The following is a 144,179-nucleotide window of genomic DNA, read 5'->3' on the forward strand; positions in this document are numbered from 1 at the left end:
GGACGGCGACAAGGAAGTGTGTGGGCACAGAAGATCAATAGAGAATGAAAGAAGATGCTGTCGACAGAAAGGGACCAAAACATTGCCCACAGTGCCATCTGGCTAAGGCTTCTCCAGACATTAGCGCCATGGGCTTGGAAGTAAATACGGGAGACACACTCCATTGGCCCTTGGTGCATTCACGCTGAAGTTAATAATTCGATGGTTTTTTCTGCCACATGGGATTAGCCACAAGAGCGTAATTTACTCAGGGTTACTCTGCATACAGAGTTGCCTAATTTGAAAGCCCATGCCTTCCCCTCTACCCCAGGCCCTACCAGGGGTTACGTAAGACAGGTCACATGCACTGCAGGGATGATCTAAAGGGACTCTAATTCCTTTATACAATCTGCACAATTCTGAATTGTCATTTCTGATTTGAAAACACATCTGGTCCAGGAATTCTGGGTTAGAGATTGGGGCCCTCTTCTTATGTCTCTGAGTCTGACCTCTCTGTGGGAAGGATTAGACATGTGGGGGACAGAGGGCAGCCCAGTCTCTCATTTCCAGAGGGCAGGATGTGTGTGTATAGGTCTTTGATTTTTAAAAAAAAAAAGGCTTAATTTGAATTTAAGGGAGCACTGAGGTAGAAAAGTGAACTTTTCTGAGGCAGAGAGACCTGGGTGCAAATACAAGTTTAAAAGGTCCATGCCTGTGTTGAGTCTAACCACTAACATCTGTAAAAACAGCTGCAAAGTGGGAATGGTCCCTCCCACAGGGAGGAGCCTGCACGTGGGAGTGTCAGAGGGCACGTGTGAGGGGAAGGACGGTACCTCCACAAACAGAGTGACCCCCCCCACACACACACACACCCTAATGAAATTCTGTCCCCAATGCTGGCCAAACTGCACACCCTCAGGAAGAAAATAAAACCCTTTCCAGTTCGTGGCAGCAGATCTTGGGCACCTGGAAACAAGAGATTTTTCTGACAGTGTCACAATCATGTTTTGCATTTGCCCAGCGCCTCCCAGTGAATCATGCCAGGACTGTTAAGTGCCCTGCCAGCCCAGGCAGGCACCGCTGCTGGGCGCTCACCCCGCACATCCTGGGGTAGAGACAAAGGGGAGCGGAGGCCACCCCCAGGCTTGCACCTGACTGCGCTCATCAGCTAGTAAAGAGGGGGTCTGTTTTTAAGCGTCCCATCGCCACATATAATTCCCAGGGGACTCTGGGGGGAGCCATTTCTGTAGGACATTGGGCAGGGAGTGTGAAAATAAAAGACCCAGGAGGTTGGCAAGGCGAGGCTTCCCAGGGGCCACTGTCCTGACATACAGAGAGGGCCTAGGGAGCCGATGGAGGCAGCAAAAGCAATCTCGAATGCATTGTTTTTTATTCAGCCAGTTTCCTCTTATTGTATTTAAAAATGTAGGGTCTTTCTTTGGTTCCCATTATTGTCAGACCAATGTCCTCATCTACTGGGTTGTCGTGACATATTTTTTCTGTTTTTCATTGCAAAAATGTGTCATGACTTTTCCGACAACCCAATCGTTTGTCAATAAAAAGCATTTAGGGTCTGGAATTGTGCCAGGGTTGGCGGGAGGTGTGGGTGACTAGAGACCCCCACACCGCAGGCCCTTACGGCCTGCCCCTGCCCGATGACCCACTCACTGGCCTTTATACCTCCTATGGGATTTGTGAACCTGAACTTCCGGAAGAGGGAAGATTATATTTCTATGTTATCCTGAGGGATATCTGCTGCCTACAAGACTCCAAGTAATTCTGAGTCCATGACAAACTATTCTTGTCCCCGGGGAGGTGAGGCTTCCTGAAATTTGTCTAACTTCATGAGGTAAGGCTGCAGCCAAGTCACAGGTCAGGCTTGGACAATGATGGAAAGAAAAGGAACATTCTTACAGGCCAACGGGGCTGAGTCTCATTGTGCCCCTCACACCTGAGGGTAAGAGTGCTGTCATTCAGAGGCTGTGCTACCATCTGCTGGGGGGTCAACAGGATGAGAGGGAGAGGGCTGTGCACTTTAGAGACAAAACTCTACTTGTAACAATGACTTTGAGCTGATCCCTGTCCTCCCGAGAATTACCAAGCATTGGGCCCATCCCTTCATTAATTCCTTTACTTCCTCATTCGTGCAGCAACTTCTCCTAGGCCCACAGCACAGATCCAGCTCGTTCACACTTCCATGGCTTTGCATGTGCAGCTTGAAAGAGCTACCGGCCATTCTTTAAAACCCAGAATCAAATGTCCCCTCCTCTGTCAAATGTTTTCTGCTTCTTCATTGTCTCTCGTGCCTCTGAATGCCCTGAGCAGAGCAAGTCTCTATTATGTTGCTAATTCTGAATCTAACGTGGATTCATACAGCCCTGTAGCCTGTGAACTCTCAGAGGGAACGGATCACTGTGTCCTGTTGGTCTTCGTACACCCAGCCCCTCCCTAATGAGGGCCTGACATATAGAAGGTGCTCAGTAAAAGTTCACTGAGTGACTGAATAAAGGACTTTTTCAGAGCATATAGCTTCTAAGCATGACCAGTTAAAATAGTATGCGTGTGGGTGAGGGAGGCAGGACTGCCTTGCTCATGGGACTTCCTTAACCAGATGCCAGGAGATACTGCTGAGCAGGTGGCCCAGGGGACACTGGTTGCCGGCCAAGATCCTCTCAGCCCCTCCTACCACTTCTGTGTCCCCACTCTGCCCCTGAGCTTGGCTCGCAGGGCTCATCCCTGGGACCTTTTTCAGAGACCTTCCCCTAGGCTCCCACAGCGGGTTGGATAATAGGTGCAGAGGAGAGTATCTGGGTGTCCCTTTGGGAGGACCACTAGCACCTGACTGGTGGGAGTGTGAGCTCTCAGCTCCCTTGTTTCAAGGGCAAGTTGCAAGACGTAACTCATGTTTCAGAGAATCCTGAGGAGTCAGGATCAAGTTTGGGCTGGGACTTGGCCCGAAATCCAGTCCCTGCTGGTTTCCTCCCCTTCCCCCATCCTGTCTCCCTCCCCATCCCCACACAGACACACTGTCCTCCCAACTGGCACTCTCTTAACAAATAGGGATCTGCTTCGAGAGGGGGGCCTTTCTGTGCCTCAGTTTCCTCATTATAAAATGGAGACTAGAAGAGTACTATTTTTAATATGAGGGTTAAATCAAGTATCTTTATTGTAGCTTTCCTAGTAAGAGCCAAGATATGGAAGCAACCTAGATGTCCATCGATAAATGAATGGATAAAGAAGAGGTGGTACATATACAAGGGAATATAGCAATAGAAAAGAATGAAATCTTGCCGTTTGTGACAACATGGATGGACCTAGAGAGTACTATGCTAAGTGAAATAAGTCTTACAGAGAAAGACAAATACCGCATGATTCACTTATAAGTGGAAACTAAACAACAACAAAACAAAATAGAAACAGACACATAGGTATAGAGAACAAACTGATGGTTGCCAAAGGGACGGGGTGGGGAGATGGGAATTAAAAAATAGTGGAAGAACAACAACAACAAGAAAAACTCAACAGAAAAAAAAAATTGGGCAAATTTAAATAGTTAAAAAAATCACAGGGTTGCACAATACAAAACGAAACAATACCCAGTAATCCTTGTAAAACCCAACACAGAGCGTGGCATTAGGCAAGTGCCTTGGAACTCCCACACTGCACTCAGCACATTGGGCCTCCCAAAATGAATGTCCCACTTCCTGGTGCCCACCCCCTGCAGCTTGATGTAGCCAGGTGACTACGTTCTGGCCAGTGGCACTTGAGCAGAAGTGATGAGTGCAGCTTGCAGGTAATGTCCCTTAAAGGGAAGGGGGCTGCTCAAATCCTGCTGGCTGCAATATGGGTGTAATGATGCAATACGGTGCCGCCAGCCTTGACCATGAGGTAGAAGCAAAGGGCCTGGGGCTGGGACATTGTTCCACCAGCCTGAGACCGCTGACCCAGGCAGTTGTGTAAGAGGGAAGCTTCTAGCTTATTCAAGACAATGCATTGGAATGGGGATCTCTTTATAACTGCAGCTAAATCTGTATCTTAACTTCTACAGTACCCAAGGGGCATGATTTCTTTAGGAGAGAACTCCGCAATGCCTCCTGAAACAGCCAACTCCAGCACTGATGAGAGGAGAATCCTGCAGATGCTCCTGGGTTACTTCCCCCTCCCCCACTTGTTGGTCTCTTTCTCTTTTTTGGCATAAAAATGGGATAAAAAATAGGAATGGATATTATAAGACAGTAAACTGAGAAATGGCAGCTCTAAAGAGAAGGTGCTGTTATCACTTGAGCCTGGTGGAAATCAAGTGGAAGTGGGCAGGGGTGAGTGGACTGTGCCCCAGATCGAAGCTGCCCTCAGGTCTGAATTTTGGCGTGCTTCTGCGCTGCCCTTTTGCTCACTTCCGAAACTGACTGACGGAAGTGGAATGCATCTGTCACACTCCTCCCAGGGTCTGTCTCTGAAGCAACAGCAATTGGAGACGCTACCAAGGATTCTGCAACACTTTGTAATTTTGTACAAAAGTCGCAGTGATTGCTGCAATTTTTCCAAAGGTGAAAACAGGCTCAGAGAGATTAGTTTATTAAGTCGTAAATTGACACCATCATTTGGGCCTCCTAGGGGTGTTTACTTGGTCATTGCTAGGGCCCAGGGGCAAGTTATTGTCTGTGGAGTGAGGCCTAGAGGATGGACAGTCTTCTTATTTATAAAGGTCTAAGGCAAAAGCAAGAAGGCTTTAAGAAAAGGAGGAAAGATGGCTTTCCGGCCTAGTCCCATTCTCTAGAGCAGGGGTCAGCAAATTTTTGAGATGGAAGAGCCAATCTTATCCCTCACAACAATTAAAATATTATCTGAGAGCCATAAACCAAATGAAATCACCATTATGTGACTAATATCCTTTAAAATTTTTATAAATGAAACTATGGTAATTTTATCTTCATTTTCAATTTTACTTCAGAGCCACATGTATGCACCCAAAGAGCCATGTGTGGCTCACGAGCCGCAGTTTGCCGACCCCTGGTCTAGGGCCAAGTTTCTCATCCTCTAGGGCCAAGTTGGTCCTGCTGACATTTTGTTCTGGATAATTCTTTGTTGGGGGTGGGGGTGGGAGACTGTCCTCTTCAATGAAGGATGCTTAGTAGCATCACTGGCCTCTACCCACTAGGTTCCAGTAGCACAACCATCTCCCCAAAGTGGCAACTAAAAATGTGCCCAGACATTTCCAAATGCCCACTGGAGTGTGTATGTTAAGCCATCCCTTGTTAAGAACCACTGGTGTCTGGCTCTACGAAGAGAAACAGTGGAAGCAGCACCTATAAAAATGTTTCTTTGTTTTATCAGCAAACACTAGCATTGGGGAACACACACTCTGTTGGAGCCCAACTGATAGAGTGAAGCTCAAAAGGTAGAAAACATTCTCTGCTCTTTAACAGAAACCCAAAGAATCAAGTATCACCAAGAGGCCACTTTGAGGGCTGCAAGCAAGGGCAATGGACGTGCCAGAAAAGTAAATGATCAGATGCTTAATAGTACCTTGTTTTCAGTCAACAATGGCTGTCCTCATTCCTTTTTGTCAGTGAATTGTCTATAGATGGCATGTGCTCCTGGAGGAAATGTTCTTTCCTGATATCAGAGATTGCTAGGGAGTAGGATCCCTTCCTATTCTTCTCTTCCCTTCCCATTCTATGCCAGGATGAAATGTTTGGAGCTGCAGCAGCCATTTTGCAACTATGAGGCAACCACCAGAGGTCAAAGTCTATTGAAACAAATGGAAAGAGTTTGGGTTCTTGATGATGTGGCTGAGCCAATGATCCAACTTTAGGACTATCTACCTGTAGACTTCCTGTTAAGTAAATAGTATATGTCGCCCTGACTTAAGCCATGGTTAGCTGGGTTTTCTATTATTTATCACCAAAGACATTACTAATCAATGGAAATATTTTCAACTGAAACTAATAGAATACCCAGCTAAAATAAACTAATAAAGGAAGAGGGTATTTTCTTACCTAATAGGAAGTCCTAACGCATGTGGTTCTTAGGTAGTTTTAATGGCTGTACAGTGTCAGAGCTCTGGATTAACTTCTATAAGATTCTCCCGGCCTTTCCCTCCTGGTTACCACGTTGCTGCAATAGCTGCAAATGTCACTCATACCCACACTGAAGCTGTGTTTCAGACAAGAAAGAAAGAGGCAAGTTTTGCTTGTCTATTCCTCTCTTTTTATCAGGAGAAAAAAAAAATTCCCCTCAAGCTCCTAGTAAACTATCTCATGGTCTCATCGACCAAAACTGGACCACATACCAAGACAGCCTGGGTGGGTGAGGACTTGGCATTTTAAGTCTCTGTCATGGAGGTGGGTTCTTCCAGAGGATTCTGGGGCAGCAGACAACTCTTTCTGCTCATACAATATACTTTATTAGCAGAAAATCAACATTTCTCTGTGAGGCTTCTCTTCCCATTCCATCCCTAATTGTCCTCATCCCACCCAAAGTGGGTTGGCCCCACTTCCACACAACAACCAGAGAGAGAACTAGAGCTGACCAGTTCAGTTCTGGGGGTCTTTCTCCCTGACACACGGTGTTGCTGTTGAAGACTGTCCCTTAACAACACTGCCCACCCCCTGCTGAGAGGACCCTTTGCTGGCAGGAAGCCTGTTGAAGGTGTAGGGGTTCCTGTGGGGAAGACAATCACGCACCCTCAGCCCTAAGCCAACCAAAGACACTCCAGTCTCTGTTCCTCACATGTCAACTCAGAGTGCTTGACCTCCTTCAGGGCTCAACGTGGTCTCAAGGTTGGGACGCAGAGCCACTGGTCCTCTGTCTCTCTGTGGACTCTCCTTTCTCCCTGGATAACCTGACTGCTACAGGAGACCATGTGTGTGACTTCCAGGGCCTCCCAAACACTGTTTCCAGAGACCACTCTCATACCTCCAACACCACTCACAGCATTCGCTACACTGTGTCATGGCCCGTAATCTATTTTTCCGAAGAAAATAAAATAATAAAACAAATTTAATCCCTAGCAGGGCCTCAGCTCTGATACAATCTGCTGGTACATCAACATATATGGCCCCAGAACTTAATCCTAGTGAGAGATGCCCTCTGCCAAGGCTCCTGCTAACTCAGACCACAACCCCTAGGAGATTTCCTAGAGGTCCGCCCCACATCCACCTGTGCAGTTCTCTTTCTGCCCTGCCTCAGAGGTCAGTGCAGCCTACCGATCCATTCGAGATTGGCCCTTATGAAACATGAGGCCTGGAGTGAACCCTCACTGCCCTGCTGGGACACCTGGAAGCTTGTGTTTGTTTTCAGAAACTGCTGTCTGATAGCTTTTTCATCGACAATAGGGAGCAATTTGGCATCATACATAGTCCTGGGTTACTGACTTGGTTAATATTTCATGATGTCTATTAGTCATTTGCATTTATAGAAACATGGGTCATGAAAAATTAAAGCTTTAATTGCTTTGGGTTTCCATTTTTTTAATTTTAATTTTTTATGGCTGGGAAATGTTCTCTTAGCTGAGCTGTCTTCCAAGTCTTGGGACCACAGTTACTCAAAAGAATCAGGGAATTAGAGAGAGAGTTTGACGACAGATTGACAAGTGGCAAGACAAGGAGGCATGTGAAACCATGATTATCATTCCTTAGCACAGCCGCGAGGCTCTGGGAAAAAGCAGCCATCCAACATTGCTTTTTCCTCTCAGCAAGGACAACCTTTCACCAGGAAACAATGGCTGAATCTATAACTGCAGGATTTCAGGCATGAGGACAGCCCAACATGAGAGATCATGAAAAACAACATTCGATAGTCTGGCTCAATGCACTGGTTTCTGTGGCAATGGCACTTTGGGCTCTTTTGCATTAATTAGGCATTTCAGATGTGTTTATGCCACAGATGGAAAACATACAAGATGTGGAAGTAGCTGGCTAGTAGCTGCACAGGTTAGCCCGGACCCTGAGGGTTACCTGGGGAACTAATCTTTGGAGTTGGGCTTCCTGGGCCAACAGACCAGGGCTTGGTCAACACTGCTGCTGCTCTAAGAAGTCTGGTCTTTTCTGTTCTGTTCCCCCATCCTGTAACTGCTCCTCTTTATTTGGGTGGGGTGGGAGTTGTTTGTATTTGACTTGGTGATTTCAAAGAAATGTTTGACTAGTCTCTTGTTGCAGTCTCCCTGGGGGTGAATTGTCATGGGAGACTGCCAATTGTGAGGATTTGCAAAGTGGAGGCTTCAGCTTCATTTTCTGAAGATGTGGGTTTGGGGGAGGGGGTGGATGGGTGGGGGGATGGGTTGCTGGTGTTCAGGAAGAAAGGTCCACCTGTCCCTAGTGGAGAGGACTGGAAATCTGCTTCAAAGGGTCACTGACACAGGAAGCAAAGGCGTGTGAGGCAGAAGATGAATGTTTGTGTTTGTGTATGTGGCAGACAAATGTGTGAAAAGTGACCTTCCATCCTGAACATTAGAACTAATTTTCCTAAAAGCACTAAATCTCTCAATTGCTAATTAGACAAACATGCAGCATTTCCTAAAGCCTACTTGAATTATAGCTGTAATATAACACATTTTTAGATGAAAATAATTGTTGTATGTTGCTTCAGTTTAAACCATTTTGCCATGGAAATTACTTAATGGAAAAGCTAACATTTCTTTTTAACCTTCTCTAAAGAAAGCAAAGCTTTATCAAAACAAACTGATAGCAATGTAATACTTGTAACTGGGTAAAATATATGACTTGTCATGGGTTGTCACAGATTTATGATATCAGCCACCCAGTGTTGTGACAGTTTCTGTGAGAATGGTACATACAGTCTGTGGACAATAAGCAGCCCAGGCTTGTTGTCTCAAGGATTAATTTCTTTTTAAGAGCCATAAAATTTACATGAACATGTGTAAATTAAACTGGTTTTCTGTGATATTAGTTTTCAGTACTCCACAAAACTAAAAAATGTAAGTCATGCCTATTACAGACGTCTTATTTTAGCATGTCACCATAAGAAATACTATTATTTACTTTGATGACTTCTTGAATATATTTTCATAATATAGAACAGTATTTAAACAAGAGCTGAAAAGCACACCTTTAGAACATTAGCATTTTACTTCTTGGTTAGCTCACATTGTTTCATCAGCTTCGTTCCTTGAAATATGTGAAGCTGATCTTTTAAATGGGATTGTGGGCAGGAACTTACTGGAATTGTGAAGTGAACATGGCAAAGTAATTCACTGTGAAGTGAGGAAAACAAGTATATAGAAAACACATTTTAGATTTTTAAAGAACTAAATTTTTGTTACTATTATGCAAGTGAGGCTCCGAAACATTTTTTTAATGGAACATCGCCAAAGATGGTCTCTGCCATACAACGGTGTGTACCAGCTGCTAGCTGCTCTCCTGAAAGACCCCATGCGTGTGAATGACGCACTCATCATTTACTGCAATTCTGTTCTGCAAATAAAGGCAAGCGGTCGGCCTTATACAACCACTGGGTCCCAGTTATTATGATGCACAGGAGAGTTACCAGAAAAAATGAAGCAACATGAAGATAACTCTTGCAGAATGGAATGAAGACAGCCTCCCCACTGATGTGACTCAGGTGCCGCTGTGAACACAGCCTTGTGAAAGGCTGGATGTGTGTGGTCCTGCCGGCCATGAGGAGGGCTGTCCCATGCCACCATAACTCAGGCCATTAATGCAAACAGATAAACACATTGCTGCTTTATCAGAAAATGTAAAGCCCTCAAATCCAGAAGAATACCGTAAAGCATAACAGTGGCAACAACTACAAAAACTGTCCATAGCAGCGAGTTTCAACAGATCCACAAAACCAAAAGACCTTAATATGTCTAAGTTACATCTTCTGTTACTTTTCTCTTAACACTCACAGTACGTGAGCTTGGACTGACAAGAGGACAAATGGACCCCATTCTGTCTCTTCTAGTGAATTTTCAGCCCTGACAGGATTCCCAAGACTGCTTAAAATGAGAGCAAGCACTGGGGAAAAGTAACTCTATCTCCATTGTTATATGGAAGCATTATAATGAGGATTAAGGTTAAGAACACACAAACACACTCACACACAAATCCACATGGAGGAGACAAAATTGAACTGGAGCAACTAATCAGTCTGAAAGTGCTTGTTAGCAGACTGCCAAAAACAGTACAAAGAAGAAAAAGTGATTTTACTACTTGAGTTGGAGGAATTTCCTTGTTGTTTTTGTTTCCAATGTGTGGACTCATGAAAGTGATCATATTTCCATGCTATTATTGAACCTTACAGGAGACTTCTGAGTTCTTTTCTTCAGTATCAGTGTTTGCACTGTTGGGTTGTTCACTTGGAAGACCATGAAATTTCGCAGGAACCTGCAGAGGTTCACTCAGAAAAACATTTATAGTGTCTCTGTAGTACAAACAGCAAGGTAACCTCAGCATCTGCCAAAAACGAAAACAAAAAAAGGCAGCTTGCTTTCCACGAAACCTCTTGGACAGTGTGTCTCCGTGGATTCCAAACAGTAAAGCCCAAAGGGCAAAAACCATTTCTGCAAAGGGGCTGAAGAGTGGTTTGTTTGACTGAGTGAAGACATAGGAAGTGCTGAGGAGCTCACCCACTACTCCAACAAGTGGGAACCGTTCTCCAAGGGCCCTTTCATGGGATCGAGTGAAAATATCACACTTTGTAGCCATGTGTAGCTGACCCAAGGCTGCAAGATGACAAACCCCTTAAAAATGTTGACTGTGGTGTGGTAGAAAAATCAGGGCTCAGCTCAGCTGCTGCACCCACGGTCAAGACTGCACAATCCTGTTGCCTGGCTGAGTACATTAGGATTGTCTACATCCACTCTCATGCACTTTCATATCTTGAAAAGTGGTAAATTGCAGGTTCCAGTTAAGATGGCAGAGAAGGTAGACACTGTGCTTGCCTCCTCCCATGACCACATCAAAATTACAACTAAATTATAGAATAATCAGCCTGGAGAACCATCTGAAGACTAGCTGAACCGAAGTCCTATAACTAAAGATATAAAGAAGAAGCCAAATCGACACTGGTATTAAAGGCCAGCCCCACACCTGCATGTGACGGTTAAGAACTGGAAGGGATATCTTAGCTGCAGAGGTTACCCCCAGGAGGAACGCGGTGCTCCAGACCCACACCAGGTCCCCCAACCTTGGGTTCCAGTACTAGAAAGAGGAAACTGCACAACATCTGGCTGTGAAAATCAGTGGGGATTCTGTCTGGGTCAGACGGAAGGCTGCTGTAGACCCAGGCATCCTCTTAAAAGGCCCACACACAAATTTACTCACTTACAAACACTCACTCTGAGCTCCAGCAAAGGGACAGCAGCTCAAAAGGTGCCAGAGATGTACAGGGAGAAACTAAACTGTGTGGCTTCAGAGCAAGGGCTGGAGGGGAAGCCGCCATTGTCCCTGTGTTGAGCCCTTCTCCCTCACAGCTGGCAGTTGGGCACCATCTTTCCTGTACTGAGCCCTCCCCCTGCATGGTTAATTCTGAATCTGCATTGGCCTGGTGAGCTCCACTTGCTCCACCCTAGTGGCTCCAAGACCCTGCCCCACTCAACTCGAGCACCAGCCAACGCTCTTTCAGTGGCTATGTCTCACAGGTAGCTGATCTCTGCCCAAGCTGCAGACTTGCTTAAAAATTTTCCAAAGTCTGCAGGTCCCAGGTAGGCAGTGGCTGGCCTCAGCATGCTCTGTGCCTCTTGCTGAGTGGCCCCAGGTCTGGCATTTATGGCAGCTGGCCTTGGGTCACAATGTGGTGTCTCCCATGCATGTCTGGGCCCAGTACAGGCAGCTACCAAACTTAGATCACTTTGTAGCTCCTACCAGGTCAGCCACAGACAGTGGCTGACCTTGGCCCGCACCAGAGCCCCTCCTAAGAGGCCCCAGAACTAACACATCCAGAGGCCAGCTTCAGACCACAACAGAGCACCACCCAATTAGCTCCACAAGTGGCACACCCAAAGGGTTGTCTCAGCAGGCACCAGAGCCCTGCTGGGGGGAATCCTGCTCCATGGGGTCCACCCCCACACAGCAGCTCACCCACTATCGTCATGGAAAATCCTCACAGTCAGTCAGCCTGAGGGTCACTCCCACCCACTGATGTGCCAACAACAATCAAGGCTCAACTACAATAGGGGGGCACACACAGCCCACACAAGGGTCACTCCTGGAGCACCCAACTCAGGTGACCAAGGAGACTGTGCCACAGGGCCCCACAGGACCGCTACTACTTAAGGCTACTCTGCCAAGCCTGGGAGATGTAGTAGATCTACCTAATACATAGAAACAAACATGAAGAAGCAGCCAAAATTAAAGAAACATGTGCCAAATGAAAGACCAGGACAAAATTTCAGAAACAGGACTAAATGAAATGAAGGCAAGCAATCTACCAGATAAAGAGTTCAAAACACTGGTTTTAGGGTGCTCAGTGAACTTAGGGGAAGAATAGATGAACTAAGTGAGAATTTCAACAAAGAGATAGTAAGCATTAAAAAAGGACATAGAAACCATAAAAAATAACCAGTCAGAAATGAAGAATATGATAACTAAAATGACGAATACACTAAAAGGAATAAATGGTAGATTAGATGAAGCAGAGGACTGAGTCAGCAATTTGAAAGACAAGATACCAGAAAACACCCAATTAGAACAGCAAAAAGAAAAAGAATTTTTAAAAAAATGAGAAGAGCTTAAGGGGCCTCTGGGACAACATCAAGTGTACTAACATTTGCGTCATAGGGGCACCAGAAGGATAAGAAAGCATGCAAGGGATTGAAAACCTATTTGAAGGAATAATGACTGAAAACTTCCCTGACCTAATGAAGGAAATTGACATACAAGCTCACAAAGTGCAGAGAGTTCCAAAGAAGATGAACCCAAAGAGGCCCCCACCAAGACACATCATAATTAAAATGCAAAGTTTACAGACAAAGAAAGAATCTTTAAAGCAGTAAGAGAAAAGCAACTAGTTATTTACAAAGGAGCTCCCATAAGAATGTCCACTGATTTCTCAACAGAAACTTTGCAGGCCAGAAGGGACTGGCATGAAATATTCAAAGTGATAAAAAGAAAGGACCTGTAACCAAGATTACTCTACCCAGCAAAGCTATCATTTAGAATTGAAGGACAGATAAAGAGTTTCCCAGACAAGGAAAAGCTACAGGAGTTCATTACCACCAAACCAGTATTACAAGAAAAGTGGTAAATAAAGGAAAGAATGAAGCATTTACCCTGCCTTCCTGTATGAAAGGAACCAAGGGGTAACCAAATTATAAATGAAGGAAAGCATCTCTTCCTAAACAATTTCAACAATTAAATAAAAAAGAAACTATTTAACTTTCACCATTTTTCAGTCCCCAATGAATTGATTTAGACACTAATGATCAATGTTAACAGTGGGTCACAGCATGAAAGGGAAGGAGAGAGCGTGAGAGAGATAGAGAGACAGACGGGGTGGGGGAGGGAGAAGAGGAGGAGGGAAGGGAGAGAGAGGAAGGAAGAAAAAATCAGACAGTATGTGCCTGCTGGTGAAAGAACACACCACCACCTCTAGTCTTGCCAAAGGGATTAAAAATGAGACTGATGAAATCTCTGATTTCTGCTGCCAAATTTCAGGAAATACAGAGCACAGAGGAACACGCTGATCTGCACCATGAGTGTGCAATCAGCAAAGTCCAGATTGTGAGAAGCTCTACAGGTTAAATGCCCTTCTGTTATAGAGGGATGGAGGGGGAACCTGTAAATCTAATAAGACTTAAAAGACATAACACATGTTTTTAAATGGCAAGATGAAACTATAGAGACTAAGAATGTATGACCAGGCGATAGAACTCTAAGGTAGTACCAGGAAATGATAACTCTAAAAGTCAGGAGGGCATTTACTTTGGGGGGAAGGGAAGAAGTTGAGAGGACATAGAGGGGCTTCTGAAGTGACAGGCAAAACTCTATTTTGCGACATGAGCGGTGACTAAGAGATGTTCACCTTATAACTTATGACTCTATATACATTTATTTCATACGGCTTTCTACATGTCTTTTGTTTTATAATTTTTTAAAGGAGGAGAGAGGATAGAGAAAGAATTACATAGCTTTCTCACCTCCCACCCCCCAAACTCCTATTCCTTGCAATAACGGTCACAGACATGTGGGTATCCTGAATGGTGTCCAGAATCTTCTAAGAACATTTTGATATTTCCAGGATATTTTTAACATGGGGTGCATTGTATTGCAATCCTGTATATTAAAGAGTGGCGATCCAAGTGTGGCGAGTTACAGAGGAAATGGTGACTGAGGTGGGCCACCTCTACACTGGGCACTGTCTGGTAGCCATGGGACGACGAATGCAAGTTCTGAGAAGTCAACACGTTTTCGCAGTCTTCCTCATGCCCAGGTCTCAAGAACTGTTTCCTACCTGATAAACTACAAGTTGTCATAGCTAGAAAGGACCTCAGAATTCACCCAGCCCAGTGTTTCTTAAAACGTGCCCCAACCTAGACCCACCTGCATCACTATCTCTGGGGGCTCATTTAGGATGTGGACCTGCAGAAGGAAGGCTGGACCCAACTTCACACAAGCTCCCTAAGCCTCTCTGATGCTTTCTGAAGTTCGACACCCTAGGTCTAATCTAGCCCCTCTTTCACCAGGTGAGGAAAAAGCACCTTAGAGAAGAGCAGTACCTGGCCCAATTGTTGTGCAGAAAGTTGGCCCCAAAGCAGGACTAGAACCCCATTCTCCTCACCTGCTTCTCCTCTCTCCCCAGCTTGCTCACGCGTTCCCTCCCTCCCTCAGACATAGAAGGCTCAGGACCTGCCACTGGGAGAGAAACAGATTTCATCCCGGCCGTTACGGTGCTTACCATTGAACAGATGGGAGCAACATGAATTTTTAAAATTCGCATGGTATATAATTACAGACCGTGATGTGTTCTGAGAGAAAAGGGCAGAGGCATGTCACCCTATCCAGCTGGACAGGGCTGACTTCCGCGAGGAGATGACATTCTAGCTGAGGCATGAGGGAAAGTAGAGGGTGGGTGCGAAGTCTTGCAAGCAGTCGGGGAAGCTCTGAGCGCAAAGGGAATTTGGCTCAGTGGAGGAACTCAGAGAAGTTCAAGGCAGTCGGAGGAACAAACATGGAGGTGGTGTTCCCTGAGTGCTTCTGGAATCACCCTGTCCCCCTCTGTATCTCAGACAGCAGCTCTCAAACTGGGTTGTGCTGCCGAATCATCTTGGGGACTTAAAAAGTAATTCTGCCCCAGAGGACCTGAATAGACATTTCTCCAAAGAAGACATACAGATGGCCAATAGACACATAAAAAGATGCTCAATGTCACTAATCATCAGAGAAATGCAAACAAAAACCACAATGAAATATCACCTCATACCTGTCCGAATGCCCATCATTAATAAATCAACAAACCGCACGTGTTGGTGAGGATGTGGAGAAAAGGGAACCCTCATTGCACTGTTGGTGGGAATGCAAGTTGGTGAAGCCACTATGCAAAACAGTTGGAGGTTCCTCAAAAATTTAAAGATAGAACTACCTTAACACCCAGCAATTCTATTCCTGGGTATTTATCCAAAGAAATCCAAAACACTAATTTGAAAAGATATATGCACCCCGTGTTCATTGCAGAATTATTTACATAGTCAAGATATGAAAACAACCTAAATGCCCATCAATAGACGACAGATAAAGAAGAGGTGGTACACATGTACAATGGAATATTACTCAGCCGTAGAAAAGAATGAAATCTTACCATTTACAACAACATGGATGGACCTAGAGGGTATTATGATAAGTGAAATAAGTCAGTCAGAGAAAGACAAATACCATATGCTCTCATATGTGGAATCTAAAAAACAAAATAAATGAACAAACAAAACAGACTTATGGATACCGAGAACAAACGGATGGTTGCCAGATAGGGAGAGGTTGGGGGGCTGGGTGAAAATGGTAAAGGCATTAAGAAGGACAAAAGGTAGTTTCAAAATAATCATGGGATGTAATGTACAGCATAGGGAATACAGTCAATAATATTGTAATAACTGTGTACAGCACCAGGGGGGTACCAGGCTAATTGGGGGATCACTTCATAAATCATATAAATGTCTAACCACTGTGCTGTACACTTGAAACTAATATAAAATACTGACTGTCAGCTGTAACTAAAATCAATCCATCTATCCATCAATCAACCATAATTCTGCCCCTGGCCAACCCTGTGATTTAGCAGGATGGGGGTAAATCCCAGGAATTTGCTTTTTTTTTTTTTTAAAGATTTTTATTGGGGAATTGGGGGCATGGGAACAGCACTGGGGAATTGGGGGAAGGGGAACAGACAAGTTGCTGTCATTTTGTTCTTCAGTCTAGTTGTGGAGGACGTTGCTTCACTGGTCCAAGTTGGCACCATCATTGCACTCCTCCCGGTCAAGGCAGATCAGTCGCCGGCTTCTGGACGGCCGCTCACTGCGGCTGCTGGCCACTCACGCTGGCTGCTGGCCACACACGGTAGCCCATGGCAACCCACTTCCACATGGGCTGCAGCCTACGCCGTCGCCGGCGACTCACAGCAGCCCAGCTCCAGGTTGAGCTGTTGTTCAGCATCTTAGCTGTGGAGGGCAGTGTCACTGTCCCTCATATGTGGGATCCGAACCGGGGACCTCTGGCGTCCCAAGCCAGTTCTTAACCATTGCGCCACTTGGCCGGTCCAGGAATTTGCATTTTTAAAAAAGCTTCTCCATTTACTCTGGTGTGCAACAACGTTTGGGGACTTCTGGCTTAGGGGATTTGAGGAGAATGGAAACGGGAGGTTAAGTGATGTGCAGGCTTTGCATTCCTCCTCAGACCCTCAGTGCACTCACTCGTCAGGTGCAAGGAGACATACCTGCTTCGTGCGGTTGGATCAGGGTTACACCAGATAATCTCCGCAAAGAACCACCTTGGTACATGCTCAATACTTGGTGACTGTAATTAAATCCCGGCTTCTGATTTCTAGGAGGGCTCTTTTTAGAAGGAATGATTGTTTTTATCACTCTGCAAAATATCCGAAGGTTTTTGGGAAACCCTGCATTGTACCTGTCTCAAACCCAGTACAATTCCTCTCCCTTCAACCCCTCCTTCCCCAACTGGGAGCAGGAGATTTAGGGTCAAGCCTGTCTTAAATCTCTACCCCACCCTCACCCCACCGCCAGCAATGCTCTATCCCCAGCTGGCCATATGGGTGAATAATCTTTTCCCTAAAAATAGACAGCAGGCACAGGCTCCATCCAGATTGGATTTCACCTCTTGTTTGTAAGGCTGTCAGCTGGCAACCAGTACTGAGGCTAAATTGTCTTCTTGAAAATCTTAAACGGTGAAAGAAAGGCCTCAGGGGTATGAATTCTTGGCATTGGAACAGTTATGTGGCAAAATCTGCAGGTCTGAAAAATGGAGCAAGAGATTTACTTGAACCACAACTATTTATTCTTGCAAAATCAGCAGAGACTCTTAGACTATTTCAGCAGGAAGGCAACACACAGACCAGGCAGCACAACGAGTGACTAGAGGGGGAGGAGTCGGGGCCCAGAGTTTGCTCCGAGATATTGTCAGAGGCACTTTCAGGTCTCATGTCGAGCACCTTCATTCTTAAAAGAGAGAACAAAATAGAGTCTAAATTAAAGGGGAGGCAGGGAGGCTGCGAACGGCGGGGAGACGGCGTGAAAAGCCACAGAAGCAGCGGGAATGTCTGAAGTTGGGGCTCGCTCGTCACTTCTCTCTGGACCACTGCTCCAGATTCTCCCCACTATTTAGGCTTCTCTGCTGATGACCCAGGCTTTTCTATGCTGCACACGTCTGCTAGGTCAGCTTCACCCCTGAGTGTGGGCCTAGTTCCCTTCCCTTATTCTCTCAAACACAATTGACCCAAGACAGCTGTCTTCAGCAAACTTAACTGAAGCTTCAGAGTGACATAAGAAGATAACAGTGCAGAGCAGGGGCAGTTAAAAACTGGACTGTCCGATTCCACTCCATGTCCCTAGAAACCGGCAGCCGTGTGCAGCCACCAGAGGGCCCCTACTAGGCAGCTCTCCTCTTGGTCTTATCTTTCCACCGCACCGCCTTGCTTCCAGCCTAGGAGCACAAGACCCTCAAATGCTAGTGTTTCCCACGTCCAGCCTCAGGAAGATGCTACTGATATTTAAAGAAATACAAGCCCGCCCGCCACTCTCAGATGCTTGGGGTAGAGCCTTGCTTCTGTTTCCGCCCTTTGGAATTCATCGGTGGATTTCCTTTCTTTCTGGGTCCACAGAACTCAGGTTAGTCACATCTGGTCTGGAAACGCATGTGCCTCCTTTCTTAGCTATCTTTACCTCTGCCCCAGGCCCTGGGGCTCAAACAGGTCTGACGTTTTACGTAGGAAGCATTGGTGCCTGTGTTATGATTGGAAACCCAATAGGAAGGCTCCTCGGCATAGATCAGCTCCCTCCACGTACCGTCAAACATGAGTGTCCCTGCAGCTGCCCATGTCCTACGTGCTGGAAGGATTTGGAGGAAAAGGGGAATGACCAAAAGAGAAGGTTAACTGAGCCCCTGGATTGTGACTTTTCCCTTTGCTGCTCAATGCCTTTCCTTAGGTGACCTGCAGGGCCTCCCCTGGGCCAGTGAAATCAGCATAGGGATTTATGCACGATTAGAAGAAAGAAGCAATAAAAAGGGCCATAAATATTTATACTCAATAAATAATACTTTATAAGTATATACACATATAATATGTATTTGGTTTCTCAGCAATATGCCAGGCAATGCCAAGTAAAAAACAACAAAAAAGGGAAAACACCTGACTGAGTACTATTGGAACCCCACAGTGACAGCCATTTATTCCCCACTGTTCTATGAGAGCCTAATTGAAACTCTTTTACCAAATCAGTGTCCCCTATATTTGACTTTCCTGTTAGCTCTGATAGAACAATGCTCTGTGGGTTATAAAGATATGTAGGATGCTGGGCCCCGCCACCAAACGTTTTATTCTTGTAGCTGTGTTTCCTAGCTTTTGCATGCATTGAGTCATTATCAATCAACAACCACTTCTGGCTGGTCCCCCGAGCAGGCATCCACCCACCTTGCTAGCCCTCCCATCACCCCAGCGCCTCACCGTCACACTTCGCCCACACCTTGTCTCACACCCCTCCTTATGACTCGCTTCTTCCAAATCCCAGCAGCTTAGGGAACAGGATAGCCCTTCCTTTTAGGATTACAGAGGGTGATTGCAAGACCAGCGAGTCGACAAATGTTCCTGAAGCTGGGGTGTGACGAGCAGGTTGGTGACACTGGGGATCCCAGCACCACTGGCCTGCCCCTGGCTGCTCACCACACCAAGTGGTAACCCAGCATCACCTCTCAATACTGTTCAATCCATGCAGAGACCTGGGCGGGGGGTAGGCCGGCCAGGTCCAGCTTTCAGGCCCCTGGCTTTCAGCATAAATGAAACTGCTCCTCCGCACAAGTCATTAAGGAACTGATAACAATCTGTTGCCAAGATAGCTATTCTTCCAAGACCGTCAAACAGAGAAATTACTCAGATAGTCAATAGTGATGTAATTTTGAACCCAGAGGCCATCTGGCATCAAGCCAAGAGGCACAGCCAAAGCCCATGCACATTTTTTTCTGTGCTTGCAGTTTTCCTAACAGCCCAGGCATGGGAAACTTGTCCGCGCCCCTGGCCCTTACAGCCAGAGGGAGCAGCAGTATTTGTCATCATGCCTGGGAAAGAGAAGAGGTCCTTTGTGGGACAACTCAAGAAGGCTCCCGTGCCAAAGGCTGCCTCTTCCAGCTCCTGTCAATGCGCCCTGCGGAGCGGAGCCCAGAGAACAGCCTGTCAGCTCTTTTCAGGGCTGAGAAAGTCAGGCTTTCTGCCGCCTTGGCTGGGCTGAGGGCCTTGGGTCACTGGTCATGGGCCCAGGATTTACACAGAGACGAGCAAAGAGGGATGGGAAACGTCAGACCTTTCACTGGTGGAGAATCAGAGCTGGAAGAAACCTTCACAGCCGCCCTGCTCCCTCCAGTGATGAGAAACGTTGCCCAGTGAGAGTCACACAGCCCTAGCCCGGCCTCCGTCTGCTCAGAGCCAGGAGGTCTGAGTGAATCGGGCATCCAGCCTGGGGTCTCTTTGCTGGACAGTCAGCTGCACCAGCCCCTCCTGTGTCGCCCAGCTCCTCAGAGCAGCAGTGCGGTGCTCCCGGCTCTGTCATCCTCCCAGTAAAAGATTCCTTTCCAAAAACAGTGGATGCGTTCCCAACTCCGTGTCCACCCCCATCCGGCTGCACAGGCAGTCTGCCTTCTGATGCCAGATTCCTGGAAAAGTGATTCCAAACCCTTTGGGGCATTAGTGAAGGCCCCGGGAGTGGAGAGAGAACAGCGGGATGAGGTCTCGAAATCTGACTCTGCCACTTTCACACTTCATGTTGGTCAAGCTACTTCATTTTTCTGAGCGCCGAAGACCTCATCAGTAAATGGAGATAAGAATTTGTATCAAGGAAGGTTTTAGGAATTAAATGGGAATATACGGAGCGCCCGCAGCATCGAGTCTGGCACACATCACGCCCTGTCACTGGCAGCTCCCTCTCTTTTGGGGCCTTCCAGCTTACCAGGCAGGCCCCTCTCTTGGGGGTCCCTGCAGGACTCGCCTCTTTGGTCATTTACTGTCTGCTTTCTTGGGTGACCCTGCCTATTAACTGTTTTCACTCCAAGTAAATGCAGTTTCTCAAGTACTTCCTGAACACCTACTGTGTGCAGGCCTGAGTTGCATGATGTGGATGCAGCATCCACTCAGCAGCAGGTCCTGCCCCCGGGGTGCTCATGACCAGATGAGAGACAGAAATGAGTCAGTCCAGAGAAGCAACCCCACAGGGCAGAATAGGTCACGGGCGAGGCACCAAGGTGGCCGAGAGACGTCAGATGAGGGGCTGGGGTGCTTCACGAGTTGAGTATTGTCAGGAATCTGGATCTGCTTCTCATGCTCGCCTGGGGGCCTTAGGAAGCACCTCCGCTGTACCTTTCGAAGGACTCCACCTTCCATTGCGCTTTCTAAGGCAAGCCCTGATTGTCTCTTCCCCGTTGGTCTCCATGCCTCCGGTCTCACCGGCAGCATAACAACTAGTATAAAACTCAGCAGTTTCAAATGACAACCATTTTATTACATTTTAAGATTGTGTGTGCACTTAAGCAGGGCTCAGGTGGGTGATTCTTCTGCCGCATGAGCTGCCGACTTAGATCCCTCGGGGATTCACAATTGGCAGGTCGGCTGGTCTGGAGGGTCTAAGACAGCTCCACCCACAGTCCGGCATTGTGGTAGGGTTGCCTGGAAGCAGTGTACTTATTGTAGATAGGGCCTTTCCAGCATGGCAATCTCAGAGTAGGCTGTCTTCTTACACAGCTCAGGGCTCCCAGGGAGAATCCCAAGGTTGAGGAAGTGAAGCCGCCCATTTCCAAGTCCAGGTGTTACTCCCACCAAATCAGTCACAGAGCCTGCCCAGTTTCCAGGGAGGGGTGGGAGAAAGATCTTGCCTCTCCTTGGGAGGAATGTCCAGGAATGTATGGATATCCTTCTTCAGCTCCAGCCGCACACCCATTTCTAGTTTCATTGCCCCATTTAATAGTTCTTTCTTACTCCAAAATAGTTTCCGTGGTTTCTTTTGCCTAGGGGATAAATTTCAAATTGTTTATCTTGGATTCAAGACCCTTCGACATTTGACACAAAATGTCCTTGCCAGTGTCAGGAGACACATCTCCAAGGGTCTCTGGCACTTTCCGCACATCTCACCAAGGCCTTCATCTCTCTTCAGCTGGTCCCAGGCTGTGGCTCCAGGTTGTGTTTTTTGCAACAAGCACCCCTGAGGGAAGAGATCATGTCTCTCTCCCAGACAAAGAAAGGGCTGCTGTAAATTGGAGGGGGGGAGCTCCCCAGGCCCAGTGTTGCTTCCGGTGTGTAGCTCCCTGAGTGTGGGGGTGTCTATCGAGGCCCACCTGTGTGGCCCCTGTGGGCCTTGGGGCTCAGGGAACTGATAGGACTCTGCTGACACTCTAGACCCGGCTGTTGCTGCGAGTAGTAAAGTCTTTGCTCCCTAACTCGGGAGTCTCATGTCTTCTGTCAACATTCACGCAATTGTGGCAGGCAAACGCACTCATTAGCTTGCAAGTAGGGACATCTCAGCCCCTTCACTGCCCGTGGCATCTAGCGTTAGTCACCACCCCTTCCAGCTACTACAGCCTCCTTACTATGCCCACAGTCACACGGAAAACTCCTATATCAGACTCTTACTGACACCCAGGATATGCATAGTTCTTTCCACCTGTCTCATTTGTTCCCATGGCCAAAGCCAAATAGCACCTCGATGCTTTTCACCATCAGGGTCTTCACAGGACTTCTGCATCCAGCCTCCAGCTGGTGGCGCCTGCGGCAAAGTCTGCAAATCCCTTCCTGCTGATACGGCCTCATCCCCAAGCTGTCTCACTGCAGCAACACCAACCCTCTTTCCCTGCCCAAAGCCCTTGAATGCTGTTGCTTCTGCCTGGAAATACCTTCCACCATCTTTGTCTGATTCATGCTTCAAGACGGAGGTGCAGAGACACGACCTCCAGAAAGCCTCCCCTACGGTCCATCCAGCCAGCTCAGTTGGGTCCCTCCCCCGCAAAGGACCCCTTGCACGTCACACAGAGCAGCATAGATGTGTACCATAAGTGTGGGCTATCTTGTCTGCTCTTCCAGTGCTGGGAGCTCTTTGGAATCAAGAACTGAATTTCGCTCATCCCAATATCAGTGCTCGGCTGGGATGGTATCCAGAAATATTTCCCCACTAAAATATGACTAAATGAATGCCTACCCCCTGCATAAATACTTTCAACACCACCTCTGGCCAAAAATGGTTTCACTTCTGCAGATAACCACAGCACTGGATTTCTCTACCACGGTATATTTGGGATGATTCAGCATTGCTCACATGCCCCCCTTGAGGTTCAAGACCACATCTGCTCCTGGTTCAGATGGATGTTAGGTCATTTCAGAATTTTTCTAGCTTTTAGTTTTATAGATACATTATTTTAAAAGCCCTAAAAACCCAACCCAAAGATAGCAAGAAGCGCTACGGGATAAGGTACATTTTATTTGGGTTAACGGGTGGATTTCCATCCAGTTCTAAGCACATACTAATGGGCATGTCTACTTCTAATATAATAACCAAATCAATCACCTAAGGGAAAAGAAGGGCGCTTTCTCTCCCTTCCCTCTGTCCATTCACTGTCTCTGAGCAGTTTTCAGGGGATTTATTCAAGACTCAACAAATATTTATCGAGCGTTTAATACCATTCCCATCCCCAGGCACCTGGCCGGTGTCCCAGGCAGTGCATTGGCAGGGATTGGACTCCGCTTTTATTTATAGGTTGGAGACTGAGCAGAGTCTCGCTGCAGCATTGACAGGCAAGCTGCCAAGTGGTTAATCAGAAAATCTGAGACTCCAAAAGGATCATGAATAAACATGTGGATGGATGGATGGATGGCTTTTTGACAGCTGTACTTCAAATGTGGTTTGCCCTGCTCTTTCTCCACTCGTCAGAACACACTTCTCCCAGAAGTAGTCTGGAATATTTGGCAGCTCAGTTCAGAAAAGGGCTCTGTCTGGGTAATAACGGAGGGTGGGAGGTCTGCAAGCCGTCCCTGGTCAGAGCTGTTCCCGTGCAATGAGGCAGATGAAGTCATGTGAGAAGACAGCCAGGCTTCCTTATCAAATCATTATAAATCTTTTTCAAATTCTAGTTTCATTCCTTGAGAAATAAAGGTAGACTTCCCAGCTATTTTGTCACTTCCAGATGTGTAAGATGGAAAATAACAACCTATGGAACTTAGAGTCATTTTTCACAATGGCCATTGTGAGGTCCAATGGGTTCTGTAGCCTGAGACCCAAGATCTGGATGTAGCTAGTAAAATTTGGAGAAAGTGGTTTTTTGATTAAGAGCAGTAGTGTGGTTCGGTGGTTAAAACTGGTCTTTAAATTCACAGCAAAGGATTCTAAAGTCATTATAGTTGGGCCATGTGATGGATTCTACCCCTCCTGAAACTCATACTCTTCTTGACGTACCCCTCAAACATCTGTGTGGCTTTCCGTGACACAACCCCTCAATCCCTAGAAGAGCTATGCTGTCTTTTGATCTGCACCTCTGTCAGGCTCCTTTGCCAAGCAGGGTAAGTGCCTGGTTCTGTCCATCTCTCCATGATGGAGAGATGTTCTCTCTCTCCTTCCACCCCTAACCAGCTCAAGATAATTTTGTCTTTACAATAGCCAGGATATGGAAGCGACCCAAGAGCCCATCAATAGACAACTGGATAAAGAAGATGTGGTACATACGAGGCTGACAATTAAATTCGCGAACTTGTTGCAGCAATGTTGCTAATGTTTTGATATCAGGGATTATTCATTATGAATTTGTACTAACTGGACAAACAGTTGACCAAGTTTACTACTTGGAAGTGCTGAAAAGGTTGCGTGAAAAAGACGAAAACGACCTGAACTTTTCGCCAACAATTCATGGCTCTTGCATCACAACAATGCACCAGCTCACATGGCACTGTCTGGGAGGGAGTTTTTAGCCAGTAAACAAATAACTGTATTGGAACACCCTCCCTACTCACCTGATCTGGCCCCCAATGACTTCTTTCTTTACCCGAAGATAAAGGAAATATTGAAAGGAAGACATTTTGTTGACATTCAAGACATCAAGGGTAATACGACGACAGCTCTGATGATCATTCCAGAAAAGAATTTCAAAATTGTTTTGAACGGTGGACGAGGCGCTGGCATCGGTGCATAGCTTCCCAAGGGGAGTACTTCGAAGGTGACCATAGTGATATTCAGCAATGAGGTTTATAGCACTTTTCTAGGATGAGTTCATGAGCTTAATTGTCCGTCCTCATATATACAATGGAATATTACATCTCACGATAAAGGTGATGAGGCCCCTAGGAATTAGATCCCAGACTAAGTGACTGGAGAATCTGAGAACTGATCTGAAATCTGCCTGGCTCCCAGAAACCTGCTCACCACACTCTCTCACAACGCCTTTTTAAAATTGCTTTTCTTTATGCAAATTTCCTTTCCTTTGACAAGAACTTTTGGTCATTTTTCTCCTTCTCTCCAGCCCAGACTGATATGGTTCAAAACTATTCTGCTGGAAAGTTTCCTTCCCCACTTTATGGTTTGATTTGGACAGTTAAAATTTGACTAGTGAATCTGAGACATAAAAAAACTCAGAATAAAGCAAAATTATTCCCCAAAGGATATAAAATATGTGAATAAAGTGAAAGACTGTGTAACTGAATAAAAAGATCGAATATGGTAAGGCTAGCAAATTTCCCCACAATTAACCCACATGGTACACTTAATGTGAATATAGTAAATACTCCCGTGGGTTTATTTTTTTTAACTTGTCTAAAGGATCCTAAAATTCATCAGAAAGAAACAAAGTATCATTTAAATACATAGGATGATTTTAAAATTAGAATAATGAAAAGACCTTGTTCTACATAATATTAAACTGTATTATAAAGCTACACTAAAGATGTAAGAAAGCAGAAGTGAAGAATTTGATACATAATTTCATGGAACAAAATAGATGCCAGTGAAAGAAAACTCAAGTTATAGGAGAATTAAATATCAAACAAACATGGCATTTAAATCAGTGAAGAAAGAGAAGTTTGTTTAATAAATGAGGCTGAGATGATCGGTTAATTATTTGGGGAAATAGTGAACTTAGGTCCTCACTAAATAAAACTTCAACATTTCGGTATGCTAAAACCACTACAAATACAATTGAAAGACAAACTTCCAATTGGGAGCATTTTACAACAAATATAATACATGATTGATAGTTTTTATTTATAATGGGCTCTCACAAGTCAATGAAGAAACAGCTAACATCTCCCAATGAACAAAGGTCACATGTAGTGTAAAATATATTAAATATAAATCATCAATAAACCTATACAAGAAAGTTCAATTTCTGTAGTCATTGATGAAGTATAAATAAAAACAATAAAAAGGTATTAACTGTCAAATGATAGTTTTCTATTGGTTGTTTTTCATTGTAATAGTAAATTTTGATGAAGTTTTAGGAAAACAACATTTTCATTGCCTTTGGAAATATAAATTCATGAAAAGGTTCTGGGGCCGCTTTTAAAATTGACCTCAAAAACCTTAAAAATATTTGTCTATTTTGCTCCAACAGTAATAGTATTAGGAATTTTTCCTTTAAAAAAATGAAGAAAGAAAAGGGAAGGGGAAAAACCTATAGAGACCTAAATGAAGGAGTAGTAAAACACATCAGGACACAACCATTCTATAAACTACTTTGCAGCCTTTAAAAATGATGTCGAGAAGATCCGGGGGAACGTCCGCATTCAGGCCTCTGAAGTAGACTGCCCAGGGGACTGTGTTGGGAGGGACTCCGAGGTCTTCTCTGGGTTGGAGCTCTGTCATAACTGATGGGTTACTTTCCATCCCATAATGAGATGGGAAGATATTCTATTTTTGTCAAATAAAAGTATATGAATATACAGATTAACGAAGACAAAAAGACCCCTTGGTATGATGCAGGAGGAAGGGACCTAGGCTCACCTCTGGTATTCTTCCCTCAACTCCATAACTGAAATCCAATCGTGAGGAAAACATCAAACCCAAATTGAGGGACACCCTACAAAATGCCTGATCAGCACTCTTCACAAGCGCCAAGATCGTGAAAAACGGGAAAAGACTGAGAAACTTGCACAGACTAGAGAAGATTGAGGAAACATGAATACTGAATGCAACATGGCGCCCTGAATGTGACTCTCGAATAGAGAAAGAACACTAATGGGCAAACTGGGAAAGTCCTAAAAAAATGTGTAGCTTAGTGACCAGTATCGCACCACTGTGAACGTCTCGGTTTTGACGAATGTGCCATGACTACGTAAGATGATGACATTACGGAAAGCTGGATGAAGGGTGTGTTTACTACTTTTGCCACTTTTCTGTAAATCTAAAATTACTACAAAATTTAAAAAAAATAATGGGGGGCCGGCCGAGTGGCGCGATGGTTGAGAACTCGCTTGGGATGCCAGAGGGCCCCGGTTCGGATCCCACATATGAGGGCCAGTGACACTGCCCTCTACAGCTAAGATGCTGAGCAACAGCTCGGCCTGGAGCTGGGCTGCCGTGAGTTGCTGGCGACGGCATAGGCTGCAGTCCCTGTAGCAGTGGGTTGCCATGGGCTACCGTATGTGGCCAGCAGCCAGCGTGAGCGGCCAGCAGCCGCAGTGAGCGGCCGTCCAGAAGCCGGCGACTGATCTGCCTCGCCAGGGAGGAGCGCAGTGATGGTACCAACTTGGGCCAGTGAAGCAGCGTCCTCCACAACTAGATTGAAGAACAAAAACGAGAGCAACTTGTCTGTTCCCCTTCCCCTAATTCCCCCAGCACTGTTCCCATCCCCCCAATTACCCAATAAAAATCTTAAAAAAATAATAATAATAATAATGGGGGCAAGCATAAAAATGAATGGTTAAACAAATATTCTGGCTGGCATAATGCTATTTGGAGTACCCCCCTCCATCTCCCCACCCCCTAATAATCAACACGGTAGTCAAACTGAAAAAAAAGACTGGACATATCCATAGCAAAATGCTAACAGATGTTGGTAGCTCAAAGCAGCAATAGATGATTTTACTTTGTTTCCTGTATTTCTCAATTTCCTTCCATGGAATATATAGATAGTAATACTTGTTTAAAAAAGCAAACATTATTTTAAAAATCATATGGAGAAAGTGACCTATCGTCTGGTTTAGGATCGGAGAAGGCCTTGCGGCCAGAAGAGCTCACCCGCTGTGATCTGTCTGGAGCCGGAAAAGACATGAGATGCAGCGCTGGAGAAAAAGCAGTGAGCTTTCCAGGAAAGTGGAGCAGTGGAACCCAACGTGCATCCAGGCTCTGTCGCCACAGGCGGACACAGAGGCCTTTGGAACTTTGGCAGGAAGTACACTCCCTGCGTGAGCAAGAAAAGCATGTCAGCCGGGTCGGCCACGAGGCAGGACAGGCCTTCTAGGCTCAGATGGCCTGTTGCCAATCGCAGAAACAGAAACAGCAGAAACATGGTCTGGCTGGCTCCCCGTGTGAACAGGACAAATGCGAAGGTGGGTGGGGGGTGGGGCAAGATGGCACTCTGCCTACTGGGGACAATGACATGCCAGGTCCCATTATCATAAGTACAGAGTGGCATGTCTGTCCTCACACAGCAGTGAAAGGCTCAGTGGTGACTTTAGAGGCAGCCAGACCATGAAGGGCAAGCTCACCTGGCAAAGCCCAGATCGGTAATATTTCTCTCTCCCAACCTTGCAAAGGCCACAGGGAGCGGTGCTGTGGCTGGGTGAGGTCACAGGACCAAGGGGAAGAAGCTGTTACACAACCAGTCAACCGTCCATGTTTAATTAACCTGAGAGCACAGAGATTCAGTTTCCTGGCAGTAACCTAGAAACTCATAGCAAGGGGTTGTGGCAAAATGCAGTCGTTTCTGCTGGCTTCCATCTCACAGTCTTGGGGAAAGTGATATGGAGTCGTTGCTTCCTTCACATCACACATTCATTCTTAACCAACGCTTATTGGGCACCTATTATGTACCAGATTACAACAGCCCTAACGTGACCTCCTCAGGCAAGCTAAGACATGGAGAGAGGCAGGGGGACGCCAGGGTCTGGAAGGAGTGAAGCTCTGAGGAACAGGACAGTACCAGGTGAGACGAGCCCCTGGCTTGGAGAGGTCCCCGGGCTAACCAGGAGCATCACAGTTAATTTGATATGGCCTCAGAGTTTCCCAACTTATTAGCCTTGTCCCTTAAAAGAAAAAGAAAAGAATAACTATTGCAAAAGAAGAGGTCTTTTCAGAATCAAAAAGAAAATTCAGGTGACTTCATGGTGGTTTCATGGCTTAAGGGCAAAATCAAATGAAAGAAGCTTTTCTGACTAGAACGACTATTTAGGATATTTCAAAGAGGATTTCAAACAACTTTAGGTGGCAGAGTACCCGGGAATCATGAGTCCTGGAATAAGTTTTCTCCCTTCCCAAAGCCCCAGTTTCCGCTTCCATAATCTATGGGGTTACTGCAAGGATGAAACAGATTATACCTGTGACTCATTCAGCACTTGCCTGGCGTGTATTGGGACTCAGCAAATGTTAGCTATCAATTTAATATGAAGCATTATGACATATTGATACATTAAATTCTATCATATAAAGTACAACTAATTTTACCAAATGAAAATATGACCATGTTCCAAGAATGAAAGAATTCTCAACTCATTGAAAATACGTAAGTTATTAAACACTGTCTCGAGTTTTTAAAAATTCTTATTCACTTAGCATTTGTGTATTTGTTTATCGGCCAGCTGACAAACAGGATCAGCTACCAAAGGTGTATTAAACTTGTTGGAAAAGATGCTGAATTTGAGTCGATTCTATCCACTGACTCATAATTTCCTGTGACATGGAACACAGCCATCACTGTGCCATGGGACTCCTTCATCAGTGTCCTTGGAAGCAGAGACTGAGAGCCACTGGATTGGACAGAATATTTATAACCATTTTCCCGGATTTTAAAGAAAACCAGTTAGGAGTCATAATGAGGCCACGGAAATCCTCGTGCTTTTTGCCAACATTTCTAAGAATACAGTAGATCTGAGAATTCCCAGAATTCAAGGAAAACAGTGTAAATGTTCAGGCTGATGAGCTCGGCAGTGAGATACAAGATTCCATATCATTTATCTTACCAACTGATGAGACACTTTTCAGAGTGAAAGGGACCCCATTAATAATCATGACAGGGCAGCAGATATTGTGTTGTCAGAAAAGCCATGACGCATTTTTGCAACGAAAAAACATACAAAAATTACGTCATGACTTTTCCAACAACCCAATATATAGACAGCTTGCTCTGAGAAAACCGGTACAGGTACCACCTCCTCCACAGGCACTGAGCTCCCTGCCTTCCTGGTTATCGCGGGGCAGACACTCAAGGACACGCACAAGCACATGATTGTCTGGCCTTCTCCAGGTAGTGGGTGGGATCATGGGGTGGGGTGGGGAAGCACGCACATGCACACATGCACGCACATGCACACGCACACATACACACATGGACTTGCACACATACGCACATGCACACACACACACACATATGCACATGCACACACACACTTATACGCACGGACAGCTCAGAGGTTGGAAACAATAGAACAGATCAATACTGACCTCCGGCCTCACTTCAACGGGAGAAGCTGACCCTTCAGAACAAGCGCTGTGTTTTCCAAAGGAAACCAGAGTTTGGGGGTAAATACTGGGGAGGCCTCCAAAGTCTTCCTCTTAAATTACCAAAACAAATTCAGGTGAGTTCATGAGCCAGTCCTTATGGTGTTCCTGTGCCAGGTGCAGTGGCCAGGGGCTGGGACCCAGAGGACAATAAGGTGCCATGTACGGGAGAGATGACACTTCCTGCCCATACATGCAGTTTAGAGTGACTGGTCCCAGATCAGAGGCAGCAGACCAGCAACAGTACTGAGGTCACACAGAGAGAGGGGAGGGCTATGGCTGGGAGGCCAGGGACTTGGCCTCGAAGCCTTGGCAGGAGGCAAAGAGTAGGCACTGCTGGCAGAGAGAACGGGGAGTACAGGCTCAGGGACATACAAGGAGGGGTGATGTGGGAACACAGTTAATGCATTCAAACAGGGAGCTGAGAAGGAGAACCAAAATTGGGAGCATATGCCAGGCCTGCCCTCCTAACTGTGGGGACTGGAGCAAGAACATAAATGAAGGTCCCTGGCCCCGGACTGCCCAACCCCCCACCTCCTGTCCCTTACCACAGGTGACCTCATGAGCGTGCCTGTGTACGGACAGCTCAGCCCAGTCCCTTTTCACCCGCTTACAGGCAGCCACCCCTTGGCCGCCCCTCGGATGCACGACTAAGGTCCAGGGTACACGAGTTGTTACACAGTCTCCCCTGGTGAAGATGGACCCAGGCAGGAGGCCTCACAGACCTGGAGCAGACTCACGGCATTTGCGTGGGGATTCTGGAATCCCAGGTAACCAGGGCATGGTCTCACAGAGTCCACAGGCTCTGGGTAGGTAAGGACTCCTGGGGTGAGGCGCCTGGAGAGGGCCAGGCCAGGGGCTTCTAAAGCACAGAGCTCAGGGCAGGGGCCGTGACTGCACCCCCAGCCTCCAGATCACAATTCAATGGGCCCAGGAGGAGCCCGAGAGCCAGAATCTGTTCAGGCCCTAGGTTCTGCCGAGCATTCTGTGCTCAGGACACCAGGACCGCCCCTTGGTGAAGGGCCGCCCTTCACCCTGCCGTTAGCGCCCTGTTTTTTAAAAAAACTGATTTTGCCTTTTTTCATTAAGCACACTCATACTTTCTGTTCAGAAATGGGCAACTCTCTTGGGGACCTTCAAGACATGCTCAGTCCCCAAACCATCCTCTACACTTTCTCTCTTGAGAAGAAATTCATGCATCTCTCCATATATTCATCACACACACAAGGGGCCAGGCTTTGTGCCACCCACAGTACAGCTGTGAACAAGACAGGGTGCTGACATCCTCATGGAGGGGACATGTTAAACAAGGCATCACTCTGTTCCTTATGACATTGCGATGATGATAAGTGCTTCAAACTGAAGAGAAATAACCCTAAACGGAGGGTATAAGCGGGCAACCTTCTCTAATCAGGAAGGGCCCTCCTTGAAGATTGCAGCTGATCAGCTGGACAAGTAAGATTAACTGTGTGCAAGGTTTGCTGGGGAGGTGGGGGTGGCAGAACATTCTAGGCACGGAGTCTTGAGGGCGGAGAAACCAAAGACCAATGTGGCTGAAACATGGAGAGAGATGGAGAGAGGGGGACGGATGGGGCCAGGGATCCAACCTGAATAAGGCAGACCCCAGAGGTGTGTTAGTAACCTACTGCTGCACAATAAGTTACCCCAAAACTTAGCAGCTTTCAAACTACAAAAATGTATTACATCACATGGTTTCGGAGGGTCATGAACTCACAGCGCCTTAGCTGAGTGTGTTGGCTCAGGCTCTCAGCCGGGAATGCAGTGCCTGACGGCGCTGAGCGATCCACTTCCAAACAGGCTCATGCAGGTGGTTATTGCCCTAAGTCTTCAGGCCCTTGCCCCATGGGCCCCTCCACTGGACTCCCCAACTGTCCCCCACGAGGTGTCAGCTGACCTCTCCCTGGGCAATCTGAGAGAGTGTGTGCTGAAAATGGAGGCCGCAGTCTTTTATGACCTAACCTCAGAAGTGACAAGCCATCATTTCTGCCATATTTTATTGGCCAGAAGTCCACTTATAAATCCCGTCCACACCCAAGGGAGGGCGTTACATGAGAGTAAGAACACCAAGCTGTGGGGACATTCAGGGTCATCTTGGAAGCTGGCCTCACAGGGAGCATAGTCAGGTTCACATTTTCTTAAAAATTCACGTTGCATATTCTAAAAGGAATTTTTTGGGGTGATGGAAATGTTCTATATCATGGTTTTTAATAGAGGTTATACAATTTAAACTTCATCAAAACTCATTGAATTATGAAATCTTAGATGCATTAAACTGAGTGAAAGAAGTCAGATGCAAAAGGCCACGTAGTGGGACTTCTGTCTCTGGGAAGATGGGGCAGATGTGCATTTCCCTTTTCTTCCCATTAAGCACAAATACAAACCCTGGACATTATATATAACATAAACATAAGACTCTGAAAGGTAGAGAGGAGGTGGCAGGCCCAGAGGGACACAAATGAAAATTAGGGGACTGCCGTGGTGATGATGGCTGGGAAGGTGGTATAAATGAGCCTGGAGAGAGAGAGCTACAGTCAATGCAAGTGGGACCATCCCTGCCAGCTGCCCCCGCCCAGCTGCTTTCGGTCTGTCGCTCCCCCAGTGGTCCTTGACTTAAGGGAATCTTAGGGGAATTGCTTATCTCACTATTTCCTTAGAAGCAAGAGGCTCTCTTAAGACATACACATTTTTTTTTTAGCTCCATCCTTACAGATAATCTCCCCAAATGGGATTCCTGTGGGTGCTTCTGAGATTTATTCTATCACCACCAAGCCTGCCCCTCCTGGATGACCCCGGTGAATCCTGCACCCTCTGATTTACTCCAGATTCGCAGCTGTCACTTTTAGAGTCTCCTGCACTTAGCTGCCTTTTTCCTGAATCAGTTCTAGGTGATGAAAACACGTGAGTTTGTTGCTGACAAGGAGGGTTTCCACAAACTGACTTCATCTGGTCGAAGGGCACAGTGCAGGCCACTCAATTCTCACCACCAGGGACTGGGGGATGGGACCACCCTCCTTTGCCAGACTCACAGCACCACTGGCTTCCTTCTGTCCCTGGTAGGCATATGCTGCAAAGGAATGTGTTCGGAGGCTAAAGTTGCCTGATTGCCATGGTGATGAAGACATGCTCCTTGCGTAGCACAGGGCGGCCTACATATTTAGCAACAGCGATGAGAAAGGCTGAAGTTGCATTCAGTTGTAGCACATGACTGGCTGCTGTGAGCGTCCTGAGACGGTGCTGTTGCAATAATAAATAAAAATAAACATGTGAGTAACCCCGGGTCATTCAGACCCTACGAACATCCCACCGCTACCTCTGCGCAACGCTTGGGAGGCTGGGCGCTCCATCTTAAGTGGGACGAAGCTCTTTGGGATAATAATATTTTTCAGTTCAAAATAAAAAATAATTATCAATTAAGACATTTTCTGAATGCAATACTGCCATCAATTAAGTAATTCATTTTAAAACAATGAAACTAAATGTTTGAAAGAGTGAGATTTTTTTTGTTGTTGTTGAATTGTCTGGAATTCAACAAACTAATAATGTTCATTAAACACATTGCTTTCCAGTGCTTACTCAAGCTTTTCTTTCCCTTGGGCATGTCCTAGCTCCCAAACTGTGGCTGCCGAGCTGGTTTGAAACGACTGATCAGCTTGAGGTTTAAGCCAGAACTGGGGACCCGGGGATGACTGTCTGCTGGGGACCCCAACTCGGCCCCCTATCGGAACAGGACACAATGGCTATGATATTCCAGAGTGGGGGAGGCGTAAATATGCAAAGGAAACACCCAAACGTTGGCACCGTGACCCTTAAACTCATCAACATCAAGTGAGAAGGGCCAGTTGTGGGCGGTGAGGGGGAGCAGGTTTAAAGGACTGTCAGGGGAACTCTCAGTGTGCGAGTCCCACCTCTCCTCCCGGGCGCCCCCGAGCCCGCGCCTCATCTCCAGGTTCACTCGGCTTCCTCTACAGTAAATGGCACTGGGGGGCTGGTGCCCGCTGACACTGCAGGAGCAAGGGCCAGATGGCTGCATGCGGACGGGCCGGCACTGTCAGCGCCCTCCTGGGCAAAGGACCCAACCAAACATGGGCACATGTGAGGGCTGCAGAGGGTCTTTATCAGATGCTATCGGGAGGGAAGCCTGGAGGAGACAAGAGGCTGGACAGTGCGGAAGGGTCCTTGAGCTCTGCAGATCAGTCACAACCAGCCAGAGCTTAACCACCAAACTGCGAGGGGTTGGCTGAGGCCAGAGCCCAGGGCCCCGAGGGGCAGCGCGAGGGGCAGGCTGGGAAGGAGGCGGTAGCGGGCATGCTAGGAATGCAGACGTTATACTGCGGGCTGCGGAGCGGGTGGGGCATTTTAAATAGGGCAGGTGAGGGAGGAAAGGAATAGGATCACATCCTGTTTCAGAGAGATCAGACCAGCTGAGGTTGGAAGCACAACCTAGAAGAGAACAAACACTTAGGAGGCTACTGCACCTGTCCGAGCCAAAGACAATGACACTATGAATATACTAAGCTTTGTGAACACACTAAAACCACTGAGCTGTGGGCGACACTTTAAAGGGGTGAATTTATAGCACGTGAATTACATGTCAATAAAAAAGACAATGGGGGGGGCCTATGCTAAGACAGTAAGAATGAGGATGGAAAGGAGGGCGCAGATGCCAAAGATATTTAAAGAACGGGATACTTTTCCAACTTCCAGTTCCCAGAACCACATAAATGAGCCTGGAGACTCTCCAAGAGCTACGGGTTCTGCTCCTTGACCCAGGTTCCCATTTGCTCTCCTTGCAACAAGACGACAATGTTATTATCGTAGCGGTTGCGTAACGGGCAGGTCTCAGGAAAATCCTCTCCCAGGGGCCTCGGGCTCCCTCATGCTTCCTGCCATTCAGCGCGCTGCTTCCCACAGAAAAGCTGCCTCTGCGTAGGTCAGAAAGTGAGACTGAAGACACAAGTATTGTAGAAAGTGGAGAAAATAAAACAGTGAGTGAAGCTGTTATAAATGTTGGTTATTTGTTCCTGAGAAGGAGAAAAGAGATGAGAAGAAAGGGGAAGGCAAGAGTGAGGAGTCGGCAAGAGAGAAAGACTGGGGGTGCCGTGGGGCGCTGCAGGGAGAATCCCTCAGGACAAATGGATTGCAAACGGTGGCGGCAAGATTCTGCTCCAGACCATTTGTTTTCACTGTTGCGTTAGAGGGACTGAGAAAGCGGTAACAAACGCTGTGCCCTCGGTTTGGGTCAAAGGAGCCGCAGAAATGAAGACCAGCCATGAGACAGAGAGAGGAAAACAAAACTTGGCAAAGAAACAAATTCAGTTGGGAAGTTGACCATGAAGGAAAGTTGGGAAGTCGGAGGAACCTTGCCAAGGCTTTGGACTCCTCCCATCAGCGGGAAAGGTTGGACTCCAGCTTATCTAGACCTCAGGAGGCCCCGAGACTCCAGCTTCTACCTGAGTCATCCCCCAGGAACTAAACACACTGCATCTTTTCCTTAGACGTAATGAGATACCCGGTTTATCATAAAAACATCATGTGTCGGGCCCCCTTCTACCAGCTGGTGGAGGAAAGCGGGGAGAAGGACACTGGGCTGAATCTGTAAGGAAAGCTGTGCAAACCAGGGTTGACAGAGAAAAACCTCCCAGCTCCCGTTGTAGAGGTCACCAAAATCCAGAGCCCGAAAAACCGAAGATTAAGTCCAGGAGTCACAGAACAACCAAGCCAGTCATCAAAACTAGGCCCCACGCCCAGGCTCTGAAGGCAGAGTCTGGATCCGGGGTCTTTGAGCCTCCTAGGGAGCAGTGAGAGAGAGAGTGCAGGGCGGGCCTGGGGACCCCCTGGGACAGACATTGGTGTGAGATGTGCATTGCTGTGCATTGGAGGACTGGCCAGGTTCAAACAGCCAAGCCATGATGCATAAATTATTAACTTGAGCCCAAAACAAAACTAAGTCAAAATCATTAATAGGGCAATAGGCTCACTCCTGGCTCGCTCACAGGGACCATTAGCCATCCCTGATGGATGCTGTGGGAAGCGTCGTTCTAGAAAGCCACGATTAAACACTGGATGGGGCTTCCTCAGCATTTTCTGTCACAATGGGGGCTCTGAGTAACATAAATAATGGACATTTACTGATAGTATTCAATGATTTCAATCCCTGTATCTTAGCTAACCCTTACTGGAGGTCGTGCTTGTAACATTTACATAATTTTTCATCTCTCCTCCCTTCCTCTGCTTGGATGGATATGTTAACTGAGAGAACTGGCTGAGAAAAGGAGACGGAAGGAGGGCAGGAAAATAACCATGCCTCACAGGAGGACCAGCTGCCAGGTTGTCCTGTGCAGCGTCAAGATCCTTTAAGTTTGTTTCTAAAGCCACAGGCCACGATGTAAGCAGGGTGTTACTGCTATCATACCCAGCAGGAAAGGTGCACACAGCCTTGAGCTCCGCGTCCAGAAGAGGCACACGCTGTTCTTTCTCTGTTTGTATATATTTGTGTGTGTGTTACCTTTGTTTAATGTTCCCTCATAAGACTCTTAAAAGAAATGAAAACCTATTAAACATCAGTTTGTCCACTGTGCCATGGAACAGTCACTGCTGACATGACCCTCCTCTAATAGAACAAGGCGGTGGGACCTTGTGGAACATTCCGACTGCTTTCTCGAATCCCTGGAAATTGGAGGGGAGAAGAAAATGTGCTAGACCAGGGCTCGGCAAACTGCCACTTGCGAGCCACATGCGGCTCTTTGGGAACGTTCCGTCTCAAAAGTTTGCCAACCCCTCGAAGAGCCAATCCTGTCCTTCACAACAATTTAAAAATTATTCGAGAGCCATAAATATATTTTTACATAATCACCATTATGTGAATACTATCCTTTAAAAATTGCATAAATGAAACTATTGTAGTTTTATTTTCATTTTCAACTTTACTTCAGGGCCGCATATATGTATCCTCAGAGCCGCATGTGCTGACCCCTGTCTCTCTTTCATCTCAAAAGTTTGCCGCCCCCTGTGCTTGGCCGATGCTGTTTCCTTCCTGTCTGTGTCTCCTCACCCACCGTGGCTGCATATGAAATGCCCACGTCCCGAGATGAAATCCCACAACACTAGTAGGATCAGAGCCTGGACTTCGTGTTTTCAAGCTCATAGCAGTTTTACTTAGCAGCACCTCGAACCTGCTTGACATGCAGGACTGAACATTTACAAAATGGAGAAAACTCACAGCTTGTTACTTATCTGATTTCCCTCTCTGGTTTGATGTTTGTATGATCCCTGCAAGCAGGCAGATCTGGTACTATTACCCCCACTCTACAGGGTTTATAAAAGTTACGGTAATTAATTCAAGTTCATGGACTAAATTCAAAACCATGATTTAAATCCAAGTCTTATAACTGTAAGGCCAGGGGTATTCCCATGGTCCTTCTCCATCGTTTGCTACTGTCCCAAAAGGGGGGCTATACACAGTCCCCTATCAGATATTGTCCCCATTTTTTGTGTCCTACTACCCTGACACTTTTTTCAACTATGAATTCCTCCGTGAGTCTTTTTAACCTTATTACATCTTCCCAAAATCTGTGAAGATAGCTGGGCAGGACGATCACCCCCATTTTACTGAGTTTCGGGTTGCAGGTACCTGGTCGTGAGGGATGGAGACTAAGAATTCAGGTCTCCTAACGCCTCTTAGGTGCAAAAAATATTAGCTACACTGAGGGGCTTGTCGTGGTTGCCTTCGTCTGAATTCAGATCAATCTGGGATTCAGAATTTCATCTCCTCTCTCAAGTGTTATTCTGAATTCGTCAGTGCCCAGGAAAGGAAAAGTCACCCAGTGGGTGGAAAATATCAGATACATGTGCTATCTATGAATATATTATACAGTCTTGTGAAAATGCGTCTGCCAGCAAGCCAGGATTTAATAAGAGATTGAAAGTTAAAGTTAAGAAGAAATGAACAATTTCGCTCCTTTTTCTAAAAGTACAAACAGACAAGCAAAACCCACTCAGGTCCTGTCGATGAGGACTAGACGTCTCCCTGTTGTAAAGGTGTGCCCTTTGACCCCCGTTATTTGGAACTAAAACTACATCCATGCTGGGGCCCAGCGTTCCAGAGCGGATGTACTGATAAGCCAGGGGACAGTGATGACGTCTGGATCTGAATGGCTTGTCCCCCTACCTTGCCACTCTGGACCATCATATAGAACATGTGACCTATTGCTTCCGAACAAAACACCCCCGGGCCATGAATTCTTTGTGCTGGACTCTGAAAGCAGGCTCAACCCTGTGGTTCACCTCTTCCCTACCTTTCTGTGCAACTAGGCTCAGTTCATGTTTACTTAGACTTGGCAACTTTCAGTCAGAGTCTCAGGAGAGACCTCAGGTGGCCTGAATGTTTGGGGAAGCCCTCAGGCCAGGTCCCTTGTTTAATATCACTTGTCCCCAGAGCTGGGGGCTCAGCCCACCCTCCGTGGCCGGCTCAAGGCTTGCAGGGAGGAAGGATGCTTCAAGAGGGGGGACACTGAAACTATCACTAGAAATCGCTTCTTTACAGACATACCAACCCCTGAAATTCTTTTCCTAGAGGATGTGGCATTCTTGGGAGATATTTATGAAAGAGTATACATGACTATACCTTTTTTGTTTTATTTTGTTTTCATACGTGGGAGTTGACCAAAGTCAAGAAGTGACACCTTTTCCACAGGTGCTCTGGATAATAGATGAGTGAACTTAGTTCACACGTATCTCACACTTCTTACAGTAATTTATGCCTTAAATATGTGTGAGTTGAACCATACTTTCAAATGCACCTATTAAGTTTGATAGTTAAGGGAATTCTGTGGTGGATTATTTTTAAAATAAGGGCTCATTTTTAAGTAATTAGCTAAGTTACTTTTTAATTAGCCCCTAAGTAACAACTTTAATGAGATATAATTTGCATACAATTCACCCATTTAAAATCTACAAAGGTGGTTTTTAGTATATGCACAGAGTTGTGCCACCATCACAATTAATTTTAGAACATTTTCCTCTCTTGACAAAGAAGCCTGCACACTTTAGCTCTCACATTCCTGTCATGTGCCACCACCTGGCCCCTCTGCCACCTCCCAGGCCTAGGCAACCACTGATCTGCTTTCTGTCTCTATAGATTTGCCTCTTCTGGACGTTTCATGTAATAAAATCATACAATGTGTACTTTTGTAACTGGTCTCTTTGATTTAACGTTTTTAAGTTTCATCCATGTTGGAACATGTATCAGGACTTCATTCCTTTCTATCACACATAATATTCCATCATATGTTTGTGTTTATCAGGACCTGAAAAATTGCTGGGTGAGACCATATGAGTCCACCCAGGTGCCACAGTCTGAACGAATCAATACTGAACACTCAGAATGAACAGAGGAGCAGACACAAGCCCAGAAAGCTCTCTGCGCACCCAGCGAATTCCCAGAGGCCTGGGGACATTGCCTGCAGGTTTGATGGCAGCTGTGACAGATCCTCTATGGTTAATGCCTATCATTTTTATCTTTTCTCTCCTCTTTGCATGGCCTCTGCAGAGTCATCCCCCAGCCTCAGGGCCCAGTCATCACTGCCAGGGAAAGTGGCTTCTCTTGACTTTGGAGTCAAGAAAACCCAAACTACAAGATGAAAACTCACTTCAGCAGTTCTGTCTGGTGCTGACTTGCTGAGATTCCAAGACTCAAGCACGTGTTCACCATGTTACCTTGGCATTTCACTCGCAAGGAATTAGTCACCTCGAGGTGCAAATAACATCAGATTTCCCCCTTCTGATTTAATAGGGGCCACCTGCTAGGACTGGGAGATATTTAAAATCAGCCATTTTAGGACTCATCCTTCAGGTCCCACAAAATTCTGGTGGGAGTGGGGGTCACACAGCCCCGACAAGGTCCTCCAGGTATCCAGTTCAGGGTGGCTCCCCGCAAAAGGGCAGTGCTGCGGCCTCACACTCACTGGCCTCTCCGTCCCTCTGGCAGGGCCCTACCAATGAGGGGACCTTCAGGGCAACTCCACGCCCTTCCCACTGGCCTGCCCAAGGGCCCCCCACATGGTGCCCTGCAGCCAGCCATCTCCCTTCTCACAGGTGAGCCCAAGACTTATTCTGTCTTGTTCCTGGGAGACAGATGGCAGGCTCAGGCCACTGTCCCTTTTTCAAGCCTCCAAAACAAAACACATTCCTTCGGCTTCATTGTGCCAAGATAAGGCATCAGCCTTAAAACCACAAAGGTTTTCTGGATGTAAGGCAGGTCAAGAGCTTATGAATATTGAAGTTTGGTTCTTTTCCTGGAAGGAGAACAGTACCTTTCATTTTTCCCTAATCAGTCATAAGCCCTCTCTGCCCCCACCCCACAAGTATAAACAGAATTAGTTAAACAAAACATCCACAAAACAACCAAAATTTCTCCATCTCTCTTCCAGCACCCTATTACACTGATCTTTATTGAGCACTTATTGTGTTCCAGATGCTCTGCAAGGCACTTGATAGAAGCAATCTCATTTTACCTTCACAATGTTGCTGCGAGGTGGAGATAATAGTCTCCATTCTCCAAATTAGGCATGTGAGACTTAAAAGAAAAAAGTCAGGAAACTTGCTTAGGCCCAAGAAGTGGAGCCAGAACTGGCACCTGCCTGATGCACGTGGTGGAGACTTGTGCAAATACCCCGGGATGAATGGCCAGTTATCACCCGGTGCCTGTTAGGAAACTACCATCTACAATGCCTTCCTTTGGTTAAAGCTAAGGATGAGTCAGTAAGCGAGCTTAGCTTTGCTGGATTCTTCTAGCACATTCTGTCTGCCCCTCCCAGGGAATATGTTCAAAACCTGGCTCTGCCAAAGCTCCCGAAATTCATTGTGTTGTGTCTAATGCCATGCTGGTTCCCTTGCCTCCCAGGGGATGAGCAGGGCCATGATGTCAAAAAAGGTCGACCCGAAGTTCGGCCACAAGGAGCTCTGTCTCCTGCTTCTTGTCCCTCCTTTCATGTTCAGGGGACAGTTTCTCTTTAGTGATGGAACCGGCTAGCAAAGGGAAGACCCTGGAATCGGATGTCCCACAGTGGGTGCCACAAACTGCCCACCCCGTCCCCCCACACTCACCCAAAAGACACCCCCAAATGCTGTGAGGTCTCTCTCTGGCCAGGTCTGACTTGGACTCTACGAGTTCTCACTTCTTTTGAGGACAAACCAGTTTGGTGCCCTGCCAGCCCAGCCACCGGTTGTGTTAACTTGCAGAAGCAGGAAGCATCCGTCATCTGGACCGCATGTTTCCAATCTATGGAAAATTAGTTCCAAAGGATGGACTTAGGAATCCACTGGTAAGGGTGCAACACTGGCACATTTTCTCCCGGTAGGAATGGCAAGGACTGGAGGCAAACTGCCTAGAACATGGGGAAAACGTTTCATACCACTTGCCCCTTTTAGCACAAGAGCTCTTTAAGCCACAGGGGAGGCAGAGATTGTTCCCGTCTGACAAATGGAGAAACCGAGGCAAAGTGAAGGTGAAAGACTTGTTTCTCGTCAGAGAGCTGGAGAGGGCCTGGTCTCAGGCTCTGTCCCCCAGAGAACCGGAACCAAGTTCATGACCTTCGAAACACCTTTTACGTCTTAAAATCCAAAAACGTAAATACAGCCCCAGGCACTCCGTGCCCCTGCCGGGACTGAAGCCAGGGAGGGTTCCTCAGTGGAAGGAGCCCGACCCTGGGGCAGTGCTGCCCCCTGGTGCCCACTAGGAGTTGTTCCCAGCTCTCCCGGGGGTCCTGGCCCACCCACACTTGACCCCGCCCTCTTCATCTTTTTCAGAGAAGTGGGCAGGGCATGCGGTGGGGGCAGGTAAGCCTCCGCCCACACGCCCATTTCCATAACCAGGCCACCTGCCTGGCAATGTCAGGTTTTTCAAATGGCCAAAATAACCCTGTGAGGGCCGATTGTGTGCTGTCGCCATTCCGGGAGGGACACCAGTGTCTGTTCAAACCTTTTATCAGAGAGATGCCCCATCCACTGAGGACCCAATGAGGCCACTAGGGACCCCTCCTCCCAGTGCCCCACTTCCGCCTGGCCAGGCTGATGCTCCGAGGAGAGGGCGGTGTCTCTCCTCTCCAGCCAGGGAGGTAGAGGTGGTGGGGGGGAGGGTGCCCTACAGCTGATGCCCAACTGTCCTCGCCACCCTCCTGAGCTAGCCCACTGGGCCCTGGAGCTGCCCACGCTCCACCTGAGGGAGCAAACGCCCCAGGTGCCCCATGACAGTTTCTTTCACTCCTGCTGGCTCCTCTCTTCCCAGGCCAAGCCTCCCTGTGACCTTCAAGCCCCCATGAGAGGAGTGAGAAGCTGCAGAGAGAAGACACCACCTGACAGGCTGGGCAGGACCAGATCAAGATGCAGACGAGCTGTAAACCCTTAAAGCCAAGCGCCCCCACCACCCATCCATCCAACGCAAAACAAGAGCGATTTAAAACTAACCAAGGGCAACAAAACCCAGTTCCCAACAAAATCCTGGTTTCCATAAGTAATTGGATTTTTAAAAAATATTTTTATTGGGAAATTGGGGGGTTGGGAACAGTGCTGGGGAATTGGGGGAAGGGGAACAGACAAGTTGCTGTTGTTTTGTTCTTCAGTCTAGTTGTGGAGGACGTTGCTTCACTGGCCCAAGTTGGCACCATCATTGCGCTCTTCCAGGGTGAGGCAGAGCAGTCGCCGGCTTCTGGATGGCCACTCACTGTGGTTGCTGGCCGCTCACGGGGGCTGCTGGCCGCTCACGGGGGCTGCTGGCTACACACGGTAGCCCATGGCAACCCACTGCCACAGGGGCTGCAGCCTATGCTGCACCAGTGACTCAGGGCAGCCCAGCTCCAGGTTGAGCTGTTGTTCAGCATCTTAGCTGTGGAGGGCAGTATCACTGGCCCTCATATGTGGGATCCGAACCAGGGCCCTCTGGCGTCCCAAGCCAGTTCTTAACCATCGCGCCACTTGGCCGGCCCTGGATATTTTTTTTAAAATACTGGTATCTCTCACTTTTCGAAAGTTCCTGTTATGCCACTTCACTTTTACAAAAGACCTAAAGTACCTGTTTTTGCTAACTGAAAAAAAACCGAAAAGGATTTTTGCTTTTCAAAAAAAAAAAAAAAAAAAAGGTGAAAAGTGAAACTAGCGTTCAGCGTGCGTTGCGGCAGCACACAGGGAGAGCGGCCCCGCCAAGTTCCTTCCCCGGGGAACCGCACTCAGCATCTCAGCCTGAGTTTTGATCTGTGTCTGTGAGCAAATGTGCTTTCTCTCCGCTCACTTTGGGCATCTGTTAGCAAGATGTGTCCTAAGGTAGCTGCTTCTTTGCTTTCTTTAGGCTGTTTCTTCTTATGAAGGGTTTCATGGGAACGCTCTACTTTTGGATAGCTGGGAACCTATATCAAACCTCAAAATGTTCCCCTCCCCAGCTTCTGTCCACATAAGCAGAAGTGTAAGGCGCCTGTTGGGCTGTGCTCTCCGAGTTGGGAAGGGAGGGAGGTGAAGCAGAGTGTGGGGCCCAGGCGCCCTGGAGCCCCTGCGGTGAGAACAGGAGTGGGTGGGGACAGCAATGGGTAGGGAGAGGGAGACCTTGCAGAAGGGCAGGGCCAGGGGCGGGAAGGGTCCTGGACACGAGGTGGTCATGGTGGCCTCACCATCCCTACGGAGGAGAGAGGAGTTTCTGGAAACCACCGTAGCCTCCCTTTCATTGTGCTGACCTGGGCTTTGAACCGGCTGCACTGAGTTCTAGAAGTCACTGTCACTGACCTAGGGAAGCTTGGGGCCAGGCCAGGCCCAGGGCAGGGTCTGACCCCACAGGCAAGCAAAGGGAGAAGAATGAAGAAGTGATGACTCACCAAGTGGTGCTCCCAGGGAGATGCCAAGGTGTGGGCCTCTGGCTGCTTAGAGGGAGGCCACCCATCGCGCCATCTCGCATTGGTCTGCAGGCCGCTCACATCGTCCCCCTTCCAGCTACACAACCCTGGACTCCAGTTAAGTCACCCAGCTGTCTCTGGCCTCAGCGGGGTGCATGGTAGGTAGAGAGGTAAACTCAATGGTGTTTTCTTCTTCTTCCCTTCTTCCTTCCCTCCATCCTTTTCTTTTTCTTTTCTTACTATTAAAAATTATGGTAAATATATATATATACCACTGAATTTGCCATGTTAACCATTTTTAAGTATACAATTTGGTGACACTAATTACATTCACAGTGCTGTGCAGCCATCGCCATTAATTTTCAAAAATTGTTAACACCCCAAACGGAAACTCTGTACCTATTAAGCAGCTAGTCCCCACTTCCCTCCGCCCAGGATCTAGAAACCTCTAGTCTGCTTTCTGTCCCTAGTATGTGTCTGTCCTAGAAATTTCATAATATGTGTCCTTTTGTGTCTGGGAATGTCCTCAGCTTCATCCATGGTACATGGGTTAGAATTTCCTTCCTTTTAAAGGCTGAAGAATGAAGAAGTGATGAGCAATATTCCATTGTATGGTTGTATCGTATTTCCTTTCTCCATCCATATGTCCTTGGACACTTGTGTTGCTGCCACCTTTTGGCTATTGCAAATCATGCTGCTGTGGACACCGATGTGCAAACATTGATGATCAAGTCTCTGCTTTTTCGCTTTGGGCAAATGCCTAGAAGTAGAATTATTGGGTCATATGATAATTCTGCTTAATTTTTGGAAGAACCGTCAAGCTTTTAATGTTTTCTTTATGTTTGATTGCAATGTTCTGTTTCAAAAGAGTCAATTACTTTTGTTACATTCTTAAAACTTTTCCCTAAATAAAAATAGAAGGTCCTAAGCAAAATAAAATCCGACTTTTGAGTGGAGTGGAATCCAGGAGCGGCGGGCCTTGGGAAGCCCCCGGGGAAACCACCTCCCAGAGCAGGGGAGGGGGAGAGTGGGGCGGGGACGTCACAGCCCCGCGGGGATGCTGCCACCTTCTGTCCTAACGGCCACCGCCCGCTGCTGACACTCGAATGGCGGCCCAATGATATAAGGCAGGGGCTGTCTCCATCCAGTCTCCGCTGGACCCTGAGAGATGGGAGGCCCAAGAGGAATGGGGCTGGTCGGGCGCCGGATGGCCGCCCAGCGGGCCGCTTGCGTGGGGAGCTCGGCCTGCGTGGCCGCCCACAGCCGCCAGAGGGCGCGGCGGAGCCCAACCTCACCTGCCCACGGGGCCAAGCCGGGGCCCCGCCTTTGGCTTTCGTTCTCCGAATCCCCCGGGAGGTGGCGGCGGGATTCTCGCCTCGCCCGGCTGCAGAGACGTCTCCGCGTGGGGCAGGGGACAACCAGGGCCGAGGCTAGGTCCCGCACCACCTAGCACATGGGGGAGGGGAGCCTGTGGGTCTCAGCCACTGAGGCACTCACAGGGGAGCAAATGTTGACCCCACCGTTTTCTTCAGCTGTAGCCCCGCGCGGTGCCCCTTTCGGGTGCTTCCTGTCTGTTTCTCTGAGGCCGCGGGCGCCCGGAGGGCGGGAGCATCAGGCACCTGTGTGCCCCGCGGAGGGCGGGCATGGCAGAGGGAGGGAGGGAAGCAAGGCGTTTGCCCCACTGGGAGTCGAGAGAAGTGAACCGGGAGCCTGGACCCCAGAGTCTGGTGTCAACTCGGCCACTGATTCCAACCAATCAGCCCACAGGGCTGATTGGCACCGAAGGGGTCCAGGCCCATGGACATGAGGTGATCCCCTTTAAATTTATTTAAAAGAAAATTTGAACACAACAGCCAAAATTGGGGGTTTGGGACCACAATGCAAAATGCAATGTATAAAGAAGAATAAATATATATTTGAAGATAAGGTAGCAAAGAGTATCTATGAATGTTAAGTTTTATTAAAAGCGCATTGTTTCATATTTTTTACTATTGTACTTCTGAGAATGTCCTTATTCCTAGGAAATACACACCTAAGGGTTTAATATAAGGGGCATGGAGCCGCAAATGACTCAAAAACGGTTCAGAAAAAAAGCATTTTGCCAAAATTAAAAACAAGAAGGAAAAACTTCATGAACAATCTATAAATGAGGAGGGGCTGACAATTTGGGGGTGCCAGCAGGAAGCCAACCCTGTGGGTAGGGGTGCTGGGATACGAGCTTTGGGTGGACCCACGACCCAGGGACTAGGGACCAGGTAAACTGACATCCAGGGTGGGCAGCCGGGAGGGTGGGGGGTGCAGTCTCATGAGGAACAAAGTTCAGGGGCTGCCTGCGTGGGGAAGAGGGCTGCAGGCCAGGCCCAGGATGGCCCGCCTGTTAAGCCTGGAGCTGGAGTGTGCGTTAAGCTGATTCAAAGGCCCAAGCTGGCTGCAGAATTAGCACCTCATGTACCCATATTCCCCCAGGGGAGACAAGGTTTTTGGGGAGCAGGGTGCTGTCTGGCTGTGTTTTCCTCTGTGATCATGTCTGTGCCACCCACCACAGTGGACCCGCTACCTTTCTTACCTGAGGTTTTTCCAGCTCTAAGGCTGGGGGGAGATGCCACTCTCTGCTCGGGTCAAGCGACTGTACAGAAGGCTGTGGGTCAGGCCTGTGGGGACATCTGGTCTGAGTGGGGAGGGGCAGGGGATTAAACATTCTGCACGATGCCTTCCAGAAACCTTGCCAGCAGGCTTACGAACCTAAAAGCCACACATTTGCTGGCTTTGTTCATGTTGCTACGCAAGCCTATTGGAACGCTTGCATATTTGGGCAAGATGAGTCCAGAAGTGTTCACTGCAGCATTATTTGTAAACATGAAAAACCAACCAGAAAATGGAGAAAACGTGATAGCAGCCTCCTTGGTCCTCTAGCTGTTGTACAGCCGCCTCCCACAGTGAACAGCGCTGAGCTGCATAAACAATAAACAGCATATTGTGGGAATGCCACTGTATGACTTCCAAGGCAAGGTCATAAAAGACACTGTGGCTTGCACCCCCGCCCTCTGGGAACACTGGTTCTGGGAGAGAGCCAGCCACCATACCGCAAGTACACTCAAGCAGCCCCAGGGAGCAGTCCATGTGGCAAAGCACTCAGGCCTCCGGACATCAACTTGCCAGCAAGCGACCTGAGTGAGGCCGGCACCCAGCCCCAATCAAGCCCTCGGATGACTGCAGCCCCAGCCACAATCACCCAGCTAATTCCTGACCTGCAGAAACTAAGATAACAAATGCCATTATTCCAGTTTAAGTGTTAGTGTTACTAAGGTTAGGGGCATTTGTTGCTTTGCATACAGCAGTGGATACTTAATACGAATGCCTTATAATCATACAGTGCAATTTCAGTCCGCTTGTTTTCTGAAAGGAGTTATAACGGCCACGTCACAGCATTCGGCTGTGCTCTGAGAATGTGTGAACTCTGTATTCAGCACACAGCAGGCACTCCACAGATGCTTCCTTCTGCACTTGTCTGATTTTGTTCCCTTCTGTCCAATTCTCAAGTGAGTTTCCTCTCCCTTGATAAGTGGGTATCTTCCCAGTTTGAATACTGTCCAAATGTTCACATCTGTTCAGATGAGTCCATCAGTCCTCACAGCCCAAGGTGGAGGAAAGCCACCTCCTCTTCAGGACACAGGTTATACCTGGGCCACTCCCACCTGAATGGAAATCACAGGTGACCTTGCCTCGGTGGCCTCTACTCCACTTTCCAAGCGCCTGACTATGAGAGATGGGGTTTAATTAGGCACAAACGAAGCGTGGGCTCGAGAGACAAAATACCACCCTGAGACCCTGGCACCTGTAGTCTGCAACCTGAAGGCCTAAGGAGGATTTACTTTGGTGTCTGAGTGAAAGAACTATGTTCCTGAAATGTTAATTACATTGGTTTGTTTTGTAGTTTTCAAACTAAGCCACGTTAAGTAAGCCAGATTTGTATAAATCACATGTGAGATTTATCCCTAGGGAAAAAATCGACAGCTCCTGACTCCAACGCGATGCAACGTACAGTCCCTGGTTCTGAAAAGTAAAGGGGGAAGCTCACAGTAACACAGGGTCTGTGCCAGGGCACCCATCACTTCACCCACCATTTGCCAAGTTGCTTAAATTACTGGTTTATCCAAGACAGAGGGAACCTTTCTGTGCCCGCAGTCAAATGGAGCATATATTTAAATATGAAAGAGACCAGTGAAATTCAAAGACAACACAATAAAAGGGGGGAAAAAAGTCCCTGCTAGACCAAGTTAGTTCAGTAGCCCACACTTGGGTGAGCCAAACCCTCACCCATGGGGATTCTGTGGCCAGCAGTTTCCTTGTAAATATCCAGGGTGAAACTGCTCCTTGCAACACACCTGGAAGCTAGGATGCTAAGCAGCCCCACCCCCACTCCCTTTGAAGAGGGAGAAAGTAGGCATTGTTGGCAGTGTCTTACCCACCCCCTCTGTCCGCTCCATCTTATGCCACATCTTCACAGATCTCCATTCTCAGAGGTGCCAACTGCCCCCTCTCCGCATCCCAAAGGATTTCCAAAAGCCTGAGTGGCATTAGATTTCGGCAGGTCCACACACACGGCATCTAAACAGTGGTTGTGTGGGGCCAGTGGGGTTTCAGGCTACCCTCTGAGAGCCTGGCACAGAACCGGGTCTCCTTTCACTTGACCCTCCTTTGCGAATACAAGGCTGTTTGGCTGGGCCCAGCACCCCATGGGGCAAACGTTCAGGCCAAGAATAGTCTTCATTCTTCCTGGGAAGCTTTGAAAGGCTTCTAAAGAGCACAGGAAATTGTCAGCCCCTATTTTTTGCTGAAAACAGCTGACACTAAACTTTGAACATTCTATGGATTAATCCCAAATCATGGGAACCAAGTTTGCTTGAAAAGCAGCAATGTTTCCATCAAAGAGGAGATAATTTGAAAAACCATCTCAGCATTACTTGCAAATAATGACATATTTTATAACTCCCATTACTAGCACCGTAAAAAACCTGCTCATCACCAAATGTACATTTCCTCAGTGTGCCCTATTGTTGAAACAGTTCATTTAATAACTCCAACAAGCTGGGTACAAAGCAGCAGGTCTAGGGACCTATCACAGCACCATGCGAACTACCTGAAAATGAATCATCACACCTAAAACTGGAGAAAAACAGTACTTTTGATCTGTAATGGCCCCGGCATTACCACTTCCATCAACATTCAAGGATAATTTCACGAGTCCAGACACCTTCACATGCGCAGTCAGAATGTAATCTCCATCCAATCCAGCAAGGGAGATACAGCTCTATTTTATGGCTCAAGAAACCAACGTTTACAAGAAAAAAGTCACATGGGGAATTCACAGAGCTGGGATTTGAACCCAGGTGGCTCGTGTTCAGTGTTTTCTAGCACACACCAGGTGGTCACACAGCTGAAGCACACAGGCCCTGGTGTCACCAAGCCTGGTTCAACCTGCACCCCCAATCAATCACCCAACCTGTTCATCGGGTAAGTCACTAAACATCTCCATACCTGTTTCCACTCTGTAAACGGATGATACTGGTATCCACTGAGGATTAAATGAAGATAATGCACATCATCTAGCTTCCTGTCTGGGACACAGCAAGTGTCCCATATATTGGATAGGTACTATTACTGCAAAAGGAGCAGGCAAATATCCTGAATGAAATACACCCATTTGTGCTTACATGTGCCAGCTTTTTATTAGAAAAGATTTCAATGTACTAGAGTGGCAGACCACAATTTTTCCAATCAAGTAGGATACCACAGCAGCCTTCACTAGGACGGACTTAGGGATTCACCGATAACTGAATATTAACAAGTCTGTATACTACTTAGATCAATGGCTCCCAAAGTGGAACATGCTAGGTGATTCTCTGAAGCTCGAGAAGAGTGCTCAACTTTATTTTCATTCTTTAAAATATTGTTTAATAATGTTCACATTAACACAGCAGGACATGTATACACTTCATTGTACAATTATAACGATGGATACAGACTTGAGAACATTTTCCTAAGGAAACTGGACCAGGCTTGGAGACGGTGACCCAGACGACTTGCTAAGGCCACACTGCTCTTGCTGTGTCATCAGGCCCCTGACCCTGTTTCCTCTTTCTCACCTAGTATAGCATGACCTCCACATTCCTAGGTCAGTTTCTCCAAGTGGATAAAACGCATGAAAGGTGCAGGTAGTCAGAATGTGAAGGTGGTAGCGACCCCCAACCTAATGAGTCCAAGAGGCAGGAGTCTGTATCTCCTCAGCTTCCAAGATTACAAACTGAGCTGCACAGAAATAAGCCATTATGTCCGATTCATTATCAACCTCCCCTGTTACTTGTGAACTTGATAAACAATTAGATCTCATTCCACTAGGCGGCAGTAAAACTCCACCACGCGGTGCCCAAACTGTTCACCGGGATTATCAGTGCTTACTTGGCCAACTCCATTTAATTAGAAAGACAGCCTCATGTCAGTTACATAATGCCTCTGACAATGGAGACTAGTTATAGCTCGTTGTGCAGTTCATAAGCTGGCCTTTACTTCTTACGCTTTCCTGAACGTTCTACGTATCATGACCAATCATAGAGCAGCTCTCAGAAATCCACAGGCCATACAGTAAAAAACATCCTTCAACATGCTTGAAAAGCCTGGAGTCAACAATCAAAAGACCCAGTGAAGTTGCAGAGGTTCTCTGTCAGCTTCAGGTAAAACCCTAGGCGTGACAGGGACGAAGGCGTGTGAACATTTTCAGTAGAGTGAGAGAACAACTTATCACAATACCCAGAATTTTTCAATGGTAACTATGAGAACCTGTTTCTAGTAGTAGTTCTTCACCAGTTAGGCAGGCGGTCTATATAAACTTTTTCATTTTGCATTTTCCCAATTCAGCAGGTTGTCCTCAACTCCCTGAAACCAAACCTTTCTGGTTAGAGGTGATAATCCAGTCTCTCTGAACATAAGAATGAAAACAAACAAAAGCCCCTGAATGTTTGCTTACAGTTATTCCTGAACATCGATCTGACTCTGGTCTTGGAACAATAGCCAATTTATTTTTAAAAATCCACTCGTACCATGTTATGCAGTCCAACAGGAGAGGGGATTTTGGATTAACACTTTTCCAAGACAATTTTTAACTAGTGATGACCATCAAGTAAGGATAAATATTTACTGCAGTATTCCTACATCATGTTTTTAAATGCCCCATGAGATCTGCTTTAAAAACAGGACCCTGGGCAGAACTTACCGTGTCAAGTCCAAATTCTATGTGAAAATTTTCCTAATATATGTTTTACACTTTAGATCTATATATCTTTGAAAAGCAGTAACGATCTTTCAAGCACACTGATTTATTTAAATCCTTCTGCCTCTGAAGTAAACAAAAATATCGGCTAATCAGAATTATCAGTTACTTCCTTCTGCTTGGATCATTAATTCAAAAAAGTAACCAATATGGTGAAACTTTTTAAGGTAATGAACTGGGATGCATTAATGATACCTAAAATACCACAAAGCATTGTTAAAATCTATATAATCTGACTTTAGTGAGAAGAAATTACAATTAAAAAAATTTCAGTTTCCAAAGACTTGAGACTTTATCTAATGTGAATGAGTTGGAGTTTGTTCTGAGAGAAAAAAACATATTAATGAGACAGTAATGAGTAGACAACGTATCTCATAAATCAGAAAATCAACACATATACATTCTAAATGAAACAAAATACAAGAGAATATATAAACGTTACAATTGTGGAGCAGGCAAATTTAAGTTGAAAAGTTTCTTTCCAAACATATTCTAGTCTTGTATTATCAACTGTAAAATATTTAAGACCCACACTTTATTACATCACAACATTGTTTATTATGTGAATTTTTTACAATACAAACAAAAAAAATACAGAAATGCAATATATGAATACAGCTAAATGCAAAGTGGTGACTTTTTTTTCTTTTCAAGAGGCCATGGTTCCCATTTCTAGTAAAATAAAGAGACTGCACATAGGTAGAAATAGGTTGGTCGTTAGCTTCACAATTTTGCCTAGAAATGATCTATAAATGCATTTTTCCCCCTGCTACTTACCATAAAGTGTAAAAAGGGAATTAAAGGAAAGTTTCCTTGTTGGTTCCTACCATATCAAAGATGCTATATTCTATTTTAGCAGGGCCAATATATGGAAAATACCTAAATTAAATGTTATTACAAAAATGAAGCAGTAATGAGATTCTGGCTAAAGAGGGCACTAAATGAGAATAATATATAAAGAATCCAAAACAAACGAACAAACAAACAAACAAAAAGGCTGTTATAAAAAAGCTCTAGGTGCATTGTAAGCATATAGGTTTTTTTTCCATGTGTATTTTTAAACAATGGAAGTGTCAAAAAATAGGGTCAACTGTGTTAGACTAAATTACATTATTGTATACGCTGCATTGAATGGAACCTTTGCATTATAATTATCATAGAGAAGCATAGTTTGCATCATATTATGGCAATTTATCCTCAATGACAACCTTTCAGAGTCCTTTTATTTTGGAATATCCTGTAAACAATCAAACCACCAGAATATGATTGTACAACAGTAAAATGTTTTCTTGCATTAAACTGAAGACATCTGTTTAATAAAAAAAGAAAATGTAGGAAAGGTACTTAGAGCTGTTAGTTTCTAAGTACACAACACCCTAGACAATTCAAGGCATCTTAATCTCCACCAAAAACAAAAAAATAATAATAATAATTTTTGTCATGCTGTTAAATCCATCATTAAGGATAAAACTGGTGCAAATTGGTCAAACGGATCCAACAAACACTGATGTCCAAGCTGGCATATTGGCAACTAATGTGTAACTGGTGGTCAACAAAGGGCTTAAAAGATCTTCCCTTTCTTCTTGTTCTTTTCCAAGGTTCTAAATGATTAAAGGAAAATAATCAAAATGACTGATTACATTAGAAACATTATAAACAACATATGGTAGCAATAGCTAACCCAGGCACAACTGTGTTCAATTTTCAAACATTACTTTTTCATTTGAAAAATTAAAAGATTTAGAAGTGAACAATGAGGACAGTGCTAGTCCATAACAGTATTTTCTTAGACAATCAAATATTTGACAAAATTCCAGGATAAACACAGTAAATATATGACAAATACACATTTTTTAATGGTCTCATATGAGAACAATTCTTCTCAAATGAAATAGTGCAAATTAAAAAAGATGAACTGACATTAAATAGGGTATCGTTTTTTTCCTACTGCCATTTTCATTCTGAAATGCATTTGCTTTTACAAATATAATTTTCCTCTTCCTTGGGGAAAAAGTTAATAGACGGATAGTGTTAGAGAACAAGTATCTCATCTTTGAAAACATTTAGCAGTCAGGGTAAATTGTAGAATCTTTACAACAATGCAACTTTTTCTGTTTTATTATTATTATTATTTTTTTAGCTGAGCCATCCTGCCAGTGTTGGCAGCTCAGCAGCAGCTCAGCTTGGGCCGAGCCTCGAACCGCTGTTGCTCCGAGTTCGCACTCTTGAGCGAGATCTTAACCAACTGAGCCACTCAGCCGGCCCTCCAGCTTTTTCTGTTTTAAATGGACTAATGAGGAAAAAATTTTAAAATCAAGGTACAAATATTACTGAGTTTTGTATCAATTAAGAGCGAGTAACTTACTGTTTTAGGAATTAGATATCCAAAGTTTTACCTTAAGGATTTTATCCTAAAGAAATAATTCAGCACTATTAAAGCATACCCTTAAATGTATAAAAAATCTCCGTAGCAGTGTTCTCTATGTCCACCAAAAATTGAACACAACCATTATGTCAAACAATTGTGGGGAGAAGGGAGAAACTGATTATAGTGGGTCAAATGGGGAGAATGTAATAAAGCTACTAAATTATAATTATAAAGGTTGTTAAGTCAAGAAAAGTGTTTGTAGTGGAAAAAAAAGTTTTGTTATAGTAGATAGATTACATCCATCTACATAAGAATATTCATCCATGAAAATAATTTTACTTAGGATGCAGGATAACAGGTGATGTCTTTTTAAAATGTTATCCTAGTGTTTTTAAAATAAATAGGAAAATAATTCTTTTAAAACATTAATACATCCATTTCTTGAGAATCTGATTATTAGTTACCTTGAAGAGTTCTGTTGTTCTAAAATACGTTGTTGGGCTTCCCAGTTTGCTTTCTCATCCTCAAATTGACGGCGTTTTTCCTCTAATTCTTTGTGCTGTGCTTCCAAATTCTTTTTCATTTGCTCATGGCGCCGTTGGAGCTAAATCACAGCATGATATACAAAATAAAACTGTTTAAGGACTCAGGAGCAGAAGTACGTTGCATACAGGCATCTAATGTTAAAAGTGTGAGCACTGACTCCTTGTGCTATACATTTAGAGTGCCACCTGGGAAGCATTACGATTCCTCCTCCTGTGGGACTGGCCACCCAAAAGGTCACTGACCCAAGAGAATAATCTTGAGAAATAGGGAAAAAGGACAACAAGCTTACAGTTGTGCAGCACTTTATAACAGACATATCTTATCTCATTTTTCATTGCTCACAAGCACATAGGAAGCTCGGCAGGGAAGGTACCACTGCTCCCACTGTACAGATGAGCAAAGAGATGTAGTTTAAGTCACTTTCCAAGATCATTAGCCGGAAAGTGGCAGAATTTGAACCTGTCTCCTAATTCCAAGTTCAGAAAGCTGAGACAAGTGGGAAAAAAGTAGTTAGATAAGGACCTAAAAGTTACAAGATCACAGTAAGGTTCCCTAGTTCTTATAAAACAGGGATTCCCAAATGTTAATCTTTATATAAATCACCTGGGGTATTTGTTAAAAAATACAGAATCCTGGACCTCATCCAGACTTACTGAATTAGAATCTCTGGATGTTATGTATAGAAATCTGTGTTTTCAACAAGCCCCAGTGATTCTAATGCAGGTGGTTCTTCCTACACTGAGAATTAATGCTATAAAGAATGCTGGCTGAGGGGTGAGAACTACTCATGCAAAGTAGCTGCAAAAACGAAGCTTATCTAATGGGTCATTAAATCAGTTCATTTAGGCGCTAGTCAACCTACTGATGAAGAAAATAGTCATATAAAGAAAAAATTTAATCTAACTACACTGAATACTTAAGAATTATTCAAAATCTTCAGATGTCCAGGAATTATGTTCTATTAAAGATCATACTGCATCAGTGAGTTAGCATCATGAATTTGGATTATCATTTTGCATACAATTTGGTTTTTTAATTATGTTGTAAACCCATAAAGTGACTTCATATTCATTCCTATTGCAAATATTTCATGCAATTCCTACAAAACAAAACCATCTAAGATAAAGTGAGGCAAGATCTTCCTGATGATATGGCAAATAAGTTACCAAGAAAATATCAGAAAACAGGAGCATAGGAAAATGCCTCTAGTTATTCAAAAATGCAAGGAGATCATAGCTATACAATTCAGAATAGTTACCTTTGAGAAGGAGAAAGATGGGTCCAATAGGGGAGAGGCACAATTCAACTAATGATGGCTTATTTTAAGCTGGGCAGTAGGTTCACAGGTATTCATCATTCCTTACCTGTACATTTCTGTTACATGTAAGTACCTTTTCTATTAACTGCATGTTTGTAAAAAGTACAGGTCACAATCCCTCACTCTCAAGAAACCTTTGGGATAAGAAGTGTTTCAAAGTGCAGAATTTTTCCGATTTTAGAAAAGGCAATACTACTTAAATAAGTGTATATATTATATTTACAAAACACCTCCTGGGATGTCTAGGGTAGCACCTATAATCAAACACGTCTTTTGCAGTAAAACATAAATAGTTACATCAAGTGAAATAAAACTATTAGTTCCATGTCTGTTTTTGCAATGTTCAGAGCTTTTTAGGATTTGAAACTGTGGATACATGACTGTAGACTTGTCTAGTGATTAAGAGCAAACAAAGAGTGAAGTGGCTTACAACTACGCAGCACTGGCCTAGTTAATTTCCCTGCCTCTATGTGAAACAGATGCGAGCAGCATCTACCTCATACAGCTACAGTGGGTGAAACGACACAGTTCACGCAAGGTGCTCAGTGCCGAGCCTGACGCACTGTGCTGCAGGGTATTCGCAGTTGTGTTCCAAGTGTTTCTAGCAGAAGTGAACTTGAGAAAAACTGTATTAAACAAGGTTAAATAGGTTTCGTCAACCACATTATGTCTATACTTCTATGGCTCACAGTATTAGGGGAAGCTTGGTGGAGATCTCTTCACAGGGTTTTGCAATGCTAAGGAAGTCTATCCTCTAAAGAGTAAATTTTCTCAAAACTCAGTTTCACTATTCACAGCAATCATAAAAACTCTTGAAGGGTTCTTTGGCTAGTTTCATAATTATTTGTTTGTAACATTTACTTTAGGAGCAAGTCCTAAAATGTGTCTATACCAAATGTAAATTCAACTGCTTTCAGATTTTCAATGGAGCCTAAGTGTGGAGATAATACAGATTCTTGATTGCTCCTGTCTTTATTCCCCTTCTGATATGATTGATTCCGTATTTATTAATATAGGATAGATTTAATCCCAGGCTGATAAATAAAAAGACTAAACTTAATTTCCAAAATGCCATCTAAAGCGGTCAGGATGTTGTATTTGGTGGTCTCAGACCAGGAGGAGTTACTCCATATCTCCACTGAATTAAGTTTATGACAAATGTAACAATAGTGAAAGTTTCTGTTTTTAAAGTAAGAGATTACATGAAAAGCCCAATAACTTAAAAGAAATTTAATGTGGAATAAAAACATTTTCTCAAAATTACTGAATACTTTACTCACTCCCTACATTCTGTCTGCTCAATGGATTAGAGTGCTTTTGGTTATGTATTTAGTCAAGAGGGTTTCAGTGTTTTTTATGCATTAATTACAAAAGCAATGAAACCATCCACCTATAAGGATATAACAGAATAGAGCTGAATCTCCTTTTAACGTATTTAGATACAAATATTGTTATATTAGTGGAGCCACATATCACACAGGATCTCACTGAGTTTTATCATTAAAGGTCATTTAAAAAACATTTCATATTAATGTCATCCCATATATTTAAAAATAGTTTTTGAGCACAGTAACAAATCTGAGAAACTGCATACTGAAATCGTTGCGCTATTTTGTGTTTGCCCATAGTTTCCTTCTAGGAGTATCGCATTCCTTCATTTCCTCCCCTTTGACTGTAATTTGCCCTGGCATATCCTCAGTTAAGGTTCTTTCTTTCTTTCTCATGCATATGCAAATAAGTTCAGTCTATCATTATTATCATCCAAGCACTAGTTTTATTCTTAAATCCACTCAAAACTCTGATGTTTTCTTATACTAAGTATATGGTGGCTTATAATTTCATTTCTCATAACTCGTTCATTAGAACTAATTACTCATGGTAAGTATTCTGACTATTTTGTCTTCCAAACAAGTATACTTGTATCCACTTACATAATGAAATATGTATTTTATTATAAACATAGTGCTTGCTTTTATTTATCCATTTTATTACATTAGGGTGTTGTATATCAAATTTGAAAGAATATGTAGAAAAAGGTTATATTATCTATGAATTTTATTAAAGATATTATTCTGAAAAGTGCTGTGTCCATAAGAAGTGGAAATGTTAAGGTGATTACCTCAGCTTCAGAGTCCTTTAGCTTTTGAACTTTTTCTTTGACCTTCATCTCAAACACCTGCTCCATCTCCATCTCCATCTTCTTCATCTTAGCTACATGCTCCCTTCTTTCTTCTTCCATTTGTGCCAGAGGGCTCCTGTTATGAACATTAAGAATCATTAAACGCTAGTGTACTGTGTTATACAGCTGAAACTAATTTTAAAAAATATGTATTTCACAATAAAAAAATAACAAAAAAAACACAAAAAAGATGCATTAAAATATATAAATAAATACTGCAATTTGAAATAAAAAAGAATTATTAACCATTTAAAAATAAAAAGTTAATACAAAACTCTGAGTGGTGGAAACAAATGAGATGCTGTATGATTTCTGTTTCTGGAAAATCTCTTTTTCTTGAAGATAAATTTCAAAGTAATTTTTTTTTTAAGATTTTATTGGGGAATTGGGGGAGGGAAACAGTGTTGGGGAATCGGGGGCAGGGGAACAGACAAGTTGCTGTCCTTTTGTTCTTCAGTCTAGTTGTAGAGGACATTGCTATTATCATTGTGCTCTTCCTGGGTGAGGCAGTCGCTCGCTGGCCACTGGACAGCCGCTCACAGCGGCTCTTGGCAGCTCACACCGGCCTGCCGGCTGCTCATGGTAGCTTTTGGCAGCCCACTGCAGCAGGGGCTGCAGCCTACGCTGTCGCCGGTGACTCATGGCAGCCCAGCTCCAGGTCGAGCTGTTGTTCACCATCTTAGCTGTAGAGGGCAGCGTCACGGGCCCTCCTACGTGGGATCCGAACCGGGGCCTGCTGCTCAGAGCTGGCACTCCCAAGCCAACTCTTAACCAACACACCACTCAGCCGGCCCTCAAAATAATTTTTCAATTATTCTGACACCATCTCAAATAACAGAGAACAAAGATTTGAAGTTTTATGTATAAATGCCTTAAAAATTCTTTAAAAACTTAAAAACTTATAAATTTTATAATCTAAAACTTCTTATCACAAAGGTTCATATCTAAACTTAAATCTTTAGTGAGTAATTATCATGAAAATAGATCTAAATAACAAAGGCAATTGTTATAGGGATGTTTCTCTAAAATAGTGCGTATCAGATCTAAAGATGACCCATAAAATACAGTGAAGGAAATGGGAAGGAAACATTCCCAAAACACATTCACAAAATGAAAACTAGAAGAAATTATTTCATTTTGTGCTTTCTTTAAACAACATTTAATGTGAAAAAGGAACTGAGTTAATGAAATATATGTAGGATATTTTTTAGTTCTACAATCTCCAAGTGTTATAATCTCTTCTTCTAAGGCAACTACTGACATCACAACGATATAGTTATTAACAATAGTTGAAACTTAGTTTGGTAACCGAAATGCTATATGCTGGCAAAGACTACCAGTCAACATCTAGAACACTTCATTTAGGTAGGCCACTGATGGTAACTTTGATGCTCTTGAAAATTCACCTAACTCAAATATTTCATTTCTTCATTTTTAAAAACATTCAGTAATAGGGCCCGCAGAGTGGCGCATTGGTTAGGAGTTGGCTTGGGATGCCAGCTCTGAGCAGCAGGCCCCGGTTCGGATCCCACATAGGAGGGCCCGTGATGCTGCCCTCTACAGCTAAGATGGTAAACAACAGCTCGACCTGGAGCTGGGATGCCATGAGTCGCCAGCAATGGTGTAGGCTGCAGCAGGGCTGCAGTGGGCTGCCATAAGCTACTGTGAGCGGCCGGCAGCCAGCGTGAGCTGCCATCCAGAGGCCGGCGACCGATCTGCCTCATTCCTGAAGCACGCAATGATAATACAAACATGGGCTAGTGAAGCAACGTCCTCCACAGCCAGACCGGAAGAACAAAAGGACAGCAACTTGTCTGTTCCCCTTCTCCGATACCCCAATGCTGTTCCCCTCCAATTCCCCAATAAAATCTTAAAAAAAAAAAATGTTCAGTGATAAAACACACACAAATACACACACAGAGAATCAGAAGCAAACAGATATCATGGTAATTATTTTTGATCTGCCTGAAAACAGACACTAGTTAAGTAAACGTAGTTTACTACTCCACTGACAGAACCTCTTTGCACAATTTTGTTCAAAGTGTTCAAGCTGAAAAATAATACGAGCTTTATGTTAAGCCTAGTATACTTACAGACCCAAGGGAATGCCAAGGACCATACCCTACTGCAACCACCCGGGGGAGAGAAAAGGGGCTCTGTGGCTGGGAGGGTCTCTGAGAACTATTCAAATTGCTGGGGCGACTTAAAGAGGCAGGCCCTTTTCTGACTTGGTTGATGAAACATGTTTATTTGGCCTCCACAAAAACAGGCTATGATCATTGGATTTTACATTTTAAATTGGTGAATTTTATCTCAATAAAGGTTTAAAACCAGTTAAACCATGGCTGAAAAACACAATCAAGGTCTAGTCTAGTCACTTTAATCCTGACTGGACACACTCTGAATATGTTGACTTCTGGCCTTACGAGGCTGCCAATTTCTGACGTACAGCACTCTTCTTTCTTCCCTATCAAGGAGGACAAGAGAGCTAGACAGAAAATATTAAACAGGAACACAGGACAGAACACTGGCTACTGCTTTTCCTTAGCAAAAAAGGAAGGACCAAGATGTGAGAGACTGCTGTCATCAAGATGATCTGTTTTTGCAGTTAGTGCAAATTAGAATAACATGTTATTTGACTAAAGGCTATTTCTTCACCAGAGAAAGAAAACTTACAAACCTGCAGTATATTTTAACAATTAAGCAGCAAATCACAAGTTCTGAAAATGACACTAAGCCAACATTAACTCAAAATAAGAACCTGCATTCAAATAGTGAGGTCAACAAATAAAATTGTAAGTGTAAATGTCATTATTTCATTAAAAGCCAATGAGGTCCTTTTTAATAATACATTTCTCATCTTTATGGCCGGTGTTTTTAACATAGGGGCCTCAGATCTCTTGGGCAGAAGGTCAATGAATACCCTAAAGTGACATACCAAATGCGTATGTGCTTGCATGTGTGCACACATGAGCATTTTTCTGGTGAAAGGTTCCAAAGCTTTTGTCAGACTTTCAAAAAGGGTCATAACCTCACTCCTTTCACCCCTCAAAACGTTTTACACTCTAGAAAAAAAATAATCTAATAACTGTTTTTGAACTGACAATCTTAGTAACTGGATATTGTATGTTTAAGCAACTTAGATTATCCAACAATATTGTTGTTATTTAAAAACAAATTAGAATTCATACAGAATTGTGATTTTAAAGTTAAATATATATCCTTACTTGCAATAACCTAGCTATAAAATGCTCATTTAATTTTATCCTTGGGAGGAAGAAGGCAATTCATGTAGATTTAAAGAATACATAGCACAATTGGCACATGAAAAGGCTACCAGTTTACCAAGAGTGAACACTTTCATCTAGGTTATCATTTAAATAACTCTGGGGTAAAATAGAACAGTTTTATAGCAAAGAAACAGGCTATAATGGTTTGAAATTTGTTTTTAAATTCAAAACTTAAATTTTAAAAATCCCTACATACTAAGCTTCCTATATCTTTGGGAAAACAACTCCTTACATGCCTTCAACTGTGTTATCTAAAAGAAAAAATACAGGCTTAGCATTCGTAAAGTAAATCACACTAAAAGCAGCAATGAAGCAGCAAAGGCACATTCACAGATTTCACAATTAAATAATTAAAGTATGTGCCTTAAAACAAAAGTTTACAGCAAAATTTGTTAATGTTAGTTCATTTCTTTTCCAAAATTCTGTTAATCACTATACCAAATCATTATGAAAATAAACACACTGTGCAATTATCTTCTGACAGCCTGCTCAGATTTCTAAACCTATTTCAATGTGTGTACTTTCAAAAGAAATTTGTAACATTTCACATGAGATATTTTAAGTTTTTGGCCTTGTAAAAATACCTGACTTCTGACCAAATGAGCTGATATTCCAGTATTATTTTTTTAAAATGGTCACATGAATGTAAAAATGAATTTTTTGAAGACTATCACCAGTCAAATGATCTTTCAAATTTAAGGTTTAAATAAATCACCACCCCACTTCTAGTCATTTTTATTAAAGTAATATTTAGAAGTAATATAAAATTATGCTTACTATGTAGGAAACAGGAAAAAGGATCACTTTTGTCATCACATTTTTTTTTAAATAAAATCTTTCTTATGACAGCTGGAAAAACCATTTAAATTATGTCATCTGCCTGCTTTTTAATGGGAAACTCTTCTTCATACTCAGATACACTAAAGCTTATAAACTTAAGCTTGACAGAGAAATTTAAAACAACTCAGTCAAAGAAATGAAGAGGCTTGGTAAAAGATTCTTTTTAAAAAACAAAGGCTATAAAATTAACTTGCCTATCACACTAAATCCACAAAGATAAACCTGGCTCCTTCTGGGGTTCTCTGTAAGGGGTTACAGTTCCTGAAAGCCACTGGATGACTCACTCTTTCATGTGACCAATAACAGAATCCCAAAAGGACCACACAGGCTGACTAGTAAGGTTCTGCTGTGGCTGTGAACATGACCCCACATTTCATTTAAATTACCTGTGGTCTTTCCTGAAGAACACATTAAGCAAGTACACTTATATACTTTTGCTCCAATAGTTGGTAGGCTGCTATGTAGACAGATATGTAACAATTTTTGTATCAAATTTTCCAAATGAATATCATTTAAATGGGTTTAAAGAGCATTAGAAATTTCCAAAAATTATGGAAAACAATAGTTACCAACATTTTATTTTGCCTAGTAAGAACATTAAAACCAAATATAAACAATAACAATACTAACCAAATATAAACAATAACGATACTAGCATCATATTTTCATGAAAGAACATTTGAACAAAGTATAAAGGAGATAACTGAATAAATTTAAGTTTTGGGAAAAACTTTGGAAATTTTCATAAAATTGTCTTTCTTTTTAGGTCAATGAAAACTTTGTCATGTACCAAAAGAATTCTGAAGATTGGACTTTGGAAACCCGTATTTTTAGTCATTTCTAGAAATTCAGTTATCTATCAAGTTTTCCTGAGACTACAGATGGAGAAGTCTATAGAAAACAGAAAAATAAATTAACATATGGGAAAGAAGTAACGGTGTGCTCCAATTTGGAGAAAGATATTGTCATAACTGCTGCCAATAACAGACAACAATTCAGAAAAGAGTTGCTAATCAAATGTGATTTTAAATAAAAGGTACAAGGGAAGACCAAGGAAGGAAGGAGCAGATAAACCTTTAAAAAACAGGTTTAGCAAAAAAAACACACACAAAAAAAAAAACAGCCCTCCTTTTAGTGGGAATCACGTTCCTTTCTTTAAGAGATCTGCAATCTGCATATGGTTACCTCTCACCTTAGCCTTTACTACCCCTTACTGAATCTTCTTTGATCTGGAACTGGACTTCCCTTTCTGTTACTTCTAACCATGACCCGCCCTCACAGGGATGGGCAGGACACACTCTCCCTGAGGAGTTAAGTACTTAAAATAATACATGACTTGATATTTTCTTTACCAGGCACAGGTAATACCTGAATAGTTGCTAAGAAAAATGCCCACTTTTCCAGACTCTGGCCTTGAGACAAATTAGTATATGATGAGACAAGCTCAGCTATATTTCAGATTTTAACCACATAATTTAAATCCTAGGTTTTTCCCTAGCTTTATTGAGATATAACTGACATAAAATATCGTGTAAGTTTAAGGTGTACAATGTGATGACTAAATTTTGTGTTAAGTCCTTCCAAAATATAATTGTTCTAGGACCATTAACGTAACAGAAAGGCCCATTTTCAGATATATAAACCAAATATTTTTATTTTTAGTCCATGGTTCAGTACAGTACAGTTCATCAAAAGCTGCCTCAGAAAATTTAAATGTAAGATGAATTTATCTACTTTATTACACAATACCTAACATTAAAAAAAATTAGCTTATATTCGAAAACCAAAGTGTAATTAGCACTCTATGGAGTGTACACTGCCATACAAAGGTTAATATAACTATAAATTTAATAGATTCATATACGCATATACAGTTCACCCTTGAACAACATGGGTTTCAACTGCATGGGTCTATTAATGCATGGATTTTTTTCAATAATATCTGTATTGTTTTTGATCCGCAGCTGGGAGTCCACAGATGTGGAGGGCTGCCTATATGCATTAATTTATGTCATTTTATTAAGGGGAACTTGAGTATTTGCTCATTTTGGTATCTGTGGGGGGTCTTGGAACCAATCTCCCACAGATACCAGGGGATGACTCAAGTTTTTGGGGAGTCAAAACTTGTATTTTTTACTGCATGGGGGGGCTGGCACCTCAACCCCCACAATGTTCAAGGGTTAAGTGTGTGTGTGTGTGTGTGTGTGTGTGTGTGTGTGTGTGTGTGTGTGTTAAGGGCAAATGAAAAAGCACAGGTCCATCAATAATCAGATTAATAAATGACCTTATCAATTTTCTTTATTTCTCAAATTGCCTGCAGTTGCTATTCAGAGACCATACAAAGTAATACAGAAAGTGATAAAATGACCACATTTTTTTAAAGGACCAAAAAGATTATCTAGTTCAGTGGTCTTCAAATCGGAGACTGTATTTATATGAAGTCTTCCAAGAGTTACTTGAACCTTTGCAGTTTTAAGAAAATCAATTTCCAGGTCCTCAACTTTCATACAAAGTCTTGCCTGAAGTGACTGGCCTGAAAATTTGCAAGTTACAGGTAGCCTATCTCTCACTTATTTTACAGAAGAAAGACCTACTCCCGCTTACCCATCCCTTACCTAAGTATATTGTCCCAGGGATACCTGGAGGTGTGAAAATCTCCAGGTGACAAAAGAAAAGTCTCCCTCAATTAACCAAAGTACTAAAACATAAACCCACAGACTGTCTGTACCTCCAATATCAAACATGCGTTCTGTTAAAGGCAAAGTGTGGTGTCAGATGTGAGAAACATGGCATTTGGGTCCATGTTCGGATGCTGAGTTCAGATACACAGTACAGGAACGTCATCGGAGAACTGGCAATTTTTGTTTCATGATTCTGCCTGTCCCACTCCAAGTTCCCTGCAACCTTGACTTCGCCCTATCACCATTATTAAAGGGTGTGTTGCTATGGAGGCAAGAGTCCCACGAGAGGAATACAAACAGAGCATCAATAAAAAGCCTGAACTCACATTTGCTTACTTCACACACTGAAGTATTGGCCATTCCTTTCAGTTATTCATGGATGGGTCCTTAGGTATAGAGGAAAGCACCTTATATCACTGAAAGCACCCTAAGTTGCTGATACTGACTTTTTTTAAAAAGTTAACTGGAATGCTTTCAAAAACTGCTAACATTTTTAAGACAATATTAAGTTACAACCAATGGATAAAACTTCCAAGTGACTTCTTTCAGATTCACTATGTTATCCAATAAAGTAGTAAAAATCTAATTTAACAAATCACATCAATTATGTATTCGAATTACAGCCACTCCCCAGTTGGTTCCATCTTTAAAAATACTTATTTTCTACTTACTATTAACATGAAATAATATACTAACTCCTAGGGCAATTTGCTTTCTAGCAGTACAAACTTTTTTATATTTTCATAGGCCCAGTTTGGACATGATTCATCTCATTTCCAACAGAATTCTACTTTTTGTTTTCACATGGGTGATAGTTTAATTCAAGTAATGCACACTAGAGTTCCATACATGCAGGAGAGTTTTTAAAAGCATTGTAAGGTTTACTGTTTTCTCTGAATCCCCTCGCCTGCATCCAGCAGCAGAAGTGCCCAATAGCACTGCCTTAAAAGCTTTGCACTTGAAACGTGAAAACAATTCCTTATTCTAGGACATGGACAAATGTTTAAGAGAAGAAAATTCAACACTAAGTGTATATATTTAATGAAAAATATGTACTGATAGGACATTTCCCTTTAACATATTATAAAATTATCAGTGGTTTTATTTGTGTATGTTTTTCTTTTAAACAGTTAAAAAGTTAAACTAGAGAAATGCACTTAAAATGGAATAGGATTCTATGACTATTTAATATGATGGATCTTTATATTTTTGTGTTAAATAACATGTTTGGTGCAAATTTTGCTAAAAGAAAGAAAAAGTCTTGCCTTTTGCTCATGCACTAAACCTTACCTCAAACAGAATCTTGTATTATAAATATAAAAAACTGTTAAAAATTAGCAAATCATTTTTAGAACAGCATAGTAAATTCCTTGAAGTCAGTGTTTTGCAAAGCATTAATTACTAATTACCTGTATCAGAACCATCTAGGGTGCTTATTAAAAATATAAACCCTCAGGCCCATCCCCTATCTACTGAATCGGAATCACTTGCTAATGATTAAACCTAGAAATCTGCCTTTTTAACAATCACTCTTACAAGATCCCTAAAACCAAAAAACCTAGGAATTGATCAATAAAGTTCCTCAAATAAGCATGTTAACAGCATAAGAAGAAATTCAAAGATAAGGAAGAAATTAGGTGACTTTGCCAATGTCATCAATGCTTTGTGTGTTTCCTTCTGGAATTTAGGGCAGTTGTGGAGATGTAATATTTTTCTTTTCCATTATAAGAGATGTTGGCCACTATAAAACACAGTATTGCTACTCTGAGAACTTGCCCTTCTCACCATTTACACAGATGATCCTTCAAGGCTATCCTCTAATAGCAGATAACACCTGGCTACAAATGTACATACATTATTACAATGGTTTTCATAATTCTTATGGTCCCAATAAAGGAGACAGGGACAGACACTGGTACTAAGCACTCCCCCAGCTAACTCAGCAGTCTCCTCACACTTCTCTTGTCCCTACCCCATCATCAAATCACCACAGCTTGAGAGACTAGCTTGGGAGGCTGCAGCTCCACGCTCAGTAGTCAACACCACTCTAACACCCAACAGACAGAATCCAATCTCCAGCTAGTTTAGTCCCTGGAAATACACAACAGGAATAGAGTAGGCAACCAAGGCTACATTCACCTAAATAGTCCTTTGGTTTGGTCCTGTCCCTTGTTTCTATATAATCTGTTAGTGAAAACTCTGTTATCAAAAAGGTTTATTTTAAAAAGAGATAATAAAAGGAAGAAGCTCTGTTGATTCTCTTTAAAGAGATTATGGGGTATTTATATTACAAATAAAATGGATTAAGAGATCTTGGTAGTAACTTTTCTCTTCCCTTAAAAAAAAGTATTTGCTAAAGGAGCTGTTTGATTTCTAACTGGGGATCTATTAAACGTGTGGTGTATAGATTATAAGGCAATGACAAATGACCAGAAAAGAATACAAGGCTCGTTCACTTAAGGAACGAGGTAATAAACACTTCCTACAACAATTAAAGAGTAAAATATAAAATTGCTAAAACGAAGCTTAACAATATAAATTTCTGCTGTTGTGCATAAATAACATTTTTCTCAGGAGAAATTTGATGACTATGAAACAATAAAATTATTTACTACATAAATAATACCTTTTCTGGAGGAAATGACAGATACTTACTTAGTAAGCTGCCCTTTATTCTTGTTATTATCAACTCCATTATAAGTCACAGCTGCCAGTTTTCTGCTCCGGTAGTTCTCATAGTGTACATTATTAGTGACATCTTTCAAGTCCTGCATGTGTGTTCTGTCATCAATAAAAACAGATCAAGAGTTTGCTTCTATTAAAAAAGCTGTGATGTAAATTCAAAATTTTACCAAAACAAAAATTTCAGATTTAAAACAAGCAGAAGACTATCTTAAGGAAGATGGCATTCACCTGTCTTCATTTACACTCAAGGCAGAGCAAACTACGTACATTACACCAGTGGACATTTAGGTTCCAAATGAGAATTTAAGAGCCATAAATCCCCTCAAAGCAGTTACTAAAGATGACATTTCTACAGAAGAGTATTTACCTTTATGCTACAGTAAGTCCACACTTAACATCACCGATAAGTTCTGCGGCTTTACGTGAAACAAATCGAAGTATAACAAAAACATTTTTACCACAGGCTAATAGATATAAACAAGATATAAACAAGTTCCTGTGGCATCTCAACATGATAACAAAACAACAGTGAACAAAACATATTCAAGGACCTGCTAGATATATATTTTATTTTGCTAGAGAAGGGAAAGCAGATTAACTTCTACTGAAGCTCATAAAACCTAAAAAAAATTGCTTTTCTTTTAGCAATTATTATCAATATCTGAGTTTTTACTAAGGTAATAAATATATAAGGACATTTTAGATCACACATCAAGTTGGATTCAAACTGGGGGAATTTTAATTTAGAGTAAACTTCTGTTTATTCAAACTGTCCAGTGAATGTGGTATCCTGGTTAAACGAATGTTTGTTTGCTCACAGCACTTCTATCATACATACTTAATACATGTGAGATAGGCTATATAATGCATGAGACAATTTCATCATTCCTTAATGATTCAAGACGCTAAAGAAACCCTGATCTGCTGTATGACATCCTTTACAAATGCGGGTTCTTGGGTACACATGGGGTGGCAGTACTCTGTGTGTCACTGGATCCCTTTCCCTCCCCATCCCTTCTTGCATCTGTCATTTTCCATCTCCACCACTTTACCAAAACTCCTTCCTGGGCGACTAACATAAAGGTGTACTCTGTTTCTACTTGTCCTGCTATCCACAAAACATTTACTATTACTTTCCCCTTTGCACAAAGAATGTGATGTTCAATTACCTGACTCATTTCCTACTACTTGACACATCCATGCAGTTCTATGATGGTTTCCTCCCCCATCAGATCTAAGTCTAGGTTTTCCACAAGCCTCCTCTCCGTTTATATATACTCTATCCCTTGATGAATTTATCCAATGGCCGCTATAGTTACACCTAAAGCTCCCTTCTCCACTTCAGTCAAGACAGGTAGCTCCTTATTTCAAACATAGCCAGTAGTTGAGACTGAATAGCTTGTGCTAATTTGTCACTGCCTCTCCAAATTTTCTCAGCTTTTGAGTGAAGCCACTCTAACCCACAACAATTTTCTCCTTGCTTGTCACTCATTTTGGTACCAGTGTATGTTACAGGTGACACCATATAACCTCTACAACTATATTATAAGCTCCCCTTTACAAGAAACATGCCATCAAAACCTAGCCTCCCTTTCCACTTTTCCCAAGCTTTTCACACTAAACAGCAAAAGCCTTTTCCTTTCTACTTTCCATACCTCATTCAGTGTTAAAACCTCAACTCAAAGTATAATGATAAAGAAACTTATTTTCCTGTCTATCCCTAGCCTTATTTTGTATTTTTGCTAACGACTTTAAAACCCTAGAAAATAATCCAAGTGGTCTCCATGCACTGCTTACTTCAGTGCTAGAATGAAGATACCAATTTAAATGAGGTGCATTTACAGACGGCAAGAGACAAATCTGTCCAACTCTAACTTTATTTAGGGAAAGAAAAGACTTATTTTCATCATTGCTCACACTTACCTTATCAACATATTTCTTAGAATTGTGAAATCACAATGTTCACCATTTTCAACTATTAAAAAAAAACAAAAAACAGACCACATACATTATTTCCACTAGCCCCAATCTTTTCAAAGGGAATTTCACAGGAAAGTGGGGGTACCAACAATAATATGCAAAATAGCTTAGATCAATTTTTCATTAAGGTTTAACACTGTCACACAGTACTTAATTTAAGAGCATGCCAGTATACTATACTATGGCTTTAATGTAGTTTAATCCTGTGATAAAATACATAAACCTAACAAATGAGCTCTTTAAGGAAAACAATTTTGAGATTTTGAAGAGATCAAATATTTTTCTTTATTGATGGAAAATACATTTATTCCATAATAAAATGCATTTTAAACGTTTAGTGTGGGGTAAGGGGGGAATCACTTTAGAAAAACCTCCTTAAGATAGCCAAAATGAAAATGTGAGCCAAAAACTTTCAGGTTCTTTATTTTTTTTAAAATGTATCACTTATAGGAACACTCTAAAGGGAGAAAAAAAGAACTAAAACTATAGATACAAAGCAATTTTCTTCAGGACATATTTCAAGGGTTGTACAAGTTCTAAAGCCTTGGCTCAGCAACTGAAGGTTGCATGCACATGACAGAGCTGGGGAGGAGTATAGTGTCATTAGGGGGGAAAGCCACAAAGGACAATAACTGGGAATGATATACTAAAAAGTACAGAATTTTTCAGAGTAGTAACAACAAATAGATAAAACAATCATGACTCCACCTTGGTTCCAACATACTATAACACAGAAGATTTTATCTTATTTAGATTAAACCAATATAATATACACAATTTTGGGCAAACCCATCTATATTGCCAAGTGAGCTTCTGAGTGATGCTATAGCTAAGGTTTTATTGGTGTTTAAAACTCCTTATAAAATTAGAGGATTTCTTAATGATGGATTATTTTTTACTCTAAAGATATGATGCCACAAAAGGTAACCTTTGTCCAGAGGAAAGGAAATTGTGAATGTTTTAAATGGACTTGTGAAAGTTCTCTATCATTCTTGAGGGTACCAGACCCATCTCAGACTCAGATAAAAGTGAGAAAAACCTTTTCTCCAAAATTGTTTTACAGTAAAGAACCTCTGCATTATATTTTCAAACAAACAAACAAACAAAAAAAACAGAAATAGGCCTAATGATGGGGCAGAGATGGGACAGTGGGGCACTGACATGTGACCTTTAAAGTATTACAGCATTAGGACTTAACACATACTTGCCTGGCTTAGTAGGACACAAAATCTGAGAAACTGGAATGTAGTTAGGAGGAAATGAGACTAAATGAAACTGAACTACCTTTGAAAATCTAGAATATATCAATGCAGTGGGCATATACTACTTACTATACCAATTTTTTATCACATTTGCGAGCTCTTAGAGAAAGTGATTCACTGAAGAAAACCTTACCTTCAGCAACACCCCAAGGATACTGCCTTCCTCTGACCCTTTTGCCATTAACTTCAATGATAGTATTACTACCTACCACAGCAAGAGGTAAACGATCCTATAAAACAAAGTATTCTTGTTCAAATACATCTCGGAAGTCCTCACAAATTCAAGAATAAAAAAGTTACACTACTCAACAGATTAGAAAAAAAAAACCCTTGATAGTTTCTACATTCACTTTTATAGGGCATTCAATCACTATTTAGTAAATTGCAATTACATGGGTTTATCACCAACATAAACAATGAATAAAATACTTTCTCTGAAAATTTAAGAATAGTAAGGCATATATTGACCAAATTATTTGTTAAAACAAAAATCATTCCAAAAAGAAGCTGTCCCATACTGGAAAACTTTTAAAGAGTAAAAAAACACTGGCAGTTAGAGGGGAAAAAGTGAGGCTCATGACTCGCCCGCTGCCTGATCACAAAGCAGCCCTAACAGCTCTGGAAGTAGTGAATATTATACTTGCAAACCTCTACCTTTGGAAGTCCAGGTCTGAGGACTGGATTTGTACTCATCCAGACAAATTCAGAGTACATACAGTTTTTCAAAATTCTTGTGGCTCTCTCAGAAATATATAAGAATATATAAAACTTATGGCTTTTTATAAAACCTCAGAAATTCTTCATTGGTAAGGTATAAGTATTTCACTATTCCAAAACAATTATTTGCTTACATAATGCCATTAATCAATACACCATTTTTAGGTCCAGGGTACTTAGGAAAACAACTGTAAATTAAAAATAAATATTATGTCGGTATAATTTTTGGTTGGTTTTTATAAAAGGACAAAAGAAAACATTTTTGTTTGGCTCTTAAAACAGAGTAAACATTACAATGCTTAAGAACAAATCCTCTCCCTTCTCATGACCCGTTTTTTCATAATATGAAACCAGTTAACTGAAAACCACATGAAAAAAGGAATTGTGTTATTCATCTCTCTATTTCATACAATTCCTTATTACATGTAATAGCCACTAAACAACGTTAATTGCAAAGTTGAATTCAACACTGAAAAATCTCCCTATTCATTTTGTAAGCCAATTACTTAAAAACACTCATATTTTTGGTCTTTCCAGTGGATATTATAGTGTTTTTAAGGACCCCAAACATTTTAGTATGTGTATGGGAATAGACCTACCTTTATCTTTTTAACAAGCTTATTTTCTTCTTCATCATCTGTCTCTGGAAATTCATATATTTTAATTTTATGTTCTTGGATTTCTTTCATTATCTAAAATGAAAGAAGAAATTAGCAAAAGAGTACAAGACATTAACTAGTACATTAACTTTATTTTTATTATACTCTTCTTAAATTTGTATGAGTCCTCAGCTCCAGGTCCTTTACTGTTTCTCAATGATGCAAAAACTGTTAATCAAAAAAGATAGTAGTATGCTGGTCTTAAAAAACAAACAAACAAACAAAAAAACTATAAAGTTGAAATATAAATACCACTGCTGAAATCCAATTACTTCAGAAGTGTTAAAGTCATGTGGTTATAATACCAAGAGTTCTAGAAATGATGTAAAATTCCAGAAAGGGCCTTCTCGAGTTGATTTCTACTATAATGGCTTTAGGTATTTATTTACAATGACTGGATTCTTTCTTTCTATAGCTCTCTCCAACTGTTTTATATTCAGCTGAATGAACAGAGCTTAAACTCACCTAAAATTATTAGAATTCAGCAAAGGTATTTAAGCCTAAGTACAGCATTGGCTCCAGGAGAAAAGTTTGCACATTGTCATAAAATATACTTGTATATGTATGTGCATACACACAAACCAAGAAGAAACAGATATAAGACAGGAGAAGTACACAGGGAGAATATATGCCTCACTCTGGAAATTAAGAAGCTAAGGAGTTAATGAGAATGCAGAAAAAAGAAAGACAACTTATTAATAACATCAGAAATAACCTAGTTTAAATTATTTTGTCCAAAATTACTCTAAATTCTAAACAGAATACAGATATCCAAATAATGTTCAACTACCTACCCTATTCCAACTCATAACAGACCAATAGCTAACATACCTAGAACTAGCTCCTGCTAGAACTAAAACTACCTATACTGGTATTTCAGTGCTACTGTCACTGCAAGGTTTCCCAGCAGCAGTAAAAGCAACCCTAAACGAAATGTGTTACATGGTTGCTATACTAGGTAGGAGAACAGGACCATACATCTTTTACAATTGGGGTATATTTTCTATACAGAAAAAAAAACCATGAGAATAAATAATGAGGTGTCAAATGTATGACTGGAAGGAAAAAGGAAACACTAAAAGCTAGCTCTGAGAGCAGTGGTTCTTAGAAGTTTTCTATTAAAAGGGTATGAGTGAGCATCTTCAAAATAACAAACGCCAAAACCCCAACTTAATTTACAGAACTAACTGTTACGGACATGATTCAATAACTCATTTTCAAAAAGTTCTCCAGATGATTCTGATAGACACCCTGGTTAAGGAACCATATTTTTAAGCAGATGGAAAAGAAAACTGTACAAACACTACAATGCAACCAATTTGGACGTAGAGATCATTGCTGTTCATCTTTTTCCTAAGTTCTTAGTACCTCTGCAAATCACAATACATACAAATCAAGACAGAAGGGGAGAAATGTGATATATGATTAACATTTGAACTTAGAAATAAATAGCACATTACAAAATAAAAATGGGAGTAAATGTAAAATAAAGAAATATGCTCCAGGTAGGAATTTTAAATAGAGTAAAAATGATGTACTAAATGTCAAAATTTAAATAGATTTAACACAGTTTCAAAGCAAATTTCAACAGGTTTTTGTTTTTTGTAACGGGTTTAAGGTATTCTAAAATTTATATTGAAAAAGGTGAAAAAAAACAAAGTATCCTGTTACAAAGAGGGCTACAAGGACAGTAAGAGATAATTAACATTAAGAACTATTTTTAAATATTCTACAAAGTAGCTGCAGCTTAAAAAATATAACATAAGTCTAAAATAAAGAAATAGGCTATTAGGAGAGTATTTTAGAAAATGACCCTACATGTCATAAAATGTAATATGTAACAAACCAAACACAATGAGGAAAAAATAAACCCCTGCTTTAAAAAGTGTTCAGCCTTTATGGAAAATTAAATTAAAAGCTAAAAAACCCATTATAGGTACCAGTGTATTCTGAAGAAAATTTTTAAATAAAAATGACAAACAGTACTAGCAAGGTACTGAAATGAATACACCCATTATAGAAAGAATTTGTTTTATTGGAAAAGCACCATGACAAAATGGGGGAAGACATTCACAAAATAATCATACCCTTTCAGAAAGTAATCCTCTTCCTGGTTAAGTCTAAGAAAATAATCCTAAAGGGTGTGGGAGGGGTGCTGGTGAAGGCTATGCAGGAACATCTAATAGCCTAATAGCTGTAAGTGACAAAGGATAAGGGAACTATGATAATGGAAGGATAAGAGCTCTGAAAACTAGGGCAGATGATTATTTTCAACAGTTAATTGTAATACAGTATAAATGACCATATAGGATGTAGGAAGAAATACACTGTAATACATTATACAGAAAATATGAAAAACTGCAAATTACGTGAATCGTATGAGAAACTCAAGAGTTCAAGCTTATTCAGCTCACCTGTTTTTTAAACTGTTGGCACTCCTCCGGTGTGAGTGTGTCTGCTTTGGCAATAAGAGGGATGATGTTCACTTTTTCATGCAAACGCTTCATAAACTCAATATCCAATGGTTTAAGTCTGAAATACACAATATTTAATATGACTGAATTGATAAGTTTGGAAAAACAGATTCTTCACATCCCCAGTGCGAAGTTAAATAACTACATTGAAACTACTTTCCTTAGTTCTCAGAATGGCTCTCTGAAGATGAACTGGGCTAGACTAGAACAGTTAGGGAGAACAGGGCCTATATTTCTTAGAAAAGAGGCTCAAAAGAGAAACTTCTTCATCATCACCTTCACCCATTGCAATCTGGCTGCTGCCTCTACTTTAACACTCTATTTTTCAAATATAGTTCCAAGTACTTCCAAGCTGCTAACATAATCAGCAGCAGCTAACTCATAAATACCATGGTGTTTACCATTACTTTTTAATTTGCCCGTTTTGCAGCATTTGGCATTACTTCCTCACAAGCTGTTCCCTTATGGTACTTTTTGTAGTGCCTTAAAAAGTATATTCCTCAAAATTCACTACTAGGCCTTCTTGTCTTACTCTATATCATATATGCTTATTGATTAAAATGATTTCTATCATCCTCTATGGGTCAATGATTTCCAAATGTTCACACTGAGCCCAGATCTCACTCTGATGTTCCAGACTTGTGTTCATCTAGTGGAAATACTACTTGGACACCCCATTTTGGCTACTTAAAATCAAAAGCTCATCTGAGCCCCCATACTGCTCCCCCACCCTGTGTTTCAATCTCAGTGAATGGCACTACAATCCACCCAATTACTACTCAAGGCTGAAACCTCAGATTCTTCCCTTCTCTAACTCTCACTTCCAAAGATTCACCACCAACACTTGCTAACCAAATAAATATCTCCATTTCCATTACTTTGGTTCAGGCCTCCAAGACCTTTGGTGTGGGTAATTACAAGAATCTATTTGGTTTCTCTCTAAACCATTAACACTGCAGTCAAAAATGGTGTTTCTGAAATCCAAATCTGATCGAGTCATTCCCTGACTGAAAACCTTACTAAAGGCCAGACTGCTGAGCTACTGTGGCCTACAGGCCTGGGAAGATAGAACCTCTTCAGCGGTCCTCATCTCTTAGACTTCCTCGGCATCTTTTGCTACTTCCTACTTCCAATATGCCAGCCATTTTGAACTTCTCACAATTCCCTGAAAGCACCATGGTTTCAACTCTAGCCACAGGGTCCTTACTGCCTCTGCCTGGAACATGCTCCAGTCCCACCCCCTTCTTCTCGGCCTACCTAATTCATCTTTAGGACTTGGCTTACAATTCTCATTTCATGTGGGAATCTTTCTCTAAGACTAGGTAGGCATCTTTCTAAGGGGTCACAACATTTAACTTGCCATACAGTAGCTGCCTACTTGTGTATTTGTTTTGCCTATTTTCTCACTAGAAGATCCTCAAGAGCAAGGCCTTGGTCTTCTTCATCTCTGTCTCCAACACCTAGCACAGTGTCAATAACCTGAGAAGTGCCCAAACATGTACTGACCAAAAAAAGTAAGCTATGGGACTTCCCATGTCCTTCAATAACTCTAAATGAAAACCAAAAGAATTCCTCACATCTAGAGCATATTGCAGACTAAATATTAACATTCCACAAAATAAATAAAGATGATGAAAATATTTTGCATGGAAATATCATTCAAAAGTGGCATTCCTTAACTTTTATAAAACCACAAGAAAAAAGAAATAAAGGTCTAATTTTGCTATAAAGTTTATTGACATATTTTAAAATGAAGAGAAAGCCCTTCTTAGGGTTCTCTTAGAGTACTACAGTTTAATTTATATATATATATATATATATATATATATATATATATATATATATATATATATATATATATATATAGTTGGGGGACTGGGACCTAAAGACTAATGAAGTACCCCTTTTCACCAACAAATAATACTATACCTCTTTGTAGTGCTGACGCTGGAAAGGTTGCAATAGGAGAATTAAGTTAGCTACCTCATATTCTAATTTTCCTTATCTTGAATTCTCTGGAATTTGATATTGGCACTCAGAATAGGTAACACCACAGAAAAGCGAGTTTGAATAGAATAACACTATATTATCTGTAAATGGCACCCTTATCTAACTAGTGTTAACTGAACAAATCCATCTTTGAAAAAAATTTAACTTTTGCTTCTTTTCATTAATCATTACACACAAAACTAAATATAAAAGCTATGCCCCATTTAATCAATCTCAAATTTGTCAATTTTTATGGTTCACTTTCCAGATTATACTCATGACAAATTTAAATTACTACCACCATCACCTACTTAGCCAGTGACAGAAAAGAATTCAGTTAATCTAAAATTTTCATAAACCTTAAGAGCATTTAATATAAAATATTAAAATCAAAATCCAAGTTAATAAAATTTTACACTTAAGTAAAACAAACAAAAAAGGTGAAGCCTTTTATAAAAGCCCTGATAAAACCCTTTTGCCCTTTTAAATTAAAATACAAATTTTAGAAGCTTACAAAATGTCAACAGCAGAAAACATTTAGTTCACATGTAGATTATATAGTATGTTCTGGTTGAAATCTTTCCTTTGTCCATTTAGTTTTATTTCAGGCCATCTTTTCCAACAAATTTAGTTTTTAAATGTTGTTTTTAAACAATGGAAAGTCCTTTACAGAATTTCTAGAAGATAAACCCATATTAGAATAAAAAGACTAACTTCAAAGCCTACAGCAAAATAAAATAACTACAGGGCAAATGACAAAGATTTATAATCTATACATACATATATATGGGGCAAAAACCTATAGAAAATTCACTGAGTAACACTGATTTTAAGTGGGAATCAGTAGTCAAAAAGGTAAAAACACCATTTTAAAATTCAAGTTCCAAGTCAGTTTTTTATTTTGATAGCAATTACCAACCACTGAACAAATAAAATGAAGTAACAATAAGCTGAAACCATAAATTAGCCCTGTGTGTTCAGTGATGACACTTGGTGGGGTAGGGGGTGAGGGGGCTGAAAATACACGGCTAACCAACTTATAACTCCAAAATAAGGATCCCTCTAAAAAGGAAATCCAGGGACTACACAGATAAAACAGAAAGGCCCTGATTCATCAATCAGACTGCCAGGAATCTCAGTCTGTAGTGAGCAGGGGATTTGGAACTCTCTACATAAAATTCAGTGTCATATTCTTTCACTTAATGCATAGTAGCACATACAAACAGGCAAAACTTTGTTCCATTTCCAAAAATAGTTAAGCTGAAAAACTCTTCAAAAGCATATTTTTATACATAGGAAATAAAATTGAACTTCCAGTCCTTGTGACAAACAAGAAATGGCCCAAAGCCACTACACATCATTTGAATCATATCAAATATTTTTTCTTTAAAAAAAAATCTTATTTCCCATGCAATTTTAAGAAATATTATTTTCCCCTGGGGGATAAAAGAAATGTGATTTCATGAGAATTACTAAATCTTGGAGAGAGTCCAAAAGATCTAAAATAATAAAATGGATATAAACTGACAAATTTCTATTGACTTAAGTGCAGATTAAGATTTTACTCTGTTGGTGTCCAGAACAGAGGCCTAACAAGTTAAACTAGAATGATTAAAAACATATAATTTAAAAAATCCAGGAACAAACTAACAAGCATTCTTAAAAGGCCATCCAATGTGTTGTATTTCTGAGATCATGTTTTTTGAGCCTTTTAAGTAGATGAGTTAATTCTGTGTTTTATTCATTGTAAACGAATATTAGAAATAAACGAAGAAATATTTGCATCACTATACTCTGACAGTGCAAAAATGGCAAACTACATAATTAAGGCTTTATGTAGTGACAATGTTCAAGATAGTGATAATGGGCACTAGCCTATCTAGGAATAAGGTGGAGAAAGAAGCAGAAAATAGAAGAGAAAGGCACTCTTATGAAGGAACTAACTGGTTTACACTACTGTAATCTGGGTGTTGTATGACTTAATGCTATTTAGTCTGATACTATAGAATATTCCAGTTCCTTTTGGTGGAGACATGACGGAGTTGCAATCAAGTGACTGAGTCACTTACCCAAAGAAAAAGACTAAAAAAAGAATAATTACAAACATCTGATGTTGACAATGACACATGTATCTACTCAAAATGACAAAGGAAGTACAAACAAGAAAAAAGGGGGTACAGGTTGGCTGTACTAACAAACAGAACAATCACACCAGAATAATGTCTAAATACTGAAATCTTAACTCCTGATAAATAGAAGGTTAGTACTGATACACTTCAACAGTGTGACTGTGATGGCTAAGGTGAAACAGAAGCCAAAGAGATTTAATGAAGAAAGAAATGGCACATGGGAATTTTGGCACTTAAGTCTTTTTGTAATCTTCTCTATCAGATCTATAGTAAATAACATCTTCAGAGTTTCTTAGAATACATCTAAGCTAATTGTTATGGCTGTTTCTCCTTACTGGTAAAAAAAAAAAAAAAAAAGTTAAATTAAAAAAAAGCTAAATTAGCCACACTGAGACATCAAACCATGATGGAAACACTGTTCCTTTCCATGAAGCCTTATGAATGAGAAACTAAGAAGTAANCCCATTATAGGTACCAGTGTATTCTGAAGAAAATTTTTAAATAAAAATGACAAACAGTACTAGCAAGGTACTGAAATGAATACACCCATTATAGAAAGAATTTGTTTTATTGGAAAAGCACCATGACAAAATGGGGGAAGACATTCACAAAATAATCATACCCTTTCAGAAAGTAATCCTCTTCCTGGTTAAGTCTAAGAAAATAATCCTAAAGGGTGTGGGAGGGGTGCTGGTGAAGGCTATGCAGGAACATCTAATAGCCTAATAGCTGTAAGTGACAAAGGATAAGGGAACTATGATAATGGAAGGATAAGAGCTCTGAAAACTAGGGCAGATGATTATTTTCAACAGTTAATTGTAATACAGTATAAATGACCATATAGGATGTAGGAAGAAATACACTGTAATACATTATACAGAAAATATGAAAAACTGCAAATTACGTGAATCGTATGAGAAACTCAAGAGTTCAAGCTTATTCAGCTCACCTGTTTTTTAAACTGTTGGCACTCCTCCGGTGTGAGTGTGTCTGCTTTGGCAATAAGAGGGATGATGTTCACTTTTTCATGCAAACGCTTCATAAACTCAATATCCAATGGTTTAAGTCTGAAATACACAATATTTAATATGACTGAATTGATAAGTTTGGAAAAACAGATTCTTCACATCCCCAGTGCGAAGTTAAATAACTACATTGAAACTACTTTCCTTAGTTCTCAGAATGGCTCTCTGAAGATGAACTGGGCTAGACTAGAACAGTTAGGGAGAACAGGGCCTATATTTCTTAGAAAAGAGGCTCAAAAGAGAAACTTCTTCATCATCACCTTCACCCATTGCAATCTGGCTGCTGCCTCTACTTTAACACTCTATTTTTCAAATATAGTTCCAAGTACTTCCAAGCTGCTAACATAATCAGCAGCAGCTAACTCATAAATACCATGGTGTTTACCATTACTTTTTAATTTGCCCGTTTTGCAGCATTTGGCATTACTTCCTCACAAGCTGTTCCCTTATGGTACTTTTTGTAGTGCCTTAAAAAGTATATTCCTCAAAATTCACTACTAGGCCTTCTTGTCTTACTCTATATCATATATGCTTATTGATTAAAATGATTTCTATCATCCTCTATGGGTCAATGATTTCCAAATGTTCACACTGAGCCCAGATCTCACTCTGATGTTCCAGACTTGTGTTCATCTAGTGGAAATACTACTTGGACACCCCATTTTGGCTACTTAAAATCAAAAGCTCATCTGAGCCCCCATACTGCTCCCCCACCCTGTGTTTCAATCTCAGTGAATGGCACTACAATCCACCCAATTACTACTCAAGGCTGAAACCTCAGATTCTTCCCTTCTCTAACTCTCACTTCCAAAGATTCACCACCAACACTTGCTAACCAAATAAATATCTCCATTTCCATTACTTTGGTTCAGGCCTCCAAGACCTTTGGTGTGGGTAATTACAAGAATCTATTTGGTTTCTCTCTAAACCATTAACACTGCAGTCAAAAATGGTGTTTCTGAAATCCAAATCTGATCGAGTCATTCCCTGACTGAAAACCTTACTAAAGGCCAGACTGCTGAGCTACTGTGGCCTACAGGCCTGGGAAGATAGAACCTCTTCAGCGGTCCTCATCTCTTAGACTTCCTCGGCATCTTTTGCTACTTCCTACTTCCAATATGCCAGCCATTTTGAACTTCTCACAATTCCCTGAAAGCACCATGGTTTCAACTCTAGCCACAGGGTCCTTACTGCCTCTGCCTGGAACATGCTCCAGTCCCACCCCCTTCTTCTCGGCCTACCTAATTCATCTTTAGGACTTGGCTTACAATTCTCATTTCATGTGGGAATCTTTCTCTAAGACTAGGTAGGCATCTTTCTAAGGGGTCACAACATTTAACTTGCCATACAGTAGCTGCCTACTTGTGTATTTGTTTTGCCTATTTTCTCACTAGAAGATCCTCAAGAGCAAGGCCTTGGTCTTCTTCATCTCTGTCTCCAACACCTAGCACAGTGTCAATAACCTGAGAAGTGCCCAAACATGTACTGACCAAAAAAAGTAAGCTATGGGACTTCCCATGTCCTTCAATAACTCTAAATGAAAACCAAAAGAATTCCTCACATCTAGAGCATATTGCAGACTAAATATTAACATTCCACAAAATAAATAAAGATGATGAAAATATTTTGCATGGAAATATCATTCAAAAGTGGCATTCCTTAACTTTTATAAAACCACAAGAAAAAAGAAATAAAGGTCTAATTTTGCTATAAAGTTTATTGACATATTTTAAAATGAAGAGAAAGCCCTTCTTAGGGTTCTCTTAGAGTACTACAGTTTAATTTATATATATATATATATATATATATATATATATATATATATATATATATATATATATATATATATAGTTGGGGGACTGGGACCTAAAGACTAATGAAGTACCCCTTTTCACCAACAAATAATACTATACCTCTTTGTAGTGCTGACGCTGGAAAGGTTGCAATAGGAGAATTAAGTTAGCTACCTCATATTCTAATTTTCCTTATCTTGAATTCTCTGGAATTTGATATTGGCACTCAGAATAGGTAACACCACAGAAAAGCGAGTTTGAATAGAATAACACTATATTATCTGTAAATGGCACCCTTATCTAACTAGTGTTAACTGAACAAATCCATCTTTGAAAAAAATTTAACTTTTGCTTCTTTTCATTAATCATTACACACAAAACTAAATATAAAAGCTATGCCCCATTTAATCAATCTCAAATTTGTCAATTTTTATGGTTCACTTTCCAGATTATACTCATGACAAATTTAAATTACTACCACCATCACCTACTTAGCCAGTGACAGAAAAGAATTCAGTTAATCTAAAATTTTCATAAACCTTAAGAGCATTTAATATAAAATATTAAAATCAAAATCCAAGTTAATAAAATTTTACACTTAAGTAAAACAAACAAAAAAGGTGAAGCCTTTTATAAAAGCCCTGATAAAACCCTTTTGCCCTTTTAAATTAAAATACAAATTTTAGAAGCTTACAAAATGTCAACAGCAGAAAACATTTAGTTCACATGTAGATTATATAGTATGTTCTGGTTGAAATCTTTCCTTTGTCCATTTAGTTTTATTTCAGGCCATCTTTTCCAACAAATTTAGTTTTTAAATGTTGTTTTTAAACAATGGAAAGTCCTTTACAGAATTTCTAGAAGATAAACCCATATTAGAATAAAAAGACTAACTTCAAAGCCTACAGCAAAATAAAATAACTACAGGGCAAATGACAAAGATTTATAATCTATACATACATATATATGGGGCAAAAACCTATAGAAAATTCACTGAGTAACACTGATTTTAAGTGGGAATCAGTAGTCAAAAAGGTAAAAACACCATTTTAAAATTCAAGTTCCAAGTCAGTTTTTTATTTTGATAGCAATTACCAACCACTGAACAAATAAAATGAAGTAACAATAAGCTGAAACCATAAATTAGCCCTGTGTGTTCAGTGATGACACTTGGTGGGGTAGGGGGTGAGGGGGCTGAAAATACACGGCTAACCAACTTATAACTCCAAAATAAGGATCCCTCTAAAAAGGAAATCCAGGGACTACACAGATAAAACAGAAAGGCCCTGATTCATCAATCAGACTGCCAGGAATCTCAGTCTGTAGTGAGCAGGGGATTTGGAACTCTCTACATAAAATTCAGTGTCATATTCTTTCACTTAATGCATAGTAGCACATACAAACAGGCAAAACTTTGTTCCATTTCCAAAAATAGTTAAGCTGAAAAACTCTTCAAAAGCATATTTTTATACATAGGAAATAAAATTGAACTTCCAGTCCTTGTGACAAACAAGAAATGGCCCAAAGCCACTACACATCATTTGAATCATATCAAATATTTTTTCTTTAAAAAAAAATCTTATTTCCCATGCAATTTTAAGAAATATTATTTTCCCCTGGGGGATAAAAGAAATGTGATTTCATGAGAATTACTAAATCTTGGAGAGAGTCCAAAAGATCTAAAATAATAAAATGGATATAAACTGACAAATTTCTATTGACTTAAGTGCAGATTAAGATTTTACTCTGTTGGTGTCCAGAACAGAGGCCTAACAAGTTAAACTAGAATGATTAAAAACATATAATTTAAAAAATCCAGGAACAAACTAACAAGCATTCTTAAAAGGCCATCCAATGTGTTGTATTTCTGAGATCATGTTTTTTGAGCCTTTTAAGTAGATGAGTTAATTCTGTGTTTTATTCATTGTAAACGAATATTAGAAATAAACGAAGAAATATTTGCATCACTATACTCTGACAGTGCAAAAATGGCAAACTACATAATTAAGGCTTTATGTAGTGACAATGTTCAAGATAGTGATAATGGGCACTAGCCTATCTAGGAATAAGGTGGAGAAAGAAGCAGAAAATAGAAGAGAAAGGCACTCTTATGAAGGAACTAACTGGTTTACACTACTGTAATCTGGGTGTTGTATGACTTAATGCTATTTAGTCTGATACTATAGAATATTCCAGTTCCTTTTGGTGGAGACATGACGGAGTTGCAATCAAGTGACTGAGTCACTTACCCAAAGAAAAAGACTAAAAAAAGAATAATTACAAACATCTGATGTTGACAATGACACATGTATCTACTCAAAATGACAAAGGAAGTACAAACAAGAAAAAAGGGGGTACAGGTTGGCTGTACTAACAAACAGAACAATCACACCAGAATAATGTCTAAATACTGAAATCTTAACTCCTGATAAATAGAAGGTTAGTACTGATACACTTCAACAGTGTGACTGTGATGGCTAAGGTGAAACAGAAGCCAAAGAGATTTAATGAAGAAAGAAATGGCACATGGGAATTTTGGCACTTAAGTCTTTTTGTAATCTTCTCTATCAGATCTATAGTAAATAACATCTTCAGAGTTTCTTAGAATACATCTAAGCTAATTGTTATGGCTGTTTCTCCTTACTGGTAAAAAAAAAAAAAAAAAGCTAAATTAGCCACACTGAGACATCAAACCATGATGGAAACACTGTTCCTTTCCATGAAGCCTTATGAATGAGAAACTAAGAAGTAAAATCATTGTTAGCTTACCTAGAAGTTAGTTTTTTTATGTCATTTTTTATACAACTGGTATAGTTACATAAATGTACACCATAACAATAGGGATTAATAAAATATTCACCCAAAGTTGAGCAATTATAAAAAGCAACAAAAAGGTTATCAGAAGCATCGAGGTACTGACCCATGTCCTGAAGGAGCAATGAAGTATAAACAACACTGCACCCTGTTATCAGGCATCTGACGTCTGTTCACTCGAGATTCTGCATTTAGGTAGTCCTCAAATTTACTATCAATGTAGTCGATAACAGGCTGCCAGCTATAAAATGCAGATAAACAAAATAATTAAGTTTCAATGCTATATATAAATACACAACCGATGACTCTGTTGAAGGGCAATAACCAATATTTTTAAATAGATAAAATCAATCTAACCAGTACAGGACATCTCAAATTATTCTATATATATACTGATTTAAAACAGGTATAAATTGTTGAATAAATCTTAATTCATTATTTCTAAACTTTCTAAATGAAAGAAAATTGTTTAGAGTCAAAACATAGCTACATTATCATATTATTTGTAGTGATAAACATATCAATGCTAAGACACTTTACAGTATGAAAAATTATATCCAAAGAGTTTAACATTTTAAACAGAAACATTAAACAGTACAAAAACCTCATGATGAACTTATTCAGGTGTTTTAAAAGCTGACAGAAATTTACTTCAAAAACAATATGGAACTCAAAGAAAAATTAAAATATTGTTTATAAGATACTGAAATATTACTTCCAACTAAAATGTCATGGATGTTTTCTTCATTTATGACATATGGAAAAACTGAAGGTCTAAAATAAAGTTTAAATTAGGATGTGATAGATAATAATGTATACATTGGATAAAATTATAGTGGAGAATGGAAAGTTTTAAATTTCTTATAATAATGAGAATTCTTGTATATATGTTGTTTTAGAATTTCTCTTCAAAATAATTCTAGGATAGGTATTATCTCCATTTTATAGAAAAGAAAATCAGTTCAAAAAAGTTAAGCAACATTATTAAGTAGATGGCAAAGTTGCTATATGAACCCAAGTCATAGCACATAAAGTTTAGTGGCCTCTGCTAAGATGAGAAGTTTTAAAATGTTAAGCAGAAAAAGTCTAACCACCTCATATCCCAAATGCAATGGAAAGCAGTGATGGCAAACCCTTCTTACCAATTACTATTATCCACTGCATCTCCAAATCCTGGGGTATCAACTATTGTGAGCAGCAACTGAACACCACCTTCTTTGATTAAAACTTTGGATTGTTCCACCTGTAAGAGTCATTGGTACAGATATTAATACCATACATTACATCTGTGGTTTCCTACAATGTAAGAGGTAGGGAGATGAGCGTTAATCAAAACCAATGAAGAAGCTTTTTGCAAATTAAAACTACCCATCCCCACATTTTCTTTAGGATCTATTATTACGGACATTAGAAGTCCTGGTTACTTGAAAGAAAAGCACATTATATAAATAGTGGGTTTATGGCTCTAGTTGGTACAAAGAAGAAAAACAGGAACTGATAAAACAGTAATAGGTAATCACTAAAGATTATACTTATATAATACTTACATAAGTTATATATATACTTATATAACTTACATTCTATAATACTTATATAACCTAAATACACATCTAATAATACAAATAAACAATATGGGGGCTGGCCAAGCGACTCAGTTGGTTAAGAGCTCGCTCAAGAGTGTGAGCTCTGAGCAACAGTGTTGCCGGTTCGATTCCCAGCCCGAGCTGAGCTTCTGCTGAGCTGCCAACAGGTGGCAGGATGGCTCAGTTAAAAAACCACCAACAACAAAAAAACCAAATAAACCGTGTGCTTGAATGATGCAGTAATTCACAGAAATCAAATGTGATTAATCAAACAAGTACATTTTATCAACCACTTACAGTAAATGTTTTCCTGGATTATCTCCATCTAGTTTGGTCCAAACCAATTACTCAAGTGAACTTATTCCCATTCCCAAATCTTTCTCCGAATGTCTATAATTATTTACACTGTGTTTATGTTATGGCTAAGGTCCACTTCTCTTCTCAAATGTGACATATCACATTTAGACCAAAGCAATCACCAAACACCCAGGCATTGAAAAACATGTATTCTGGTACAGCAAAACATACTAACTCTGATTAAAATCTTCAGTTCTCTTTAGAATTCGTAAAAACGTTCTATTTGATAAAAAGTGTTAGACTTAATTAACAACAGTTCCTCCTACAATTTAAGATTTTCTATAACCCCAAGCTCTGTATCAGAACATACAAATCATTTATTGTGGGCATATGCTGCTGCTGGATAAAGCGAACATGAATGCTAACTTAAACAGAAAAGATGAATAATTCCCACAAGAAAAGATAGGCTTTCATTCACTGTACATTTATATCAAGTGCTTACTAAAAACTACAGGCTCCAGGTATGCTGAAAGGCTAACATAAGAGGCAAAAATTATATTAAAATGTGTGTGTTAAGGGCCATAATATGGTACAAATTAAGTACTACCAGACTTAAAAGGAAAACATAATCATGGGTATGTGAAAAACAACTTTAATTATTTATGTTAACAGAGTTTGGAAAGGGAAAATGACTATTTTCTGGGTAGAAGTTTGGTGTGCCTTTAGAGAGTACAGAAATGATGAAGTCTTTCCATTTTCCTTTGGCATTTCCTTACACATGCTAGCTAATGCATGAAGAGATTGAGGAGAAGAAAGTAAGATTGCTGAGCAAGAAAAGTCTGCAGCAGCTCCATCCAATAGAACTCTCAGAGATGATGTTCTATATCTGCACTGCCCAATATGGTAGCTGCTTGCCCATGTGGCTACTTAGCCCTTGAAACATGACAAGAGTAACTGAGGAACGGAATGTTTAATTTTATTTAATTTGAATTAAATTTAAATAGCCACATGTGGCTTAGTGACTACTGAATTGGACAGTGCAGGTCTATGGCACTCATGTTATTTTGTTAGATTATTATCAAAAAAGAAACTTGTTAAAACTGAAGACACTGCCTGAGATTTGGACATGCAAGTCCATGGAGGAGCTTCCCATCTTTTAGACAAATAACAGGCAAAGGTCTTATCTTTTAGACCAATAGTCTTCAGACTGGTTTGATCCTGGTGTAAACTCTCAGTGAAAATTTTGAGCATCCCAAGTGTATTTATCTACCAAATACATACAACTGGCAATCTGAACATTAAATAGTAATAAGTATTAGTTTCTCTGTAGATTAAAAAAGTAAACATCAAAAAATAAGGGTTCTAATCTTTTCTGGTCATCTTCAGTATCAATGATGGAAGCATATTACTTGGGAGACCATTGTTCCACACCACACAGCCAAGATGATACAGCTCGTCTGATACCGGGTTACTCTAATGTGACGGAGGCAGAATAACTGAGCAAATAATCCTACTCATGAGTGTCAGGTTACCAAAACTCAAAAAATTTTAAGTGACATTATCTCATGTGACAGGAAGTTCACATTTTATGGTGATCCTCTAGTCAAAGAACAGTCTGGTTGTGTGTCAATTACATACCATTTTAAAAAGGACAATCTAGTCAAATCTAATACCTCAATATATATTGAATTCACCATCTTTTTTATAAGAACAGGTCATTCATTTATGGTAACTGTCATTGAAATAGAAATATCTAAAGTATTCATTCCACCCCCTTACCTGATAATTTGTTTAAATGACACAGAACTGTATATTAGAAACAAATGCAAAAACATAATTGTTCTACATGAATCATCTCCCAATTTTACTTCAAACCATTTTTGGTTCCCTTGTTGCTAAACAAAGCCCATTTCTACCTTCGGTAATGAATTGTACACTAACCACACACCAAAACAGCTTAAATTTTAAAATTTGTTTCCTTGTTTTTCTTTTAAAAAAGCAGTTCAACAACTTGTTTATTGACATGATAAGAAGAATGAAGATCTGTATTTTATATACTTTAGAGTCTGCTTATAAAGCTTCTTTTCTTCTCTGGCCTATGAAATTCTGTGTATCCATACATGGTCAAATACAAAGAAGACGGTAACATGTGGAAGAAATCCAGAAAACATAACTGTAAACTAGTGCCATTCAAAGGATCCAACTGTATCCTATCATCTGATTTTGCAAGTATCCTCATGGGATCCATGGAAAACAAATTAATTCAAGTCCAGGAATTTCAAACTTTTCTTAACAAATCTATTCCAAATGGCCACTTTCCCATGCACTTTATTTAAGCAGGTCACATCAGCATATTTTATGGCATCACTCAGAGTTCTCTAAGATTAAATGCATAATTTAATGCTGAAGGAATGAATCAGGGGGCATTTTCACCTCTGTTTCTCGCTGCAAAATAAAACTAAAGCCCATTATATTGTTTATGTCTGATTAATTTATTGGGGCCTCTTGGATTCCTAGATTCCAGAAATCCAAGGCACTCGTTCTTTTAATACTGTTCTGTTTTACAATCTGAGGAAAAATAAAGTCAAACCTTCAATGTTTATACTGCTTCATTTCTTTCATTTTCAAAAGACTGCTAAATACACTAAACTTTCCTAACCTAATGTTTAAGAGCTATTTGTTATGGTAAATAAAAAGTGTTAATTAACACTTTTTAACATATTAAATTTTGAGGAGAGGGTTACAGTTTTCTATCAAGGCCTTATCGCTAACTACACTTGCTTGGCATACAGCCAAAACTCTGCAGAGACTTGAACAGCGTGAGCCTAAGATACTCTATTCAGCTCAAACACAAAAAACGATCTATTTTAATTATTTAGTGGCTTAAAAGATCAACATCGTCTTAAATGCTTCATTATGTTCCACAAGAAACTAAAAGAAGCAATGACCAATAGAATAGTTATGCCTAAAGACTACTTACTTCCCATCAACACCCAGAACTAGTTCATTGAAAAGAAAGTTCTCTAAGATTCGAATTCTGCCTTCTACTCTCTCTACACTTCATTTCCATCTCCTTACACTGAGATCTTAAGTCCCTTGTACCTTTCGTTTTCTACTAGCAAATCCCCCTCCCAAGCCCCTTATTTCTTTTCTTTTCTGCTCAGATACCTTTCTGTTCCATAAAATTCATGAACGCTTCAACCTCAACATGAATTTCCCTGTTGTCTGATAACCCTCTTATGTGCTCCTTAGTCTCATGCCTCTCTCATTTCCTGGTATGGCGCTTTCCAAGCTCTACCTATGATCTCTGCCACCGCACTCCGAAAAGTACCTTATCTCTACTTGAAGACAAGAGCATCCCCGATTTGTCTGAAGCAATTAATTATTTCCTCCTGTTCGGTGGAATAGATCCCGTTCTTCCTTAGGCTAATTTCTCAATCTATGCTGAGGATCTGATTACTGTCTATTTTAGAGTCATCTTGACAGCTGTTTAGACTATTCCCTATATCTTCTACTTCTCATCTCTTAAGGACTTATTCTCCATAGGATATAAATATTCTCTGAAAATAAAAACCAAATGATTTTCTCAGTCCTCTACTCTCAACCTCTACGTATTCTCTTTCATCCCTTCCTTCACAGCTATCCCATCTTCACTGCCTAACTTACCACGCACTTTTCAACCCATTGCCATCTTGCTCTCCATTCCTACTTCACTAAAATCTACCTTACAAATGTCACCTCTGTAGCACCTTACAGCAGCATTTTTCTCACTAAATCTTAATTGTTTGCTACATCCTTCACTTGATTGTGAGATCTTTGAGAATTTTGACTGTGCCCATTAACACTGTAGCCCCCAAACCCCGTGTAAGATAAGCATTCAAATGTATACACGTGGACACTTTGGTCAATGTGGCTCAAACATAGTTCGCTGTAATCAAAAGTGTCTAGACGCTGATAGTAACCACTTTGAGCACCTCTTGTAATTGCAGAAGTCAAACGTGACTTGTACTCATCTTTTGCTATCAGTATATATTGAGTATTACAATTTTAACCCAGTTTTCCTTTCTTAAAATGTGTTTACATTTTTTTGGCACCCTCTGTATATACATGAATGAAAATGGAAGTAACATGATGCTACTTCATTCAATTTGAGATATTCTGAAAGAAGTAAGGAAAAACAGTTCCCTCCCTTACTTCCTTCCCACAGAAGCACGAAACCAGTTTGCAGCAAGCCAGAGACACTACAGAGCAATGGTTCTCAAAGTGTAGAACTCAGACTGGCAGCTGCATAGCCTGGGGACTTATTAGAAGTGCAAATTCTTCGGGCCCTGCCTCAAATCTATCAAATAGCAAACTCTGGGGTGGGGGACTCAGCAATCTGTTTTAGCAAGCCTTCCAGGTGACTGTGATGCACACGCAAGTTTCAGAACTACTGGGTATAAAGAACTCTAGGATCAAAGTGTCAGCTTACTTTTGGAACTGCACAGCTCAGGGTCATGAGGCCCAAGATAGGAGGTCAGAAATTAATCTCAAAGGACTTCTAATATTGAAAACTTTATCCAAATCAGAACCACTTAAATACAAGAAGCAGCTCAGAATCATATCTCTGCTCAGTGGAGATAGCTTCTCCTTCTTTCCAAGACTGTGAAGGAATTTCTTTTTAAGATACAAGCCTCTTATAAATGATGCTCAGGGAGGAGATTATGAAATCGTGTCTTTATTAAAATTTTACTCCCTTTTTGGACACAGTACAGTATTTTTCTATCCTCCTCCTCCTCCTCTTTTTTTTTTTTTTTTGACAGTCCCAAGTATTCCAGAAAACCTTCAGGTCAGGAAAATTGCAGACATCTGCCTTTTGAAATTCAGGATTGTATGTTCCTCCTGGTCTAATATGTCTGGGCTGAGATACAATACTTCTAACCACTTTCTACTGAGAGAATTTATGAGCTTCCAAGAGCAGATCTCTGATAGATTACTGGGCTTGGTGAAGAGCCAGTCAACTGTAAAAGAAAGTGATATTCTATTTTCTAACTACATTGAATAACCTGGAAGATGTCGTGTTCTCTCCCGGGTAAGTAAGGAAAGAATTTAGATGATCTTCAAATTGTTTCAGTATACCAAGGAATACCTCCATGGTACAGTCAGGAAAGAGGGCTTCTCTGGGGATTCTAAGTCAGGATCAATCCAGTTCTCAGATGATATAAGTCTTATTTTTGGTTAAAAAAAAGTGGGGCGGGGGGGGGGTTAACAGCCGGTACACAGGGCTTTGTCTTAAAAATCTTACTAGAGATACTTTCAGCCCTAATTATTCCTTTGTTTTCAAAAAAGGGAGAATCAGGAAGATAATCACAATAATAGAGGGCACTGCTGACTATCACCTTAAAGAAAGATAAAGTGAGTTTAGACTGGATTATTCTGGAAATAGGCCAGTGCAAAAAAGAATTCTAACAAATTGAGAGCGTTCCCAATGTCTTTAACAGATGATAGCCTGAGAGAAATTATCTGTAATTTCTGAAATGTAAGGGACCATTACCTACATAAGGAACTCCTCCAGATCAAGGAAGAAAAGACAGGAAATATTAAGATGGTCAGAGCACTTCAATGAGATCTGAACAGTTAATGAGTTTACAAGACGTTCAATCTTGCAAGAAATCAAGAAAAATAAAATGAAACAATGAAATACCTTAATACTTTTATGTATGCACACACATGTACACAATCAAAATGAGTGCCTATGTCCACCAAAACATACATACAAGAATATTCACACTGGTCAAAAACTGAAAATCCAAATGCTCATCTACAACAAAAACTATATGTTGTGAAATGTTCCTACCATGGAATACCAGACAGCAATGAAACAGCTATAGCTACGACACAAACAAATACTACAGACATAATCTTCACTGAAAAAATCAGACACAAAGAATATATTTCAATGAAGTTCAAGAACAAGCAAAATTAATCCATAGAGACAGAAGTCAGAAGGTGTTTATACTTAGGGGTGGGTATAATACTGAGTGAGAGAAGGCACAAGGAAGACTCCTAGAGTGCTACAAGTGTCTATCTTAATCTAAGTGGTGGTAACCGGGATATAAAATTACATATACAAAAATTCACCAAGCTCCGTGCTGAAATTTGTATCCTTTTAGCATACAAGCTACACAACAATTAAAAATTAAAATTTAAAAAATGTGCTCAAGACAAAATGAAAGTAATCAATACAACTTTTAAGAAGATCCTCAAATTTAAAAAACTATTCCATTTAATCTACAATGGTGATTTACAGGACTTCACAAACACAAATCAACAAACTTTCAAAGACCCTCAAATTTTAAAATACCCTAAACACTCTTATAAATTTTAAATCATGTATTTAGTCATTCAGCAAATACTGGATGCTAACACATAACTGATGAAGTTTAGGAATTGAGCGTACAGCAGTGAAAAATGCCGCCTCTACCCTCACAGAGCTTACACATTTGGAGAGAGGGGTAGGGACTGGAAGCAGTTCATAGGGTGGTTGGCAAGTCCTCACTGCAAAATCAAGCTTTAAGCAGAGAACTGAAAATGAGGCAGCAAGCCATGAGGGTGTCTCAGGGAGGAACACTGCAGGCAGAGACACAGGAAATGAAAGGGCCCTAAGGTAGAAGTGGAATGCTCTTGTTCAAAGGACAAGGAGGTTGGTTTGGCCAGAGCTGAATAAGCCAAAAATGGGTAAGTGTAGAAAACAGGTTAAAGAGCAGGTTGAGGACAAATACTATAGGGTCTCCCAGATTGTAAGGACTCTGGCCTTGCTCTGAATGAGACAGGAAGCCACTGAAGGGTTCTGAGCAGAGGTGCAACATGATCCGATTTATACTGTAAAAGGAGACTCTCACCACTTTGTTAAAGAGACTGGGGTGATGGCCAAGGATCACTGAGGAAGGTGAATTAGGTTATTACAATAACCAGGAAGAGAATGATGGAACCGTGGATATGAGCAGGTAGTAGGGAGTGGGAAAAAGTGGTAGGATTCTGGATATGTTGTGAAAGTAGAGGTAATGGAATTTGTTGATGGAGTACATGTGGAATTAGAGAGGAAAAAGGAGTCAAGGATGGCTCCAAGTTTTTGATCTGAGCAACTAGAAAGGCAGAATTGTCATTTAGTGGGCTGGAAAAATCTGCAGGGAGAGCAACTGGTTTTGTGAATTAGAGGACTTTGTTGAACTGACCTAGAACCAATTGTTATATGAAATTTATGACCCCTGTCCCCCACTACTTTTTTATCTTTTGGATATAGTATATTTTCTTTTCTGAAAGTGTGTGTGTGTGTGTGTGTGTGTGTGTGTGTGTGTTTAATTATAAAAGCATGCTCACTGTATAAAATTGAGAAGATATAATAAAAAGAAAAAATATTCAGTCTCATAATATGGAGAATCACTGATGACTACTGGATATAAATCCTATTTAATATACTTTTTTGCAGTTATGTGGACCATGCCAGAATAAGCACAGTTGTAACTACATTACAATCTCTCATTGTTTGAGCAAATACTTTGTTGCAGAGTATGTCAAACTAGATTTCCATGTGTTGAATTCTCAAGGTTGCATGCAATGATACTCTCATCTCTTCAGACACCAGGAAAAAAATCACTTCATGGGTGAAATCAAAAAAGACTGTTCTTTTCTGTCTATTAAACAAAGTAAAATAAAACATGGTAAGGTAAAAAACTTTCATGAGTTAATTGGCTTCTATCATCCACTCAGCAGTAGTCTACTAGGATTTCAAGCCTACTACTCAAGGGAAGTCAATACCCTCCTGAGTCCATCTTGCAAATTCAAACCTAGTAAGCGACAGAAAACATCATGCTTGGACTATTACAAAACCCACTTCTCTTAAGTATCCTTTACTAGCTAGCATCAGGCAGTTCAGACATGGTCTACAGAGGCATTTTCTATGTTATTTAAACTACTTTCATATATTACAAAACTATGATGAAGAAATGACTTCACTGATTATTTTGTCTAAATTGCCTAACTGGAAAAATACCTCCCTATGTCAGAATTTTATAGAAAAAGGTAAAATAACCCATAAGAAAACTTACAATTTGATTACCCAAACACTATTAAAAAGGGAGAGATGTAGTAAAAAAAAAAAATCTAATCCACTTATTAAGAATTGATTAATCTATTAAATTAGTCTTTATTATCTACAATATAGAGATAGTATAGCTTGACAGAATAGACTAAACTAGACTGCTCATATTTGTATCCTGCTTCTGTCACTCTAACTACATCATCTCAGGCATATCACCATCTCTGTGCCTCAATTTCCACATCTATAAAATAATGATACTGCTTATCTCATAAAGTTCTTACAAGAATTAAATAAGTTAATGCATATGAGGTGCTTTGAAAAGTACCTGGAAGATGTTAATGACTCACTATGTGTTTTATTATTAATGTAGGCTTGGCATTATGCTAAGTGCTAGAAATACAAAGAGGACTCAGAAAATTTCCTCATCAGCACTAATCATCAAGAACACTACTGGTAGGTACATGACCATTAAGATCTATCAGATATTTTACACTAAATATTCATGAACTTAGGAATCTACACTGGGGTTCCTTTAACATTTCTACATACCTAGTTTACTGATCTTGAATTGAAATATATATATTAAGAAAGTTAAGTTTAACTTCCTGCTTAGGGTTAAAATATCCATTATTGATCACAAAATAAATAAAAAATGTAGTAGAAAGTTTTTAGAACACACTTTTGCAGGTAATTTGAAATCTCAAGCTCTATAAGGGATACAAAAAAAATTCTTAAAACAGAGAATAGCTTTAAAAAGGAGAAATAAAATATTCACATCACAGATTTACTTCTTAGGGATCTTACTACTAAACTGCATCCTTCCATCTTGTGCACAGGGATAATGACTACCAATCCGTCAAATACAGCTCCAGCATCATTATTTCAACAAAGCCTACTCCAGGCAGAACTATTCACTCCCTTCCTGTCTGCTTATGTGCTGCATCAATACACCAACAATTTCTTAATCAACAGTTTAGAGCAGCGCTGCCCAACAAAAATGTAATATGAGCCACAAAAGTAATTTAAAAATTTTCAGTAGCCACTTTAAAAAATAATAATTGAAATTATGTATTTTATTTAACCCAATATAACCAAAATATTATTACTGCAAAATTTAATCAATATAAAAAAACTACTGAGGGCTGGCCAAGTGGATCAGTTGATTAAGAGTTAGTTTAAGAGCACAAGCTCTGAGCAACAGGGCCGCTGGTTCGATTCCCACATGGACCAGTAATGCTGCACCCGAACTGAGCTGCTGCTGAGCTGCCAACAGGTGGCAGGATGGCTCAGCTGGTGAAAGCACGTGCTCCTAACAACAAGATTGACTGTTCGATGGTGGGCTACACCAGCCTGCAACTAAGATTGAACTTGGCACCTTGAGCTGAGCAGCCACCCAGATGGCTCAGTGGATAGAGCATGTGCTCTTAACAAGGATGCCGGGTGGGATGGTGGCTACATCCACCCGCAACTAAGACTGAATACAGCACCCTAAGCTTAGAGGCCACGAGCTGCCGACGGGCAGCCAGATAGTGACTCCACAACGAAGATTGAAGAACAACAACTTGGCTGGTCCCCCTCCCAATTCCCCAACACTGTTCCCTTCTCCCAATTTCCCAATTAAAAAAAAAAAATTATTGAGCTACTTTACATTCTTTTTCACATATTAGGTCTTGAAAATCGGAGGTATATTTTATACTTGCATTAACATCTCAATTTGGATTACTCGTATTTTAAGAGCTCAACATCCATATGTGGCTACTGCACTGGATAGTGCAGATCTAGAGTTTAGCACTTTGCTACATAAAGTGTGCTCTATGGGCCAAGCAGCATTGTTACCATCTAGGATTTTGTTAGAAACGCAGAATCTCAGCCCACCTCAGACCTACGAGAACAGAAACTAAATTTACGAACCTCCCCAAGTGATTTAAACGCACATGAAAGATTGGAAAGCACTAAATGAGACCACACATAGCTTGGGAGCCTTAATAAATTGCTACTACCATTCAACCATCATGTGGTATTATGCTACTGACTAATACAGAACACTGTGTTTAAATAATAACGATTTTTCCATGAGTCATGTTCTCTTTACACTGTCCAATAGAACTTTCTTTCTGCAGTGATGAAATGTATTTGTGCTGCCCAAATTGTAGCCATTGAGCCCTTGAGATGTGACTATTGCATATGAGAAACTGAATTTTTAATTTTATTTACTTTTAGCTCATTCAAACTTAAATAGCCACATATGGCAAGTAGCTACCATATTAGACAGCATAACTCTAAGGGTATTATTTACTACGTCACAGTGTAATCCCTAGGAGGGAACTTAGGACAAATTTAGAAGGTTTTAATTAAAATAATTCCTCTAATTAGCTGCACTTCTTTTTCTCTCTTATCAATAATCACGTTTACTACTTTACACTGGCTGAGGCCAAATCTGAAACGTATCTCTAGGGAAACATAACAAAAGTTATAGTTTATGTTTTTTGTGTGTAAAAACATTACTCCAGCTTATATCAATTAACAATACTAATATACATACCTGTACTGTCTTTTTTATTCTATGGGAAGGACCTGGATACTCTGGAGAATACAGATCTGTGAGGAATAATGAGTTGATTAACGTTGACTTTCCCAGTCCTGATTCACCTAAAAAAAAACAGGGGAGAAAAATCTGTTAAACTCAGTCATGTAATTGACCTTAATATTCAACTAATACTATCATAAAACTTACTTTATGTAAGTTCTTCTTGGCAGGACAAGGAAGTGACATTAGAATGTAATTGACCTTAATATTCAACTAATGCTATCATCAAACTTCATGTAAGTTCTTCTTGGTGGGACAAGGAAGTGACATTAGAAAATATACTATAAAGACTTCCTATTAGAATAAGTTCTTTGTCCTCATTTTCTTATCTATCAAACTGGACTCATGTTTCCAAGGATTATTTAGCTTTATAATTTTACAATCTGTGTTCTTTAAAAGTAATGTACCTGACGAACTTGCAACAAGGAAGAGGTCTTGGCCTTCTATGATGCATAAATATTGTAAATTTGTTACAGGTACATAAAATTTCTTGTACCTTATATCTGTTCTTGTGTTTTGTAATTATTTGTTACATAAAATTTTTTGTATTATAATATATTAAAAAATAAATGCTAAAATTCCTTTATAATACAAAAAACAAGTACCTAAATGTAAACAAGTAAAAATTTGAATTAAAAAATTAAAACTAAACATTTTTTTCCGTGAAAGTTTGGGCCAAAAACATAGGGGCGCATTATACACGGGAGTGCATTATATATAGCAAAATACAGTACGGAGTCTAAGGAGCAGGGAAAAAAGAATGACAGAAACAGCCTGAGGGACTTGTGGGACACCATCAACTGGATCAAAATACATAGACAATGGAAGTGTCTGAAAGAGAAGAGAAAGGGTCAAAGAGATTATCTGAAGAAAAAAACTGACCAAAAATTTTTCCAAATTTGATGAAATACATAAATCTACAAATCTAAGAATCTCAACGAACTCATAATGTGACCCAACACCGAGACACATCATGATTAAAATGATAAAAGCTAAAGACAGAGAGAATCGTGAAAGCACCAAGAAAGAAGCGATACATCACACAGAAGGCATCCTCAATAAGATTATCAGCCAAGTTTTCAGCAGGGACCTGGGAGGCCAGAAGGCAGTGTGATGACATAAATATCAAATGAAAATTCTGCATCTGGCAACTGTGCTTAAAAGCTGAGATAGAAATGAAGGTATTCCCAGATAAACAAAAACTGAGGGAATTCATTATCACTACATATGCTCTACAAAAAATGCTGAAAGGAGTCCTTTGGGTTGAAATGAAAAAACCCTAGACAGCAAAGATCTCCAGTAAAGTAAACACATGCACAAATATAAAAACCAGTATTATTGTCATTTTGGTTTTAACTCCATTTTATATTTTCTATAAAATTTAAAAGACAAATTAATCAAAAAGAATTAATTATATATCTATGTTAATGAGCACACAACGTTTAATGATACAATTTGTGACACTAATAACAAAAAGTGTGTGAGGAGGGCTGTATATGAGTGGTTGGATGTAATTAAAGTTAAGACAGTACAAATTCAATTATTATAACTTAAGATGTTATATGTAATCTTTATGATCACCAGAAAGAAAATATAGACTATACCAAAAAAGATGAGAAAAGGAATCAAAATGTGACACTACAAAAAAATTAACTAAACACAAAATTTTTATCTACTTATTAAGATACATTAAGTTCTCCTATAGTTTACATTAGGATAAACTTTAAAAAACTTTAGGAACACAAAGGTTCAAAATCGTAGCTTTTCCACTTTACCATTATGCAACCTGTTCACTTCAGTTTCCTTATCGGCAAAATGAAGAGAATGCTAATTATTGCATAGTGAATGAAAGGTAGTGGGGTACTTGGGTTTTAAATTCAGAAAACTTCCTGTCCAATTAGCCCAAATCAAGGAAGTTTTACCCCTCCTCCTCATAAAAATGATTTGTCAATAAAACTGACTCCCTCAAAAATGGCTTTTTAATATGACCACACCCCAAAAAGAATGGAAACTTTCTTAAATACCAACTGAAACTACCTTTTAAGCTCCTAGAATTCTTAGCATTTCTATGTTAGGCTGCTTACTTCCTACTTTGATCTTTATTGCCATAATTACCTTGGAAAGGAATCTCATCAATTCCCTCAACTAAGTTTAAAAAGGAGATAGGTGCAAATTTCATATTTAGGAATTATATTGTCATAGATGATTAAAACCTGTAAGTTTCTTTCCTCCTTTACTATCATAGAGGAAAGAAATAGAATGATATAGTAATTATTGTGTATCTCTATGTTTATAGACTTGTTTTCAACCCTTTAACAATTACTCACAGGAATTTAAACAAGTTATTTTACAGCTGGTAAATAAAATATATACTAAAGGTTAGTATATAGCTGGCTCTGGAGAACTTAAGCTCATGATTTTCCTATTTAAGAACAAGACCAATATTTTTTTTTTGAGCAATTCTCCTTTTGAGAGCAATGATTAAGATTTCCCCCTTATTAAAATTATTTAATTCTGAATAGCATGTACCTCATACTACTATAAAACTTCTAAATGCTGTCTGCTTTTTATACTCAGTAAACATCAGAAAATACCCAACCATACTTTCACTTATGATTTTTTTCCCCAGTGAATTTTTTTCTCTATCTTCATTTAAACTCTTGATGTTGACTACATGAAATAATAGCTTACATACGTCAGGAGGTATCTAAATAAGTTAACTTCCGTCTATTCCTAGACAACTCACACTGAAATCATGGGTCAAAGCTTTAAGATTCCGTTCTTATGTGGTATCCCTGAAGGTTGGTTATAGCAACAAAAGATAGATTATCTTGCTTAAATTCAAGATAAAAAATTTTGAGACACTTTACCAACAGTTATGGATGTTAAAAACATGTCAGAGTAAATAGTGAGTATATGGAAAGAAGGAGCTAACCTGAAATTTAAAGGGAAACAAGTTTCCTAGTTCACCAGCTTATGTGTATAATTTGTATATTTTATACTCCTTTAGGCTAATTTACAATTTGAACCACGATTACACTAATTGGGTGATCTATCCAAAGTAAACACTACAGAAAATAGAGTATCATCTGACCACAGAAAAGGTAATTTCAGAATCCGATTCAACATTGTTCATGTGTAACAGGTGTTTCTGTAGTTCTCATCTCCATGCTAATGCTTGTAGCCATTTCTAAGTTATTTCTGAGTTGATTCTGGGCAAATAACTTTTTTTTTTAGAAGAACTGCTCAATTTCCTTAATTCTGAGATACACATTTCCCCCCCATCAACATTTGTAAAACAAATGTCTTTTATAATCAAAATACGCATTTACTGTACTGTACTATTTCTTACCTCCCCCAAATCAAATTTGATTATATGTTTCACAGATTACATCTTGGAATCAAGAACCCAGTAAGATCAAAACACTTCTTCCCTCAGACTCAAACTCAATTAGAAGAGCCAGATCAAAGAAAGGAGACCTTAATTATTTTTTCCTATGGGTTAGAATTTGACATTTAATTTTTCACTCAGAACTAAGATGATTTCTATTTCTTTCTAATTTGCAGGGCCCCAATGGAACAGGAGGTTTTCACAATAGAGAAAGGACTCACCAAGGCCATCTCCCTCCCACCTTGGCTCACGAGATGAGCCACCCTTGACAAAGTTAGACGCTTAGGAGACATGATCCCCCAACGGCCAAGTTTCATTCAGTGCAAGGAGGTACTAAGAAGTGGTTAAGAATTCAGTATAAATATAAGACAATGTGTTGAACATGGAATGGGAGATCCAGAGCAGATAGTAGAAAGGCTGGGTGGGCGGCCAAGTAAAGAATGAGAACCTAGAAGGAAACACAGCAGAGAACCCAACAACGGGCAACAGAAGACTAAGCACGAAGCATGGAGGCCTCAATACCTACAACCTCCTAAAGAAAGGAGGGGACACTCTCACTGGTGACCTAGAAGGGAAGCCCAGAGCTATGTTTTAGACCAGGATTTCTTTCCCTTATAACAATATTTTCTGTTTCAAATCTTTCTAAAACTAACATGTATTTTCCTCATTATAAACAACCAAAGTAACCAAAAAATATGTCGCAAAATAGGTAAAATTACAGAGAAATAAAGTTCTAATTAATTAATTTCTAGTCTAATTTAAAAACTAGATAAGTTACTAGTTTTTCTCTCAGATGTTTACACATCCTCATCATGCACAGATCAAAAGCAATAATGTAAGTAGGGTCCCATTTGTAAAAAAGGAATCATAAACATTTGACTAATAAGGATTGCCTCTAATAATTTTTCTTTTGCTTTCCCTGATAAAGAATATAAGATATTAAAAACTAAAAATGCCGAATTCTGAATATAAAATATGCTGAGAGCAATCTGAAATATTACATACTTTGCATGAAGTATAATTCAGTAAATATTTATTAATTATCTGCTATGTATTAGGCACAAGGATTATAAGGGCAAATAAGACAGAGCTCCAATTCTCATGGAACTTACAGATGAGTGCTGGAGACAGACAAGTAAGTAAATGCTATGAGCACTATATTTAGATATGTTGATGATGGTAGTAAGCACAGAAAAGTAACTTCTATTGATAAATCAGATGAGAGTTAAAAGAGGTTTCCAGAAAGAGGTGACAACAAACTGGATCTTGAAGGATAAATAAAACCTAGCAAACTAAAGAAAGGGTACAGAAAAGGAAGAACTCGCAGACAGAAAACAGAAATCTGAGTCAATGCAATTTATTTGGGTCAAGTACATATGCCTGGGCTTCAGGCTCACAGCTTCTAATTCAGCCTCCAAGGCCAAGGTTTGGGAATCACAAGTGATTAGGATTTGCAGTCAGTGATAGAGAACCAACCACAGGCCTGCAAAGTGACAGAGAGGAGGGCTTAGAAAGAGGGGAAGGGGGAGGGGGAGGAGGAGGAGGAAGTGAAAGGGGAAAATCTTAAGATGACTTTCAGAATTTTGTTTTGGACAACTAGACAAAAGCATTTTATGGTGGTTATTAGCACAGCATTTAACTTCACACTTTCTGGATGAGAATCCTACACTTTATAGCATGTTTACAGTGAGCAAGATACTTTACTTTTTCTGTTCCTGCACACTTTTTCTGTTCCTGCACACATATCATATTAGCATAATACACGAACTGTGAGAAATAAACCAGATAATACATGTGAAACCTAAGCATAGTGCCTAGTAGACAGTAAGTACACAATAAATATTACTGTAATATCATTTAATGAGACTAGGAATACAGGAAAACATGAGAAGGAACAGAATGAATTAAGGTTAAGGACATTTAGAATTTAAAGCCCCTTCCAAAGCTAAGTCCAAGAATGTATATCAACACAGAATGGGATGAATCAAGTCACTTAACAGTTTCAATCTACACCATATCAGTTTTAAAAGCCAACTTTAAAAGATGGATATAAATTTTAAAACAAGCACGGATGAATTAACAAAAAGATATATGTACATTTATATACAAGTGCACACAATTTGTTCCTATGTTCAATGTACTGTAGTACAGGCTTAGGATACAAAAATTTTTTTAAAAAGCAATCCATTATTATCCCCCCCCCCACACACACACACCTGCACATGCACCCACACAAATCTATACACATACCCATACACTAACCCTTTCTGTGTGGGAAAAACCTACAATTTACCACTTCCTTCAAACATGATATAACGAAGGCACTATGAGCCTATAGGGGAGGCAAGAAACACAGACTGTTACGGATCAAGGGAGGTTTCCCAGTGAAATGAGGAGGAGCTGGCCAGTACTCCCAATATGGAAAAAATTTTAACCTAAAAACCTGGACAATTTTCAACTTTATTACGGTAAATTAGAAACATGGCACCTTGCTTTACCCAGCCTAACATATATGCAGTTCTTAGCTGCACTTTACCCACCAAGACCATTGCGAACGGGTGCTGCCATGAGGACCCTGAGCAGAATATCCCAACAGGCAAGGTTGGTGCACCTAGACCTACTGTTCCTTCCTTCTCAAGCTAACCTGGCTGCCCAAAGCTACCACAGCAGTGTTGTCCCTCAAGTAAGGGGGATTTGAACTTAAGACAGTTTTGAACATGGCTCCAGAGACTGGGCCATGTGGCAGCTTCTTGGAATATTCTCTAAGGGCAGTGCACTCCTCTTGTTCTTTTTTCCTTCCTGCTGACTGGAATGTAACCATGACGCCAGAAGCTGAATTAGCCATCTCAGAACATACCCAGTGAAGAAACAGAAAAGGAAGCACCTGGGCCACTGAGAACTTAAAGCAGAGCCATCAGTTCAATCCAGGACTACTCAACTCTGGATTTTGAAATAGAGGAAGAATAAATTTCTATCTTGTTCAGACGGTTATTTTAAGGTTCCATTACTTACAGTCAAATTTAATCCAAACAATAATATTAACAAGAAAGACAAGCAAATGTAAACAACAAAAACCTAAAAGTCTCAATGTACTAAGACAAAGGAGAATTAAAGACACAAACTAGACAATATAAGAGGTATGTCTGTCATGAAAATTAATGCACCATAACATATCATCAAAATACAAAATACTATTATTACATATGAATTAATCCAAGGAGAGAACTGGGAATTTAGTGTTAAGTTTTGCTTTATTCCTTTAGATTCTACTAATTCATTTACAAACTTACTCTGATTTATTTGAAAGTTTTGTATGATAGAGGCAAGAATAAAAATAGCAACAAAGCTTTAAAAAATGCATAAGGCAAAAACTTAAAAACTGTAAGGAGTTAACAAAACATCCACACTGAAAGGTCTCTCAGATACTTGATAAACCAAGTGGATAAAAAATAGAAATAATTTGAATAATTAATATGCTTGCTTGTCAAAACTAAATGAAAAAAAACTCCTATCCAGAGAATAAGCATACAGTATTTTTTAAATGCCTATCAAACACTTTTATAATCTGGTCATTTATTTGGCTACAAAGATGATCAATCAATACTGAAAAACACAGAACTCAACAGATATTCTCTCATTACAATGCAGTGAAATTAGAAATTAACAACAAAAAAATAACACAATCTGCTCATGTAGATTTAAAACACTGTCCCCTCAACTCCTTAGATGAAAAATTATTCAAATAGAAACAAAATGAATACTACATATGAACACATAAGCGATATGATTAAAGTGGTGTTCAGAGAAAATTTTGTGCTTAAATAAGCCTAAAGAAAATAGATTTACTTTCAGAGTGTCAGCTTTTCTGAGAAACAATTTGGCAGTCAGTCAAAATTTAAATTCACATGCCTTTTGACCCAGCAATTTCACTTTTAGAAATATACATTACACAAGCATTTATGTGTGCCTAAAAACTCAAGAAACTTAATTAAGCATTGTTCTGAACTGTGAACATCCATGTCCATCAACACCAGACTGTATAAATCCTGATAAATATATACTATGGAATACCACATAACTCCAAAGAATGAGGTAGCTTTTTATGTACTGACACAGATATGTTAAGTGACACAATATATTAAGTGACAGGGAAAACACATTCACAGAACAGTATTTATAGCATGGGGCCATTTATATAAGAAAGAAATCTACGTGGGAATGATTGGTGTATATAAAATTATAGCAAAATGCCAGAAGACTTGCAACTTAATGTACTTGTCATTAAAGAAGGGGATAGGACTGAAGGAGGGAGAAAAAGGAACTTCACTTTTTTATTAAATGTTTAGAATTTCCATTTAAAAAAATAAAAATGTTTTTATAGACTTTTCATTTTAGGAGGCAATAAAGATGAGACATATGACAATGGAGTAGAAGGATAAGACTGGCAACATAATGACTCTGAAGGATACTAGCCTCAAAAGAAAAAAAAGAAATGTCGAAATACAGTGAAGCTATGTCTCAGTTTGGACATTAAATTATTAATTCCTATTTAATATTTACCTCTATACCAAAATGTCAGAAAACCTATAATCCTAAGACAAAACACAGCAACTCTGTCCTCATACTTTCAAGGCAACATAACTACAATCGATTTTTGCTAACTGGCTTCACTAAAGGGAAATCAGCAGTGTCACTAATGTAAAATTAGCAAAGAGAGCTTCAATTAGTCCCACCAACTCATATTCTACTTCAACACAGAATTTATAGAACATCGATCAAGATTATCTCTGCATTATTTAGGAAATATTTAAGAATAACGAAGTTCAATTATGCTAAGTGAAATAAGTCAGTCAGAGAAAGACAAATTCCATATGATCTCACTTATACGTGGATTCTAAAGAACTGAATAAATGAGAAATGTAAACAGAAATTGTCTCAGAGACACAGAGGAAAAACTGAGAGCTGCTAGTTGGGAGGGGGTGGGGATGAAGGGGAAGGGACGAGACAATACAAACTGGTAACTACAATATGGCCTCAGGGATAGAAAACACAGTCTAGGGAATATAATCAATAATGTTGTAAATATTTTTTAGGAGGCCAGATGGACTCATGTCCTGTTGGGGAGACCACTTCATAGTCGGTGTAGAAGCCTGACCACTGCACTGTGTATCTGAAGCTGATGTTGAATAACATTGTATGTCAACTATAATTATACATACATATAGTCACGGGACGTGGAGTAGAGTGTGGGAATGGAGTCAATGGAATTGTAATAGGTAAGTATGATATCGGGGGTGGGAGGGCAGTAGATGGGGGAGGGGCGTTGTTACTTTGTGAGGGTGAAAAGGATAACTATTGCATTGTTCTGTACACCTGAAACTAACAATAAAAAAATAAATAAATAAGTAATATTATAATCACTTTATATGGTGTCAGATGGGTACTAGATTTGTTGGGTGATAGATGGAAGGGGTTTGGGGCAGGGTGAAAAAGGTGAAAGGATTAAGAAGTACAGATTGGTATCTACAAAATAGTCATACGGATGTCAAGTGCAGGGAATATAGTCAATAATATGGTAATAACTGTGTATAGTGCCAGGTGAGTACTAAACAGGGGGATCACATCTTAAATTATACAAATTTCTAATTACTATACTGTACTCCTGAAATTAATATAAAATAATATTGAATGTCAAATAATAAATAAAAAAGAATAACAAAGTTCAGAATTATACATTCTAGATTAAGAAAACAATTATTCAATAAAATATAAACACCATGTCTATATGTAACACTCTGTACTTCCTTATAACTAATATTTTAAGATCTGTTAAGCGATCCAAATTGATGACAATTTTACATTTACTTGGCTTTGAAATGCACTATATACATTTTGCAAGTCATGATCATTCCTTACATTACTGTATTTTACAGGGAAATAATTAGACTTAAATTTTTTTCTCCTTGTTAAAACAAAATATTGTACTACTTAAAATGTCAAATGTTAAATACTTTACAAAAATTATAAAATAAGAGTAACTAGTCTGTGTAGTATTACACCTATACATTAACATTTTGAGGTCTAGCCCATGAAAGCTATGCATAGTCCATCATTGTTCAAGAATATTACGTTTCAAGCCTAGGAATAAAACATTCATGAAACGTTTGTTCATGAGGTTTTGAAAATAATTATAATAGTTACACCAACATTTAAAGATGGCCAGTGGAAAGGATCCTAAACAACCAGGTAAACCAAGAGGCAGTTATCACAAAAAGTGAGAAAGAAATGCAAAGAAAAGTGGTCAATAATGCCAAATAAGAGGTTTAAAAAAAAGTGACCAAGGGACAACAAAAAGGCCTTTTACTGACCTGTAATAAAAGTAGTTTTATGTTGAGAAGAGAAGCCAAATGGTGAGGAGTTAAGTAATGGATAGGAAATTTAAAAATACAGATTTATAAATAAAAAAGACAGACAAAAAAATAAATAAAAGTACAGATTTATTCAGTAAAATGAAGAGAAGATACCACCCATGAAGTAGATAAAAATTTGTTATCCAGAGAGGGTGCTATTCTTCATCTTGCTAATATGCTTCTCTCTGAAGATTTAATCTAAGAACAGTCTAGACTACATTAGATACTGGTTATTTCTAAGGTACTCCACACATATGTGGCCTGGGATTTCCCATAAAAAACTATTTCATCTAAAATCTATTAGGGTATCTTTCGACACACAGACTGATGTACATGCTAATCCTAAAATTCAAGCTAAACAGGCTCCCTATGACCTGGCTCTGCAATTATCTAAACAAGGTTTACTTATTCTAATTACAGTAATTGCCCATCAGCACTAAGAGCTAAGTAATAATTCTGCTGTGTAGCTAGTAGCAAACATTCCAACCAGCCACTCAGTAATTACCTCATTCACCAAGTCAAAAAGTTTTCACTTGCTGTGCATCTAAAGCTGGGAGGCCTTAAAGAGGATATTCATATTTCTTGCTATACTCAGACATACAAGTGCTATTTTTACAGCCCAGTTTAAGTGGATAACTACCTTTTTTCTTTTTAATCCTCTTGTTGCCAGAAAAATCTAAATGTCTACCTGGAAAATGTTTTTCATGATTAATTATTTCAAAAATGGATTACCACAATTTTGTGGTTAAAATGTACTGTCTTACTTAGATTGGGGTCTGCAACCTTTTCTAGGTTGTAAACCAAGATTCTGTTAAGTTCTTCTGCTAAACTGAAAAAGAGCTGAAATCAACAGATGCTGTTTGTGAGTTCTCCCTACCAGGTTCCTCCAAATTCTTTACATTATTACCTGAAATTCTAACTGATCTAACCCCTAATTCTAAGCCTCCTTAAAAATCAAGTATTCCTGGGAATACTGTCTTTCATATCTTGGGGGAGGGGGAGATCAGGCTTTTCCTCTAATTTCTAGCTCTAGCCAGAATACACTAAGGAAGTTTTAATTTAGGGTAAAATAGGATTCGTTTTGAAATATGCAAATCAGACAAAGTAAAGATTTTGTGGAAATATCAGTGTGGAGAGCTCTATGAAACTAGAGGGCAACTTAAGGCCAATGGTTACCTACACTAGAGTGTAAGTAAAAGGAGAGATATCAGGAAAGGAGATTGGAGCATAACAAAGGAATGATTTTAGTGGATAGAAGAGGGGAAGCAAGGAGTTGATTTATTCTTGAGCAAGGAGCACATTCTACAAAGTGACTTTAAGGAGTGCCCTTCAAAGCTGAAGCAGGCTGACTTTGACGGTTTGAACTAGCTGAGTTATAAATAGATTTTTTCAAGTCCTATAAATTTCATATACCAAAATTTATAACCTAAAGCAGTGGGTTTTGTGAATTACACTGATCTGTCTCGCCAATATCTCTTAAAACATCAAAAAAATTAAGTATGCATAATTGTAACATGCACAACAAAGAGAATGTCAGTGGTGTAAATATGCTTAATAAAAAGCTAGACAAAAAAAATTTCAAATCAAAAGCACACAAATTAAAAAGTGGAACCTTTTTTTAATACTAAACTAACGACATCATTTTGCTTTAATAGGCATTTTTTTAAAAATTCTACTCAAGGATGAGATAAACAAGAATACTGACACATCTGTGCTAACTGTGGAAGTGGGTATAACGTTTTCAGTTCACATCCTTTATCATGTCATCTACTTCTGGAAGCAAGCATGCAGGGGGAAAGACTGCAATAATATTTTTAATAGTAAAGAAGTGGGGGGAGAGTCTTTCAGGTTCAACAATGAAAACAGGCTATGATACACTGATAAAAATAGTATTAATCAGCCATTGAAAATTCCTTTTTAAAAACCCATTTGACATGAAAAAATGTTTGCCATAACATTAGGTGAAAAAAGTATTTAAAAATGAATATGGTATTAGAGCTGTGCGTTTTCTACAGAGAAAATATACCAAAATTAACAATGGTGATCTCCTCCCTCTCTTTAAAAAATCCCATCTACCCTGTATTCCATTTCTAATGGAAACCATTTTTGTAACTAGTAGTAGTTTCTACAGGAAGAATATTTAAAAACTACATATATCTTAATAACTTTGTTTTATCAAAAAAACATTTGAGTTATCAAAAAATACAACTATATTTCAAAGAAATATATAATTTGATTCCTTTCTCTCAACATTAAAGAATGCTTCAGAGCAGTGCTCTTTAAATTTTAGAATTGGGAGTAAAGGGCAACTCTTGTCAAAATGCAGATTCCCACATTCCTGGGATGAGCATCTCATAGCAGTCCAGATGATTTTGACTAAAGGGGTCAGAGAAACTCAGAACAATCAAAATGTAGGTTCATTTGATTTCCTGACCTATCTGTCCTTTCAGATGACTAAAATTTTATAAAGTTTATTCCTTAGACCAAAATTACCTATAATGTAGTATTACCAAGAAATACTACTGTTAACTGATAAATGACATTAAATCTGATTTTATTCAACAACAAAAGCAAACACCAACCCATATGAGAAATTTAATTTTAAGACTCAAAATTAAAATCTTGACTGAAACCAATCCCTAAGGTTCTTTATATTACTGACATTAAGTACCTGACACACATGGGAAAATGAGATACTCAAAACGTATGTTATTATTAATATTATTAATATTAATATTGTAGCAACTATAATGCATGCACACCCTTAAAACTAATTAGTGATGTCATATAACTGGAGCAAAATACTTAAACTTAATATATTTATTGAAATGCAGAATGAGCAAGTACAAAATCATATTTTGTTAACAAGAATGCAAGCTACCCAGCTAAATCTTATTTATAATGGGAGATGAAAAGAACAAATTCTCAATTATCTTTCAAATTAGCTAAATCTAGCTCTCCATAAAAAAGAGCTTTGCCCAGCAACCCATACTGAATTGCAAAGCAAGAGTACAATATGTGTGCCCTAAATGTTTATAAGCAAAGGAGTTCAACAAAGAATAAGTTCAAAGTAAGGATTAATAATTTAACCCTTTTTTCAACCATCATTTTCAACCATCCCTTATCTTTATCTTTTCTTCAGCCCTGGTATTTGGAGCTAAATCATAAATTAATCATAATTATATTTGGAATTAAGTCATAAAAATACACTAAATAAATTAAGTTTTATGCTTAAAATTAAGATTTGCAGGCCCATTATGTATACAAGGTCCATTCATATGCACAGTTAGCTCAAGCCCTCTGTGAGGTAGGGGCAGTCACACAGAGCAGTGTTCTTGTCCAAGCATCTCTACTCCACCACACCATCCCACAGCCTCAGGTTCTTAGGGGCGTGGCTCTTTTTTTTTTTTTTTAATCTCAGTGCAGTGCCTGGCTTAGAAAGACTAGGTAAATGTTTGTTGTGATAAGAAAACTGAGATTCGAAGTGACCTGTCCAAGGTCAGAAAGCGCATTTGTGGCAGAAATTAGAGTTTAAAGCTAAGTACAATATTCTTTTTAGTGTAACAGCTGCTATACTAACTTAGTATTATAAAATAGATTTAAGTTAGTTTAAATATAAATGGCTGATTTTCATGGTATGCTGAAAACATAAATAAAAAGCATAACTAGTTCTTTTACAAAATCGCCAAAATATATTATACATTTGAAATTTAAGCACAATAGCGTGCTACTAGTTTCAGGACTCTATAGTATCAGACAAATGTTAATAACTCCAATAAGCCCAAATAATAATTCCCTTGACTCTTTATACCTTAAATGAACACTACTAACACAATTATTTAATTAAATTGTAATTAGTGCTGTGCGTTTCCCTGAAAATTCCTTTGAGGGCTGAAGTGGTCATTTTCATTATTATACCAGATTAGTTCATAATTCCTAGCACTTTACTGATGATCAGTGTATGTCATCGGAATTACTAATCATTCAATTAAAATCTATACTCATGACCATGATGGGAATACTATAGAAATATATTATTCCTGTAATTATTATCACATTAATGTAATAATCAATTTACAGTCCTCCATCATAAAAACTTGAGTTAAGAATGAACCACAAATCATGCTTCACAATCGATTCCTTGGCATGCAAAATTACCTTGTGTTTATCGTCTCCTTACTTTAGAGTTCTGGGAGGGCAAGAACAGAAGACCCAAAGTCCAAAGCTTTTTTCCTTCTAAATATTAACCTACTTGTATTTGTAGGTAACCTACTCCATTAATAAATCTAGAGGCCACCCAAAAGTTCTCCAAACTCAGTTTGTCAAGATATGTATAAATGTATCTTCTACAACACTATACTTATAAATAACTTTCATTTCCAAGCTAAATTGTTTCGGTTTTATCTCCATTAGTCATTTTTTTCTGTATCAGCCCCAAATTACAATTTTACCAATTTGTTTTTTTTACATAAGCATAACGGAAAAAAAACAAAGTTCTTCTATATATATGACAGTTAATTCTATAATACGGGTAAATATTAGTTTTTAAATCCTTCAAAATTATTTCAGCGCTCTCTTCCACTTTCCTTCCTGAAAATTCAGTTCAAAAGTCATTATCTGGGGATGAAAAAGGCAGGTGAATATACTGAAAGGATAGTCAATGGCCCAGAGCAGGGTGTCAGAGCCTGCAAGACAAAGGCTTACAAGGGGGTCTGGGAGAAGACCTGAGCTCCAACAGGCTGAGGAGGGCACCTGTGTGAGAAGAGTGGCCTGCAGCGGTATCATAGCACTCAAGAGGCCAGCAAGGCCACTACACAGAAAGGGGTGAGGAGGAACGTATGGGATATGGCAGATCGGTTACACACAGGGGACTGATCAAGTCAGTCAACATATGAAGATAATGGTTTCTCACTATCAGGACACTACGACTACAGAAAAGAGAAAAAGAATGACCCCTGTGGTACTGAACTAAAATTGGAAACATCAGTGTGAACTGATTTTCAATACATATAGCTAGATACGAATGTAATATGGATGTAAATATATATGTACTCGTATGTATGTCTATATGTATGTATACAAACATACATTATTTTGATTTTGATTGTATACTATGGTTATATAGGAGAATATCCTTGAGGAAGGGAAACAAATATTTAAGGAGTAATGGGGGATTACACATCTTAAATGTTTTAAGGGGAAAAAAAAGTTGTGTTCTATACTTGTAACTTGTGTTTAGAATTGTTTCAAAATTAATTAAAACATTATTTAAGCACAAGAATCACTATAAATCAATGCCACATGCTTCCAATTACTTAATGTTTATTACAGTATATTGTTACAATTATTCTGGTTTATTATTAATCTTTTATTGTGCCTTATTTACAAATTAAGCTTTATTATAGGTATGTATATAAAGAAAAAAACATAGTACATATAGGGTTTGGTACTATTCACGGTTTCAGACATCCACTGGGGTCTTAGAACAATGTATATCCCCTACAGATTAAGGGGGATCTTTTTAGAGTCTACTAAATAAAACTAGGGTATTATCCAGATTATATTTCTCCTCCAGGTCAATCCAGGTATTGCCTCTCTTATGAAGGCAAAAGACTCCCAGTCTATAAAACAATATTGTTAAATGCTTGTCTGAATTACAATGTTCCATGATTAAGGCAATGAAATTAAATCAGATAAACAAATGTATAAAACATTAACATACTAATTACTGAAAAAATTATGTACCATTTTCCTGTGAATTAACAGTGTATGATTTAAGACACTGGAATGCTTTTTAGCTATAAAGTTATGGGAGTTGATTTCTCTAAACTCCCATAGCATTTGGTTTATGCCACTTATCACATAATCTTGCATGGTGCAGTTACCTTGTCTACTTTTGCCCTCCTCTACTATTCCCATATAGTGTCTTCATCTACCTTTACATTCTTCCCTCAGGCATCATAAACAATTACAGCATCCATGGAATGAAAAGCCTCACCTTCAAATATACCGTAACTCTCTTCCCTTTTTTAAAAGTATAATATTTAGTAGCACAAACACTTAAGAAAACAATTCATTAATATGTATCAAGAGACACAAAATGTTCAAATACTTTGCCACAGTAATCTTCAGGGACTATAAACAAATCAATAATGATACTGCCTTCTGCTCCCCAACATACATACACAAACCCTGTGTGCTTAAAGATCTTCACTGCCATGTTATTTGTAACAAGGGTGGGGTAAAACAAACTTAATGTCTATTAGTGGAGAAATAAATTATAAAAATTATGGTACATTCAGCCACAGATTAGAATACTATGCAGCCATTAAACACCAATTAAAATGTTGACCAAACTTTCCATTTCATAAATTTTTTACTGCAGCATTATGATGAGATCAAACTCAAAAAAATCATTCAAACGTCAAATGAGAAAGCAATGGCTAAAATCTGAGATAGCCACAGTTGGAAATATTATGCAGCTATCAAAGGTAAAATGTTGATAATTATAGCAGAATGTTAATGAAATCTTTTGCAGGTAATTATTTTTCTTCTTTTTCTTTTTAGTATTTCATGTATTTTGGGTACTATTATCATTTTCAGAGAGGCAAGTCTTCCCTGGTGACTTGAAATAGATCCCACCATGTTTATATTTATACTTCCTTCCTAGAAAATAACATAATCTGTAATTATTTTACATATTGCTTTGTTTGGCTATCTCCCTAAATTAACATAAACCCCAGTAATCTTCCTACACAGTAATAACATAATTACTGTAATTTATAACTGCAATAATGTTGTATTTATATAGGAAGGACTACAGAATGAATGAAATCAAAGGTTGAGGAGACCAACAAAGCACATATATTTTTAAAAATAGGGCTTGCAATAATGGCTTTGGCAGGACTACTTAACCATTTAAAATAATAAAATAAAATTAACACCAGATTCCTCACTCGCATCTCATATCAAAAAAATCCACATAGATTTAAATTGCAAAATAAAAAATTAAAACTTTAATTTATATATCTTAAAACAGTGGAGTCCCCAATAACCTTAAATGAAGCAGGACATCAATGACAAAAGGCATATGACAAAAAATTTCATGGACAATATAAAAAACAACTTAATACAAAATACAACACAGAAAAAATTCTGGAAAAATGCCAATACCTAACAATAACAAAAAAAAAAGGCTTACTTCCAACTATTATAAAGTTACATTGTAGGGGTCAAATTCTAAAGTCAATATGCAGAAAAAATTAACCTTGAAAATACACCTTATATCATCCATAAAGCACGATTTATATAAACTGACAATGTGTTTTTCTTCCTGCATGAAAACAGATACCTTTTTCTTTGAGCACACAAAAAGTAACTAGTTTACATAAACACCATGGTTTTCACTAGACTAAGATTCAGCAAGGTGAGATGCTCATACTAAGAAAATACATGGAAGCTGAAAATGACTGGGGGAATAGAAAATTCACCTCTCCCACCTCACACCCACCCTAGGCCAGACACTTATTCCTGTGGAACAGCAGAAAAAAACTGTCCTCACTATTTAAGTTCTCAAATTCCCATTCATTCATTGCATGTGCGCGCTCTCGTGTGCTCGTGCGCGCGCTCTCTCTCTCTCTCTCTCTCTCTCTCTCTCTCTCTCTCTCTCTCTCTGTCAGCCTCTGTCTCTTTCATTTTCTTTACAGAAAACAGAGCATTCAGTTAAAATCATGGAAGTGCAAGGCACTCTACTGAGCTCTGCTGAACCACATCCAGTAAGTCCAAATGAGCCTCTGCAGTGCTTAAGAACACACCAGACTGGGGCCGGCTGAGTGGCTCAGTTGGTTAAGAGCTCACTCAAGAGTTTGAGCTCTGAGCAACAGCGGTTCGAGTCCAGCCCGAGCTGAGCAGCCGCTGAGCTGCCAACAGGTAGCAGGATGGCTCAGCTTAAAAAAAAAAAAAAAAAGAACACACCAGACTGAGAAACAGGCTGGGTGTGGTTCTGCCATCAACCAGCAATGTGATCATGGCAAGTAACCTCATCTCTCCACGCCTAAATTTCTTCATCTCTAAAATGGGGGTTACAATATACCTACTTCATAGGGTTGTTGTTAAAATCAGTGTCAATTTGGGCCGGCCGAGTGGCGCGATGGTTAAGAACTCGCTTGGGATGCCAGAGGGCCCCGGTTCGGATCCCACATATGAGGGCCAGTGACACTGCCCTCCACAGCTAAGATGCTGAACAACAGCTTGACCTGGAGCTGGGCTGCCGTGAGTCGCCAGCGACGGTGTAGGCTGCACTCCCTGTGGCAGTGGGTTGCCATGGGCTACCGTATGTAGCCAGCAGCCAGCGTGAGCGGCCAGCAGCCGCAGTGAGCGGCCGTCCAGAAGCCGGCGACTGATCTGCCTCGCCAGAGAAGAGCGCAATGATGGTGCCAACTTGGGCCAGTGAAGCAACATCCTCCACAACTAGATTGAAGAACAAAACGACAGCAACTTGTCTGTTCCCCTTCCCCCAATTCCCCAGCACTGTTCCCATCCTCCCAATTCCCCAATAAAAAAAAAAAAAAAATCAGTGTCAATTTTAAAACACTGTCTGGCACATAATGTTATGTAGGTGTTGGCTATTCTTCTCCAACTGGACTGTCCCCTCAATGTCTATCCCAATTCTATTCTTAAAGTTCTGCCCTAATAACTCCTCAAATAAGGCAATATAATTTTCAACCAGGGACAACCTCTCCTATATCACTTAAACTTCTATGGTTCCTAATTTCTGTATGACTCTACTGACTCGTACTTACTTCCTAGAAATATTACTTATTTTTTCATGTGTACTTTATGTTGTCATATAAATTATAGGCTCCTTTAAGAGACAAAAATGTGGGAATACACACTGTGTCTCTTTGATAACAAAGAAATCACTCTAGTAAGTACTCAGTAAATATTGCTTATGAGGCAAGGTTATCAGATAAAGGTTTCCCAACAAAGGACAAGGAGTTTCATAAAAAAATCAACTGTTAAATATATAGATTATCAGTTTGTATCAACATGTAAGTCTTTAACCAAGAACTCCTGTAAGAGCCAAAACTGCTCTGAGTTTAAATCTCAAAAATGAGGACTTAGCTCATAAGAAACAGCCTATGCTCTCTTAAGTTAAAAATATTAAAGCAAGGTTAGTTATACCTTTCTATGATTTGCAAACAACACTTTAAGATTTGGCCTAAAGTCTGAAAGGCAGGCCAATGTATTAGACACTTACTTAAAAGATGACTATGTGTTAGAAATTACAACTATATAGGTAGATGAAACTTTAGTCCCTGCACTCAGCAAGTCTATATAAAGATAACTAAATAATAATGCTCACAGTACAGTGGGGAAAACAGAGTAAGGATCCTAACACCCATTTCCCTTCATCCTCAGTGTAGTCTTATCAAGGAAGAGAAAACACAAAAGCTGTAGTTGACAAAATGACTGACCAGAAAAACTAATAAATAAGATACATTCAGAGATTGCATATTTCCTCTAAAAATCAAGATAAGATGACTTAAATTTTTTTCATTTGGGAAAATGTCACAGGGATTTTAAACCAAGTGTCTGCCCTTGATTCCCAAATATTATCCTACTAAGTCTATGTTCAAAAAGTTATTCTTTTAAAATTTTAATTATCAATACTTTTTTGAAAATCGTTATTGTTTGCCTAATGGACCTAGGAAGTTGTCTAACAAATTTAAAAAAAATATTTCGTTTGTCTATAGTTTGTCATTTAAGATCACTAACATTACATATATAAAGGTAAGATGTAGTATTTCTTCATATACAATGATCATGTTACCAACTTAGGGAAGAAAAGGTATGTTCTGTTTTATCCATCCATCTAGAGTGGTCGGCAAACTGCGGCTCGCGAGCCACATGCAGCTCTTTGGGTACACACATGTGGCTCTGAAGTAAAATTGAAAATGAAAATAAAACTATCATAGTTTCATTTATAAAACTGTTAAAGGATATTATTCACATAATGGTGATTTCATTTGTTTTATGGCTCTCAAATAATTTCTAAATTGTTGTAAGGGACAGGATTGGCGCTTCCGTCTCAAAAGTTTGCCAACCCCTGATCTAGACCCACCTCTGCTCCACAGAAGCAATGTGCAAGCTAAGAATACTATGCTTCTATTCAACCAGAGACAGGCAAGTTAACCAACCAAAATATTCTGGTTAACTGATAAAATATTCTTCCCTCTGGAGAGAGACAAATACCAGATGATCTCACTTATATGTGGAATCTAAAGAACAGAATAAATGGGCAAAGTAAACAGAAATAGTCTCAGAGATATAGAGGAACAACTGATAGTTGCTAGATGGGAGGGGGTGGGGATGAGGGAGAAGGTCAGGGAATTAGACAGCACAAATTGATAAGCACAAGATTGCCACAGGGATACAAAAGACAGTTTGGGGAATATAATCAATAATGTAAAGATTTTGTAGGGTGTCAAATGGGCACTTGCCTTATTAGCGAGACCACTTCATGGACGGTGTAGATGCCTGACCACTGCGCTGTACACCTGAAGCTGAAGCTGAATAATATTGAGTGTCAACTATAATATATATATAGTCACGGGATATGGTATACAGCATAGGGAATAGAGTCAATGGAATTGTAACAGCTACATACGATGTCAGATTGGGGGAGGGAGGTTATCATTTTGTGAGGGGTGTAAATGTCTAACTATTACATTGTTTTGTACACCTGAAAACGAATTTTTTAAAAAAGAAAAAAGAATTCTTCCTGTCAATAAAGAACTTTATAGCTAATTTATTAATCTAATTGAACACAAAAATAAAAATATTAGTTGAATGTATTAGCAAAAATTAATGCATACTACATAAAGGCCTAGAGTAAACTCAATTTTCTTTGTCAAGGATAGTTAATCTTTGTTTTTCACCTTTTTAAAAAATATAGAGAAATACAATAAAGTTCCATCATACTTAGGATGTAGGTTGTAAAGTCAGCCTATATAAGGTAAAAATATACAGACATTTAAGACTGTTACTTAAGATTACTAATTTGATATATGGTAACGTGTTTCTTCACATATAATGATGATGTTACCAACCTACAGTCAAAAGAACCCTTTGTCCACTTAAAATGGACTATAGGCAGGGTAAGGAGTTCACAGGATAAAACTCTAACATAAGAAAAATGAGACTGAATTAGAGAGCAAGGAGAGTCATACTTCACTTACTCCAGGGCTTATACTCAATGAATTAATTCCCAGGGTAATCAGTTGCATGATTATGATTCTCTATCCCATTCTTCTTTTTCAACTTGAGAGCATATATGATTAAGTTAAATGTTCATGTGCTATGACTCCATTATAGTATATAAGCCACGGAATAAAATTATCCTGGAAAAATAAGTAACCACCAAATGCTATTGGGTTGTCGGAAAAGTCATGACGTATTTTTGTTCTATGTTTTTTGTTGCAAAAATGCGTCATGACTTTTCCGACGACCCAATATTTCCTTCTGCAGCGTTACCAATTGAAGAGGACTTCTCTAATGCTCTATTCCTCTACCACCCTCCACTGCTTCTCTACCTTTATTAGTTTCCAAAATTGTGCCATTTTAAAAAAGGAGGCAAGAAAATATATAAATTCCATTATACCACCAAGCTAAATTTTAAAACGTCTTTGCATAAGAAGAGAAAATATAACACATGATCCCTGCAGTTATTTGGGCTACTGTTTTCTTAAATCCACTCAGAGTTGATTAACAGTTTAAAATTTAGATCAAAATTCAGTTTTAGTGAGAAATCATATCTTACCCACAACCATAAGTGTGAACTCAAACCCTCTCTTCACTGATTTTCTGTATACTTGATTTGGGAGGTTTGCAAATCCCACATAGCCTTCGAGGTTCTTCTGTTGCTGAGGAAAGCAAAAAGGGTCAAGTTATTTGTGTATCAATAAAACTCTTCTGTCACACATTTCAAGTTCCCTTCATTAACCTACTTTAGGAAATTATACAATCTATTACTCATGGCAAATCAAATTGATTTTATGTTACCAGTAAAAGTCATAGTTAACTGCTGCAGTGGACAAAAAACTTGACCATGAGTTGATTGACAATATAATGGTCAATTATAAAAATACATGGGAATAAAATAAAAATGAAAGAAACCTGCCTCAGAGCAAAGATTTCAATTTATAGTAAGTTAGTAACAATAAGATTCTAGTCAATCAACTAAAAAAAAAAAAAAGGCTTTTTCACAATAAAAATATTCAGATTCCCTCAAAATTATATTAAGAACTTTCTAATTATACCATTTGCTTATACTAATTACCACCAGCATGAGTTTCTTGAAATTTGTCTTCTTATTCATGAAATGAAATCAAAATGTTGAGTATAAAGCAATTTTTTTCATAAAGTCTGGAAGGCTCGCATGATCAGTGTCAATAAACAGTATCTGTCATGCTTTATGTCCAATTATGTCACTTCAAGGTTTCATACGATCCTGCTACCTCCATTATTATCAAAGGCATCAGATGTATCTAGGTCTTAAATTATAATTCAGTTTTCTGTATGGTTTTTGATTCTTTGATGACCTCAGCAGTAGTTTCATTAGTAATTCAAAGAAATCTATTTCTAAATTGGTGTAGTAAATAAGTCTGATTTTTAACTTACTCATTGGTGAAAAAAACTGTCCACAGTTCAGACCATCTGAGCAGTCTTAACGGTTAAATTTACTTAGAGGCAGGTCTTATTCATCATTAAAATATAATAGCAAAATATTCCTAAGGGGTACACATTTCTCTTAAAAGTTTCTGCCACATTTAAATTCTCATTAAAAAAAACTCATGAGATCAAAGCTTCAATTCAACACATTTGGATTTAACAAAGAACAGTCTGCATTCCTCAACAGTATCACATATGTAGCTAAATAGTCCATCCATAACCTTTTACCCTTTTTTTCATTCATATAAACTAATTTTTAACCCAGATGTTGAGAAGATAAGCTAAGCAAACCAATTAAATTAAAAAGCAAATGTTAAATATAATAATTAAGACACTGATCAGAACGTGGTATTTTAAAATCAAATGTCTGAGCGTGTACTGTGTGTAGAGCTAAGAATATGTATTAAATTTAAGGCTTCCTTGGCTCGTATTTCATCCAAACGCAGATTAAATTTAAGATAACTGAAAAAAGATCTCTGTGTAAATTATCTAGTATACTCACAGCTACTTTGTAAAGAACACATTTCCATCATTCCAGTGTTCCAGATTCCAACAGAACAGATCCACAGAGGAACATTAAATGTGGAATTCCAAGAATTGTACATGATATATTCGGTCCAAACAGGAGACGCAATCCATTGGAACACAGCAAAAGAGAGAGGAAAAATGAAAGTTACTTACATGTAACTCAACAAATTAGAGGCAAATTACAAATAAACTGAGGGCAGACTTTTTTCCTACACATGTCAAATACCACCTTTAATTGTGGAATATAAGACTCAGTGAGTTTTAATCCGTTTTCAGCCGCTCTCTTGATAAAATGTAGAACAGAAAACCTATCTTATTATAAAGTCAACCACTATACCCTGCACGTAACGTCTTGTAAGAAATGGTGGAAAACTTGTAAAGTATGAAGTTTTAGGAAGGTATACTGGGACCAAGTCTAAATCCCAATAAGAAAAAAAATGTAAATTTCTTACAATTTTGCATTGTCAGTCACTAGATTAAGACAGCCCAGATCAGACAAAGACAAATGTTTTAGCTAAAATGTTTACACAATGCTGTATTTCAAGTTCTATTAATTAAAGTTCAGCATTGGAAAAAATGCAGACTTATGGATGGATACAGGAAAGGGAATGAAGTTAAAGATGGCAAGCAGTAACCAATGGAAAAATGAAGTAAATGTGAGCTGTGAAAAATGAAAGGCCAACTACTAAAGCACAGAGAAGAAAACAGGCTACCCTTGGACAAAATGTCTGTGACGCGTCTCTTTATTCTAATTTGAAACAAATCTATGAGTTATATCACAACCTGAAACAGATGATGATGATGATGATGATAACGGCGATGACAACGACGACTTTTCAAACATCACCTTCACAGAGAGGCCTGCCCTGACCAGCCTATCTAAAATGACAACCCCACTCATCACCTCATCACTTTGCTGCTTATGATTTTCTCTTTAGCACTTACCCACCGTCTAATGTACATTTTACTCGTCTTGTTTATTGCGATTTCTACCCCAACCCTCTTCCAACTAAAATGTAAGCTGCAGCAAGGTAGAGATTAAATGAATTATATAAATTGTGGCATCAAAGAAGAAAAAGCCACCTAAAGAGAGCTAAAACAGTTTCAGAGAAATTATAGGTTACATATTAAAGAAACCCACCAAACAAAAGGCATAAAAAAAGTCCGAGTCTGCCCTTATGTCTTACTCGTTGCTTTATCCTCAAGGTCTAGAACAGTCTTTGGCATATATTGTGTTGTCAGAAAAGTCATGATGCATTTTTGCAATGAAAAACATAGAAAAAATATGTCATGACTTTTCTGACAACCCAATAGTATGATTTGAGGATTGAATTAAGAAAAGAGGGGAAGTATTCTAGGCAAAATGGTGGGCCTTAGAAGTTGGGATGAACTTGGTACTTCCAGGAACAAAAAGAAGGTACATGAACTACAATGATGTGAAGTAGTGGACCAGGGAATAAGTGATAGAAAATGAGGTCAGGGAGGCAGGCAAGGGCCAGATCATGTGGGATCCAGACAACAGAAATTTGAATGTTATTTTAGGTATGATGGGAAGCCACTGGAGGGTTTCACACAGGCGAGTGACCTGACCTGATTTCTGTTTTAAAGATAGCTCTCATTGTTAAAAGGAGTGAAAATAAGGAAACGAGTAAGAAGCCTACCACAATAGTCCAAGAAACAAAGGGTACACTGAATTCAGACAGTGTAGAAACCAAGAAACATCAGAAGGATTCAGAAAATTTTTTTTTTTTTTAAAGATTTTTATTGGGTAATTGGGGGGATGGGAACAGTGCTGGAGAATTGGGGGAAGGGGAACAGACAAGTTGCCGTCGTCTTGCTCCTCAGTCTAGTTGCGGAGGACATTGCCCCACTGGCCCAAGTTGGCACCACCATTGCGCTCCTCCCGGGGGAGGCAGATCAGTCGCCAGCCTCCGGACGGCCGCTCACTGCGGCTGCTGGCCGCTCACGCTGGCTGCCGGCCACACACGATAGCCCATGGCAACCCACCGCCACAGGGACTGCAGCCCACGCCGTCGCCCTCAACCCACAGCAGCCCAGCCCCAGGCCGAGCCGCCGCTCAGCATCCCAGCCGTAGAGGGCAGTGTCACCGGCCCTCATATGTGGGATCCGAACCGGGGCCCTCCGGCATCCCAAGCGAGCTCTCAACCATCGTGCCACTCGGCCGGCCCAAGAAAATTTTTTGAAGGTAGAATTATCAGGACATTGCTAATAGATTGGATTTGATCGGTGAAGAAAAAAGAGACCAAAGATAACTCTTAGGTTTTTGGCTTGAACAAACTCCCCGACTAGTGATATCTCGTAGGGAAATAGGGAACAACAGAGAAAGAAAAGACTGGCAGGTGAGGGCCAAAGTTGCCCAAATCAGAAACAGCTTTGAACATGTTAAGTATGAGGTATCTATTATATATTCAAAAAGAGATGACCAGCAGGCAGTTAAACACATGAATTCTGAAATTCCGGGCTCGGTTGGTGCTGAAAATATAGATTTGAGAATCATACACATATAGATAGGTATTAGGAGAGGATTAAATTCCCACGGAGAGACTATAGGTAAAAGGGGTCTGTCTAGGCAGAGTCCTGGATCGCTCCAACCTTGGGAAAGATCAGTAAGGTGGAACCAGCACTGGCTCAAGGTCACTCAGCTATATTACATCCTACCGAAAGGTCAAACAAAATACCAAAGACGTGACCATAAAATTTGGAAATAAGTTAGTGATAACTTTGGATAAGAGCCATCTCAGTAATATAGTGAGGAAGAAGAGTAAGTTGAGAGTCGACAATTCTTTGCATATAACTATTATAACACTTTAAATAATTTTACATTTTAAGTTATTTTAAGATTAAACATGTTACTTGTCAGTCCCCCATATGACTGATTTTTCAGGAGAACCGTATCACATTCATCTCTATATTCCTAGCAAAATGCTGATACACAGGAGATATTTTAAAAAACAGAATGACTAAAATACACTTTCAGGAAGTTTGTTCTGAGGAAGAAACTGTGTCCAAAGAGAAAAAGAAGACTTAGGAAATATACTAATAATATAACACTGGTTGACTAAAACATATTAACCTTTCATGTCCTAAGAATCTCACCCCAGATTCTAAAATCAACCACATTCTGTAGTTCAGAAGACTTAACCACCCACTGATTCTTTTCCTGTACAAATGTTCACAGTGCCAGTGTGAAATATAATCTCTGCATAAAAAAAAACATTATTTATAGGTGTGAGTGACATAACTGTGACACATTATAAGCATGTGAATGTACAAAAAAAGTGTATTTACCAAAATACCTTTAGATCTTAATAGTATACTTGATTTCAAACATCGGTTACATAACAAGAAACGGTTACCAAATCATCTTTTCTAATAGCATGTATTTACAAAATCTTTTAGTTACATAGAGAAGCCAAATCTGTGTCAAAATTCATATTTAAGAAAATCAAACTACAAGAACTCCATTACTTGTTTGTTTCACTGCCTGTGGAAAAGTCAACATGAATACAATGTCCAGGAATTTCAGAGTTTAACTTATTTAACCTTATTTCTAGAAACCAATTATATTCAAAGAACAAGATGCTTCAAACAGGTTCCAAAAGATAGATTACTGTAATCCTTAAAAATTCCTGGGCTGGCCCAGTGGCTCATTGGTTGAGAGTTGGCTTGGAACACCAGCTCTGAGCAGCAGGGTCCCAGTTCGGATCCCACATGGGCCAATGACGCTGCGCCATCTACAGTTAAGATGGTGAACAACAGCTTGACCTGGAGCTGGGCTGCCGTGAGTTGCCGGCAATGGCGTAGGCTGCAGTGGGGCTGGCCGGCAGCAAGCGTGAGCTTTCGTGAGCTGCCGTGAGCCATGAGCAGCCGTCCAATGTCCAGCGAGTGATCTGCCTCATCTGGGAAGAGCGCAATAATACCAACATGGGCCAGTGAAGTGACGTCCTCCACAACTAGACTGAAGAACCAAAGGACAGCAACTTGTCTGTTTCCCTTCCCTGATTCCCCAACGCTGTTCCCCTCTCCCAATTCCCCAATAAAATCTTTTAAAAAAAAAGATAAACATTTGGTGTTTCCTAAATAACATCAAGTTCAATCTGTACCCCTTTCGGTTTTAAAACATAGGTATAATACATATTGTTTTACACACTGACAAAAATAATTGAATTTCTTTCTCCTAAAATTTAGACAATTCTAAATACAAAAAAACAAATACACACTACGAAAGGAAAAGATATCATGAATTTACCTGTTTTCTCCTTAGTATTCTTAACAAAAGCCTCACATCATACACACAGATATAAGTGTCTACCACTTGCTTAAATTCCTATCATCTCTTACATAACCCAAGGAAAAATTAAAGAACATCATTTAACTGTTTTGAATGCCTACATTCTAGATTTAATACAACAAGAACACTAAGATGTTTCAAGATTACATAGGTATATAATCCTGAATGTTGGCTTTGATGTCCCTTCCCCTCCATTTTTCTGAAGGTTCATGTCTTAGTCTGAATGCCTCCTGCTGCTCCTCCCTTTTTACTGAGATGAGCAATTATGTACTGATACAACAAACTTATTTTCTTAATTTTATTTGGGGATCTTGGTTAATCTGGTCAAAAGATTTCAATATTTAATTCTACGAACACATGTAAGAAAGATAGATTAAAATTTAAATAGTTTTTTTTTCTTTGCTCTGAACTTGGAATTTAGATCTCTACTTATAGAATTACTGACCACACTCTTTCATTCATTCAAAATAGTTATTGGATCCTTACAGTATATGTACTAGCAATTATGGATATAAAGTGAATAAAACAAGGTCCCGGCTTATGAAACTAAAAATCTAAGGTCAGGTAAGTTAGAAGGCAATTAGAATAACAGTGATAAATACTATGAAGCAGGCAAGCACAGGTGGATGGTATGAGAACAAAAGGGGAAGGATGCTTCATCTTATCCTAGAGTCAGATCCTTCAGGACCTGAAGGACCAGTAGGCCTTGGTCTGATGAGAAATGTGGGTAGGTGCTGAAAAATATGGGTTTCAGGCAGGCTAGATAGTGACTGCAAAGGCCCGAAAGCATGAGGAGAGCATGGATTGTTACGGAAACTTCAAACATTTCAATATAACTCATTTTCAGGGCCTAGGAGCTAAAGTGTAGGCAAGTTAAGCAAAAGCCAGATCATGAAGGACTTTGTTAGAAACGCTAATGAACTAAATTAGACTACACATCTTGAACAGTTTATGGAGAGCATTAAAGGATTTGAAGCAGAAGAATGCACATTAATTCATATGCAGAGTCACATTCATATTTTAGAAAATTACCACTAAAAAAATACTGAGGATGAATCGGAGGAGAGAATGGTAGCAATCCCAAGAGCTGCTATAGCAGCCCACTGGAATCAAGACAGAAGCAGTGGGGATGAAGAGAAATCTAACTTTGAACTCTAATGTCAATAAGGTAGCCACTAACTACATGTGACTAATGAGCACTCGAAATTTAACTTGTCTGAATTTAGATGCACTGTTAAGTGTAAAGCGTGTGCCAGATTTCAGACTTACGAAAACAAAAAGAATGAAAAAAGTCTTAATTTTTATATTGATTGCGTGTTAAAATAAATTTTAGATATGCTGGGTTATATAAAATATAACACTAAAAATAATATCACCTATTTTTTGTTTTGTTTTTTTAAATGTGGCCACTAGAAAAGCTTAAAAAACATATGTGGCTTGCATTAGTTTCTATTGGACAGTGCTGGGTTAGATATTAATGAGATGAACTGACAGGTCTCTGTGACTAACTTGAGGTGGGTAAGATTCAGTTTAAGGTGCTAACTGGACTTTAGGGAGACACAGGTCTAGTAGGAGCTGTGCATATAAAAGTTAGATGTTCTAAAAATATCTAAATTAGACAGATATTAACGTTTTAAGTCATCAAATTTACATGGTATAAAGGCCAAGGTTATGAATCCAAATACAGTACACAAAAGTAGGAAGCAGGCCAGAACCAACATCGACATACCACCACCACCACCGCCACCGCCACCACCAACTACACAAACCTAGGAGAAAGACAGAAGAATGAAGAAAGCAGTTCAAAGAAGTTCATGGACACCAATTGTAGTGGCCTCCTTCAAGAAGTGATCAATGGTACCAAATGCTCTGGAGTGGTAAATATAAAGGTACAGAAGAATCTACATATTAGGGACCACTGTCAGAGCAAGGGGAGAGGCAGGTTGGAAGGAAATAAGCAGTGAATAACTGTAGGCAGTGAATGTAAACAATTCTTTCTGAATGCTTCTCTGTGAAGAGACGAGCAAGAAGGTAGAAGCTAGAAGATAACACAACAGAGGGTCAAAGGAGGGTTTTAAAAATTAAAAAAAAAAAGAACAGCTGCATTTGTTTAAATGCTAAGAGATCAAGTAGACAAGTGGCTGAAAAAAGGAAGGTAAGTTAGGATATAGAAAATGTTCTGAAGTGAGGACAGGGGTTTCTACTAGCACCAGAGATAATATCACCTGCTTAATCCATCTAGGTAAAGACTTGAATCAACAACCACAAGAACAGGGAGAAAGGCTAGGAATACATAGGAGGCAGTCAAGCAATTCTATCAACTATAGGCTGAAGACCACAAATCTGAATGTATATATGGTATCTTTTTTCCCAGTAGCCATTCACAACTGAAGTATAAGCCAATAGGCTGTAAGATGCATTTGAAACTGTTGTTTTGCAGAAAGGGTGCATAAAAGTACACGGGATTAAGTGAGCTGCCAAGCATAGTTGAAGAATTTCAGTGAATGAAAATGAAGAGGCTCAAAAATAAAAGGTAGGAAGTAAGGAAGTGAGATAGCTAAATTGTGGTTAGACTGGGCCATAAAATTAAGATTTTAGAGGAGGAACAGAAGTTCTAGATGATGACAAAATGGAACCATTAAAAGGAGAATGGTCTAGAGTCTAGACCAGTGCTGTCTGATAGAAATATAAGGTGAATCACATATGCAATTGTAAATATTCTAGTAGGCACATTAAAGAAGAGTAAAAAGATAAAATTAACTTTAATGTATATTACTTAACCCAATGCATACAAATTATTTCAACATGCAATCAATATAAAAATTGGTATGATTCATTTTACATTAGTCATTCTGCATTCTTTTGTAATCATTGAAATATAACACACCACATTTAGAACTGGCCACATTTGAAGCACTCAAGAACTTGTGGTCAGTGGCCACCTTACTACATATAAAACATTTCATAGATATACAACATTTTCATCACTGCCAAAAAATCTACTGGGGAGTGCAAATTAAAATGAAGAGTAAGTAATACCCAGTACTGGGTAACAATGTGGGAAAATAGGCACTTTCCACATGACTGGTGGAATATAAACTTAAAACACTTCCCTGAAGAGCATGTAGACCAAAAGCTTAAGTTTTCATGCTCTCAGACTCAACAAATTCCACTTGCACAAATTTATAATCTTGGGAGCATAAAAGATTTAGGAACATTCGACAAAGCACTCTTAATAGTGAAAAGCTATAAAAATCAAGTTCCCAAAACAAGTGAAACAATATATATGGTACACCCATGTGTTAAAATACCATGCAGCCACTAAAAGTAAAGTTATAGAATAGATAGGACAGATAATACATTGAATTTAAAAATTATTACAGGTATCCACCATTTTTCAAAAGCTCACATTACACCACCTCACTTTTATGGAAGACCTACATTAGTACCTGTTTTCACTAACTAAAAGAAATCCAAAAAGGGTTTTCACTTTCTTGAGGGGGGGAAAAAAAAGGGAAAATAGCGTTCAATGTTTGCTTTACAGCAAACCTTTATATAGGCAGTTCACACTCCAAGCAGTGAGAGCAGCACCACCAAGCTTCTTCCCAGGGAACTAACTGACCATCTCAGCATCAAGCCACCACAGTGTTGAACTGTGTCTGTTAGCAAATGTGCTTTATTTCAATTTATTTTGCTCATCTGTTAGCAAAATGTATTCTAAGTTCTCAGAAAAAACTAAGAGAGCTAGTAAGAGTGTTAACGCTTAGTGTAAAACTGGGCGTAATTAAGCATATCTGGTATGATGTTAGGAAATTTTCTGGGTCTGGAATCACTTAAAATATTTTCCATATAAATTAATGGTAACTGTTTTTTCCTCTCACTATTTCAGTTTATGAAAGGTTTCACAGGAATGCTCTGCTTTCGGATAGCAGAGGAAACCTGTATTGGAGAGTTGGCACAGTATTATCTACCTTTAAAATTCTCTCGTGTATACACTGGAAAACAATTAAAAGGATATAGACTGAAATGGCATTAAAGAAACTGGCAGAGTAAACATCAAAGAAAATTCTCTCCATTAAAAGCAATGAGAAAACTGGCAAAATTATCACAATCAACTTCATCAGAACTCTAGAAATTAACAAAAGGCTTGCAGCAATCCAAAGAGTGTTTATTCAATAAAAAGGGCTGCATTTCAGGACAAACAGCAGCTCTTGTTGCATTTTAACCTGCTCATTCTCAACTCCCCTCCCCAGCTCCACAGTAGCCTTGAAAACCAAAAACATGCACTAATGGCAAAAACCAGCAGTGTGTGAGCCACTGGAGGAAGCAGAACAGGCTCCTTCATCAAAGCCCCATTCCCTAGGAACTATCATTACTTCACCTGTCTGGTGGTTCCCTGGAAGATCCCATAAGATAACCAAACCATTAAGATAACCAAAGGGAGACTTCAATGACCACACATAGCAAAGAAAACAGACTTTACAGAATTAGTTCCCAAAAAGTCACTGAACAACAAATAGTAACAATAACAATAACAAGTAACAATAAAGGGGGGGGGTCTGACGAGAGTTGCCACATTGTATTACTTAAAAGTCCAGTTTTTAACAAAAACATTATGAGACATTCAAACACAAAAAAAAACAAAAAACCCCACAAGAATGTATGGCCCATACTCAAGGAAAAAAAGCAGAAAAGCAATCAATAAAAACTATCCCCAAGAAAACCCAGACAATTAGGCAGAGACTTTAAATCTGCTCTTTTAGATATGTTCAAAGAACTAAAGGAAACCATGTCTGAAAAACTAAAGGAAAGCATGAGAATGATGTTCACCAATACAGAATATCAATAAAGAGAAATTATTTTTAAAAACCAAGCAAAAATTCTCAAGTTAAAAAATGCAATAACTGAAATGAAACTTCACAACAAAGGCGCAACAACATCTCAGATGGCAGAAGAATCAAAAACTTAAAATAGGCTAAACAACATTCACCAGTCTCAAGAAATAAAACAGAATGAAGAAAAAAATGAACAAAGCAGAGACTAGACAGAACAAAATCAAGCATACCAACATATACACAACAGGAGTCCCTAAAGTAGTGGAGGGAAAGGAGGGAGGAAAACAGAGAAGGAGAGAGAGAAGAAGGGGCAAAAGCAAGTTTGAAGGAACGATGGCAGAAAACTTCCCAAATTTGAAGAAAAACATTTGTCTACACATCAAAAACTCAGCAAATTTCAAACAGGATAAAATCAGAGTTCCACACCCAGATACATAATCAAACTGTCAAACACCAGAGACAAAAAATCACGAAAATAGCAAGAGAGAGTCAAATGACAATATACGGGATTCCCAATAAGAGTAATAGCTGACATCCCACCAGAAACCATGGAGGACAGAAAGTAGAGGGATAACATATTGAAGATGTTAAAAGAAAAAGATTGTCAACCAAGAATTCAATATCTACCAAAGATATCTTTCAAAAATAAAGAACTAAAGACATTTTCTGATAAAAACACAGAGAATTCCTCAGTCAGATCTACACAAGAAATATTTTTTTAAAAAGTCTTTCAAGGGCCGGCCGAGTGACATGTTGGTTAATTGACTTGGGACGCCAGCTCTGAGCAGCAGGGCCCGGGTTCCGATCCCACATGAGGGCCAGTGACACTGCGCCCTCTACAGCTAAGAAGGTGAACAGCCGAGTGACATGTTGGTTAATTGACTTGGGACGCCAGCTCTGAGCAGCAGGGCCCGGGTTCGGATCCCACATGAGGGCCAGTGATACTGCGCCCTCTACAGCTAAGAAGGTGAACAGCAGCTCGACCTGGAGCTGGGCTGCCATGAGCTGACAGCGACAGCATAGGCTGCAGTGGGGCTGGCCGGCAGCGGGTGTGAGCTTTTGTGAGCTGCCGTGAGCCACCGTGAGCGGCCGTCCAATGGCCAGCGAGCGACTACCTCACCCGGGAAGAGTGCAATGATAATACCAACATGGTCCAGTGAAGCGAAGTCCTCCACAACTAGACTGAAGAACAAAAGGACAGCAAATTTTCTGTTCCCCTCCCCCAATTCCCCAATAAAATCTTTAAAAAAAAAAAGTCTTTCAAGCTGAAATGGAAGGACTTTAAAACAATAACTCAAACCCACGAGAAGAAATATAAGTACATATACAAGATAGTATAAATATAACTTCTGTTTGTAACTCTTCTACCTGATTTAAAGGACAACTTCATAATGCAATAATTATAAAATTCTGTAAAATGGCTTATAACATATAAAGTTACAATTTGTATGACACTAACGAAACAAAGGAGTTAGGAGGGAATGAAGCTATACAGGAGCAAAATTATTGTATTCTATTAAAACTAAGTTGGTAGTAACCCAAATTACAATGTTATAAGACATTAACTGTAATCCCCAGGACAATCTCAAAAGAATATAGAAAAAAGGGGAATTAAAATGGTATATTAGAAAATATCTAACAACAACAAAAGAAATTCAGGAATAGAGGAACAAAACAGAATAAGGAAAAAAATGAACAAGCCAGAGACTGTGTTCAGACATAAAACGTATAAAAAACAAACAGTAAAATGACAGATATAAATCTTACCTTTCAGTACTTAGATTAAATGTAACAGGATTAAATATTACCATCAAAAGGCAAAGATTGGCTGAGTGGATTTAGAAAACCATGATTCAACCAAACAGTTGAATACCCACAAGAAACACTTAAGGATCACAGACACAACCAGCTTGAAAGAAAAAGGTAAAAAAGAATAACAAAAAGGGAGTTGAAGTGGCTACAACACAGACTTTAAGCCAAAAATTGTTACCACAAAAAATATTTTATGCTGATTAAAACATCGATTTATCAGGAAGGTATAATAATTATAAACAAATTCCTAACAACAGAACCCCAAAATATAAAATATCTAACAAAATGGAAGGAAACAATAAGACAATTCAACAATAATTGGATTTTAATACCTCATTTTCAAAAATGGATAAGAGAACTAGACAAAAGATAAACAAGGAAACAAGATCTTTCATATATAATGTTTATATCTTCTTTCTTACATTTATCTTCTCATTTGTGCAAAAATATAGGAAGAAACTAAAAAACTAAACCAAAAAGTAATGAGATTGGCTACCCATATGGATGGGTGAAACTGATAGAAAAGGGGAATGAGATGTAAAAAGGTGTGAGGGACACTCCTAGACATAACTATTTTATAGAGTTGACTTTATTAACACCACAGTAATGTTTCACATATTCCAATAAAAAAAAATAACCCAAACCAACAAGGATGTGAGAACTCAAAATGGACTAGAAACAGTAACAAAGGAAGCTAACTATTTCAAATCAGTAACAACCCCCTTTAACAGAGTGGGCAAGAAAAGAACCAAGCAACTTTGAAAAACAGAATTTTGACTGTATAGTATGAGACTAAAGACAAGAAGAATTATACGAAAATACTAAACCCTAGTGAGTAAATATATTTAAACAGCAATTTTGAAACTATATTTATGTGTATATCAGAATTGAACAAATATGTAAATAAATTGTGGATGAGAGACAGGTTTTTCACTGTTGGAAAAAGAAGTTACAAATAAGGAAAAGAGAAAGACTAGACTGAACCTTGTGTTAGTGGGCTGGAATTGGTACATCAATATGTACACATGCTTTTTAATATACATATACATATGTATTTATACACACTTAAGATACACATAGAAAAATAATTACGTATATAATTACATAATTTCCTAGATCGATCTGCTAAAGACACCTAGAAGCAATGATACCCCAATAGCAATAAGCACTCCTAGTGCTCAAACCTTGGTTTCTAAATACTATGCTCAAATAAAAGGAGCTTGGACTCCTAGGAGAAATGATCAATCCGAGAGTTTAGGAAGGAAAAATACAAGATGAACCAGAAAGTAAGGAAGTGCTTCAAAAAATTGATGGGGCATGTTGAAAAGATGAATAGGAGTCAAGCTGAAAAAGCTCTCAATGGTCAAATTCAGGACAATCTGAGCAACAAACAATGACAATATTCATGTGCTCATACCAATATTAACAAATAATTGAATGAATGAATATATGAGAACAGCTCTTCCTTACAAAAGAATCCAATTTTTGAAAGTTAGCATAATAGAAACAGAAATTCACTACTAAGGCAAACAGCACAGTAATAATTATGATAGGCAAGAATTATTTGACAGATAGTGAATAAAAATATGATGTTATTTGCACAGTTCAACAAAGGACTAGTATCTAAAACACAACTCAATAACACAAATAATCCAACTGAAAAATGGATCAAAGATTTCAACAGAACACCAAAGACATGGATGGCAAATAAACACATGACCAAGATCCTCAACACCATTATTGATTAGGAAAATGCAAATTAAAGTCACAATGAGGTATCTCTAGAATTCTAATACAATGGCTAAAATTAATGAGTGACCTTTTCAAGTGTTGGTGAGTATGAGAAGCAGCTAGTTTTATATACAGTTGATGGGAATGTAAAATGTTACAACTATATTGGAAAATAGTTTGGAAATTTCTGAAAAAGTTAAACATACACCTATGACTTAGCTCAAGTAACCATGAGAAATATAATCATGTGTCACCGTCAACTGTAGTTTTTAAGAGTTTATTTTTTAAAAAACCAAAAAGAAAACATATCTAAATTTTAACCTTGTTGTTTTTTGCTAACTGGACTTGAAGGTAATTCAGTTTTACACTATTTTCTGTTTTCCAAGTTATTATTAAGAAACCTGAAGCATTTTCATTAAAAAAAAAAAGAACCACATAGAAAATGAAATCACGTTCACCACAAGTCAGTATCATCTTTTTAATAGGTAAGTCAGACTTTCTTTATTTCCCATTTCTGACAAGTCATTATATTACAAAGGAAGAAATTATAGGAGGTAATTCTGACAAGATTTCAATCATGATGGGAATATGGGCAAGGTAGAGAAATAAAGGCTGCAAAACTAATAAAATAAGATGGATTAATAGTTGGTTAAATGTATGTCAAATTCAGCAGGATTATACACAAGAATCCATCTTTAATTAAACCCAGGTAACATCATTCAGCACTTTGATAAAAACATGGAAGATACACTTGTCAAACCTGCAGATGATAAAAGCTGAGAAAGGTAACAAAAACTTTATATTACATACTAAGAATCCAAATGAAATTCAACATGGAAATATGTGGATTTAAACCATGTCCTTTTTCCCCACCCCCAAACCAGAATCTGATGAACAAATTTTCAATTAAAATCAGAACTATAAAGTGGGACTACAAAAATAAAAAGGAAGTGGTAGGGCACATTTCACCCACTCAGTCAACAAGTTTCCTCTAATTAAAAAAAAAAGGGTTGAGGCAGATAAAACAATAGCAGCACAAGAGGAAAAAATACAGACATCTTTGTTGATGCTATGCTACATAAATCAATAGTTACCCTAAAAGGTAATTTAACTGTAGGTCTCATTAACAGGCTCATATAGCATGTAGAAAGAGGCAAAAGATAGATGTACTCTGATCTGTAATTTTAAGATCACAAGATATTTAGTTCTTGGTGCCAGTAGGGATATGTACCAAATAAAGTTCAGAGGGTAGTAATAACAATGGTTGGAAGGATATAACCCCCCACCCCATATAAACGTTGTTAAAGTCTCTACAAAGACTGAGAGTTGTTTTCAAACTACTAAACAATAATATTAAAAAGGGAAATTAGATTTATCTTTTTGGTCTCAAGAAGTAAATGTGAATTTCTGAATACAAATATCAGAGACAAATTTCAGACACATACAGAAATCGGCAGAAAAGAATTAACAGTGACAGCTACTCAAAGATGAAATGTGCTTTTTCAGAAGGTAGTGAGTTTCAGACTAGACCAGCACTGTTCGTTAGAAATATAACACAAGCCACACATGTAATTTAAAATTTTTCTAGTAGTCACATTTAAAACAGCAACAAGAAACAAGTAAAACTGTACTATATTTTCTTTAACTATATCCAAAACATTTCAACACGCAATCAATATAAAAATTAATAAGATACTTTATATATTTTTTTCAAGGTAAGTCTTTTCAAAATCTCCTGTGTATTTCACTCTTACACCAAATCTGAATTCAAACTAGTCTAACATTACAAGTGCTCTACAGCTATATATGCTTGTGGCTAAAGGTATGGGACAGGATAGCATTAGAAAGGCACTTGACAGGTATGTTGCAGGGGGAATTAAAGTGCTGTTTGCATTATTAGATTAAATGACTTACATCTTCCAATCTGAGGCCTTGTGAAAATATCAGATGAGTAAGAAAAGTATCAAGAACATACTCAAAAAATTTAAAGGACTGACTTGATTCCATTTTAATCAGTCACTACTGTGCCTCGCGCACTCATGACATATATACCGGGGGAGGGGGGGGGGAATGTATACACATAACTTGTAGTCATCTTTTGTTATCAGTATATATTGAGTATTATAATTTTAATAGTTTGTTTCCTTTCTTAAAATGCATTTTGGCACCCTCTGTATACGTACTCCGTATTTTACTACAGCAGTCACTCTGAACACAACATAATAGTTTTGTCAAAGAATTCAAGTTATTTATGCAATATATCTCTCAAACTAGCTTTTTAAAGATATCAAAGCCATTTCTTGTCAGACTACTGAATCCCATGATTCATAACGTTTTACTGATATTCATCTTAGCATTGCTTGACTAATAAAAATATAAGTAAAAGCATTCAGTGTATTCATTGTTACCTTTTTTAAAAAGTTTTCTTTAACTTAACTACATTACATCATATAGAAAAACAGAAATTCAATTTCTGTTATAAACTGAACTGTCTCCTCCCAAAATTCCTATGTTGTGACTATATTTAAACATAAGGTCTTTAAGGAGGTAATTAAGTTTAAAGAAGGTCCTAAGAGTGGGGCCCCAATCCCATGGCACTGGTATCCTTAGAAGAAGAGGAAAAGACACTGGACATATCTCCTTCCCTCACATGTGTACAGAGGAAAGGCCATATGAGGACACACTGAGGAGGCCACCGTATGCAAGTCAGGAAGAGACCTCACCAGAAACCAAACCTACTGACATCTTGATCTTGGACTTCCAACCTCCACAACTATGAGAAAATAAATGTCTGTTGTTTAAGTCACCCAATCCGTGGTATTCTGTATGGCAGCCCTACCAGACTAATACAGTTCTTAAGAAAGTACTTTTAGAAGACTGGATTGAAAACCGAATTGTATCATTGTTGAAATTATTAATAAATTATGATAAATGTTTATGTATGTTTATAAATTTACAACCAAAGATTTCAAAAGCCTGACTTGTTGAGCTATTAAAATAACTAAAATAATTTGATAGCTCAAAACTGCAAATTCTAATTTTATCTGTAACTAAGGTCTTCAACTTGTATTTCATTATAAAAACAACATTCTAATCAAGATCAGTACTATATACAATAAAGCTAGAGATCAGTAGGGAGCTCAAAAAAGCATGTCAACCATCGCAATACTGTAATATTACCACACAAACAATATTTGCAATATTAAACATGAACAATAACTGATAATACATAAAAAACTGACGGTGCCTACCTACTAAAAGCGCAGTCTTAAAAAAGTTCACGACAAGGGAAGGATCATTGAAGACTCAGATAGTTCGAAAAAGTTTCCCAGAATGAGTTATTTTGATCTGGGCCTTCCTTAATAGATGATGGAACTTCAAGGTAGATAAGAATAGCATGAGCAGAGGCAAAAATACAAAATGTGATTTGATCTGATAAGAAGGAAAAAGCCAAACCAAGGAGGACCTGAAGTGATTATGTAAGTTTTTAATGAAGGAACACAGAATTAGAAGGCCAGTATAAAGTAAAAGTACAACTAGATAGGAATTCCAGTATCTGCTGTAACTTCGGGCTATGCTTTCATGAGTACGGTGCATTTTCCTTTCTGAGCCTTAGATTGGGACAAAATCTTTATCAGGTTATTGCAAGGTATATATGAAATATTTGGCATTTCACATAAAGTACAATGTGCACTAGATGACAGCTATTATTAAGGCCTCTGGGCTTTTCATCTTGCAGATAAGTGATTCCCAGTCCTGACTATAATCAGAAGCATCTGGGAAGCTTGATAAAAACAGATACCTGGGCCCCAGCCTAGAAAAAGAAATAGAGAATGAGAAACTTGTTGGTAGAATCTTGTAAATAGTATGTTTAACAAGAAACTTAGAAGCCAACACTATAAATAACAGAGAGATATTTAAATTTTACAACAGGCCAACTACAAAAGTTGTGTTTGGGATACAATCATCTTACAAAGCTATATTAAATGAAGTGGGAAGAAACTGTTTGGAAGTAATAAGACCAATGAGGAAACTACTCAATAGGAAAAAAAGTCCTTTGTTCATCTTGGTGAGATTCTAATTTGTTAAATAGGATCCACTAGTGACTAACTATATACTTAGAACATTCATCCTTCAATTAAAAACCGATAGAATCTATCAGCCCTACCCAAAAACCTCCAACACAGATTCAATCGTAAAATTCCTCCCTTATTCCCTTACTCCAGGCCAGTACAAATGTTGATGTGCATTTATCTCATAACATGATGTATTTGCATGTTTGTGGTATTACTTTTGCATTCCCTCCATGTTAACCAAATACTTAATTTTCAAAAATTTGCAACTTTCCAGAAAGTTTAAATTTATGCCAAAATTTCAAAGAAGGAAAAAAAAAAAAAGCACACCTATGTAATTATCTAACAGCACAATACCATGGTCAAACACAGACCTGACTATTTTGGTGACTACTTCTGGTGAATTCACCTGCCAGCTAAGTCATTCCAGTTACCTTTTTAGCTCACAACTAAATGAATCATCTTACAAAGTAACTCCTAGTTATTCTGGTTTAGACCAACTTTTATACTCTTAATACAAAATCCAAGACAGGACTGACTGCAGTTCTATCTAGGATAACTAATTTCATCCTTTTGTGCCAAGTTCTCACATTTCCGAACTTAAACTAGAGAGAGAAATGGTAACTGCTCAATTCACCCTTCTCAGCAACAAGAAAACTAAGACTATAAGTTGTCCTCTGAGTATTTGCAAATTATACAGTGACTATATATTTTGGTTTCCAAAGTTGTTTTCTATTTGTACATTATTTTATACATCCATAAAACATGAATCATTTCTACTTTATTTTCTTTTCACTCAGCATATCCATTATACAGAATATAGCTGGGAAACAGAAATGGAAATCTAACTCAATGCTTAACAGACAACAGGCCTGCAATACAGGAATGAACCAGGAAATAAAAAGCTGAGCAACAAAAACATAAAGATTTGTAATGGCAAACCGGACAGTATACACTTTAAGGACAAAAGAAAGTAGGTATATCCATAGAGCAAAAAAATGTAAAAAGTTATGTATGGCTAAAAACAAAAACAACTCATACTGCATTATTTAATAGCCCCATATTATGTCATAGCACAAAACTAAATATTCCTGATGGTGATTTTAATAAGTTCAGTATATTCCACTGAAAATAGGGAAGCTAATCAGTTTATACGTAACAAATATGTCTCGAGTAATATAAGAAACATAAATTAAAATATGTTGAAGGTACTAAACTAACAAATACCCTAGGAAATGGGAAGGCAGAGGAGGTTTGTTTAAATATACTCTTTAAAGGGCCGGCCGAGTGGCTCAGTTGGTTAAGAGCTCGCTCAAGAGTTTGAGCTCTGAGCAACAGCGGTTCGAGTCCAGCCCGAGCTGAGCAGCCACTGAGCTGCCAACAGGTAGCAGGATGGCTCAGAAAAAAAAAAGCATAAAGTAAAAAAAAATAAATAAATAAACAAAGTAAATAAATATACTCTTTAAAATAATACTTAAAATTCTAAAATATTAAAACTATGAAATGTCTCAAAATCATAAAATTATTGGCAAATTAGAGTATTAACACTGGAAAACCATATACATATTTAAAATAATCTTCATATAGGTTAATACACCAAAAACTATATTAAATACTAATACCTTGATTTTGTATAAAATTTAAGAGTTTACAGAGTACTTTGACATGTATTTGACATACCTCATAATATGTAATTCATGCCAGAGGTTATCAACCCTAAGGGTTCATCAGAATTACTTCAATAAAGCTGAAAATTTCTGAACCCCACCTTATTATACCTAGTGAGCCTCCAAGTGTGTTAAGCATTGGAAGTGTTTCCAATGTCTGACTAGAGTTTTAAGAACCACTAACCACTAATATACCACTAATTGCAACCATGAAAAAAATATATGTAATTTAAAAAGAACACAAATTAACTTTCAGTGATTGAAATAACAATGTTTTTTCTCCTAGTTAATTTGTTCAAATTAGTCATAAAAGAACTAAGAATATTTATGAAACTTTTTGAAATTAAAAATGGTTTAAAATGTTGCTGCTTGAAGGTTTACAAGTTACTGAAAAAATTTTCCTTATTTAGATCACTTTACATCCCAGAATGCTACAAGTAACGAATGAAGTGATACACTGGCTATTTTAATAACAGTACAAACAGAAAGCACCAAGATAAAATTACTATGAAGGTTCTGCCTTCTCTTACACAAATAATTATCTTACTCAAAATATTTCCAGTATTCTCTAAAACTGATTGACAATCTATACCAAAATCTTCCTCAAAAAGAAAGTACTCTGATTACAATCTGAATGGATAATTTGAATATATAAGGATACAAAATGTCACTGTGTAAAGAAACACTAGCATGACCCTTAGTTTGAAACAGCTACTGCTGTGAAACATGCCAATAGAAATTTTAAATAAGTAAACATTTTAGTACTACTCAATTGGTGACCTCAGTCTGTTTAACTGTGAAGAATGCAGAAGTTTCACATAAATCACTTTATTCCAGTTTCCTTCAATTCTGCTCATCAAACCACAAATACCAACCAAGTCTTACAAAAACAGTACCAGGGCCAGCCAAGTGGCTCAGTTGCTTAAGAGTTGGTTTAAGAGCATGAGCTCTGTAACAGGGCTGCCGGTTCGATTCCCACATGAGCCAGTGAGGCTGCACCTGAGCTGAGCTGTCACTGAGCTGCCAACAGGTGGCAGGATGGCTCAGGTGGTGTAACAACAAGATTGCCTGTTTGATGATGGGCTAGGCCCACCCGCAACTAAGACTGAACTCTGCACCTTGAGCTGAGCTGCTGTTCGGATGGCTCAGTGGATAGAGCGTGCGCTCTTAACAAGGCTGCTGGTTCAATTCTGGCATGGGCTGGTGGCTATGCCCACCTGCCATTAAGATTGAACACAGCATCTAGAGGTTAGAGGCCACAAGCTGCCAACGGGAAGCCAGATAGTGACTGGCGCCCTCCACAACTAAGATTGAAGAACAACTTGTCTGGTCCCTTCCCCCAATTCCCCAGCACTATTCCCCTCCCCAATTCCCCATTATAATCTTTTAAAACAAAACAAACAACAACAAAAAAAACAGTACCAACAAATTTATTGACCAAACTACAAGTATAGCTTTGGTTCAATATGGCAGATTTGATTATTAAATATAAAAATTCAAAGTGAAATTAATAAATTTATAATAATCTTAAAATGTTTATTCTCCATCCAAGATGTCTCTTCTAATATTGAGACCCTACCAGACATGCTCACTTAGATGTCCTTCAAGTCTCTCAATTCATGTTTTAAATTGCCTATTTCAATAAATGGTACCTACTCATTACCCATATGCTCCAGAAAGCTCAGATATTCTGATTCGTTACCACCTGCATCCCCTCACATGGCACATACCTCACAGCCACCCCCTATGCTTCATGCCTTTTGCCACAGCCCTAGTTATGTCCCTCATCTTTTGGTCCTAGGATTGCTACATTAACCTTCCTCAATTCACTGGCCCTACCTTGGTGCTTTATCTATACCTACTGGAATTATCACAATGATGCTCATGGTTATCATTCTTCGCTTAAAATCCTTCAATAAAGGCGTGTTTTTTTTAAATCCTCGGCATAGCACACTAGATCTCTGCTTACCACCTCTCTAGCCTCAGAACCTACACCACCATGATTTCTCAGTTTAGAGTAAGTATCCTTCCTCCTCTGCCAAATCACTCCTACCCACCATTAGATTCACCTTTTCCAGTTTGGAAAAGGTATCCTGCTCTGTACTCTTCTAAGTGTATACACACCTTTAAATCACATCACAAATGATTTACTAAGTAAATGACAGGTTGGGGATACAAAAGTGAACAGAACACAGTCCTTGACTTTCAGAAACTTAAAATGGAGGCAGAAAAGTAAATAGTCAACTGCCATACAGTCTTGTAACTTTTTTTAAGCTAAGATCTGAATGCTTGCTATATGACTATCTCGTTTAATTTTCATTTAATTCGCCAATAACTTTATGATTCCCACTTTAGAAGGAAAACAGAAAAACCTGTCATTTGCCCAAGGTTCAGTTAAGCTTTAGAAATGTGAATCCAGGTCTGACTCCAACATCTAAGCTCTTAATCACCACACCTTCTATTTCTACTATCACAGCATTTTAACTCAGTTTCTCTAGCACTCAGCATACAACAGGCACAAGACATATATCTGTTAAATGAATGAACTTGAGTGTTGAAGTCCTAAGGTAGTAATGACTTAACATCAATGCTACCGCTTCAACTGATAGTGTCTTTTGTCAAGGAAATCAAAAGCTCTGAGATACTAACACATATGAAATGATCAATGTCCCAAATTACTCATCATGTTATGGTTTATAATAGCAAAACATTGGAAATAAATGTCTACCAGAAAGGGACATGCTAAATATATCATAACCTCTCCATATACAGTCATATGCAACTTAACAACAGGGATATGTCTTGAGAAATGCATCATTAGGCAATTTCATCATTGTGTGAAGATCATGGAGTGTACTTACACAAACCTAGATGGTACAGCCTGTTACTTATACGCTATAAACCTGTACAGCATGTTACTGTAATGAATACTGTAGGCAATTATAACACAATGGAAATATTTGTGCATCTAAACATATCTAAACACAGAAAAAGCACAGTAAAAATATGGTATTAAAAATTTTTTTAATGGTACACCTACACAGGGCACTTACACAAGAGGCCCTGATTGACCCTCATGCATGAGGTTGATCAATTATACTTTGGAAAATACTGACCTAATATAATGTTGTATGTCTAGTAATTACTGACCACATTTTACAAAAATTCATTATAACTTAATGCACGCGTGTATTCTGATTCCCAAGTTTGGGAAATACTAAGTATTAAGTGGCAGGAGTTCTAGAAGGAAGAATTATGGACTAGATGGTTAAGAAAAAATTTCTTCTCCATCTTCTATGATCCTGCAATGGATCTCCATCACCCAGTACAGTGGTTCTCAAATCTGGCTTTGGGAGATGACCTCCTCTCAAGCAGTAGGCCCCAGATCTCTCTAACCACACTAACTATGTGGAGTACAGAATAAACTAATCCAAATAAGCAAAAGCCACGATGACATTTAAAGTCTTTCCTCCTCACACCAAGACCCCCAACCTTCTAAACAATAAGGTTTAAAAACCTTGGACTTGACCCATCGATACTGAACATCTTCCAAGTGTTTCTACAAAGTTGTTTTTATCACAATCCTTAATAATAAAAAAATGTTAGGTCCCAACACAATACTTGTAAAACAAAATTTAGCACCCCGCCAAAAATTTATACTAGGTACAAAGTACTGCTATTTTCTATTTCTTTCCTACTTTATAAAAAGCAATAGAAATCCACAAAACTGATTTCAAGACAAACTAATAGGTCTCAATTTGCAGTCTGTAAAACACTGCTGTAGAGACCAACAGTCTACATTTAACAGTATGCTCTCATCTGGCAGGCCTAACCTATAATCATGCTACCTTAAAATTCTGTGCAAAAACACATTTTTTTCTACATCAGTTTCATTGTACAATAAATCTTATGTCATTGACAGTCCAAACTTAGTACAGTAAAAAAGCATAAAAAGGGCCTGCCGAGTGGCTCAGTTGGTTAAGAGCTTGCTCAAGAGTGTGAGCTCTGAGCAACAGCGGTTCGATTCCCGGCCCCAGCTGAGCTGCCGATGAGCTGCCAACAGGTGGCAGGATAGCTCAGCTAAAAAAAAAAAAAGAAAAAAGAAAAGAAATTCCCCCCCCCCGCCAAAAAAACATACAAAACGTTTTGTTTTAAGATTTAGTAAAACGCATAAACGTTAAAATTAACATAAAAAATTTCAACCTCTAATCAAAAATTCAATATAGCTTATTAACTCAAAATGTAAAACAGGGTTCTCAACTGGTAATTTAGTCAGGTAACAATACTCCATTGGCAAAATCCTGATTAGAGTATACAGTGAATATGTATACCATCGAATTACAAGAAGCCTGAAACCAAACTGCTCTCTCGACCACTGTCTTCACTCTGACTGGTCTTGTCATCTGACCATCGCACATCATTCACGAGACGTGGAAACCACAGATCTAACCCTTCCTCTTCCCCAAGCTTTTTCTGGGTGTTTGTCCGTCTGTCTGTTGTTTGTTGCTAACCCTCTACAACTGCTCTAAGGTCTTTTAGGAGTCCTACCTTGTCTCAGACTAGCTTAGAAGTTCTGGCATGGACTTACTTAAGATTATTTCTATGGGAAAATGCACAAATACAAACAACCAATTTTATAAAACTTCTAAAACACAGTCTGTTGATAACACTACAATTCGTGGTTATGTATCCAATACCTTATCTTCAAATCAAAACCAGAAATCAAAAATTCTTAATAAATTACAGATATATCCTTTCTATAAATTAAAATCTACTTGACATAAACACAAAATAAATTTCTATAGTCAGTTATGAACTTCAATTCTGTAAGCCTAAGCGTGCATGTGGTACTTTTAATAACTGTATAAGAGGACCTGGCTCCGTCTTATTGTCCCATCACAGGCTGACACAATATTATCATCCAAACCCCATCCATGTAGCTTCCACATTTATTTCCTAGCTCCACTCAACCCTATCTCCTCTAGCCCCACCCACCGAACAGCTGGGTGGGATGAAAGATTGTTTCCTGCCCTCCCCCTTTGCTCCTTCCCTTGCTATTTGGAGGAATAAGGGATCCAGGCAGCAGTAACTAGCGTTGTAAATGTAACTGTTTACGTTCAGCTCGGGTACCATCCCTCAGTCTACCAGGATTCCCCAAATTTCATTTCATCTGGACCTGGGCATTTAATGCCTAAAAAGTTTCCTCCTCTACTTGCTCACAAGCTGGGGTAGGGGGCGGTCCTGACTGTGTTTATCACCGACATGTATATAAATTATGTAAAACCAGTAACATGCTTCTGAATCTAGATGTGTTCATTTAGATTCTCAAGGGCACTCAAGAAGATATTCGTCCCTTTTATCAAAATGAAGCCAAAACAAACCTTCAAGTTGAACGGTAACAATAAACTCGCAAGAGTAAGTTATTTCAGTAACTAAGCAAGCACCTGGCCGGCACCCATTCTTCCCTCACACCATCAAAACCCAGATTTGAAACTGCGCTCTCAAAACGTCACTCGGCCAACGAAAATGTGTTTGAAAAATCTCAGTTGCTTATGTCCTACTGTACACCCAGCACGAAATGGGACTCGGGAGTGGAAAATGTGAATGAAACGGCCCTGCTCTTTTTCCAATACGTGGGGGAGGAAAGGAAATGAAAGGGCTTAGGAGACTATCTGAGAACACTGCGATATTTTCAAAAACTAATTTCCTTAAACATCACCCGTCCGTATCTCCAACAGGGTCCCTCCCTTTTCCAGCGACCCTTCCCACTCCTCCGGAGGGCGCCCTTCCCAGACGCTCTCTTCCCCGTTTCTTAAAAAATTAAGCCCCAACCAGG

The 144,179-nt window shown here is 39.3% G+C and overlaps 1 protein-coding gene across 1 annotated transcript; it reads right to left on the reverse strand.

Moving 5' to 3' along the window:
• Positions 1 to 52,094: 52,094 nt before the first annotated feature.
• On the reverse strand, positions 52,095 to 120,772 carry SEPTIN7 (septin 7). The gene is made up of 14 exons (XM_019655712.1): positions 120,697 to 120,772; positions 119,888 to 119,892; positions 118,475 to 118,577; positions 96,808 to 96,914; positions 85,448 to 85,548; positions 84,412 to 84,546; positions 79,623 to 79,740; positions 72,022 to 72,114; positions 70,839 to 70,935; positions 69,387 to 69,438; positions 67,434 to 67,559; positions 57,908 to 58,043; positions 54,389 to 54,528; positions 52,095 to 53,157 (listed from the first exon to the last, which is right to left on the reverse strand). Exons 1-14 carry the CDS (start codon positions 120,755 to 120,757, stop codon positions 53,118 to 53,120), a joined length of 1,314 nt encoding a protein of 437 aa, XP_019511257.1. The 5' UTR covers positions 120,758 to 120,772; the 3' UTR covers positions 52,095 to 53,117.
• Between the last annotated feature and the right edge of the window lie 23,407 nt (positions 120,773 to 144,179).

This window comes from Hipposideros armiger, unplaced genomic scaffold (genome assembly GCF_001890085.2).
Source record: "Hipposideros armiger isolate ML-2016 unplaced genomic scaffold, ASM189008v1 scaffold_244, whole genome shotgun sequence".
In the NCBI taxonomy this organism is placed as follows: domain Eukaryota; kingdom Metazoa; phylum Chordata; class Mammalia; order Chiroptera; family Hipposideridae; genus Hipposideros; species Hipposideros armiger.

What these genes read in the sequence shown, in the direction of transcription:
- SEPTIN7 (XM_019655712.1), bottom strand. Translation starts at nt 120,757, where the DNA reads ATGTTTGAAAAGTCGTCGTTGTCATCGCCGTTATCATCATCATCATCA. An exon ending in GCAGTGGATAATAGTAATTG is followed by an intron (nt 84,547 to 85,447) that starts GTAAGAAGGGTT and finishes TGCATTTTATAG; the next exon opens with CTGGCAGCCTGTTATCGACT. An exon ending in TCCTTGGGGTGTTGCTGAAG is followed by an intron (nt 69,439 to 70,838) that starts GTAAGGTTTTCT and finishes TTTTTTTAATAG; the next exon opens with TTGAAAATGGTGAACATTGT.